Source organism: Osmerus eperlanus, chromosome 27 (genome assembly GCF_963692335.1).
Source record: "Osmerus eperlanus chromosome 27, fOsmEpe2.1, whole genome shotgun sequence".
NCBI lineage: Eukaryota > Metazoa > Chordata > Actinopteri > Osmeriformes > Osmeridae > Osmerus > Osmerus eperlanus.
In genome coordinates this window covers 3,663,213-3,798,514 of record NC_085044.1, presented here as the reverse complement: position 1 = coordinate 3,798,514, position 135,302 = coordinate 3,663,213, and the positions used below count along the sequence as shown (strand labels likewise).

At 44.3% G+C, this 135,302-nt stretch overlaps 21 protein-coding genes across 32 annotated transcripts in view; 7 read left to right on the top strand and 14 right to left on the bottom strand.

Moving 5' to 3' along the window:
• Positions 1–2,258, bottom strand: part of xndc1 (xrcc1 N-terminal domain containing 1) — a 3,293-nt gene extending 1,035 nt beyond the window's left edge. Inside the window, exons 1-6 of the mRNA XM_062453410.1 lie at positions 1,864–2,258; positions 1,558–1,699; positions 1,284–1,439; positions 877–1,025; positions 571–656; positions 34–242 (exon numbers count right to left, since the gene is read on the bottom strand). Of these exons, the coding sequence (XP_062309394.1) occupies positions 34–242; positions 571–656; positions 877–1,025; positions 1,284–1,439; positions 1,558–1,699; positions 1,864–1,908 (787 nt within the window). The 5' untranslated portion in view covers positions 1,909–2,258. The remainder of the gene's footprint in view (positions 1–33; positions 243–570; positions 657–876; positions 1,026–1,283; positions 1,440–1,557; positions 1,700–1,863) is intronic.
• Positions 2,259–2,280: 22 nt separating this feature from the next.
• Positions 2,281–6,886, top strand: rnf121 (ring finger protein 121). Its single transcript, XM_062453432.1, has 9 exons — positions 2,281–2,430; positions 3,179–3,216; positions 3,334–3,475; positions 3,639–3,793; positions 4,056–4,163; positions 4,255–4,375; positions 4,525–4,658; positions 4,999–5,100; positions 6,100–6,886. Exons 1-9 carry the CDS (start codon positions 2,353–2,355, stop codon positions 6,218–6,220), a joined length of 999 nt encoding a protein of 332 aa, XP_062309416.1. The 5' UTR covers positions 2,281–2,352; the 3' UTR covers positions 6,221–6,886.
• Positions 6,887–7,168: 282 nt separating this feature from the next.
• LOC134013785 (interleukin-18-binding protein-like) lies at positions 7,169–8,627 on the top strand. Of its 2 annotated transcripts, XM_062453501.1 has the most exons (6): positions 7,169–7,276; positions 7,362–7,403; positions 7,496–7,561; positions 7,717–7,843; positions 8,044–8,170; positions 8,386–8,627. In XM_062453501.1, the coding sequence occupies exons 1-6, from the start codon at positions 7,252–7,254 to the stop codon at positions 8,467–8,469; spliced, it is 471 nt and encodes a 156-aa protein (XP_062309485.1). In that variant the 5' UTR covers positions 7,169–7,251; the 3' UTR covers positions 8,470–8,627. The 2 variants fall into 2 exon arrangements, with proteins under 2 accessions (XP_062309485.1, XP_062309486.1); XM_062453502.1 differs by lacking the exon at positions 7,362–7,403 and having other exon boundaries at positions 7,180–7,276.
• nlrc3l1 (NLR family, CARD domain containing 3-like 1) lies at positions 7,849–13,788 on the bottom strand. 2 transcript variants are annotated; one of them, XM_062453352.1, is made up of 7 exons: positions 13,531–13,788; positions 12,975–13,191; positions 12,732–12,839; positions 12,516–12,593; positions 12,223–12,334; positions 11,176–11,416; positions 7,849–10,901 (listed from the first exon to the last, which is right to left on the bottom strand). In XM_062453352.1, the coding sequence occupies exons 2-7, from the start codon at positions 13,127–13,129 to the stop codon at positions 9,277–9,279; spliced, it is 2,319 nt and encodes a 772-aa protein (XP_062309336.1). In that variant the 5' UTR covers positions 13,130–13,191; positions 13,531–13,788; the 3' UTR covers positions 7,849–9,276. The 2 variants fall into 2 exon arrangements, with proteins under 2 accessions (XP_062309336.1, XP_062309337.1); XM_062453353.1 differs by having other exon boundaries at positions 13,584–13,788.
• A 1,072-nt stretch (positions 13,789–14,860) lies between these two features.
• On the top strand, positions 14,861–34,413 carry LOC134013679 (connector enhancer of kinase suppressor of ras 2-like). Of its 2 annotated transcripts, XM_062453307.1 has the most exons (22): positions 14,861–15,575; positions 20,462–20,625; positions 22,030–22,232; positions 22,880–22,985; positions 23,950–23,991; positions 24,101–24,220; positions 25,305–25,364; positions 25,642–25,710; positions 25,874–26,020; positions 26,733–26,866; positions 27,285–27,487; positions 27,742–27,831; positions 29,058–29,248; positions 29,346–29,394; positions 29,513–29,691; positions 29,803–29,876; positions 30,021–30,092; positions 30,263–30,330; positions 30,451–30,551; positions 30,691–31,213; positions 32,033–32,232; positions 32,369–34,413. In XM_062453307.1, the coding sequence occupies exons 1-22, from the start codon at positions 15,512–15,514 to the stop codon at positions 32,414–32,416; spliced, it is 2,907 nt and encodes a 968-aa protein (XP_062309291.1). In that variant the 5' UTR covers positions 14,861–15,511; the 3' UTR covers positions 32,417–34,413. The 2 variants fall into 2 exon arrangements, with proteins under 2 accessions (XP_062309291.1, XP_062309292.1); XM_062453308.1 differs by lacking the exon at positions 27,742–27,831.
• Positions 34,414–35,376: 963 nt separating this feature from the next.
• On the bottom strand, positions 35,377–36,364 carry or55c1 (odorant receptor family 55, subfamily C, member 1). Its single transcript, XM_062453047.1, has one exon. It carries the CDS (start codon positions 36,362–36,364, stop codon positions 35,417–35,419), a length of 948 nt encoding a protein of 315 aa, XP_062309031.1. The 3' UTR covers positions 35,377–35,416.
• Positions 36,365–38,736: 2,372 nt separating this feature from the next.
• Positions 38,737–40,803, bottom strand: LOC134013540 (olfactory receptor 4B13-like). Its single transcript, XM_062453046.1, has 2 exons — positions 39,891–40,803; positions 38,737–38,843 (listed from the first exon to the last, which is right to left on the bottom strand). Exons 1-2 carry the CDS (start codon positions 40,801–40,803, stop codon positions 38,737–38,739), a joined length of 1,020 nt encoding a protein of 339 aa, XP_062309030.1.
• Positions 40,804–42,573: 1,770 nt separating this feature from the next.
• Positions 42,574–43,922, bottom strand: LOC134013539 (olfactory receptor 4B13-like). The gene is made up of 2 exons (XM_062453045.1): positions 43,889–43,922; positions 42,574–43,538 (listed from the first exon to the last, which is right to left on the bottom strand). Exons 1-2 carry the CDS (start codon positions 43,920–43,922, stop codon positions 42,574–42,576), a joined length of 999 nt encoding a protein of 332 aa, XP_062309029.1.
• A 2,314-nt stretch (positions 43,923–46,236) lies between these two features.
• LOC134013538 (olfactory receptor 4B13-like) lies at positions 46,237–47,178 on the bottom strand. The gene has a single exon (XM_062453044.1). It carries the CDS (start codon positions 47,176–47,178, stop codon positions 46,237–46,239), a length of 942 nt encoding a protein of 313 aa, XP_062309028.1.
• A 1,770-nt stretch (positions 47,179–48,948) lies between these two features.
• On the bottom strand, positions 48,949–50,297 carry LOC134013537 (olfactory receptor 4B13-like). Its single transcript, XM_062453043.1, has 2 exons — positions 50,264–50,297; positions 48,949–49,913 (listed from the first exon to the last, which is right to left on the bottom strand). Exons 1-2 carry the CDS (start codon positions 50,295–50,297, stop codon positions 48,949–48,951), a joined length of 999 nt encoding a protein of 332 aa, XP_062309027.1.
• Positions 50,298–52,611: 2,314 nt separating this feature from the next.
• Positions 52,612–53,553, bottom strand: LOC134013536 (olfactory receptor 4B13-like). Its single transcript, XM_062453042.1, has one exon. The coding sequence runs from the start codon at positions 53,551–53,553 to the stop codon at positions 52,612–52,614; it is 942 nt and encodes a 313-aa protein (XP_062309026.1).
• Positions 53,554–55,323: 1,770 nt separating this feature from the next.
• Positions 55,324–56,265, bottom strand: LOC134013534 (olfactory receptor 6S1-like). The gene has a single exon (XM_062453041.1). The coding sequence runs from the start codon at positions 56,263–56,265 to the stop codon at positions 55,324–55,326; it is 942 nt and encodes a 313-aa protein (XP_062309025.1).
• Positions 56,266–58,035: 1,770 nt separating this feature from the next.
• On the bottom strand, positions 58,036–59,324 carry LOC134013533 (olfactory receptor 4B13-like). The gene is made up of 2 exons (XM_062453040.1): positions 59,313–59,324; positions 58,036–59,001 (listed from the first exon to the last, which is right to left on the bottom strand). Exons 1-2 carry the CDS (start codon positions 59,322–59,324, stop codon positions 58,036–58,038), a joined length of 978 nt encoding a protein of 325 aa, XP_062309024.1.
• Positions 59,325–60,808: 1,484 nt separating this feature from the next.
• Positions 60,809–61,729, bottom strand: LOC134013532 (olfactory receptor 10R2-like; the record flags this gene model as incomplete). The annotated part of the gene is made up of 1 exon (XM_062453039.1): positions 60,809–61,729. A coding segment is annotated over one exon (921 nt), but the record flags the coding sequence as incomplete, so codon positions are not given.
• Positions 61,730–65,004: 3,275 nt separating this feature from the next.
• On the bottom strand, positions 65,005–66,271 carry LOC134013758 (olfactory receptor 52D1-like). Its single transcript, XM_062453463.1, is given in 2 exon segments — positions 65,005–65,461; positions 65,464–66,271. Coding segments are annotated over 2 exon segments (918 nt in total). The 3' UTR covers positions 65,005–65,351.
• Positions 66,272–71,085: 4,814 nt separating this feature from the next.
• On the top strand, positions 71,086–77,480 carry rnf167 (ring finger protein 167). 2 transcript variants are annotated; one of them, XM_062453413.1, is made up of 10 exons: positions 71,086–71,294; positions 71,991–72,119; positions 72,234–72,314; positions 72,423–72,560; positions 72,667–72,754; positions 72,868–72,958; positions 73,626–73,731; positions 73,880–73,973; positions 74,737–74,817; positions 75,116–77,480. In XM_062453413.1, exons 2-10 carry the CDS (start codon positions 72,021–72,023, stop codon positions 75,544–75,546), a joined length of 1,209 nt encoding a protein of 402 aa, XP_062309397.1. In that variant the 5' UTR covers positions 71,086–71,294; positions 71,991–72,020; the 3' UTR covers positions 75,547–77,480. The 2 variants fall into 2 exon arrangements, with proteins under 2 accessions (XP_062309397.1, XP_062309398.1); XM_062453414.1 differs by having other exon boundaries at positions 71,286–71,423.
• A 2,315-nt stretch (positions 77,481–79,795) lies between these two features.
• On the top strand, positions 79,796–82,185 carry pafah1b2 (platelet-activating factor acetylhydrolase 1b, catalytic subunit 2). The gene is made up of 6 exons (XM_062453483.1): positions 79,796–80,160; positions 80,698–80,785; positions 80,899–80,988; positions 81,169–81,285; positions 81,653–81,775; positions 81,890–82,185. Exons 2-6 carry the CDS (start codon positions 80,705–80,707, stop codon positions 82,166–82,168), a joined length of 690 nt encoding a protein of 229 aa, XP_062309467.1. The 5' UTR covers positions 79,796–80,160; positions 80,698–80,704; the 3' UTR covers positions 82,169–82,185.
• A 4,252-nt stretch (positions 82,186–86,437) lies between these two features.
• apoa1a (apolipoprotein A-Ia) lies at positions 86,438–87,960 on the top strand. Its single transcript, XM_062453473.1, has 4 exons — positions 86,438–86,515; positions 86,643–86,693; positions 86,817–86,961; positions 87,148–87,960. Exons 2-4 carry the CDS (start codon positions 86,651–86,653, stop codon positions 87,746–87,748), a joined length of 789 nt encoding a protein of 262 aa, XP_062309457.1. The 5' UTR covers positions 86,438–86,515; positions 86,643–86,650; the 3' UTR covers positions 87,749–87,960.
• Positions 87,961–88,066: 106 nt separating this feature from the next.
• Positions 88,067–92,915, bottom strand: rnf214 (ring finger protein 214). Of its 2 annotated transcripts, none has more exons than XM_062453382.1 (16): positions 92,755–92,915; positions 92,617–92,665; positions 92,345–92,513; positions 92,197–92,256; positions 91,865–92,005; positions 91,602–91,735; positions 91,444–91,512; positions 91,179–91,275; positions 90,941–91,029; positions 90,750–90,831; positions 90,569–90,664; positions 90,183–90,487; positions 89,609–89,726; positions 89,374–89,523; positions 89,061–89,162; positions 88,067–88,900 (listed from the first exon to the last, which is right to left on the bottom strand). In XM_062453382.1, the coding sequence occupies exons 2-16, from the start codon at positions 92,661–92,663 to the stop codon at positions 88,838–88,840; spliced, it is 1,722 nt and encodes a 573-aa protein (XP_062309366.1). In that variant the 5' UTR covers positions 92,664–92,665; positions 92,755–92,915; the 3' UTR covers positions 88,067–88,837. The 2 variants fall into 2 exon arrangements, with proteins under 2 accessions (XP_062309366.1, XP_062309367.1); XM_062453383.1 differs by having other exon boundaries at positions 92,783–92,911.
• A 3,262-nt stretch (positions 92,916–96,177) lies between these two features.
• synj1 (synaptojanin 1) lies at positions 96,178–124,989 on the bottom strand. 6 transcript variants are annotated; one of them, XM_062453271.1, is made up of 31 exons: positions 124,369–124,749; positions 123,546–123,702; positions 123,280–123,366; positions 122,582–122,849; positions 122,064–122,289; positions 121,356–121,439; positions 118,517–118,578; positions 117,274–117,370; positions 116,682–116,857; positions 116,427–116,508; positions 116,002–116,154; positions 114,100–114,265; positions 113,408–113,431; positions 112,670–112,861; positions 112,424–112,508; positions 112,015–112,155; positions 111,644–111,836; positions 111,215–111,373; positions 110,940–111,096; positions 110,600–110,708; positions 110,292–110,504; positions 109,990–110,068; positions 105,898–106,063; positions 105,489–105,677; positions 104,541–104,669; positions 103,136–103,174; positions 102,661–102,698; positions 102,243–102,432; positions 101,594–102,084; positions 101,166–101,189; positions 100,246–100,375 (listed from the first exon to the last, which is right to left on the bottom strand). In XM_062453271.1, the coding sequence occupies exons 2-30, from the start codon at positions 123,667–123,669 to the stop codon at positions 101,169–101,171; spliced, it is 4,140 nt and encodes a 1,379-aa protein (XP_062309255.1). In that variant the 5' UTR covers positions 123,670–123,702; positions 124,369–124,749; the 3' UTR covers positions 100,246–100,375; positions 101,166–101,168. The 6 variants fall into 6 exon arrangements, with proteins under 6 accessions (XP_062309250.1, XP_062309249.1, XP_062309252.1 ...); XM_062453266.1 differs by lacking the exons at positions 101,166–101,189; positions 124,369–124,749 and adding an exon at positions 124,916–124,989 and having other exon boundaries at positions 96,178–100,375; XM_062453265.1 differs by lacking the exon at positions 101,166–101,189 and having other exon boundaries at positions 96,178–100,375; positions 124,369–124,756.
• A 343-nt stretch (positions 124,990–125,332) lies between these two features.
• si:dkey-5g14.1 (lysosomal proton-coupled steroid conjugate and bile acid symporter SLC46A3) lies at positions 125,333–132,196 on the top strand. 2 transcript variants are annotated; one of them, XR_009928974.1, is made up of 7 exons: positions 125,333–125,466; positions 125,890–126,103; positions 127,154–128,030; positions 128,610–128,693; positions 129,248–129,404; positions 130,542–131,878; positions 131,919–132,196. XR_009928974.1 is itself a non-coding variant. In XM_062453400.1 (6 exons), exons 2-6 carry the CDS (start codon positions 125,918–125,920, stop codon positions 130,657–130,659), a joined length of 1,422 nt encoding a protein of 473 aa, XP_062309384.1. In that variant the 5' UTR covers positions 125,333–125,466; positions 125,890–125,917; the 3' UTR covers positions 130,660–131,910. The 2 variants fall into 2 exon arrangements, 1 of the variants encoding a protein (XP_062309384.1); XM_062453400.1 differs by lacking the exon at positions 131,919–132,196 and having other exon boundaries at positions 130,542–131,910.
• The last annotated feature ends 3,106 nt before the right edge of the window (positions 132,197–135,302 follow it).

Genomic DNA, 135,302 nt, shown 5'->3' with positions numbered 1-135,302 from the left:
GAGAGTCAACGTGAAAAATAAATACATGTATACCTGTGTGCGGGTGTATATTACTGGTCAGTACATCTTCTTCTGCAGTGGAAGGTGTAGATGTGTCAGCCTTGGCCGAGGGGGAGGTACGTGTGTTTGGAGGACTAGAGGGTGCGTTGGATAGAGACTTCGGTGCAGGGTGGCGGGAGGCAGCTGAAAGTACCATGCGTGCCGTCCGACTCAAACCGACAGAAGCCATCGGAAAGTCCTTGCTGGAAACAAACCCCTCTAACGTCATACATTATATTTACATTTAGTCATTTAGCAGACGCTCTTATCCAGAGCGACTTACAGTAAGTACAGGGACATTCCCCCCGAGGCAAGTAGGGTGAAGTGCCTTGCCCAAGGACACAACGTCATTTGGCACAGCCGGGATTCGAACTGGCAACCTTCAGATTACTAGCCCGATTCCCTAACCGCTCAGCCACCTGACTCCGCTCCCCTTATATAGATACAATCGATCCAACATTGGGCCAAATCGGTGGTCTATTTAAGTTTAGATAGTCAAAAAAAACGGTAGTAGGACCTGTGATGTCTTACCGACTCTTTTCCCGAAAGAAGGTTTTCTGGACTGCCGGGCTGGAGAGCCACTGTCCCACACCTGGTGAGAGTCCTTCCAGTGCTTTCTGAATGACAAAGACACTGAGAAAATCAACCTATGATACAAAATTAGCACTCCGCTAATCCACCACTACAACACTCAAGTCTAACAACCAAATTCTAATATTTACCTTCCACCATATTCAACTGAAGCGCCGCAGCCAACTGCAACTACCAGGCAATTGGCCTCTATGCTAAACACACTTGACCCCCGACCCCCCCACCCCCTCGGTTCTCTTAGCTAACCTGCTGTGTGGGAACACAGTCGTTTTCCCCCTGGGCACTTCGGATACGGAGAAAGGACAGGCCGAACTGGGAACGTCGGTTGAAGGGCTGAGAACAGGTGACTCGCACTCGGTCCCAGCTGTCCTCGGCACCCTCTGACAAGAAGTCACCTGAGAGAGGACAGATATGTTTGTGTACACACACTGTGTATCTAAGTACAGTGCACTCTTGAGAGAGAATGCTAGCCAAGGCCTTAGCCATAGAGTCAACATTGGGGGGGACTAATACATTTTTTTAATTATAATTTCATATTGGGGGGGATGTGTCCCCCCCAATGTGTACCAATGCACCAATTGTATGTGACAATATCTCATGCATGAGGTATAGGCTAATAAAAGAGACATGTAGACTGAGTATCTAATTTGCACCTTTCTTGAACATTCGCACTCCCGTCCTGACGCTGCCCTGCCGTGATTCCGCAGGGCTCATTAAGGTTGTGGTTGGTAAAAGGGTGGTGTATGGGTGGTCCAGCGACCAAGACGAGCGCCCTACATCAATCTGGATGAACGCGGATCCACAGTTCCCTTGAGAGAGGCAAAGCAGTTGCAGTAGCGCAATAACGTTTTTTTATATTCAACATCATTGATGTTCATTCTAGATTTCGTAAAACTGCAAAAAGCACATTATTATCTAAAGACTCACCCACATCGATATATCTAATACAAGTGATATGCTCCAATTGCAACTCTGCTTTAAGGACCCCACTGTGGTCTTGCGGGTTACAAAGCCAAGATCGGGTGCCTGCATCCTCACCAAACAGGTTGCCAACTGTACTTTTGGGGTCCTGCAATGAAAGGAAAATAGCAATAGTCTGAAACTTCTAATCTAGACAGCTAGATTATACTAATAGACCCTTCAAAACTCCCAGGCATGTCATTTTACAGGCTGTGCAATGAGAACGGTTTAGATTAGATGCACCGTTATAATAACATGTTTACCTCAAATTACCTGTGAAGTGAAAGAAACGACGTGTTTTATTTTTACCGGAGCCATGTCTTGATAGTTATATAGATCAAACTACCCGTACCCCCTCAAACAACATGCCTACTTCCTAGTTGTGTTTGATTTTACCCGCCAAGGCCGACACAAATCGCATGTTAATCTGTAGGTACACTCGATATGTGTAGTGTGACTCTTCGCTCAGTTGCCGGCCACATTTAAATATGTATGTATTACGTATGCTAATAAATTAAGTGCAATGGTGCCGTACGTTCGAGGTTCGCTATTTGGTTTAAGACACGAGCATCATTCGGCCAATGCTGTGGTGGAGAAATAAACACTCATTTGTGTCCACTGGATAAACAAACGGCTATTGCCGGACACCAAAACGAGTGTACCATTTACTACATGTTGACATTAGGAACAAGAACTCTCTTGCAGCGTTTTGATTGGAACACACATCCTCAACCCGGAATAAGCACTCCCTACTCCCCGAAGATGGCCGGGGTGTTTGAGGTGGAGGTTGATGGTGTAGAACACGATCATGGACTGGGACATCACGATGAACCAAATCAGGTTAGGATGTCACAGTCCCAAATGTTGACGCCCTAAAAGGTGGTAGTTGTAAAATAGGGGATGCGTCCACGATGCTGCAAGCACGAATTAAATACCCCTTTCTTGCTGGCTAGCTAGCTAGCTAAGCTAGGCTATAGATAGCTAACTAGTACATGTCATCACCATCACAGGCGGAAGGGGGTAGCTTAGCTACTAAGCTTGCCACCATTGATTTGTTATTCGCATTTCTGGACTGGGAGTAGATTTTGGTTATGGAGTGCAGTTTGAATTGCACTATGCCTGAAAGAACTGTGGTGCCGTTGTTGTCGACAAACACTAAAATTCTGTCATGCAGCTTCTAGCTTGCCATCTAGCTATATTGCAATCAATCCGTTGTAGCCAGCATGCAAGCATAATATACTAAACAGGTGTATTTAGCTCATTAAACTGGTCACCTACTTAACGTTTTTCTTGTTTACGTCATTTCACGTCAGATAGGTAACTTTTAACATGGACTATTATGCGGAAATAGATTTAGGTACTATGCCATATCTGACGTGATTTGGCAGGAGAGTCAAAGGCCACATTACTATTTCCTAATTCTTCGTTATGATCCAAAGGGCAAATGTCTCCGGCAGTTTCCAATCACTAACACGCTAGAGTATTCCAGAAACAAAATTGCTTGCTTTTCATGGTTCCTTTTCTCATGAATACAAACTCGGATGTTGGCACCCTTAGTAATACTTATGGTTTATTTTCTCCATGACAGATTGACTTGTCCCAGCTTTCACCAGAGGAGAAGTGGAGGTTAGTTACACAGTTCATTCATTTGGAATGAAACAGTAACTCTATAATCGAGTGGCATAAGTATGAGCTTAAGTCGTTCTCCGAGACGTGCTAACCATCTCATGTTTGTGTCCTTAGGGTGGAGCATGCCAGGATGCATGCCAAACACAAGGGGCACGAGGCCATGCATGCAGAGATGGTGCTGATTCTGATTGTCACCCTGGTTGTCGCCCAGCTGGTCCTTGTCCAATGGAAACAGAGGCACCCCAAGTCCTACAACGTAAGATTGATAACCCCTCAGCACACTGCATGTTAAGCACCATGCCTTCACCTGTAACACACAGATACAAAATGATACCCAACCGACATAGTGCGGTCTTCCTTACTCGGATGTTGTCCCAAGTCACAACTTTAGACGCGTCTTCTCATGTTTGCTTTTGTAGCTGGTGACCCTGTTCCAGATGTGGGTGGTCCCTCTCTACTTCACCACCAAACTTCATTGGTGGAGGTTCCTGGTAACGTGGTTCGTCTTCTCCGTGGTCACAGCTTTCGTTTCCTTCCGGGCCACACGCAAGCCCCTGGACTGCACCACTCCAAGGTACAGTGGGAGACGGATCAGTTCCCCATTCTTGGGCATTCACGGGTCTTGCTCCTCCTGTTGTTAAACATGATTTATTTTAAACAAGAGTACTAATACTCGGCACAAAACCTTCTCCGTTGCTGCACAAACACACTTTTCAGCTCCCTGACCACAGTAGTTGCACACAAACGTCACTTGCCCATTCTGCATTGTGGAGGCTTGCACCCTGACAATACCTTTTGAAGCTGAAACGTCTATGCTCTTGTCGTCATGCTCACAGGCTTGTCTACAAGTGGTTCCTCCTCCTGTACAAGATCAGCTATGCCACTGGGATAGTTGGCTACACCGTCGTCATGTTTACACTTTTTGGTCTCAACTTGATATTTAGGTAAGTCCTAATACATTTTAGCTTGTTGAAGTTATTGTTTGAGAGCTTTTGACTGATTAATGCTGATATGTTTTTGTTCCCCCCCCCCCAGAATAAAGCCGGAAGATGCCATGGACTTCGGTGTTTCTTTACTGTTCTACGGTCTGTACTACGGGGTGCTGGGCAGGGACTTTGCAGAAATGTGTGCGGACTTCATGGCCTCCACAGTCGGAGTGAGTATAAGAACATGTTGTCACTTCAACATTTCCACTACTGCTTTCTCATGGCAAGAGTGCTGCCAAGTTTAACCATGTGGTTTGTTTTTGTCAGAATCAGAATTGTGTTTAATCGCCAAGTAAGTGGTCATTTTTGTCCCTTCCAGTACTACAGTGCGTCCGGCATGCCCACCAAACATCTCTCAGACAGCATCTGTGCTGTGTGTGGCCAGCCCATCCTTGTCGATGTTAGCGAAGAGGGAATTATCGAGAACACCTACAGACTATCTTGCAACCATGTGTATCCTTTTATGGAGAAAAAATGCACAGGATCTAAGCCCAAAAGAAGTTTTTGATTGTTACCATGGTGACTTGCGGTGCTATTCACATAACTTCCTGTTTCTATTTAAGAAAAAAACGACAACAAAAACGTCATGACTGATGTGTGACGCAGTGAATGTTTCATGGCGATGACCTTGTTGAACTCTGAATCATGGCTCATTTTTGTATGTGGTGACGACAGAATGGAATTGTGTTGTATATGTTGTCATTATAATGAGACATATTTTTTTGGGTCAGACAATGTAAGTTGTCCACCACTGGCTCCCTTTTAGTTTTGTGCCTTAATCCCCTGCCCTCAGATTTCATGAGTTCTGCATACGAGGATGGTGCATCGTCGGAAAGAAGCAGACCTGTCCGTACTGCAAGGAGAAGGTGGACCTCAAGAGGATGTTCAGCAACCCGTATCCTTTCCTTTGTTACATTTACATTTATTCATTTAGCAGACGCTTTTATCCAAAGCGACTTCTAAGAGAGAGCTTTACAAAAGAGCATAGGTCAACAATCATAAACAACGAGATAGCCCCGAACATTGCGGGTAGCCAAAACATGAAGCATACATTGTGAAAAGCAAATAAGTGCCAGTAGGAAGAGACATAAGAGTTAAACAAGTTACAAATTAAACAACATGAACCTCAAAAAGTGCAAGAGTGTACTTGTAGGAAAGCAAGCAACAAAAATATAATTTACAGCGAGTACAAGTAGTGCTGTTGGTCTCACACCCCCCTGAAACATGCATTTGTCACTTTCAGCCTAAATTATCAGAAATTGTCCCTCTAGTCTCGATGTTACATTGGTTTTTGAAATGCTGTTGGTATGCTTCCCAAAAACGTAGGTTTTCTGTCTCTTTCTATTTTAGTCAGTCTCTTATTGAATCCCTATGCCCTTTCTTTGTTAGTCATTATTGGAAAACACCTCACAGAGGCTAAGTGACGTTTGGACGTTCTGTCTAGAGTAGACTGGAACCTTCTACATTTCACATGTATGTCACGTGTAGGAAGTACCCTGACACACAATGCCTCTGACACACGTTAAACTTGAGGTTGAGCCTGTAAATATTGTAGACAGTTCATAATGTACTCATGTAGAATGATTATTGGTCAGCAAAGTTCCTGTTCCTTTTTGAGATTATAAATTACTTCCCGTCAGTTCCAACCACAATGACCAAACATTTTCCTAAGCATACCTCTTGGAATCCTACCTCGACACATGAACACGCAAATTATTTATTTATAGAATATCTCCCATGCTGATTTTAGTCAATAGGCCGTTGATTAGAATAGAAAAAAGTACAAATTAAAAAATTCATTCGCTCTGTAGTGTGAGTCCTTGTTCATAGCAAGTGAGTATAGAGGAGTTAGTTTTGATGACTAATGGTTATCGCCTCCTTAATCCGGTCATAGCTGGGAGAGGCCACATGTCATGTATGGTCAACTTCTGGACTGGCTACGCTACCTTGTCGCATGGCAACCGGTCATCATTGGACTTGTGCAAGGCATCAACTACATTTTGGGCTTGGAGTGACCTGGTGCTGTGAAGGTCAAGGACACACAAGCCCCCTGATGAAGAGACTGCACCAGCCTGGAAAACAGGGGGACCCCGCCCCCACAATGGACTAATTAACCTGTATAAACAGTGTCTAAACGTGTACTTTTTGTATATATTTATAGGCACATTGTATTGGTATTTAAGATTAATTTGAATTTTACTAGTGATATGGGTTTGTATGTCAAATTTAATGTTTTCTTTACTTTCCTCTGTTTTCTCATCACAAATCATAACTAAAGCATTTGCATTGTTAATGAAATGGCCTAGTAAAGCGGTTGATTGCGTTGCTTGTCTCAGACTCTTGTCTTAAAGTGTTATATTGGGTACGAGGGGTAAATGGCCCAGGTAAGGGCTTGGACCACTATCGAGGGCCAGTCAAACTAGTTTTTTTTTGTTGTGTTAAATCTTACAACCATGTGGTAGGGGTCTCCTGGTGTGCAGTGGCTGGTGGGTTGAGGGGTTGTGGTGCCTGTCTCCCCCCCCCCTCCCCAGGGGGTCCTCAGCCCCCCTGCTCTCCATGGGTGGTTCTCCAGGTGCTGTAGTAGGCTGAAAGGCAGATAACATTTCACCGTTGGTTTTGTCTGTTCATTGCTATGTTTTGTTTTCTTGACTGTTTATAATAAAAGCCACAGTCATGACCAAGTGAATATTTTTTTAAAATCATTTTAGACCTGCTGTGACACATGGGGAATATGTGTTTAGTTTACAGTATACGACACAATCCATTGTGATATGTGACGCCTTGTAGTTTAGCTTTTTTTTAATTGGTTCACTAATAGACGCATGCCCGGAACCAGGCAGATAGATCAGGAATGATCTAAAATGAGTGGGGTTTCCCTTAATGTGGGTGTGTTTATGGTCAAAAGTGTTTCTATGTACTTCTCACTGTTGTAATGAGGAAGTAGCATGTATCTGGACGCGTGTTGTGTGTGTATATATATCGAACATTTAGAGCTAGTGTCAGAAGCAGCAGGAACATCTAACAACTTGTTGGAAAAGGAATCAACATGCAGTTGACACAGACCATTACAGGTAATGGCTCTAATTTGCTCAAATTTCACTGACATCTACATAAGTAGAAATGGTGTGTTTAGAGTGTGTTCTGTGTTTATTGCAGTTTTTGGATCTCTCTGCTTCCAGCTGTGTAAAGCATCTACAGGTGTGTGTGTGTGCGTGTGTGTGTGTGCCTGTGGCTTTCTATTGACAAAATGGATTCATGACTATAAAAAAACAAAACCTTTTATATTACAGATTTGTCTCAGGATGGGCCTCCCAAAATCCTTGGACCAAAAAATAATTTAATCTATGCCCGAAAAGGTAATGTCTTTTTTTTATACTTAATTTTTGAACACTGAACTGTACATTTTGTTGAGCAGACTAAGTTGCCTGTTTGAACTTGTATCAGCTACAAAAAAAAGATCCCAGATATATACTGTGTAGTGGTGGTATTAAATGTGTACTCTAATTCTCAGGTATGCCGTTGCGTCTAAACTGTATGACAAATTCAAAGTTTAGTGACTTCAGCGTGATCTACTGGCTGGTCAATGGCACCTTCCTTAATCAAGATGTCGTCAATGGCAGAATTACTGAGACAGAGGAGTGAGTATGTTTTATATTTCATGACTTTATTTAATAATCAAATCAATGAGAAAATACAAAAGAAAATGACCAAATCATGATTATCTCTCACATTAAGTCAATAAAGATACATAAAAGACACAAGGTAGCCCTGATGATAGGACATTGTTGATGCATATCTACTCTGTGGGCAAGTATAAGTTTGAGTCTTCTGATTTCAGGTCAGGGGAATGTGAGGTTCTTCAGAGCAGTCTGAAGTTCACCACACTGCTCCCAGAGGATTTCAGGTCCACCATCACCTGCGTAGCAATTAGTCCAGCTGGGAGGGACCAGAAGAATTTCAAACTAGTAAGTGACCAACTACATGGTACTTTTAACTGAAAATACCCCCACACCGAACTCTTAATGAGGTGTGAGTACACCCCAGTCGTAGAGTATTTAACTGCAGATCAACAGGTTGGAGGTCTGAATCCCCGTATGACACTCTAGATACAAAGCCTCTGCTAAATGAACATACTGTGTTCACACGTGGTGATAACAAAGTTTCTTTCTGTCCTTCTCAGAGGCAAAGACCATCACAGAGGACAAGATCACCAAGGCAAAGAAATTATAGAAAACAGAAGAAAAATCCTGTCAAGTGTATCTGAAAAGTGAATTGTATCAAACAGAATTATTCTGATTAACACTTGGATGTACAGCATGGGTCATTTTGATTCAGTTGTTACTTCTGATACAGGGCATTAACTTTTTAGCTATTTATTATGACTTTACTGTAAAATGTGTGCCCTTTCATTCACCCCCCCCCCCCCCCCAAATATTACAAATGTGTGATTTAGTTAGAAAATTGTGAGTACCCTTGGTGAAGTTAAATCATAAAAAAGGTTATGGATTCAAAATAAATACTTGCAAAGATGGTTGAACCTGTTTTCAGTATATACAATGATCCCCATTTAACAACTGTATGTCTGATATTTGTATTGCTATTTTGATATTTGCAGTGGAATCAAATGTAGAAATTTATATTTTTAAACAATAAAATCTTTAATTTAACATCTAATTAAAACCCAGTCCGAACAAAAACTGTAATGTCAAAGAAACCCTGCTCTTTGGGTGAAACAGTTCCTCAATACATTTTTATTTTAGAGGGTTCCAGTAACGAACCAGAGGCACTGATTTTCATAACAATAACACAAACTCTTAAAAGTAAATCTCCTTATTAATACCAACATTCTGTGTCCCTTTCAATAAAGACATGTGAAGCAGTTATCCACATCCTAAAACCAGCGAATGGCTGAATAAGATCACTTTATATAGTTCAAAACTGCAATCCTGCTGCCACCTTGTGGCTAATGTGTGGAGTAACACCCACCTCTTGGTTGGACGTTTTCATCTTACCGATTTTGACCCAGAACGCGCACAGCTTTCGCTTCCAATATGCAGAAAGGTTGCGCAAGTCAGTGTTCTGTCGAACGACTCTGCTCACTCACAGAGTTCGACCGGCTAACCGCGTCCGTGCCCAACTCCTCCAGACAGAGTTGCAGGTTGGCATTCCTGTCAGGGTGGTGATTCTCTTTGATCTTCTTCCTGAGTAGGGCGCTGGTCTCCCTGACGACAGAGGAGCTCCTGTGTTTATTGGTCAGGAAGTGCTGCAGCAGCTCCTGATTGGACTCCAGGGCCATCCCCAGGAGGAAGCGCAGGAACACGTCCATGGTTCCGTCCTGGCACTGCAAAGTCCGCTCCACGGCACACCGGTACAGCTCGATCAGGTTGGGCTCCTTGAACATGCGCGTCAACTTGTTCCGCAGGGCCGGCTCGAGGACGTTCTTCCCCAGGTTCTTGAAGGAGACGAAGGCGTAGAGGGCAGCCATGTACTCCTGAAAAGTCGGGTGGATGAAGGTCTGGACCCTCTCCTGGTACATGATGAACTGCTCGATCATGAACTCCGTGCACAGGCCGCTGCTTGTGACCGTGTCGCTCTTCTTGAGCCCGCTCTCTTTCCACAGCTCCTTGGAGATGGTGGTCTTGCCCTTCTCCAGCATGGCCAAGGCCATCTTCCCCAGTCTCAGAAGGAAGTCGGTCGCGTTGAAAGCCTCTTCGCTTTTGGACGCCACCTTGGTGTCTCGGACGCGCAGGAGAACCAGCAGCAGCTGCGTGTACATCTGGGTGATGCCCTTGGGCAGCTCCGCCTGCGGCCCCTGTTCCCTGATGGTGCGCTGGAACTGGCTGCACACCACCCAGCAGAAGGTGGGGAGATGACACATGATGTAGATAGTCTTGCAGGAGGTCAGATGGGCCATCACCCTGTCCGCCAGCGCCGGATCGGGGAACCGGCTACGGAAGTAGTGTTCCTTCTGTTCGTCCGTGAAGCCGCGAATGTCCATCAGTTGGTGGACGCTCTCGGCGGGCAAGTAGGTGGAGCACCGGGGCCGAGAGGTGACCCAGAGGATGCTGTTGCTGACCATGTTGCCCTTGATGAGGTTGGCCACCACCACGTGGGAGTCCCTGCTGTCGCTGCTGTCGTGGAAGCTCCCGATGCGGTGGCAGTCTAGGTTCCTGTAGTACTCTTCCAGGCCGTCACAGATGAACATCACCTTGCCCTCGTCGCATTCGAGGCTCTTCAGCCTCACGGTCTCGGGGAAAATCGTGTGGACTATTTCGAGGAGTCCCAACTTGGCGCCTTTGAACTTGTTGAGCTCTCTGAAGGGCAGAGGGAACAGGAAGTACACGTGTTCGTGTGATCTCCCCTCGGCCCATTCCAGGATGAACTTCTGGACTGCCATCGACTTCCCGCTCCCGGCCACCCCGTTGCTGACCACGGACTTGATGTAGTCCTTTTCAATCACCTCCTGTGTCAAGATGTCCTTCCATGTGATCCGCTTTTCTGCCTTGCGTTTGGTGTCGAGCCTCTCAATGGTCCTCGCCTCGTGCTCAATATTTGGCCCATAGTTGCCACCATCTGTTATGTAGAGCTCTGTGAAAATGCTGTCGAAGACTTTCTGTTCTCCTTGGTTGGCCAGACCCTCATATGCACTGTTATACTTTGTCTTCAGAGCTTGTTTCAGTTCATAACGTACTTCATCTGCAACAAAAGTGGTGGAAATCATGGTGAGAAAGGCCAATAAAGGACCCGTTTTGAGTCATACTAATGAAAGTTATTTGGTATTACAGATGTATGGAAGAGTAATCTCTCATGTATATGAACCCTGTCTGCAGAGCAATACACAGTACATTCAAAAGAGAGAACATCCGTCCACCACCCATTTGAATCATGCATAGCGGTAGAACCAAACCAAATGGATCAAGATATGGTTTTAGCATACATACTTTTCAAGCTGAGGTTTTAGCATACATACTTTTCAAGATGAGGTCTTCGATGTACGTGACCAGCTTGGTGAGCCCCCTGTCCTTGAGCAGAGCCTTTGTGAGCTGCAGCGCCACCTCCAGGTCGTAACACTCCAGCAGTCTGTCCACCAGGTCCACCATGTCCATGGTCCGGGGAGGACTACTGAAGGACTCTGGGTAGCGCCTCCACAGAGTGTCCTTAAAGTGCCACAGCTGATGTTCGTCCATCTTCTCCAAAGTCTTTCTGATGGCCTGGGATCAAAAGGAGGATGCAGAATGGAATTATGGGGGGAGGGGGGGGTCAGAGGGCTGAGCGGTTAGGGAATCAGGCTATTAATCAGAAGGTTGTTGGTTCGATTCCCGGCCGCGTCAAATGACGTTGTGTCCTTGGGCAAGGCACTTCACCCTACTTGCCTCGTGGGGAATGTCCCTGTACTTACTGTAAGTCGCTCTGGATAAGAGCGTCTGCTGAATTACTAAATGTAAATTATGATGCCTCGTTGACACACAACAAATGTTCAAATTGACGTGTATTCATTTATTCGTTTAAGCAGCCTGGTGAAAGTAATCAGTAATATCTAACTGGTTCACAACAGGTGTATGATGATGATTGATTCACGACACTGTGTGTCTTTTTCAAAACAGGTAACGCAGGTATCAAGGAAGTAAAACAAGCGTGTGGGTGTTTTAAATAGTTTCACACAGAAAGTTCATTCAACTTACCCAGGGGTAAAATGATAACATACGCTATTCAGTATAAACTCTTTCTCCACAATGTATGCATGCAAACTGTTAATATTATAATCACCATAAAATAACTAAATAAGCTTATGGGTATATTCAATTATTTTACACTATTTTATTATTAGCCACCTCCACCTCAGCACTTTGGTCGGCGTTGGCTGTTTTTAATGTGCTTTACAAATAAACTGACTTGACATCCAGCAAGAAAATTGATGCCTGGATCTAATAGGGACCCGTAAATGCTGACAATTCCCCCTAAAGAAAAAGAATATGCCAGCCACTTCAGGGGAATAGTTTAATGATGTTATTTCTACCTTAAAGGTGAAGTCCACTGTGAGTGCAGGGTGTCTTTTCTCATCTGGGTCTTTGATCAGTTCTGGTCTTTCAGGAAGTTCAGACGCTGCTTTCGGTTGAGCCTTTTTATCCCTGCGGGAAACAATGGTGAGAGATCAAAACCACATGCTCATGCAATTGTAAACTAAATGACACACACACACACACACACACTAACATGCAAAGAGTGTGCGATCGTACAGGGAGAGTTAGATACATGACACATAATGATTATGGATTGCATTTTATTGGTCTGTGAGTGGTTTATTCTTACTTCTTAGTTCTCCTCTCACAGTCATCGCTGTCCAGAGAGTAGGAACTGGAGTAAGAGTCAGCTCTTTCCAGCTGAACCCTGTGAACAAACAACATTGACTATGAATCACCATGCTAAAAATGCCTCGCTAACAGTTTGCTTGGACAAAAGTTATTTACTCATTTAAGTATGTGTGATTTGCTGTGGTGATAAGCTACAAAAAGTGTTTTTCCACACTTTGTGGAGGATTCAGCTTCTTCATCTTCCTTGTCTGGTTTTTGGATGCCATCACTCTCCATTGAAGTGTAGCTAGGCACTGGAGAGTGGGCCCTTTCCACGTAATGCCTACAGGTGCACACACACACACACACACACACACACACACACACACACACACAGTGGGACGGTTATTCCTTCTCATTCTTTATTCCCAACACATTGTCTCTACCGCGGCTACCAGTACAGAAGGGGGGACATTACCAGTGACTAGTGTCCATAGGTGTCGGATTCCCTAGATCCAGGGATGGTCTTCTCTCTGGAATATAACATTCCAGCTCATCCTCACCATCCGGTGTACTTCTTCCACAGGCAGATGCACCCTCTCCCAATGAACTATCGGAATTCGACCTGTCCATCTCTTCCTGCTCCTCGATTCAGTCACCTCTTCGATCAGGCCTATGTCAATCTTTAAACACACCTGTTGATATCAAACAAATATTAACGCACACATATTTGTTTTTTTAATTTATTTTTTATATGACCATAGAAATACGCATGCAACGTGACAAATTAGCAATAGGCCTATAATAAGTAGCAATTATATCCTGTTTGTCTGTCCTCGCTACAATCCCGGAAGTGTAGGCTATGTTTCCTTGTCAAAGCGTAGCAACACGCAAAGAAACTAAAGTGATCGTCGACACCGTGTTACAATCCAAACAATACACGATTTAACCTGGTCAGTTTCTTTCCTACGCAACTTTACAATTCTTAGGCATGTTATGACATCGTAATCTGTATTAATAATATGCTTACTCACCTACGTAAAACGTGGTTGGCCTAACTTTCAAGAACTGTGCCTGGTTAACTTACCAGTGGAGTGCACTACCACCCGATCAAATCACCCGAACACTAAAACCCTTGGAGACAATGTGGACTCGATCACATATGAAGATCACACATTTACCAAATTAAAATTTTCTATGTTTCGCAAGCGTAGCTGGAATCTTCGTAGCTAGCCTACTGTACGGGTGCACCGCCTTCTTCTCCCTACTGATTTCCGCAATTCCAGCCTTATCACCAAACGTCTGAAACGTAACACCTTTTAACGTGCAATGGTGTGGTTTGCCATAGCCAGGCTTAATTCATCTGTGCAATTTACAGAAAAGGACAATTGAGAACGTGACATTCTAGTCAATGTAGCCTAGGTAAAATCCTGCATGGTTTGGTAATAATTGTGTAATTTGTTTGTTTATTATTACATTATTACAATTATTATTAAATATATAGCTAATAACAAATAATACCCTGCCTACAACATGGCTTTTACAATGTTATAATGTATCTGTTTTGTGCTAATTTGTAATAACAAGGGAAAGTGGTCCATTATCCTACCTAACAGTCATAGCCTACTGCAGGAGTTCAACACAAACCATATCGTCACAAGTGTATTATTACTCAGGATGTGCATGCGTGAACACATGAACGCACACACAATGGGACAAGTGGGGGGCAGAGTAGCCTACTGAAGTAGCCTATAGCTAGTTTACTAAGAAGGGCGTCTTCTAAAAATGTAGGAAAGATTATTCATAGACCATGGCTAAAATTATATAAAAGACTGCAGTCATAACTTTCAAGAAAACAGGAATCGTGTGCACAGTGCAAATGTGACTGTCGTTGTAGCTTTGGAACAACGTTCTTAATATCTTTCACAGTCCAATATTCTAATTGAATAGTTTGATATAAAAATAATAGAAACATGCAGCAAAAGGATAGTTTCATGGCTTTGCATACAATTTCAGGGCTTAACAAATCAGCCTCTTTACCAAGTTAATCGAGACCCATTTGTCAAAGGAGGAAATCCCTCATGTTGCTATAGAAACAAATAGAATAAGGTGGAGAGACACCAAGTTGATTATGGAGTTTACTTCAACATGCGTTGAAGTAAACTCTGAGGGGTTGTTATATTTGCAATAGCAAGAATAATTATGGTAATAAATGAAAACGCTACATTCAAAACCTCACACTCATTAAGATCGCAACTAAATTATGGTCAAGACTAAATGAAGTATGCGCAGGTGCAGCTAGCGTAGCCTATGTAATTTAATGGTTGAGTTCAACACGTATTTTATCTTTAAAATCCAATATTTCATTAGTAAAGGACATGATTCGACACACGTTGTACCACATATATGTTTCCCAGATTATCAAAATAAACACCCAAGCTACGACGAGCCTTCCACTCGACTGCGCTTGTATGATGGGGGCGTCAGCGGCGACAAAGAGAAAGGGGCGAGGGAGACGTTGGTGAGAGAGAGTGAAAGAGGAGGGAGATAGGCCTACTCAGAAATCTCGGCAAACGTGCATTGATGACAGAAGAAAAAAAAAGAGTGAGTATGAATCAGTCGAGATGAGTAGTGGTCTAGAGCAACGGGAATTATGGTACAGTGCGAAATAGAATACAGACAGGGCATGCGTTCTCCTCTGAATAACCTATTCAAGGATGAATTGGGAAAGGGTCTCTGCCACCAGAATAGTGAAGCAGCTTGACATGAATAACAAATAAAGGACCTATTCGAGCGCACAACAAGCAACAAGACGCGCGGAGGAATGTGCAAGAAATATTGACTCTATTCGAGCTACCCAAATCGACGTCTCGGATCCCGATGGACCTCCTCCGTCGTTGTTAGTAAACACGCGACGGATTATAGACCCGTAAACATTTAGAATTCAATTTGAACCATTCCGTTGCATGGTTTGGACTGTTTCTTTTGTCCGACGAGACCTGAGAAACTTCTACAATGGCACTGGTCATGGAACCTGTGAGCAAGTGGAGTTCAAGTCAAGTGGTGGACTGGATGAAAGGTATGGTATGCCATGCCAGGGCTACAGATATTTCAAGATGTTGCCAAAATGCTTCCAAGATGCTGTGAAACATGTTCTTTATGCCTACGCATAGTAAATATACAACATTATTCCTCAGCAACTCTGAGTCAGACCATCCACAGAAAAGCAGTCTTGCTACACCTGCTATAGCGATAGTCACCATAGGCTGTGCATTTTAAATGGTGCTTGTAACCAACGGAAGGTTAATGAGGGAATTTAACCCATATGTAATTTGAATATCGAGTCGCCATTGGTTATATGTAAAGTAGGCTGTTCCAAAATGACCGCGCAGCACTTGTTTTGGTTTGTCTCGAGGAGGTGAAAGTGTCTCGACCGCAAAAGCTGAAACTATACCCGCAACCTGAGGGAAAAAAGTGACCTATAGACTGCTGTACAGTAGTAGTAGTAGTAGTCATTGCATAATTGCAACCAACTTTATCCCAAACTATGATGTTGTTCAGATTATGGATTAAACTCATGTGTCAGTAATGTTATTTATGACCTAAGGCCTGTATAAGACATGGTATTGGAAGAAGTCTTACAGTTAAAACCATTGCTGCTCTGGATAGATGGTCAGCAAGCCTTAAGCTGAGCCTTGGTGGATTGACATACCAGTCCACACGCACACACGCACGCACACACGCACACGCACACACACACACATACAGTCCAACATGCCCTGCCAGATAGCTTACTTACAAACAGATTGTACAGATTTTTTTACAGCAGAAAATGTCCCCAACTTGTCCTGACTTCCTCGGCCTAAGTGAGCATGTGTATGTTCCGTGTGTGTTCATGTCATGTTACTGTGTCCTTTCTGCATGTTGGGCTTGTCTACACAGTCCAGAGAACTCATGTTGGCGGAGCGTAGCCTCACGGTGAAGTTCCAGTGTGTTCTTTTACTTACTTAAACCTCCTCCGCTCCAGCACATGCTAACTAATTCGGTCACGCTCCGCACAAAGGGCTGTGGGGTTGTGGGGTGAGACACATTATAGACTGGGAGTGGGAGGGTTGAACATCAACCAGTTTTAGTTCAGAACAACTTGTGTATCTGTATGTGTGTGTGTATGTGTGTGTGTGTTGAGAGTCAGGTTTAGAGTAGGACATTGGGGGGCAACGGGAGTGAAAAGATGCAATTTAGAGTCAACTGTGACTAGGATGCTTGATCCGATTTCAGGGACAGCCCTACGGTGATCCGCATGCGACGAGTGGAGCTCAGACAACTCTTTGACCCAGAGCTCGGTAATGATAATAGAAAGTGAAGGATGGAGAGATGTGGGGAGAAAGAGAAAGGAGATCTTGCCACGCGTCCCTCCGTAGACCCTAAGGGGCCAAGCAGAAATTCATCATTAGCATTCAAAACTCCCATTATTAGCATACGGCTCAGTGATGTCACTGGAGGCCAAATAGGAGCACCCCGTGACCTTCCCATAATGCCACTCTTCCTCCCCCATGGTGTTTTCAGTGACCAAGGCTCTTCACTACAGATCCTTCCAAAGAAAAAATGTCTCAGTCTTTGAAAATCAGCATGGGGTGTTTTTGATGAAAAGTACATTTAGCTTCTTTTTTTAAACTTTTTTTTTTTTACACCATATCATCACATCTTCATTCCCAACTTAAATGAAAACCCATATTTTTGATAGAACATATTTCTTTTTATGCAGACCTCCTGCTATGCTTTCCAACTGCTGTGGGGGGTTCTCAAATGTCTCTGTAGAAATATGTCCTTGAAAAACTCAACACGTTAGTTGAAAAAAGGACAAAACTCATGTCTTTGCTCTTGTTGTCGAGTCAGTTCTGTGAAATATGGTCAGTTCTTTCAAGGATGAACTCAAATTCACGTGACTTGTCATCTTTATTTGTGCTCTAAATGTTTGGGTGCAACCCATCAATGTTTTCCTCACTTATAATGGTTAAATGGTAGACACACCAAGTTGAAAAGAAAGCTACGTTTATACAAATGTTCCTCCTATCCTTCTTTTCCCTCTCGTTCTTTCACTCCCCAACATTAAAAGCCTTCATTACGGCAAACAAAACAGGTGCCGGCAATCACTTGATACTTGAAATGGCCTGCCCACCTGCATACACTTAGGTTAGTGCATGGATATGGATAAACATGGCTAATGTTTAATGTTTAGCCCCAGTGAAGATGGCCATCTTCACAGCATGACACAGAACTGTAATGCTGGCAGTTTGATATTGTCATCATGCTCTCTCTCCTCTCTCTCTCTCTCTCTCTCTCTCTCTCTCTCTCTCTCTCTCTCTCTCTCTCTCTCTCTCTCTCTCTCTCTCTCTCTCTCTCTCTCTTTCTCTCTCTCTCTCTCTCCTCTCTCTCTTGCTCTCTTATTTTAACGTCTGCTCTACCCAAGCCTCCTGACAATTTAAAATGATGCGAATTAACATACATGACCCCTCTCCAGAGAGCCAACACAATAATGTCCGCAGCACTAGACATAACTAAGTCTCATTACTTTCGCAATTAACAGTGGATTAACGCTGTGTTAATCAGGACGCCCGAGCCTCCTCTATGTGTGTTCTTCCCAGCAAGGATGTCTGTCTGTCCACATCTCTGTTTGTTTAGGGAGCAAAGACCATTTGATGAAGGGGTCCTCTGTGAAGGGTGTGTGTGTGTGTGTATGTGTGTGTGTTTGGAGGGTGGGAGGTGCGGGGGTGGCTGTTGTTAAGGAGAAAACTGTCTTTTAGTTAAGATGTTACTGAAATAGGAGTTCCTTTTTTTTGTGGATAAACAGGGGATTATATACAGGATGTGTCTTGAGCATCTAGAGGAAGGTTTTTTTTCAGGCTAAAATGTTGCCTCTACCTTCTTTACTTATTTGTTTATTTACTATTGTTATGCAGACAAGGAGACATTTAACCAAAACTCTGCTTCATGGTTTCTATAGCAACATGAGGGATTTCCTCCTTTGACAAATGGGTCTCGATTAACTTGGTAAAGAGGCTGATTTGTTAAGCCCTGAAATTGTATGCAAAGCCATGAAACTATCCTTTTGCTGCATCTCCAACATTTAGCTGCCAGCTGAACTTCAGCCGAATGCTTCATTAGGTTTAGGCCGGTCAACACACTGGGTTTGGATCAAATACTCAAGTTCTCCTACAGCACTGTTTGAGAGGGAGCCGAGAGTGGGGGTGGTGGAATGGATTAGGGGTAGGGGGGGGGGCGGGGGGGGGGCAGGGGGACCAACAGAGTGAGAGAGGGTAAAGGGGGGAATGAAACAGTTGAAATGTGGACCACAATAAACTTGCCCCAACTTTTCCTGTCTAAGGCCTCTCCTCTAGACTAGACTGTACAACGTGTGACTTTGTGTGTCGCGTGTTGTGTTGTGTGTTTATGAGAGGATAATAATCATACACCTTCCATAAGGAGCAGGGGAACAGGCAGGGAGCGAGGGGGGGGGGGTTAGCGTTTCCGTGACAACATCAGCCTCTGCCAACTAGGTCTGTCCCTATTTGAGGGGAACGGTGCTTGAGGATGTGTGAGTGTGTGAGAGAAGGAAAGAGCGGGTGGATACTGTTTGGTTTGCATAGCTGTGAACTGAGGCTCTGTAAGAGTACACAGAAGCAGCGGATGTTATTAAATGGCCAAGATGGCCGCCCTAGATGCAGTTTGTCCAACACCTTGGTGTTTGACCCAAAGTGAAAGTATGTGGAGGATTGTCAAGTGTGACTGTGTAACACAGCGAGCAAATGTTTGCTCGTCGTGACAGGCCTGTGTCAAGTCAACTATTGCTCGTGAGTGGGTTGTGTGTGCTTACGAACATGTTTGGCATTGCTGTGAAGAATGTAGTGCTGGTAGTTAGTGTATGGGTGGGCTCTAGTAGCTTGTATGGCTCACTGTGTGTGTGTGTGTGTTCAGCAGTACCACGTGTGTTCATCTCTGAGATCTCGGTTTGTCAGCTTGCATTAAACCAAGCACGGTCACACTTGCTGCGCACAGCTTCACACACACACACACACCCTTATGCGCACTCACACACACCACACACACACACACACACACACACACACACACACACACACACACACACACACACACACACACACACACACAGGCACACACACACACCCTTATGGGCACTCTGTCTCACACACACACTCACACAAACAAGAGATGAAGCGATAGTCCAAGATGGAGTGAGATAGTTCCACTGATAGACCCTCAGGACTGGGGAACTGAGCTGATATGAGGACGTTTTGCCACACAGCGCTGACCCGATAATAGAACATCTTCACGCATAACATTTAGGCCAACGTCTAAGAGGAAGTTGGGATGTGAAGGGGTTCGATCTAAAACTGTCGGTCTGCTTTAACTTCAAATGGTATTTTGCCTTGCATATTTAGAAATGTGCCATACAGCATATAGGTTATATGAAGATAATGTAATGTTTATGGCATTCGGATCATATAGCTTTAGGAGTGCAGTCTTAGGAAATGCTGTGTTTGAAAATGTGGGACTATTTTGAAAAATTTGAAATAGGCTAACTATAGTCATGGCAAATTTAAAGAAAAGAGCCCAGACATGTCACGTACAAGATCACAATCGACATGAAATTCTAGCTACCCAGCACTGTCATACATTTAGTCATTTAGTAGACGCTCTTATCCAGAGCGATTTACAGTAAGTACAGGGACATTCCCCCAAGGCAAGTAGGGTGAAGTGCCTTGCCCAAGGACACAACGTCAATTCGCATGGCCGGGAATCGAACTGGCAACCTTCAGATTACTAGCCCGATTCCCTAACCGCTCAGCCACCTGACTCCCTACATGTCCCTACATGTCATGTATACCAAGTACCCAATCAAGTATTGTAATATAAAAAATATATTTTTTTCTCCTGGCTCTGCAGGTCTGGATGACTGTCTGCAGCAGTACATCAAGACCTTCGAGCGAGAGAAGGTTGGAGGAGACCAGCTTCTCCGCATCACCCACCAGGAGCTGGAGGACCTGGGAGTCTCCAGGATCGGCCACCAGGAGCTCATACTGGAGGCCGTGGACCTGCTCTGTGCTCTGGTAGGGTCGACCCCCTCACTGGGCGTGCTGCCCGGAGGCCTCCCTCAGTCTGAGATGTAAAAGGGCAGTCAAGGAAGTTAGACGAGAGAGTGAATCGAATGTCAGGGGGGGCTACGCCGAGGTATCTCACACACAGCTGCAGTCGCAGGTTCAGATGTTTAATCCCCGAATGATTCATGACTTTTGGGGCTAATTTCAGTCATTTGAGTTATTTTTAGTAGTAGCTAAGAGCTCGGGATTCAGAGGTCAGGAAGGCAGTTGATGCATGGTGCTTAACTGGTAAGACTCTTTGAGGATTAGAAAGAAAGTGCTGCCTTCAAATGTTTCGACGCAGACCGGATTTGGATGACGTGGATGTTTTGTCAGAAATCTTTTATTTCCCCCCGTTATATTCCTATGACCTTTCTTCTTGCTTTGTTGATTTTGAATATTTTACCTTGTGTCGGCTCATCTTCCCTCTGCTTTTTTGTGACATCTGTTTTTGGACTGATAGCGTTGTCTTTGGTTTAGTTATTGGTCTTCTTATTCAGATCCTTTTTTTCTCTGACTGTGTGCTGGAGGGAAACTCACTTCCTGTAATTGATTATAGAGAAAGTAAACAATGGAAATCTCTGATAATCCCCCCCCCCCCAGATTCATTTATTTCCATGTGCCACCCCGGCATTTTGGGTGATTTGGGTGTGAATAGCACTCTTGATTACTGAGTGGGATGACCAATCGGATCGGGAGATGAATAGAGGGAGAGAAGAGAGAAAAAGAGAATGGCCAAGTGGGTGGGATGGATGGATGGATAGAAAGGGTCATAAATGACGAGTTGGAAGAGGTGGGAGGCACAATAGGAGGGAGCGATGGAGAGAAACGAGAGCACGGAGAATCAGGTTCCAGAGGTCACAGATGCTCGTCAAAGCCCACTCCACCCTCTGTAGTCGTGGGGGTAAGCCTCGGTCCCAAAGCCCCTTACGCAACGAGGATTTGGTGAAAATTCAGCTAGACGCGGCTGCGTTAAATATGATTACTCATAGCCCCGTTATCCTCCGTTTTTTTTTATTATTATTTGTGTTTCTGTTTACACTGCCAGTGCATGAGAACGCACTGTGTGTACGCTCCTGTCTGTGTGATGTTCGGCTTGCTTTCCCAAACGCTCTCACTGCAGAGAGATGAGAGAGATATCTGATGTAGGGATGAATCTGTGTAGACAGGAGGTAAACCCAGGGGGGGGAGTCTTTTTTTAGGGGATCGTGTATTGCGGGGGGTGGGGTGGGGGAATAATCAACAACCCAAACTGTAAAAACAAACAAACAAACAAACAAACAAACAAAGCGGATGACAGTGACGGCAGCCGAGGCCGCTGAAAACATAGTCGAAAGACTTTCGCCGTCTCCTCACGTTTTTTTTCTCCCTCAGAACTACGGCTTGGAGACGGAGAACCTGAAGACCCTGTCCCACAAGCTCAACGCGTCCGCCAAGAACCTGCAGAACTTCATCGCCGGGCGCCGCCGCAGCGGCCAGTACGACGGCCGCACCGCCCGCAAGCTCCCCAACGACTTCCTCACCTCCGTGGTGGACCTCATCGCCGCCGCCAAGAGCCTGCTGGCCTGGCTGGATAGGTGAGATTCGCCAAGAGCTCGACAGAGCGCGTCACACACACACACAACTGCGACCTGACTCTCGCAAGCCCGCAGTACACAGAGGTGTTAAGACACAGATATGGATCCCACGCGCCTCACACTGGGATTAAACACGTGTAATTATGTGAGGGTCCGTTCCCTGTGCTCTGAACGGAGCACTTTGCTGTGAAAACACAATGCGTGCCTGCTAGGGGCTTGTCTTTGTCCTCCTGAGGTCCCTCAGTGGAGTTGTTCCAGACAGTGTGTGGGTGTGTGTGTATTCATGTGTTTTTCTTATTTTGTGTTATTTGGTCTGTTTGTGGGTTTTTGGTTCGTCTTTGTGTCTATACAAGTGTATACGTTTGGGTGTTTGCACGTATTTTTCTGTCAAAGTCCCAGCTGCTACTAGCAAGCTTTTCTTGATGATAGTGCTACTATTAGATTGTTCTCTTGATTAGCAAATTATACTGTGCTATGATCACCAATTCTTTCTGCAGAAACAATTGAAATATAATAAATTGGACACAGTGAGATAGATTTCTACAGCACATTGGGCGATTTAGCATCTGCTAAACAAGCACGTTATTATTATTATATTGTCCAACTAGTCTGGTTGGAAATAAGGACGATCTAATGGTTCATTCCAGGTGCTATTTCTTTTTCAGGTCTCCTTTCGCCGCAGTGGCGGACTATTCCATGACGAGAAATAACGTCATTCAGCTGTGTCTGGAACTCACTACAATTGTGCAGCAGGTAAACATCCAACTACATCCCAAGTGTGGTGGGACAACAATAGCCCCTGCTTCCCCCCCGTAAACTAGGTTAGCCGAAAATGTCTGCGAGGCTAAAGTCAGTTAGTCCACACCGTGGCTGTGCTCTCGCTAGGGGAAACGAGTGCACGTGTCGCTATGAGCAGAGAGAGAAATAGTCCCGTGGCTACGCTAATCTAGCCTTGGCCTTTTATAAAGAGCACGGCTTGGGTGGCCTACCGGATGGGTCAAAGCTCGCCTCAGATGGCGATGTATATCTCTCTGCCACTCCAATCTCACTCAAGCACCCGAGACGAGAGGCTCAAAAAGATTCATATCGACGTCGTCGGAAACAGGCTGTGCTGAAGCCTTCTTCAGAAGGCTCCTTCACGACCACCCTTCAGCTAGTGAGGGAAGGGGAAAGGGAGGGACACGGCGTGCGTACGCCGAGTGTCTGGGTTCGGCTGTGTTCGGGCACAAGGAGGGGGACGCTCCGTGTTCTCACAGGCGGGTGTGCGAGTGTGACAGGGCCCGGGTCCAGGGGCCCAGGAGGGCTTCTACGTCAGCGGCAGCCGGCCGTGGAAGAAGGCTGCATCTGTGTGTGTGACAGACGAGACCGTCTTAACGAGGGCTCGGAGGTGTAGGATCCGCTGAGAGAGAGAGGAGGGCGAGAGAGACAGGCGGGGGAGAGAGGGGGGGTGGAAGAGAGAAAGAAAGTAGGAGGGAGGGAGAGAGAGAGACAGAAAGAAAGGAGGGAAGGAGAGAGGGAGGTGAGGGCTTTTTAGACTTCTTCTCGTGAAGCAGTGTGACTCACTGTGCTGTGTGTGTGTGTGTGGGTGGCAGGAGGGGGGGGGGGGTTGTTATCGGTGCGGAACCTCACCGTTCCAATCGCATGCCCACCTAGTTCCATCTCTAATAATACCGTCCTCCTGTGGTAACATGTGTCTATCTCTGCTTGTGCCTGTCAGGATTGTTCCGTGTACGAGACAGAGAACAAGATCCTGCATGTGGTGAGTCTCCCACTCGTTCCAGTCTTTCTGGAAAATTCTATAATTCACCTCAGAAGCGATCAGACCGGATTGGAAACGGCTTCTCGTGTTTCCCCCCCCCCCCCCCCAGTGTAAGACCCTGTCGGAGGTGTGCGACCACATCATCTCTCTGTCGTCCGACCCCATGGTCTCCCAGTCCGCCCACCTGGAGGTGGTCCAGCTGGCCAACGTCAAGTCCACGGAGGGCCTGGTAAGAGCAGCGAGACGTGCCCCGCCCGTGCTGAACGAACACGGAAAGCGCCGGATTTTCATGTTGTCCGTGCGGCGCCGGAGACGGCGCTCGCACCCCCTGCGACGTGAACGCGGAAACCCCCTCCGTCTTGTTCACGAGGCTGCACTCAGACATGAGTGTCCTCCTCAGGGGGGGGGGGGGGGGGGGCGAGAGTAAACCCCCCCCCCTCCCTCCATCCCCCCCACACCCCCCCTCCGTTACCCAGCATTCCACTGGGCCGAGATGAGTTTCTCTCGTCCGCTCAATAAAACCTGAACAGAGGAGTGGGCCGAGCGAGACAAAAATAAACCTCTTACTTCTATGTCGCCCTGACTGGGAAGCTGTTTGTTTGCGTGGGTTGGTGCGTGTGTGTGTGCGCGCGTGCGCGTGCAGCACTTTAAACCCATTTCAGGGAAGATATGAACATTTCAGTTTGTGTACGCTTCTCTTCACCCCATTCTGCATGGACAGGTTTGATTTGTACCTATGGATCCCAGTTAGTACTGTACTGTGCATACATAATTGGCATAGGAAGGGAATCAAAAATGGACCTGAAAGTCATCATAACACATGTTTGTGTTTGATATCATGCTGCAGAAGCATAGATTTAAGGGTACAGTAGAGACATGTCAAGATTGTGCCAATTGTCCTGACCAAGAATTAGCAGCAGAACATGGGTTGAGGTACCATTTAGGGTGATAAAACATTTTTGTCCCTAGCAATGTTCAAACCAAACCTCAGCCCTTGTCATTCTGCATGGCTAGATGTAATCTCTCTCTCTCTCTCTCTCTCTCTCTCTCTCTCTCTCTCTCTCTCTCTCTCTCTCTCTCTCTCTCTCTCTCTCTCTCTCTCTCTCTCTCTCTCTCTCTCTCTCTCACACACACACACGCTCTCTCTCTCACACACACTCTCTCTCACTCTCTCTCTCTCACACGCTCTCTCTCTCTCTCACACACACTCTCTCTCACTCTCTCTCTCTCTCACACGCTCTCTCTCTCTCTCTCTCTCTCTCTCTCTCTCTATCTCTCTCTCTCTCTCTCTCTCTCTCTCTCCCCCCTCCCAGGGCATGTACATCAAATCAACATACGACGGCCTACACGTCATCACCGGGACCACCGAAGGCGTGAGTACATCGTAACGTTTTTTTTCTGTGTCACTTTGGCCGTTTTTTTTTTTTTTGCACACACGCTGTAAGGAGGGTGACAAGTGTCACCCCAAAGCAGACTCAAGACTGACATCTGCGTCCCGGGAGGCCACGTGGCAGTATGTTCACATGTCTGTCTGTCTCTCTCTCTCTCTCTCTCTCTCTCTCTCTCTCTCTCTCTCTCTCTCTCCCTCTCCCTCCCTCCCTCTCTCTCTCTCTCTCTCTCTCTCTCTCTCTGTCTCTCTCTCTCCGTCAGTCCCTGGCCGACCGCTGTAAGAAAATCCACGCCGGGGATGAAGTCATTCAAGTCAACCATCAGACCGTGGTATGTGCTTCATCGTTTCACACCTCGAGTCTGTCTTTGTTTTGGGGACGGAGGATTTGTGTTTGAGCACTTTTAGCAACGCGGATGTGTCGATGTCTGGTATTTGTGTGTTCGTCCGTATCTGTGTTTGTGCTGATTGTGTTTTGTTTCCTGTCGTCATTAGGTGGGCTGGCAGTTGAAGAACCTTGTCAACTCCCTGCGTGGGGACCCGGGGGGAGTAACCCTGACCCTAAAGAAGCGCCCCCAGAGCACTCTCACCTCCACCCCGGCCCTGCTGAAGAATATGAGATGGAAGCCTTTAGCTCTGCAAGTGAGCGCTTTATTTCAACCTGTGTCATTTGGTTCGCCCAGTAGTGGGCTATTATCTGCGGTTCAGCAAAACCGGAGGCTACAGCTTTTAAAAAGGGTGTGCCTCTTTGTGGCAATGACTATTCAGGCATGAGAGAGTTAGCCTGTGCTCCCGTATTTTTGTAGGTGTGTGTGACCTACGTTTGTCTTGTGTCCGTGAGTGTGTGGAGAGGAGGTTTGGGGGTGGAAGAGGGGCCATGTGTAAGTCCTCCCCCACCCCCCTTCTCCCAGCACCACGCTGGGGTAAGTGCTGTGTCCCTCCCCCGAGGGGCCCCGACCAACTGGAGCGCATCACCACTCAGACTCCTGATCCCCTCCTCTCCTCCACTCCTCTCCTCCCTCCTCGCCCTCAGCCTCCCCTTCACCTCCTCCTCCCCTCCTCTCCTCCCTCCTCACCCTCCCCTTCACCTCCTCCTCTCCTCCCTCCCTCCCTCCTTCCTCCTCGCCCTCCCCTTCACCTCCTCCCTCCCTCCCCCATCCTTGTCCTCCCCCTCAAATCCTCTCTGCCTCCCACTGGATACCTCACGTATCAGTCCAGTGATCGATGCTCTGAAGTTCATCCACAAAACCCCGAGCCCACTTCTCACTCGCAGGTGCGTGTGTTCATTCGCTGAGCTCCGAAAAGCGTGTTTTTTTGGGGTGTGTCTGACCCCGCCCCTACTTTGTCTCCTCAGCCAATCATCCCTCAGAGCCCTGGCAGCAGCGTGGCCACGCCCACCAGCACGCTCAGCACTCCGTCCAGGAGGGACAGCTGCGCCCTGCAGGACCTCTACATCCCCCCCCCACCTGAGGAGCCCTACACACCTAGGTACACACACACACACACACACAAACACTCACACACACCCACCCACACACACCTACACACACACACACACACACACACACACACACACACATCTACACACACACCTACACACTCACACACGAACCTACACACACACATATACACCTACACACTCACACACCTACACACACAGACACACCTACACACACAGACATACGCACATTGACACACAAACATTTGAAATGCTGGATTTTTATCTATTATATATATATATATATAAAAAGTTGAAATGATACTACTTAAAAATACAAGTGAATATCAGTGAAAAATAAATAAATATGGTCACACATATAGTATGGCGTCCAGTAGAAACAGAATCCACCAGAGACACAGTCAGATACAATCAGTCTTCACTCCCCCACTGTCGCCTGTGCCTCAGAGACGACCAGGGGAACCTCCAAGGGGAGGACTCCCATCCGGACGTCCCCGTCACCACGGGCTCCGAGTCGCCCAACTCCTTCCTGGACCAGGAGTGTCGGAGGCGCTTCCCTCACGTGGAAGACGACACCGTCCTCTACTGCTACGAGTATGACCAGAGCCAGGGCCCGCCGCCGGCCCGCCGAGGCAGCACGCCCACGTATGGTACGTCACGCAACGGGGCCGGCGTGCGCGGGGGTTCGCCTCGCTCGCGTGTGCGGCGCGCTAGAGCGCTTCTGTGTTCGATGCCTGTCGCTCTCTTGAACGAAAACGGGGCGGGGGGCGTTGATGTTTGTTTCTCCCCGGGGGGGGTGTTGCACCACATCAGCGTGGTCGTGCCGTAGCTGTTCTAGCTCTCTGTGGATGTTCCTCTGGGGGTTTCCTCGACGTGTAAACCGCTGCTGTTCTCTGGGCTCCAGGCAGACTCAGACCCATCTCCATGCCAGTGGAATATAACTGGGTGGGAGACTATGAAGACCCGGGCAAGCTGAAGAGAGAAAGCAGGAGAGGTGAGTGGGAGTGGGGAGGGGAGGGGAGGAAGGGGGGGGGGGGGCGAGGGGCGGGCGGAGGGGGGGAGTGGTGAGTGAAATATAGAGAGGGGAGGAAAAGAGAGAAAGAGAGAGAGAGAGAGGAACGGCGGAGGAGGTGAGTGGGTGGATATCTCTCATAATTGGGCCGGGGGACTGTTGACTCAGATCTCGGATCCAAGGTATGGGAAGGATGAGCAGGACTGTCAGCAGTGATAAGATGCTGGATCTCCCACCTGCCCACCCTATCCGCTTGTCTGTCTCTCCTCTACTCTCTCTCTGTCTGTCTCTCCTCCTCTGTATGTTGGTTAGTGCCCAGTGCCCACTCCTATTCCCCCCCCCTCACCCCTCTCTCTCTCTCTCTCTCTCTCTCTCTCTCTCTCTCTCTCTCTCCCTCTCTCTCTCTCTCTCTCTCTCTCTCTCTCCCTCTCTCTCTCTCCCTTTCCCTCTCTCACTCTGTCCTTGACTCTCTCTGTCTCTCTCTCCCTCCTCTCTCTCTTTCTCGCTCTCTCTCTCTCTCTCTCTCTCGTTGCTTTCGGGTCTTAAAGGTATGCCGTTGCCTTGGCAACTGTAACAGGGGTCTGGAACTGCTTCGAGGCCTGGTGGCAAACGAGAGTGGGAAGAGAGCGAATGGCCTTGTTCCTGTCCCCGAGGCAGCGCTGTTCTGATGTCGTGTTTTTCATTTTGCAGGAGGGGGGGGGAGGCGGTTGCAGTCTATGTTTCCTGTGGGCTTTTCAGAATTAGCGAGGGTGCTAAATTTATCCATAGTACCTTTTTTTTGTTTTTTTTTATGGCCAAGAGGAAATATTTCCGACACGTTGAATTTCTGATCGAAGGCAGCACATCTTCATTATTGGGAGAGAAATGGCTTTGTAATATTGGGAAGAAAAAAAAAGAGATCACTTTGAAATCTGTATTCAGCACCCTGAAGAAGTTTCTGTCTGTAAAGCCTCAGCCAATGTTGAATGAGACAAGACAAGACTAGTTACACTGGCTCTAATTAGGCTCTCCAGTGACACGACGACTTATGAACAAGCCTGTCGTTAGAGGACAATGGAGGACATGGGAGAGTGTCCCTTGTTTGACCCTTGAATCAGCGGCGGAGACGAACAAGGACGTAACGGTGACTAAGTCCTTATGTTTACTACGCTGAACCCTGAGCCGTTCCATCCCTTACGTGTTGTTTTGATCTGCTCTGCCCCCCGTAGAGAACTCCCTCCTGCGGTTTGTGAGTGAGGACAAGGCCTCGGTCCCGGAGTACCTGACCGGACGCAGTCTTGGCCAGAGCAGGAAGAGGAGTGACAAGGCAGGAAGTCCCGCCCACTACGCCCTGGTTCCCGCCCTTCAGATGCAGGTGTCCATGTCCACCTCCAGCTCCGACTCCGCCTCCCTTTACCACGTGAGTCCTCTTAGCAACCCCTCAGAAACCCGTGGAAACAGTCTCAGTTTTGCTGAGAAACGCCTCATTTTCTCTTGTTTCCTATTATTTTTTTTAGATGTTTGAGAGGTCCTCGCTTCGCTCCATGTCTCGGAAAAAGAACAAAAGTGAGCAACAGCAGTCGTTAAACAAAACTCACTTATCCTGCACATGAAATATAAACACATTCACGCCTTTCCACATTCACGCATTTCCTCATCTCGGTGTGTTGCGCCCTCCATGCAGTAGGGGGCTCTCTCTCCTCCATCAGCAAGCGGCGCATCTCCTGTAAGGACCTGGGCAGAGGAGACTGTGAGGGCTGGCTGTGGAAGAAGAAGGATGCCAAAAGCTACTTTTCTCAGAAGTGGAAAAAGTACTGGTTCATTCTGAAAGATACCTGCTTGTACTGGTACATGAACGAAGAGGTGAGGGCAGAACGCGATTCGGACGCGCCAACGAGTCCTGATCTCACTGAAAAGAGGATCTCGTACACAGGGATCCGCTCAATTATCGGTGATCTATTTCTTTTCCTGCAGGATGAGAAGGCAGAGGGCTTTGTGAGTCTCCCAGAGTTCAAGATTGACAGGGCGTCCGAATGCCGAAGGAAATTGTGAGTTCATGGCTAGAGTTTGCATCTGCACACTGTAGAACCACTGAGCTCAACCGAGCTCTTTGTGTCTGTAGTGTAGAACATGCGACAGTTTAGAGTGGGGAAAAAATGATGTGCCTTTGACCATGTTCTTCTGTGCTCCAGTGCTTTCAAGGCCTGCCACCCGAAGATTAAAAGTTTCTACTTTGCTGCAGAAAATGTGGATGACATGAACAGGTGAGAACTAAGCTTGTGGGGAGATAGATGTTGACGTGCGAGAGTGAGACAGTCACAGAAGACAGAGACACAGCGAACAGCGAGCTGACCAGGCCAGGCGATGTTGACGGAATGTAAACAGCAGGAGTTTTTAAACGTGTTCTCTTAAATGCCCCTTGTTCCCTGTACAGGTGGTTGAGCCGTCTGACCATGGCTGTGGCCGGTTATTCGGAACAGGAGAGGCTACGACAAGGCCAAGGTATGAATGTTCATGAACAACACAGCTGCGTACAATGCCGGTATTGCTGATCGATGCGACCTTAGGTCCAGTCTATAATGTGGACTGGTGGTCAAGTCTTTCGGTTCTTCTCTTCTCCAGACTACTGGAGTGAGAGTGACCACGAGGACGTGGAGATGCCTTCCATGCCCAAACAGGACAGCCCTCCTCCCCCTTACGACACCTACCCCAGACCCCCCTCAGTGAGTCACCGTCTGTCTGTCCACCTGTCCGTCTGCCTGCCTGTCTGTCGGTTGCCTGTCTGTCTGGCATAGTTCCAGACCTTCTAGGACTTCAACGTCCTCATCCCCTCTCTGTTGACCTCTTTCCCCTTTGCCGCAGCAACTCTCCGGGTCCCTGCAGGCGTCCCAGATGAGCCCCTACCTGGAGCCCAAACACCGCCTGTCCTCCTCGGACACCTTCCAGTCCCGCTCCTCCCACGAGGACTTCCGCCCCGACTCGTCCCAGGAGGGCGGCGGGGGCGGCTCCTCCCCGGGGCAGAAGTCGGCCAGCCAGCGGCGCTCGTGGCAGGACCTGATCGAGACCCCCCTGGGCAGCTCGGGGCTGCACTACCTCCAGACCCTGCCCCTGGAGGAGGCCATGCTCCTGGAGTCCGGAGGGGGCTTCTCCTCGGCGGAGCACCGCAGGCAGTCCACCCTCCCCGCCCAGCGCAGCTTCCTGCGGGAGCACTACGGGCCCCTGCCGGTTCCCATCAGTCCCCTCGTCCCCGCGGAGGCGCTGGGGAAACCTCGCAGCTTTACCCTGCCCCGCGACAGCGGCCTCCACGCCATCCTGGCAGCCTCGGCTGGAGCCTCCGATCACAGGGAGGCACATCGCTACGGGGGCGGTCATCACATAGACTCAGGTAACAGTGAGACGTGACAGATACACTGAGCCATGTACGCCTCGGGTCACAATGTGAGAACGATCTGGATGGGCAAAGGCTCATGGTAGCACAGAAGGGGTCGTAACCCGGTGGGGTCGTAGCAAGTGAAGCTAATCTAGGCCTCGTCGAAGCTCATTACGTGTCAGCTGTGGAAGACTCGTTACTGGGATGGTTAATTGATTCGGATTCCAACCGAGCCCATCCCACGACCCCCTCTAGAACAGCACTCTAAAGTGAGGTGAAATCAAAGTGTCCTAATTGACGCTAATTCGGCCTGGCAGCCCACCCCTCCTTCTTGACTTCTATACATAGACACACACACACACACACACACAAGAGAAAGACGTCAGTGTGCCCCACGGCAGTGCTTGGGAAGGAGGGGCGGGGTTATGTGGGGAAGAATCCTTTCAGCCCATGTTAATGTCGAATTGTGAGCGAGACAAAGAAACGAGCCTAAAGGGCCCCTCTCTCTGTCCTCTTCCCTGTCTCGCTCTATCAGTCCATCTCCCCTACGCCGCGTCCTGCACGCAACATAAAGACCCGACACAGTGCGACTCCCTCCAGAGCTTATCCCCAGAGCTTCACCACACCACTGATCCCCCCCCCCCCCCCCCCTCATTACACATACACTCAATGAAAACGGCAGATTTGTCGTCGTCGTCCCCTCCACTTCTCATCAAGAACACGATATCTAACGGCCGCATCCATAGTTTTTTAAAAACATCCATCCCGCCCGCCATTTGAAAACGACCCCTCCTACTGCCCCCGGGGCTGATAATGTCGTTGGTTGTGACCCAGGATGTGAGAGGGAGGGCAGGCCCCAGGCCGATTCCCTGGGGGACCTGTATCGGGCCCTGGAGAGGGCCAACCTGGGCTCCGCGGCCGAGCACCGGCCGCCCGCCCGCCTGGAGTACAAGCGCTCCTTCGTCCGGCGCGTCAACGACCCGCTCCTCAGCGAGAAGCTGCACCGCCTCCGCATCCTACAGAGCGCGCTCAAGGTACAGTACGAGATCTCGTCCCCTTCCTGTTTTTTCGACCCTTGATCTACATTGTGGTCCCGTTACGCAGCTCTCTGAGGTGTTTTTTGTTGTTGTGTGTGTGACATTTGTCTCCCCCCCCCCCCCCCCCTCACAGAATGTGCCTCTGCAGGATTCCGACCCTTCAATGGGGTTTTTAGGGTAGTCTATGTGGAGTGCTTGGAGGCTACTCCTTCATAGACATCCCTTTTCTATGAGAGGAAAAAAAACGCCACCTCACTCCATCCTTCTCCCGGTCCACCCCTCTGTGATACCCCGCTCTCTTACCATACCTCTCCAACTGCACACATCTCTCACACCTGTGTCCCTCCGCCACATATTCTAGTTCCTTCAATGTCATTACCTCCATAGTCTGTATCTACAGTACAACGCCAAACTCGACACAACTTCGCTTTCACTCACTGTCAAACGTCAAAGGAGTGACATTGAAGAAGGACGTTTAAGAAAGGGGGGAGAAAAAAAAGAAGAAATGTAAGGCACACATCCACTGCCTTGGGTGTCCGGATGGCGTCGGATGAGCACTTTTTAGTCCCTTGAAAGACGTTATGTTTATCGAGGGCGCTCGTTTGAAGTCACTGCTCTCTCGCATGGCCATTTTATAACCTAGCTTCTGTACGATGTCGTCAGTTCTAAGAAATAATGCTGGAGTTGTATACTGTCCATCTGCAGTGATCTTAAATGAATTCTAAGCAATCTTATTTTTGATGTGCGTTCCGTATGTGCGTTCTGCATGTACGAACGGTCTCGTAAACACGAGGACGTCTGTGTTGTTCGATGAGTGTACATGTAGATATGTATTTATTTAACGGACTGGGTTTTACACTGCCGTAATGCCGGCACAAAATGTAAGACACGAATCAGAGTTCAGATAATTTTGTCGTGCCTCCTGAGTTTCTGTAAACCAGACGACTCCACGGACAGGGATGTCAACAAGATGTAGTCCTTCCCTTGTGGTACCTACACTCTGATTCACAGAGACAGATAAGGACTGGCAATAACTAACCAGTACTGTAATATGAAGGATCAGATACACTTGTCTATTTTTGTATGCATGCCATCTCTACAAAGGTTTGTAAATGGGTTTTGTATTCCAAGGTGTGTGTGTGTGTGTGTGTGTGTGTGAGAATCGGAGACTTCCAATGTGAACCCGTGTCCTCCACGTTGTGTTTCTATGAAATATTTTACATTTGAAGCCCAGAAAGTGTTTTTTGTAAAAGTGGTCTCTGGAAACGGTAAATAACTGTATTTATAAACTGTTCAGTGTTCGATGAGCATGCTCCTCATTACTCAAAACTGAATATCGCGCCATCTGAGATCAACGGACAGTCGCACATGTGTGCCGTATTGTGGGTACTTCTTTTTTTATCCAATAAAAGGTGACTTGACCATCACTTTATCATTCAGTTGCTCCCTTATCTCCTTTTCTTTTTTCTTTCCTCCATTTTCTTTCTTTCTCTTGGATTCTTTCTCTTTTTTTTTGCAGTGGCAACACATTATTTCTGTAATGACTCATCATTCATCTTAAAAAAGATTCACCCTATATAGGCATACAACACATCTCTATATATACCTGTTTGGAAAGCATTACAAATCACTGGCACGGTCTGTCTAGTTAATTGAGAGCTGAGTAGATGCAGAAGTCGATCTGCCTTCTTGTTTATATGGATAATTACTGTACGTGTATACACCGTTACAAGGCTTTTTCAAACATGATCTACCCGTTAAATTGCTTGAAAAGTCGTAAACAATTTATTTGTCTTTAATAAATTCAGTGACCAATTTATTTAAGTCACTAGCATTCTAATGAGCATTGAAAGGACCAAGATCTTTGTGTTCCCCATTAATCTCAATCTATGGGGACAGCAATTTATGATCATGGCTGACTTACAAACAGTTAATACAACACATCATCCCATTGGAGATGGCCAGTACTGTTTAATGAGCTTGTTAATTTCTGCTTTGTTATCAAACTAAACTAATGTGTTTATGTTCATTAGTGTGAGAAAAACATTGATTTTTCTTAAACGTCCCATGGGCAGAGATACAAGTACATTTTACAAATTAACCCAAATGTTTTCCTCTAACAGTTGGATGTTTTATAATCTAACTTTGTTTTGACAGACAACCCCTCTGGGAATAACGTTATGCATTCTTATTTACAGAATATAAAAAAGAAATAATATATCTTTATTTCTTCTCTGTGATTTTGGTACTGCAGCATAAGCATCTGACAGAAGAATTATGTTGAATTTTTGTGCTCTGTAATTATATAAAGTTCCAGCTATATGATCACCTGTCTGAGATTGACGGTCAGTATGTTATTGCTTACAGTATGGAAAAAAGATAATACCAACAGTCAACATTCATAAGCCCTAATGGTCCAAAGGCCATGTTTTAACTGGTAAAGGCCTAATACATTGTATTCATGTTTATGAGAAACTAAAGTAAAATAACATCTGCAGCTGATCATGCCTTTGTAACCATGAGAATATCTTCCATTTCTCTGTAGCACAGTGTTTCTAAAAGACTGAGAAAATGAATACCACATCCTTTCATAAAAAAATGTTTATTAGTGGCATCTCAAGAAAGACAGATAAAAGGTCTCAACAATGAGGAAAAGCAAAGAACAATTAGACATTTCAGAAGTCGCAGGATGCAAATAAATCACGTCACTGAGATTTAAATGAGATTGTATATTCTGTCCTGGGAATAAGATTCATTTGAATCAGTCCATACATAACTGATTTACATTAAAATACTTTTAGGATATCAATTTTAATGACTTTTTCACAAATCAATCAGACACAGTATTGAATGCCCCTGTTGACAGTTGGAATATCCAAGCTGCCAATTCGTAAAACCAATAAGAATAATCATTGCATAGGAGCTAGTGACTTTTTAATTTACTATAATATAAATAAACAGTTTATTCCAAGTAAAGCCAACATTTCAGAAAATCACAATTTATTCACCATTCTTGTATATATTATCAGTCACACATGAAAGTCTTTGAAATGCAAAAATGTGTATTTAATAGAGGCTAGAGAGTTAGAAACCTAATATGATCAACTGGAAAACAGGATGTTCATTTGTCATAATTTCACTAGAATTTGAAAGCCCATTACTTCCCAAACAAGCTTTACTGTCACTTAACCTTTCCACATTTCATTAGTTTTACAAGTTGCTCCCTTATTTCTTTGGTTCTAATGCCATAAATTAACGGATTACATATCCCAGGAACTAGAAGATACATCAGACTAATTAGAATACGCAAATCCTGCGTCATTTCATGTTGAATCCTGTACGACATAAATGCAATCATGGAAGTAAAGAAGGTGATACAGATGACCGAGAGATGGGTGGTACAAGTATGGATGGCTTTGGAACGAGACTCCCCACCAGCTGACCTGAATATGACCACAAAAATAGCCACGTACGAAATAGCGATGCCGAAACAGTCAGGTATTACTATCACACAGAAACTGAGCATACCTGCCAAGTAGTTCTTCCTTGTGTCACCACATGCTATGGTAACCACCAATTGGTGCTCACAGTGAATCCCATAAAATACATTGGATGAGCAGAATGCGAGGGTTCCAACGAGGGAGATCATGGCTGTTATTATCATGGTATTACGAATCACAACCACAGCTGAAGCTATCTGACAGTTATTGTAGCTCATGACATCATTGTAACGTAGAGGCAAACAGATGGCAAACAACCGATCGACGGCCATCCCAAACAGGATAGTGGACTGAAAGGCACACAGATAGTGGACCCACCACATCTGAATCAGGCACAATATTCGAGGGAAAACATTTATATCTGAAACAAAACTGAAGATCATTCTCGGGACCACTGCCAGCGGAACACCTACATCAACAAAAGCAATGCAACCTATGAGCACATACATGGGAGAGTGGAGACTTCTCTGCTTCACAATGACGAACATTAAGGCGATGTTGGACGTCACTGAGAAAAGGAGGAGGATGGAAAAGGGAATAAAGAGGAGACTTCGGCTCTCGTAAAGGTTTGTAAATCCGATCAAATAGAATTCTGTATGAGAGAAGTTTTTGGAGGGTCCAAATTCCATGGTTCCAGCTTCTGGAGACTTGGAAGTAATACCTGCAACCAAAATAAGACAACTTTTGTTTGGGTCAATATTTCAATATATTGGTCAATATATTCACACAAACACGCACAATATGAATTAAGATGAGGAGAACTTGAAGAAACAGATCTTTCCATTCCAACTCTTCTGCTCTCCTGCAGTGTTCCTTAGGAAACAATTGGTCTTATTTTCTTTCTCTGTATCTAGAGAAACGGCTGAAAATATGCAGGATATTATTTACCTTTTGTTGATCAATTGAAAGCGTGTCCTATTGTTGCTGCGCTGTTCAGCTCTCACCAAAGTTCATGAGCGGAGACTCAGAGACAATAAGTAGCATGTGACACGCTGTAGAATGAAAACACCGGGTTCTGTGACTGGTTCTGCCCCGCTCTTGGACAAATGAGTGTGCCCCTTCTTAAATCGTCCTCTCCAATCCCATGATCCATTTGAAACGAAGACGTCCTAGGTTTAACCAATCAGAGGGAGCATGTGTTCTGATAGGGGCATTGCTAGTCATAGTCAATGTCATCATCCTAGGATCCCGTGACTTTGCCAATGTGTGTTTGCATTACATTTTATTAACGTAAAAAATACTTCTTTATAAAGTACAGCAGAAGATCAAGGATCAGAAGTTTACAGTTTAATATAACAGTGTGTATATATTTAACAGACCCCACAAACCCATGAATGTAATCATGTGTTGTGGTTGCTTGCTATTTGAGAAGTGCAAACCATACAAAATGCTAATCTTAAAGTTGAAGGAATATGGGGTAGATGTTAACTTTATGTCGAATGACTGGATAGGTTACATACAGTATGTAGGTATGACTTGGTATGGTTTTAACACTTCCTCTTCTTGTCAGTTTCATAAATATTCTCTGTCCTATTGTATATTTTATTTTATACAAACAACCTGAATCGGTCCATTTCTAATTGGTGTGGCTGTTTATGTAAATCAAACTTTAAATACATGGTGTTGTCCTAAATCTTATGCATCTCAATTCTGTGACTCTCAGAGGTTGCCACAACACTATTACCTAGATTTGATTAGGTCTGAGTGACTTTCAAGCAATCATAAACAATCAGCAGGTTATGTGGGTTGACTTGTGGTGAAAACAATTTAATTGGATATTTTATGTTTTCCATTCATTATCTTCAGTGGCCAATTTAATTTGGCCACTCTTGTTTTGGGTTCATAATTCTAATCACCTTTGTACAGAACAAGATTCTTTTTTTTAACCATTTATCTCAATCTGTGGGGACAGCAATTTTTGATCGAGGCTAATTTGCTAATTTATAAATCTGTTGGATATAATTGGAGATGGCCAGCATTGTTTAATGAGCTTGTTAATTTGTTTTGTCACCAAACTAAAATATGTTGTGTTCATTAAGGCGTGAAAGACATATACTTGACCTGAATGTGCAACAGACAGGTAATTTGCAGTCCAAACCTATAATGTTCCCTGCCTATGCTAATGTTTATCTTGGTGTGGTGGTTATTTTTACATTTTGCTACTATTTTGTGGCAGCATAAACATCTAACTTAAGAAGTTACATACAACCCCAGCCAATCTCTCACCCTGCCATGGTCAATCTGAAAGTTGATACAAAACTACAGGTTGATTTTGGCCTTAGACTATGATTAGAATGTCCTGCAAACAACCATGTTTATTCTATCGATCTAGCATATCCTCTTTTCCAAACATTATTATTAACTACTCATTACTACTAACAAACAGGTGTTGGCAATTACTTAACCTGTAAACACTTAACAATTAGACAATTAAAACAATGAACTGTAGGTTATGCAGCTGGCAGTATGGGTTCTGTTGCATAAATAACATTTATGTAGGGAATACAGTATAAGGCCCATGGAGTTACCCAGGACTGTTAAGACAAACATTCCCTTCAAATGGCCCTCCTCAGTTTTCTATTGCCTGAGCTTTGTTGCCAGGGCAACAAATGTAGAGTTGATTTGTCAAACCAATCAGTGTAGATGTTGATAGTGATGGGAAAATGTTTCTTCATAGAAAGCCATGAACTTAGTCACTGTGGTCGTTTTTTTGCCATTTCTATAAGGGAAAAATGACAAAAGGATGTAGTCGGCTAAAGACTAAGGTAAGCCGACAACCTAATAGCTTATTTCTGTAGACCAGGAACCAAAGATAAATGACATAGCACATGGTCAGATGCAGTGACATGGAGCTAAGGAAACCAAATCCATCAATACACCTGTTAAATCTGTGAAATTCTTCCATTCTTCTCACACTTGATCATGAACTTTCTAATTTGGTTGTTCAATAGGTGACCGAGAAGCCATCTTTGTTCTCCATTTTGTTCGTCATTTCATTTGGTCATGAATGACTTTGTTTACTACCACCCATGGGCTTGTTTACATCGTGCTCCCTCATCCTGTACTGAGGCTGGATGAGGTGCTTGTTGGGAACAAGGGCTCCATCTGCTGGTGCAGAATTGGAGAGGCGCTTCACAAGAGAAGTCTGTGCCCAAATTCATGTTGTGAGTTTCATTAAAGGTTTTTCTTTTTTATGACAAGCTCTATAATTTCCAACTGAGGCCTCTATCTGGGTTCCCCTTAGTGGTTGAGGCCCTCAGGATATCCTCTTTACAAGCACCTCTAATATGACTGAGAAAACAAGCCTTGACATGCATATTAAGAGGATGGACTTCGAACAGGAAAGCTGTATATTTTGATCCAGTCTTCTGCTTGTATCAATATGATTGTGTTAAATCACATTTTAAGTATGATTTGATCTGAACAAATATTTTTTTCGTAAAAGCATACATGAATTATCAATGAGCAGTGAGAATAATCGTCTATCCACAAGATGGCACTATTAGTTCAAGTAAGATTAAGTCAAGAGCAACACACACAGACATACACACACACACACACACACGCACTAAAGCACAGGAGAAGGGTACTTGTGAACAAGCATTGGACCTTTGATGCATGTTTCTATAACGATTGTCTCATTTGTGTCCTTATTTTAGGTGCTCTTTTGTAATATTGAGAAAAGAATAACAATAAAAACAAACATTTTCTATATCAGTTGATTTACTGTAAGGAAGTGCATATGTAAAAAGGTACACACACAAACATAACATAAACATAGGTATACACATTGTTATGAACCTTCAAACCTTTCATGAATAATGTGAATGTAAAAGCATTGAAAACACGAAATTTACATTGAGACCTTTATTTAGCACATACCGTAAATAGCGAATACTTATGCAAAATAATAACAGGTGAATCACAGGTGATGCAGAAATGAATGGAAAACAATCCACATTATAAGACAAAGCAATTAAATGTTCGTGCAAAATAATTAAATGCTGTATGGAGAAGCAAAAAATAAAAATAAAATACAAAGCCTGGGCTGAAGTAATAGACTCTTCAGTAAATCTATTGAATATGGTAAACCATGCATTAACATGATCAATGCACAAGAAAATAATTACTGTGTTGGCAGAGTTTTTCTCTGACCTTTAATACATTTGAACATTGACAGGCGTATGGATCGAATACTCAAACCATAAATGAGTGGATTGAGAAAAGGGGGAAATATCAGAAAGAAAATGGACATGAACACATGAGTTTCGTAAGGCAGATGGCGTAGGTCAAATCTGCTTTGCAGTATTTCAAAAAAGCATCCTATAGAGTACATCAAGACAGCAAACAGGTGTGGGGTGCAAGTTGTGATGGCTTTGTTCTTCATCTTCCTGGAAGACAAACATATTCTGAAAATCTTTGCATATGAGAAAAGGACCATGACTAACTGTGGAAAAGAATATAGAACTACAGATGCTAAACCCACAATGTTAATAACAGCTGTATTTGAGCAGGATAGCTTCACTAGTGAGAAATTGGTGCAGTACAACTTGTCAATGACCTGTTGACAAAATCGTAGTTGAAGATTTATGATAAAAAAAAACAGAAATGCAATCAAGGGATAAACCCAAGTGAACACAATAAGCTTATACACCTTGCTCAGTGACATCATTGTGTGGTAGTGCAATGGGTGACAGATGGCAGCATACCTGTCATAGCTCATCACAGCAAGAATTGTAAATTCAATAGTAGCATACGTGTGTAAACCATATGTCTGGGTTTGACAACAGGCTAGTGATACTTCATATTTGGTTGATAACAAATTACTCAAAAGGGCTGGTAAAAGAATAGTACTTCCATAGACACCATTTGCTGCTAAGTTACCGATAAAAAAATACATTGGCTCGTGTAACGTTTTCTCAACACCGATCACAGAAATTAGAATTATGTTTTCCGTAATGATGATGATGTAGATAATAAGAAAAATGCTAAAGTATTCATGCTTCAACTTTTCCATTCCATAGTAGGCAGTCAACACGATGGATGTAACATCAGAGGAATTTTCCATAATTGAGACAGATTTTTTAAAACACTGTGGGAAAGAAATACAAATGTTATTTATTTATTGCTTTTCTTTTCAAATAAAAGTTTACTATCTAAAATATTTTCAATTTCCTTAATACGAGAATAATAATCATAGTCATCCTAGTAGTAGTAGCAGCAATGTTATTGTTAATACTAATAATAATAACAACAATAATGGCAATAAATCAGAACACTTTAATAGGAACTGACTAATATTCTATACTCACATTTCTAATGTACTGATGTCAGTCATTTACCTGTGTGCAATCTCCACACATATGAAATGAATTTAACAGAAGCTCTTATGAACTTATTTCTAACCTCTTCAGTCATGTGGTCTTTGATACGCTCAAACTGTCACACAGGATCAGAATCCCTGGACAGTATTCTTTCATCATGAAAAGTGAGTAAATATTCATTCCTCCACCACTGGGTGTGCTCTACTATAATAATGTATGTTGATCTTATCTAATATTCTTTCAGATTAAGAAAATAATATTTTATATTTGTAATTAGCATTTATAATTTTTAATGTTGGCACAATGTATGTTTCTGTTTGGTCTAGAAGCACCAGATCATTCAGCAGGCACCTTTTGAATGAGAATGCATTCTGAAAGATGCAGCAGACCTTAGGTAACCTTTTATAATAACTGGCCTTTATAGACCAGTAAATATAATTTATGAGTAACTGTACAATTCACAATGTGTTCAAATGCAATTATTTAATATTACTGTCATAGTCAAATACATACTGAATATATCATATAGTTCATCATGTTTTTCAATGGCTCTATTGAAATATTGTTTTATTGCAGAAGCTAACAGCGTTCTTTCACCTCCATAATCTAACTAATATCTCCAGAACTATAACATTTATTAAAAACAGGTTGAGTTGTAACAGCTTATGCCAGTCTATGTTGTTAGAACAAGCTCAATATTGACAAGGCTGAACCTTAACATCAACTTTACTTTTTGACATTGTCTAGTCAACGGATCACAGGATATTTCTTGTAGAATATTTGTATATATTGTAATATATCATGTACATACATCAACATGTATTTCTTTGAGCTTCCAGGTGATGCACATGTAATATACTTATAATGCCCCTGATATATACTTACAATATATCACAGAAACATTCAGAGATGTTTGCAAGTGTAATGCAGTTGGTCTGAAATGACTGAGAACATCTAATAGTCAACAAGATGTGCTTTGAATTGAATTTAAATTCAAACAATTGAATTAGTCTATAACGATTGTCTCATTTGTATACTTATTTTAGGTGACATTTTGTAATATTGAGAAAAGAACAACAATAAAACCAAACATATTGTAAATCAGTTGATTTACTCTAAGGAAGTGCACACACCCAACACATAACACACATAACATAAACATAGGTATACACATTGTTATGACCCTTCAAACCTTTCATGAATAATGGGAATGTAAAAGCATTAAAAACACCAAATTTACATTTAGACCTTTATTTAGCACATACCGTAAATAGTGAATACTTTTGCTAAATAATGACAGGTGAATCACAGGTAATGCAGAAATGAATGAAAAACAATCAATGTTATAAGACAAAGCAATTCAATTTTAGTGCAACAGAATTATATGCTGTACGGAGAACCAAACAAATAAAATAATAATAATAAAATGTCTGGGCTGAAGTAATAGACTCTTGAGTAAATCTATTGAATATGGTAAACCATGTATTAACATGATCAATGCATAAGAAAATCATCTACTGTGTTGGCACAGTTTTTCTATGACCTTTAATACATTTGAACACTGACAGGCGTATGGATCGAATACTCAAACCATAAATGAGTGGATTGAGAATAGGGGGAAATATCAGAAAGAAAAGGGACATGAACACATGAGTTTCGTAAGGCAGATGACGTAGGTCAAATCTGCTTTGCAGTATTTCAAAAAAGCATCCTATAGAGTACATAGAGACAGCAAACAGGTGTGGGGTGCAAGTTGTGATGGCTTTGATCTTCATCTTCCTGGAAGACAAACATATTCTGAAAATCTGTGCATACGAGAAAAGAACCATGACTAACTGTGGAAAAGTATATAAAACTACAGATGCTAAACCCACAATGTTAATAACAGCTGTATTTGAGCAGGATAGCTTCACTAGTGAGTAATTGATGCAGTACAACTTGTCAATGTCCTGTTGACAAAATCGTAGTTGAAGAGTTATGATAAAAAAAATCTGAAATGCAATCAAGGGATAAACCCAAGTGAACACAATAAGCTTATACACTTTGCTCAGTGACATGATCGTGTGGTAGTGCAATGGGTGACAGATGGCAGCATATCTATCATAGCTCATCACAGCAAGAATTGTAAATTCAATAATAGCATAAGTATGTATACCATATATCTGGATTCGACAACAGGCTAGTGACACTTCATATTTTGTTGATAATAAATTACTCAAAAGGGCTGGCAAAAGAATAGTACTTCCATAGACAGCATTTGCTGCTAAGTTACCGATAAAAAAATACATTGGCTCGTGCAACGTTTTCTCAACACCGATCACAGAAATTAAAATTAAATTTTCCGCAATGATGATGATGTAGATAATAAGAAAAATGCTAAAGTATTCATGCTTCAATTTTTCCATTCCATAGTAGGCAGTCAACACGATGGATGTAACATCAGAGGAATTTTCCATAATCAAGACAGATTTTGAAAACACTGTGGGAAAGAGATACAAATGTTATTTATTTATTGCTCTTCTTTTCAAATAAAAGTTTACTATCTACAATATTTTTAATTTCCTTAATACGATAATAATACTCCTAGTAATTCTAGTAGTAGTAGCAATATTATTGTTACTACTAATAATAATAACAATAATAGCAATAAATCAGAACACTTGAATAGGAACTGACTAATATTTTATATTAACATTTCTAATGTGCTGATGTCAGTTATTTACCTGTGTGCTGTCTCCACACATATGAAACTAATTTAATCGAAGCTCTTATGAACTTATTTCTAACCTCTTCAGTCATGTGATCTTTGATACGCTCAAACTTTGTCACACAGGATCAGAATCCCTGGACAGTATTCTTTCATCATGATAAGTGAGTAAATATTCATTCCTCCACCACTGGGTGTGCTTTACTATAATAATGTATGTTGATCTTATCTAATATTCTTTCAGATTAAGAAAATAATATTTTAGATTTGTATTTGACAGTTATAATTTTTAATATTGGCACATCTTCCTCCACTGGCTTCCCATCACAGCCCGTATCAGATTCAAGACTCTGGTACTGACCTTCCGAGCGGTGAACGGGACTGCACCCGACTACATCAAGTCTCTCCTCCAGCCTTACACCCCCCCCCGCCACCAACGGTCTTCTTCTGACAACCGTCTGGTGGTCCCACCGCTCAAGAGTGCCCGGTCCCAACACAAGCTCTTCTCCTGTCTAGCCCCCCAATGGTGGAATCAACTCCCCACCTCCATCAGGGACACTGACTGTCTCCCCACCTTCAAGAAAAGGCTCAAGATGCACTTGTTCCGGGAGTACAACGGCGCTTAGGCAATGCTTGGCTGGACCTGATGTTAGTTTCCTCCAGGATCACAATGACTCGTATTGAGAGACTTGTTGCTCTTGTTGGTTAGTTGTAACGGTTTCAAATTCTTGTACTCGCTGTGAAATATTTTTACTGTTGATTGTTTTTTCTACAGGTACACTCTTGCACTCTTGTGGGGAGTTTCATGTTGTTCAATTGTAACTTGTTTAACTGCATGCTCTTATGGTTCTTCCCTTTGGTACTTATTTGGTTTTCCACAATGTATGCTTCATGTTTTGGCTGCTCGCAATGTTTCGGGCTATCTCGTTGTTATGATCAGTGACATATGCTTTTTTGTAAAGCTCTCTCTTGGAAGTCGCTTTGGATAAAAGCGTCTGCTAAATGCATAAATGTAAATGTAATTTATGTTTCTGTTTGGCCTAGAAGCACAAGATCATTCAGCAGGCGCCTTTTGAATGAGAATGCATTCTGAAAGATGCAGCAGACCTTAGGTAACCTTTTATAATAACTGGCCTTTATAGACCAGTAAATACAATTTATGAGTAACTGTACAATTCACAATGTGTTCAAATGCAATTATTTAATATTACTGTCATAGTCAAATACATACTGAATATATCATATAGTTCATCATGTTTTTCAATGGCTCTATTGAAATATTGTTTTATTGTAGAAGGGAGTCAGGTGGCTGAGCGGTTAGGGAAGCAGGCTAGTAATCTGAAAGTTGCCAGTTCGATTCCTGGCCGTGCCAAATGACGTTGTGTCCTTGGGCAAGGCCCTTCACCCTGCTTGCCTCGGGGGAATGTCCCTGTACTTACTGTAAGTCGCTCTGGATAAGAGCGTCTGCTAAATGACTAAATGTAAATGTAGAAGCTAACAGCGTACTTTCACCTCCATAATCTAACTAATATCTCCAGAACTATAATATGGATTAAAAACAGGTTGAGTTGTAACAGTTTATGCCAGTCTATGTTGTTAGAACAAGCTCAATATTGACAAGGCTGAACCTTAACATCAACTTTCTTTTTGACATTGTCTAGTCAACGGATCACAGGATAATTCTTGTAGAATATTTTTATATATTGTAATGTACCATACATGTACATCAACATGTATTTCTATGAGCTTCCAGGTGATGCACATACGCTGTTACTGCAATGAAGTGAACATTAAAATAAATAATTGTCATACAATATACTCATAATGTCCCTGATATATACTTACAATATATCACAGAAACATTCAGACATGTTTGCAAGTGTAATGCAGTTGGTCTGAAAGGACTGAGAACATCTAATAGTCAACAAGATGTGCTTTGAATTTCGTTTAAATTCAAACAATTGAATTTGTCTATAACGATTGTCTCATTTGTTTCCTTATTTTAGGTGACATTTTTTAATATTGAGAAAAGAACAACAATAAAACCAAACATATTGTAAATCAGTTGATTTACTGTATGGAAAGTGCACACACCCAACACATAACACACATAACATAAAAATATGTATACACATTGTTATGAACCTTCAAACCTTTCATGAATAATGTGAATGTAAAAGCATTGAAAACACGAAATTTACATTGAGACCTTTATTTATCACATACCGTAAATAGCAAATATTTTTGCTAAATAATAACAGGTGAATCACAGGTGATGCGGAAATGAATGAAAAGTAATCCACATCATAAGACAAAGCAATTCAATGTTAGTACAACAGAATTAAATGCTGTATGGAGAAGCAAAAAATAAAAATAAAATACAAAGCCTGGGCTGAAGTAATAGACTCTTCAGTAAATCTATTGAATATGGTAAACCATGCATTAACATGATCAATGCACAAGAAAATAATTACTGTGTTGGCAGAGTTTTTCTCTGACCTTTAATACATTTGAACATTGACAGGCGTATGGATCGAATACTCAAACCATAAATGAGTGGATTGAGAAAAGGGGGAAATATCAGAAAGAAAATGGACATGAACACATGAGTTTCGTAAGGCAGATGGCGTAGGTCAAATCTGCTTTGCAGTATTTCAAAAAAGCATCCTATAGAGTACATCAAGACAGCAAACAGGTGTGGGGTGCAAGTTGTGATGGCTTTGTTCTTCATCTTCCTGGAAGACAAACATATTCTGAAAATCTTTGCATATGAGAAAAGGACCATGACTAACTGTGGAAAAGAATATAGAACTACAGATGCTAAACCCACAATGTTAATAACAGCTGTATTTGAGCAGGATAGCTTCACTAGTGAGAAATTGGTGCAGTACAACTTGTCAATGACCTGTTGACAAAATCGTAGTTGAAGATTTATGATAAAAAAAAACAGAAATGCAATCAAGGGATAAACCCAAGTGAACACAATAAGCTTATACACCTTGCTCAGTGACATCATTGTGTGGTAGTGCAATGGGTGACAGATGGCAGCATACCTGTCATAGCTCATCACAGCAAGAATTGTAAATTCAATAGTAGCATACGTGTGTAAACCATATGTCTGGGTTTGACAACAGGCTAGTGATACTTCATATTTGGTTGATAACAAATTACTCAAAAGGGCTGGTAAAAGAATAGTACTTCCATAGACACCATTTGCTGCTAAGTTACCGATAAAAAAATACATTGGCTCGTGTAACGTTTTCTCAACACCGATCACAGAAATTAGAATTATGTTTTCCGTAATGATGATGATGTAGATAATAAGAAAAATGCTAAAGTATTCATGCTTCAACTTTTCCATTCCATAGTAGGCAGTCAACACGATGGATGTAACATCAGAGGAATTTTCCATAATTGAGACAGATTTTTTAAAACACTGTGGGAAAGAAATACAAATGTTATTTATTTATTGCTTTTCTTTTCAAATAAAAGTTTACTATCTAAAATATTTTCAATTTCCTTAATACGAGAATAATAATCATAGTCATCCTAGTAGTAGTAGCAGCAATGTTATTGTTAATACTAATAATAATAACAACAATAATGGCAATAAATCAGAACACTTTAATAGGAACTGACTAATATTCTATACTCACATTTCTAATGTACTGATGTCAGTCATTTACCTGTGTGCAATCTCCACACATATGAAATGAATTTAACAGAAGCTCTTATGAACTTATTTCTAACCTCTTCAGTCATGTGGTCTTTGATACGCTCAAACTGTCACACAGGATCAGAATCCCTGGACAGTATTCTTTCATCATGAAAAGTGAGTAAATATTCATTCCTCCACCACTGGGTGTGCTCTACTATAATAATGTATGTTGATCTTATCTAATATTCTTTCAGATTAAGAAAATAATATTTTATATTTGTAATTAGCATTTATAATTTTTAATGTTGGCACAATGTATGTTTCTGTTTGGTCTAGAAGCACCAGATCATTCAGCAGGCACCTTTTGAATGAGAATGCATTCTGAAAGATGCAGCAGACCTTAGGTAACCTTTTATAATAACTGGCCTTTATAGACCAGTAAATATAATTTATGAGTAACTGTACAATTCACAATGTGTTCAAATGCAATTATTTAATATTACTGTCATAGTCAAATACATACTGAATATATCATATAGTTCATCATGTTTTTCAATGGCTCTATTGAAATATTGTTTTATTGCAGAAGCTAACAGCGTTCTTTCACCTCCATAATCTAACTAATATCTCCAGAACTATAACATTTATTAAAAACAGGTTGAGTTGTAACAGCTTATGCCAGTCTATGTTGTTAGAACAAGCTCAATATTGACAAGGCTGAACCTTAACATCAACTTTACTTTTTGACATTGTCTAGTCAACGGATCACAGGATATTTCTTGTAGAATATTTGTATATATTGTAATATATCATGTACATACATCAACATGTATTTCTTTGAGCTTCCAGGTGATGCACATGTAATATACTTATAATGCCCCTGATATATACTTACAATATATCACAGAAACATTCAGAGATGTTTGCAAGTGTAATGCAGTTGGTCTGAAATGACTGAGAACATCTAATAGTCAACAAGATGTGCTTTGAATTGAATTTAAATTCAAACAATTGAATTAGTCTATAACGATTGTCTCATTTGTATACTTATTTTAGGTGACATTTTGTAATATTGAGAAAAGAACAACAATAAAACCAAACATATTGTAAATCAGTTGATTTACTCTAAGGAAGTGCACACACCCAACACATAACACACATAACATAAACATAGGTATACACATTGTTATGACCCTTCAAACCTTTCATGAATAATGGGAATGTAAAAGCATTAAAAACACCAAATTTACATTTAGACCTTTATTTAGCACATACCGTAAATAGTGAATACTTTTGCTAAATAATGACAGGTGAATCACAGGTAATGCAGAAATGAATGAAAAACAATCAATGTTATAAGACAAAGCAATTCAATTTTAGTGCAACAGAATTATATGCTGTACGGAGAACCAAACAAATAAAATAATAATAATAAAATGTCTGGGCTGAAGTAATAGACTCTTGAGTAAATCTATTGAATATGGTAAACCATGTATTAACATGATCAATGCATAAGAAAATCATCTACTGTGTTGGCACAGTTTTTCTATGACCTTTAATACATTTGAACACTGACAGGCGTATGGATCGAATACTCAAACCATAAATGAGTGGATTGAGAATAGGGGGAAATATCAGAAAGAAAAGGGACATGAACACATGAGTTTCGTAAGGCAGATGACGTAGGTCAAATCTGCTTTGCAGTATTTCAAAAAAGCATCCTATAGAGTACATAGAGACAGCAAACAGGTGTGGGGTGCAAGTTGTGATGGCTTTGATCTTCATCTTCCTGGAAGACAAACATATTCTGAAAATCTGTGCATACGAGAAAAGAACCATGACTAACTGTGGAAAAGTATATAAAACTACAGATGCTAAACCCACAATGTTAATAACAGCTGTATTTGAGCAGGATAGCTTCACTAGTGAGTAATTGATGCAGTACAACTTGTCAATGTCCTGTTGACAAAATCGTAGTTGAAGAGTTATGATAAAAAAAATCTGAAATGCAATCAAGGGATAAACCCAAGTGAACACAATAAGCTTATACACTTTGCTCAGTGACATGATCGTGTGGTAGTGCAATGGGTGACAGATGGCAGCATATCTATCATAGCTCATCACAGCAAGAATTGTAAATTCAATAATAGCATAAGTATGTATACCATATATCTGGATTCGACAACAGGCTAGTGACACTTCATATTTTGTTGATAATAAATTACTCAAAAGGGCTGGCAAAAGAATAGTACTTCCATAGACAGCATTTGCTGCTAAGTTACCGATAAAAAAATACATTGGCTCGTGCAACGTTTTCTCAACACCGATCACAGAAATTAAAATTAAATTTTCCGCAATGATGATGATGTAGATAATAAGAAAAATGCTAAAGTATTCATGCTTCAATTTTTCCATTCCATAGTAGGCAGTCAACACGATGGATGTAACATCAGAGGAATTTTCCATAATCAAGACAGATTTTGAAAACACTGTGGGAAAGAGATACAAATGTTATTTATTTATTGCTCTTCTTTTCAAATAAAAGTTTACTATCTACAATATTTTTAATTTCCTTAATACGATAATAATACTCCTAGTAATTCTAGTAGTAGTAGCAATATTATTGTTACTACTAATAATAATAACAATAATAGCAATAAATCAGAACACTTGAATAGGAACTGACTAATATTTTATATTAACATTTCTAATGTGCTGATGTCAGTTATTTACCTGTGTGCTGTCTCCACACATATGAAACTAATTTAATCGAAGCTCTTATGAACTTATTTCTAACCTCTTCAGTCATGTGATCTTTGATACGCTCAAACTTTGTCACACAGGATCAGAATCCCTGGACAGTATTCTTTCATCATGATAAGTGAGTAAATATTCATTCCTCCACCACTGGGTGTGCTTTACTATAATAATGTATGTTGATCTTATCTAATATTCTTTCAGATTAAGAAAATAATATTTTAGATTTGTATTTGACAGTTATAATTTTTAATATTGGCACATCTTCCTCCACTGGCTTCCCATCACAGCCCGTATCAGATTCAAGACTCTGGTACTGACCTTCCGAGCGGTGAACGGGACTGCACCCGACTACATCAAGTCTCTCCTCCAGCCTTACACCCCCCCCCGCCACCAACGGTCTTCTTCTGACAACCGTCTGGTGGTCCCACCGCTCAAGAGTGCCCGGTCCCAACACAAGCTCTTCTCCTGTCTAGCCCCCCAATGGTGGAATCAACTCCCCACCTCCATCAGGGACACTGACTGTCTCCCCACCTTCAAGAAAAGGCTCAAGATGCACTTGTTCCGGGAGTACAACGGCGCTTAGGCAATGCTTGGCTGGACCTGATGTTAGTTTCCTCCAGGATCACAATGACTCGTATTGAGAGACTTGTTGCTCTTGTTGGTTAGTTGTAACGGTTTCAAATTCTTGTACTCGCTGTGAAATATTTTTACTGTTGATTGTTTTTTCTACAGGTACACTCTTGCACTCTTGTGGGGAGTTTCATGTTGTTCAATTGTAACTTGTTTAACTGCATGCTCTTATGGTTCTTCCCTTTGGTACTTATTTGGTTTTCCACAATGTATGCTTCATGTTTTGGCTGCTCGCAATGTTTCGGGCTATCTCGTTGTTATGATCAGTGACATATGCTTTTTTGTAAAGCTCTCTCTTGGAAGTCGCTTTGGATAAAAGCGTCTGCTAAATGCATAAATGTAAATGTAATTTATGTTTCTGTTTGGCCTAGAAGCACAAGATCATTCAGCAGGCGCCTTTTGAATGAGAATGCATTCTGAAAGATGCAGCAGACCTTAGGTAACCTTTTATAATAACTGGCCTTTATAGACCAGTAAATACAATTTATGAGTAACTGTACAATTCACAATGTGTTCAAATGCAATTATTTAATATTACTGTCATAGTCAAATACATACTGAATATATCATATAGTTCATCATGTTTTTCAATGGCTCTATTGAAATATTGTTTTATTGTAGAAGGGAGTCAGGTGGCTGAGCGGTTAGGGAAGCAGGCTAGTAATCTGAAAGTTGCCAGTTCGATTCCTGGCCGTGCCAAATGACGTTGTGTCCTTGGGCAAGGCCCTTCACCCTGCTTGCCTCGGGGGAATGTCCCTGTACTTACTGTAAGTCGCTCTGGATAAGAGCGTCTGCTAAATGACTAAATGTAAATGTAGAAGCTAACAGCGTACTTTCACCTCCATAATCTAACTAATATCTCCAGAACTATAATATGGATTAAAAACAGGTTGAGTTGTAACAGTTTATGCCAGTCTATGTTGTTAGAACAAGCTCAATATTGACAAGGCTGAACCTTAACATCAACTTTCTTTTTGACATTGTCTAGTCAACGGATCACAGGATAATTCTTGTAGAATATTTTTATATATTGTAATGTACCATACATGTACATCAACATGTATTTCTATGAGCTTCCAGGTGATGCACATACGCTGTTACTGCAATGAAGTGAACATTAAAATAAATAATTGTCATACAATATACTCATAATGTCCCTGATATATACTTACAATATATCACAGAAACATTCAGACATGTTTGCAAGTGTAATGCAGTTGGTCTGAAAGGACTGAGAACATCTAATAGTCAACAAGATGTGCTTTGAATTTCGTTTAAATTCAAACAATTGAATTTGTCTATAACGATTGTCTCATTTGTTTCCTTATTTTAGGTGACATTTTTTAATATTGAGAAAAGAACAACAATAAAACCAAACATATTGTAAATCAGTTGATTTACTGTATGGAAAGTGCACACACCCAACACATAACACACATAACATAAAAATATGTATACACATTGTTATGAACCTTCAAACCTTTCATGAATAATGTGAATGTAAAAGCATTGAAAACACGAAATTTACATTGAGACCTTTATTTATCACATACCGTAAATAGCAAATATTTTTGCTAAATAATAACAGGTGAATCACAGGTGATGCGGAAATGAATGAAAAGTAATCCACATCATAAGACAAAGCAATTCAATGTTAGTACAACAGAATTAAATGCTGTATGGAGAAGCAAAAAATAAAAATAAAATACAAAGCCTGGGCTGAAGTAATAGACTCTTCAGTAAATCTATTGAATATGGTAAACCATGCATTAACATGATCAATGCACAAGAAAATAATTACTGTGTTGGCAGAGTTTTTCTCTGACCTTTAATACATTTGAACATTGACAGGCGTATGGATCGAATACTCAAACCATAAATGAGTGGATTGAGAAAAGGGGGAAATATCAGAAAGAAAATGGACATGAACACATGAGTTTCGTAAGGCAGATGGCGTAGGTCAAATCTGCTTTGCAGTATTTCAAAAAAGCATCCTATAGAGTACATCAAGACAGCAAACAGGTGTGGGGTGCAAGTTGTGATGGCTTTGTTCTTCATCTTCCTGGAAGACAAACATATTCTGAAAATCTTTGCATATGAGAAAAGGACCATGACTAACTGTGGAAAAGAATATAGAACTACAGATGCTAAACCCACAATGTTAATAACAGCTGTATTTGAGCAGGATAGCTTCACTAGTGAGAAATTGGTGCAGTACAACTTGTCAATGACCTGTTGACAAAATCGTAGTTGAAGATTTATGATAAAAAAAAACAGAAATGCAATCAAGGGATAAACCCAAGTGAACACAATAAGCTTATACACCTTGCTCAGTGACATCATTGTGTGGTAGTGCAATGGGTGACAGATGGCAGCATACCTGTCATAGCTCATCACAGCAAGAATTGTAAATTCAATAGTAGCATACGTGTGTAAACCATATGTCTGGGTTTGACAACAGGCTAGTGATACTTCATATTTGGTTGATAACAAATTACTCAAAAGGGCTGGTAAAAGAATAGTACTTCCATAGACACCATTTGCTGCTAAGTTACCGATAAAAAAATACATTGGCTCGTGTAACGTTTTCTCAACACCGATCACAGAAATTAGAATTATGTTTTCCGTAATGATGATGATGTAGATAATAAGAAAAATGCTAAAGTATTCATGCTTCAACTTTTCCATTCCATAGTAGGCAGTCAACACGATGGATGTAACATCAGAGGAATTTTCCATAATTGAGACAGATTTTTTAAAACACTGTGGGAAAGAAATACAAATGTTATTTATTTATTGCTTTTCTTTTCAAATAAAAGTTTACTATCTAAAATATTTTCAATTTCCTTAATACGAGAATAATAATCATAGTCATCCTAGTAGTAGTAGCAGCAATGTTATTGTTAATACTAATAATAATAACAACAATAATGGCAATAAATCAGAACACTTTAATAGGAACTGACTAATATTCTATACTCACATTTCTAATGTACTGATGTCAGTCATTTACCTGTGTGCAATCTCCACACATATGAAATGAATTTAACAGAAGCTCTTATGAACTTATTTCTAACCTCTTCAGTCATGTGGTCTTTGATACGCTCAAACTGTCACACAGGATCAGAATCCCTGGACAGTATTCTTTCATCATGAAAAGTGAGTAAATATTCATTCCTCCACCACTGGGTGTGCTCTACTATAATAATGTATGTTGATCTTATCTAATATTCTTTCAGATTAAGAAAATAATATTTTATATTTGTAATTAGCATTTATAATTTTTAATGTTGGCACAATGTATGTTTCTGTTTGGTCTAGAAGCACCAGATCATTCAGCAGGCACCTTTTGAATGAGAATGCATTCTGAAAGATGCAGCAGACCTTAGGTAACCTTTTATAATAACTGGCCTTTATAGACCAGTAAATATAATTTATGAGTAACTGTACAATTCACAATGTGTTCAAATGCAATTATTTAATATTACTGTCATAGTCAAATACATACTGAATATATCATATAGTTCATCATGTTTTTCAATGGCTCTATTGAAATATTGTTTTATTGCAGAAGCTAACAGCGTTCTTTCACCTCCATAATCTAACTAATATCTCCAGAACTATAACATTTATTAAAAACAGGTTGAGTTGTAACAGCTTATGCCAGTCTATGTTGTTAGAACAAGCTCAATATTGACAAGGCTGAACCTTAACATCAACTTTACTTTTTGACATTGTCTAGTCAACGGATCACAGGATATTTCTTGTAGAATATTTGTATATATTGTAATATATCATGTACATACATCAACATGTATTTCTTTGAGCTTCCAGGTGATGCACATGTAATATACTTATAATGCCCCTGATATATACTTACAATATATCACAGAAACATTCAGAGATGTTTGCAAGTGTAATGCAGTTGGTCTGAAATGACTGAGAACATCTAATAGTCAACAAGATGTGCTTTGAATTGAATTTAAATTCAAACAATTGAATTAGTCTATAACGATTGTCTCATTTGTATACTTATTTTAGGTGACATTTTGTAATATTGAGAAAAGAACAACAATAAAACCAAACATATTGTAAATCAGTTGATTTACTCTAAGGAAGTGCACACACCCAACACATAACACACATAACATAAACATAGGTATACACATTGTTATGACCCTTCAAACCTTTCATGAATAATGGGAATGTAAAAGCATTAAAAACACCAAATTTACATTTAGACCTTTATTTAGCACATACCGTAAACAGTGAATACTTTTGCTAAATAATGACAGGTGAATCACAGGTAATGCAGAAATGAATGAAAAACAATCAATGTTATAAGACAAAGCAATTCAATTTTAGTGCAACAGAATTATATGCTGTACGGAGAACCAAACAAATAAAATAATAATAATAAAATGTCTGGGCTGAAGTAATAGACTCTTGAGTAAATCTATTGAATATGGTAAACCATGTATTAACATGATCAATGCATAAGAAAATCATCTACTGTGTTGGCACAGTTTTTCTATGACCTTTAATACATTTGAACACTGACAGGCGTATGGATCGAATACTCAAACCATAAATGAGTGGATTGAGAATAGGGGGAAATATCAGAAAGAAAAGGGACATGAACACATGAGTTTCGTAAGGCAGATGACGTAGGTCAAATCTGCTTTGCAGTATTTCAAAAAAACACCCTATAGAGTACATCGAGACAGCAAACAGGTGTGGGGTGCAAGTTGTGATGGCTTTGTTCTTCATCTCCCTGGAAGACAAACATATTCTGAAAATCTTTGCATATGAGAAAAGGACCATGACTAACTGTGGAAAAGTAAATGGAACAACAAATACTAAACCCACAATGTTAATAACAGCTGTATTTGAGCAGGATAGCTTCACTAGTGAGAAATTGGTGCAGTACAACTTGTCAATGACCTGTTGACAAAATCGTAGTTGAAGATTTATGATAAAAAAAAACAGAAATGCAATCAAGGGATAAACCCAAGTGAACACAATAAGCTTATACACCTTGCTCAGTGACATCATTGTGTGGTAGTGCAATGGGTGACAGATGGCAGCATACCTGTCATAGCTCATCACAGCAAGAATTGTAAATTCAATAGTAGCATACGTGTGTAAACCATATGTCTGGGTTTGACAACAGGCTAGTGATACTTCATATTTGGTTGATAACAAATTACTCAAAAGGGCTGGTAAAAGAATAGTACTTCCATAGACACCATTTGCTGCTAAGTTACCGATAAAAAAATACATTGGCTCGTGTAACGTTTTCTCAACACCGATCACAGAAATTAGAATTATGTTTTCCGTAATGATGATGATGTAGATAATAAGAAAAATGCTAAAGTATTCATGCTTCAACTTTTCCATTCCATAGTAGGCAGTCAACACGATGGATGTAACATCAGAGGAATTTTCCATAATTGAGACAGATTTTTTAAAACACTGTGGGAAAGAAATACAAATGTTATTTATTTATTGCTTTTCTTTTCAAATAAAAGTTTACTATCTAAAATATTTTCAATTTCCTTAATACGAGAATAATAATCATAGTCATCCTAGTAGTAGTAGCAGCAATGTTATTGTTAATACTAATAATAATAACAACAATAATGGCAATAAATCAGAACACTTTAATAGGAACTGACTAATATTCTATACTCACATTTCTAATGTACTGATGTCAGTCATTTACCTGTGTGCAATCTCCACACATATGAAATGAATTTAACAGAAGCTCTTATGAACTTATTTCTAACCTCTTCAGTCATGTGGTCTTTGATACGCTCAAACTGTCACACAGGATCAGAATCCCTGGACAGTATTCTTTCATCATGAAAAGTGAGTAAATATTCATTCCTCCACCACTGGGTGTGCTCTACTATAATAATGTATGTTGATCTTATCTAATATTCTTTCAGATTAAGAAAATAATATTTTATATTTGTAATTAGCATTTATAATTTTTAATGTTGGCACAATGTATGTTTCTGTTTGGTCTAGAAGCACCAGATCATTCAGCAGGCACCTTTTGAATGAGAATGCATTCTGAAAGATGCAGCAGACCTTAGGTAACCTTTTATAATAACTGGCCTTTATAGACCAGTAAATATAATTTATGAGTAACTGTACAATTCACAATGTGTTCAAATGCAATTATTTAATATTACTGTCATAGTCAAATACATACTGAATATATCATATAGTTCATCATGTTTTTCAATGGCTCTATTGAAATATTGTTTTATTGCAGAAGCTAACAGCGTTCTTTCACCTCCATAATCTAACTAATATCTCCAGAACTATAACATTTATTAAAAACAGGTTGAGTTGTAACAGCTTATGCCAGTCTATGTTGTTAGAACAAGCTCAATATTGACAAGGCTGAACCTTAACATCAACTTTACTTTTTGACATTGTCTAGTCAACGGATCACAGGATATTTCTTGTAGAATATTTGTATATATTGTAATATATCATGTACATACATCAACATGTATTTCTTTGAGCTTCCAGGTGATGCACATGTAATATACTTATAATGCCCCTGATATATACTTACAATATATCACAGAAACATTCAGAGATGTTTGCAAGTGTAATGCAGTTGGTCTGAAATGACTGAGAACATCTAATAGTCAACAAGATGTGCTTTGAATTGAATTTAAATTCAAACAATTGAATTAGTCTATAACGATTGTCTCATTTGTATACTTATTTTAGGTGACATTTTGTAATATTGAGAAAAGAACAACAATAAAACCAAACATATTGTAAATCAGTTGATTTACTCTAAGGAAGTGCACACACCCAACACATAACACACATAACATAAACATAGGTATACACATTGTTATGACCCTTCAAACCTTTCATGAATAATGGGAATGTAAAAGCATTAAAAACACCAAATTTACATTTAGACCTTTATTTAGCACATACCGTAAACAGTGAATACTTTTGCTAAATAATGACAGGTGAATCACAGGTAATGCAGAAATGAATGAAAAACAATCAATGTTATAAGACAAAGCAATTCAATTTTAGTGCAACAGAATTATATGCTGTACGGAGAACCAAACAAATAAAATAATAATAATAAAATGTCTGGGCTGAAGTAATAGACTCTTGAGTAAATCTATTGAATATGGTAAACCATGTATTAACATGATCAATGCATAAGAAAATCATCTACTGTGTTGGCACAGTTTTTCTATGACCTTTAATACATTTGAACACTGACAGGCGTATGGATCGAATACTCAAACCATAAATGAGTGGATTGAGAATAGGGGGAAATATCAGAAAGAAAAGGGACATGAACACATGAGTTTCGTAAGGCAGATGACGTAGGTCAAATCTGCTTTGCAGTATTTCAAAAAAACACCCTATAGAGTACATCGAGACAGCAAACAGGTGTGGGGTGCAAGTTGTGATGGCTTTGTTCTTCATCTCCCTGGAAGACAAACATATTCTGAAAATCTTTGCATATGAGAAAAGGACCATGACTAACTGTGGAAAAGTAAATGGAACAACAAATACTAAACCCACAATGTTAATAACAGCTGTATTTGAGCAGGATAGCTTCACTAGTGAGAAATTGGTGCAGTACAACTTGTCAATGACCTGTTGACAAAATCGTAGTTGAAGATTTATGATAAAAAAAAACAGAAATGCAATCAAGGGATAAACCCAAGTGAACACAATAAGCTTATACACCTTGCTCAGTGACATCATTGTGTGGTAGTGCAATGGGTGACAGATGGCAGCATACCTGTCATAGCTCATCACAGCAAGAATTGTAAATTCAATAATAGCATACGTGTGTAAACCATATATCTGGGTTTGACAACAGGCTAGTGATACTTCATATTTGGTTGATAACAAATTACTCAAAAGGGCTGGTAAAAGAATAGTACTTCCATAGACACCATTTGCTGCTAAGTTACCGATAAAAAAATACATTGGCTCGTGTAACGTTTTCCCAACACCGATCACAGAAATTAGAAGAAAGTTTTCCGTAATGATGATGATGTAGATAATAAGAAAAATGCAAAAGTATGTATGCTTCAATTTTTCCATTCCATAGTAGGCAGTCAACACGATAGATGTAACATCAGAGGAATTTTCCATAATCAAGACAGATTTTTTTAAACACTGTGGGAAAGATATACAAGTGTTATTTATTTATTACTCTTCTTTTCAAATAAAAGTTTATTATCTACAATATTTTCAATTTCCTTAATACGAGAATAATACTCATAGTCATCCTAGTAGTAGTAGCAGCAATATTATTGTTAATACTACTAATAATAACAATAATAGCAATAAATCAGAACACTTGAATAGGAAGTGACTAATATTTTATAGTAACATTTCTAATGTACTCATGTCAGTCATTTACCTGTGTGCTATTTCCACACATATGAAATGAATTTAATAGAAGCTCTTATGAACTTATTTCTAACCTCTTCAGTCATGTGGTCTTTGAAACGCTCAAACTATGTCACAGGATCAGAATCCCTTGACAGTATTCTTTCATCATGAGAAGTGAGTAAATATTCATTCATCCACCACTGGGTGTGCTCTACTATAATAATGTATGTTGATTTTATCTAATATTCTTTCAGATTAAGAAAATAACATTTTATATTTGTAATTGTCATTTATATTTTTTAATGTTGGCACAATGTATGTTTCTGTTTGGCCAAGAAGCACAACATCATTCAGTGGGCACCTTTTGAATGAGAATGCATTCTGAAAGATGCAGCAGACCTTAGGTAACCTTTTATAATAACTGGCCTTTATAGACCAGTAAATATAATTTATGAGTAACTGTACAATTCACAATGTGTTCAAATGCAATTATGTAATATTACTGTCATAGTCAAATACATACTGAATATATCATTTAGTTCATCATGTTTTTCAATGGCTCTATTGAAATATAGTTTTATTGCAGAAGCTAACAGCATTCTTTCACCTCCATAATCTAACTAATATGTCAAGAACTATAATATGGATTAAAAACAGGTTGAGTTGTAACAGTTTATGCCAGTCTATGTTGTTAGAACAAGCTCAATATTGACAAGGCTGAACCTTAACATCAACTATCTTTTTGACATTGTCTAGTCAACGGATCACAGGATAATTCTTGTAGAATATTTTTATATATTGTAATGTACCATACATGTACATCAACATGTATTTCTATGAGCTTCCAGGTGATGCACATACGCTGTTACTGCAATGTAGTGAACATTAAAATAAATAATTGTCATACAATATACTCATAATGTCCCTGATATATACTTACAATATATCACAGAAACATTCAGACATGTTTGCAAGTGTAATGCAGTTGGTCTGAAAGGACTAAGAAAATCTAATAGTCAACAAGATGTGCTTTGAATTTCATTTAAATTCAAACAATTGAATTAGTCTATTACGTTTGTCTCATTTGTTTCCTTATTTTAGGTGACATTTTGTAATATTGAGAAAAGAACAACAATAAAACCAAAGATATTGTAAATCCGTTGATTTACTGTAAGGAAAGTGCACACACCCAACACATAACACACATAACATAAAGATAGGTATACACATTGTTATGACCCTTCAAACCTTTCATGAATAATGTGCATGTAAAAGCATTGAAAACACAACATTTACATTGAGACCTTTATTTAGCACATGCCGTAAATAGTGAATACTTTTGCTAAATAATGACAGGTGAATCACAGGTGTTGCAGAAATGAATGAAAAACAATACACATTATAAGAAAGAAATTCAATGTTCGTGCAACAGAATTATATGCTGTATGGAGAAGCAAAAATAAAAAATAAAATACAAAGTCTGGGCTGAAGTAATAGACTCTTGAGTAAATCTATTGAATATGGTAAACCATGCATTGACATGATCAATACACAAGAAAATAATCTACTGTGTTGGCAGAGTTTTTCTCTAACCTTTAATACATTTGAACACTGACAGCCGTATGGATCTAATACTCAAACCATAAATGAGTGGATTGAGAATAGGGGGAAATATCAGAAAGAAAAGGGACATGAACACTTGAGTTTCGTAAGGCAGATGACGTAGGTCAAATCTGCTTTGCAGTATTTCAAAAAAGCATCCAACTGAATACATTGAGACAGCAAACAGGTGTGGGGTGCAAGTTGTGATGGCTTTGATCTTCATCTCCCTGGAAGACAAACATATTCTGAAAATCTGTGCATATGATAAAATGACCATGACTAACTGTGGAAAAGTATATACAACAATAGATACTAAACCCACAATGTTAATAACAGCTGTATTTGAGCAGGATAGCTTCACTAGTGAGTAATTGGTGCAGTACAACTTGTCAATGGCCTGTTGACAAAATCGTAGTTGAAGAGTTAAGAAAAAGAAAAACAGAAATGCAATCAAGGGATAAACCCAAGTGAACACAATAAGCTTATACACTTTGCTCAGTGACATGATTGTGTGGTAGTGCAATGGGTGACAGATGGCAGCATATCTATCATAGCTCATCACAGCAAGAATTGTAAATTCAATAATAGCATAAGTGAATAAACCATATATCTGGGTTTGACAACAGGCTAGTGATACTTCATATTTGGTTGATAATAAATTACTCAAAAGGGCTGGCAGAAGAACAGTACTTCCATAAAGACCATTTGCTGCTAAGTTACCAATAAAAAAATACATTGGCTCGTGCAACGTTTTCTCAACACTGATCACAGAAATTAGAAGAATGTTTTCCGTAATGATGATGATGTAGATAATAAGAAAAATGCAAAAGTATGTATGCTTCAATTTTTCCATTCCATAGTAGGCAGTCAAAACAATGGACGTAACATCAGAGAAATTTTCCATATTTAAGACAGATTTGTTTTAAACACTGTGGGAAAGAAATACAAATGTTATTTATTTATTGCTCTTCTTTTCAAATAAAATTTTACCATCTACAGTATTTTCAATTTCCTTAATACGAGAATAATACTCATAGTAATTCTAGTTATAGTAGCAATATTATTGTTACTACTAATAATAATAACAACAACAATAATAGCAATAAATCAGAACACTTGAATAGGAACTGACTAATATTCTATACTCACATTTCTAATGTACTGATGTCGGTCATTTACCTGTGTGCTATCTCCACACTAATGAAATGATTTAAACAGAAGCTGTTATGAACTTATTTCTAACCTCTTCAGTCATGTGGTCTTTGAAACGCTCAAACTATGTCACAGGATCATTATCCCTGGACAGTATTCTTGCATCATGAGAAGTGAGTAAATATTCATTCATCCACCACTGGGTGTGCTGTACTATAATAATGTATGTTGATCTTATCTAATATTCTTTCAGATTAAGAAAATTCTATTTTAGATCTGTGATTGGCGTTTATAATTATTAATGTTGTTGGCACACTTTATGTTTCTGTTTGGCCTAGAAGCACAAGGTCATTCAGTAGGCACCTTTTGAATGAGAATGCATTCTGAAAGATGCAGCAGACCTTAGGTAACCTTTTATAATAACTGGCATTGATAGACCAGTACATATAATTTATGAGTAACTGTACAATTCACAATGTTTAAATGCAATTATGTAATATTACTGTCATAGTCAAATACAAAATGCAATATATCATATAGTTCATCATGTTTTTCAATGGCTCTATTGAAATATTGTTTTATTTCAGATGCTAACAGCGTTCTTTCACCTCCATAATCTAACTAATATCTCCAGAACTATAATATGGATTAAAAACAGGTTGAGTTGTAACAGTTTATGCCAGTCTATGTTGTTAGAACAAGCTCAATATTGACAAGGCTGAACCTTAACATCAACTTTACTTTTTGACATTGTCTAGTCCACAGATCACAGGATAATTCTTGTAGAATATTTGTATATATTGTAATATACCATACACATACATCAACGTATATTCCTGTGTGCTTCAAGGTGATGCACATATGCTATTACTGCAATGTAGTAAACATTAAAATAAATAACTGTCATACAATATACTTATAATGTCCGTTTTTTTATGATATTTTTACAACTGATATTTCTGTATTTTATATAAAAATGCATACTTATTATTTATAAAGATTACATAGATTTAAAGGCATTTTTTTTGCTGCTCATTTACAACTGAAAATACGAGTGAAGTGTAGAATGAAATGTCTTCTCATTTCAAGATGAGCATTGCAAGAGGCAGCCTCATCGTTGAATCAAAACGAATAAATTTGGCAGACCGGTGTAAAAATTGACCTAATCTCTATGACTTAAACGTCCTTTTAAGTTTTTTCCTTCTCGTGATATTTTCATGCATTTAGCCTACTCATTGCATTCATTCATAAATAAAGAACCCCCTTTGAAGATTATTCTACGACGTTACCGGCAGTAGAAGATGGAATCGCGATTCAAACAGTACCATCTGCTAACTGAAAATATGCCCCCCAAAACGTAAATAAGCTTGACATTTATTTTGTGGAAAATCGCTCATTCATAAAAAGCTCGCTGGTAGCGATCATTGTCAGTAACAACGCAAAATGCGATATAGCCCTGTGTGGAGAAGCTGCCCCGGTAAATTGTACTACTACGGTACAGTACTAGTAGACTACTGCTGTGTTCGTCTCGGTAGCGATTGCGTTGGTTGAATTGGATTCAACGTTCCGTTGTACGGTTTAGGCTGAAATTAATTATTTTCATGAACAGATTGACAAAGTTTAGGCTGTGGCAATGAAGTTCAGGTTAGTAGTTAGATAGACTTTTGAGTAGTAGACTACTATTTCCGAAAGTAGATGTACTTCCTTAATAATATCAGCTTATATTGTACATTACACATCACAATTGTGTGTCATATCACAAAGTAAAATGAGTAAATAGTTATCACCCTGGCCTCTTTGCTTGTGGCGTTTCTGCAGCTGCCTTGCAGTAAAGCTATAGTTAGCCTAGCTATCCCCCAAGTTAACAGATGCGAAACGAATGTTCTGCCAAAGGTAGTCACGCGTGTTTTCGTGACGTTAGTGACGTAGTGACGTTAGTAACGTCAGTGACTGGCTAGCAAATTAGCCACCGTTAGCTTCACTTTTCGCCACAAAAACTTAACTTGAGCCTAAACCATGCAACGGAACGTAAATCCCAATAGAAGCAACTCAATCGCTACCAAGACGAAACTTTTGACACCTAGGTTGTCTATGTAGGCCAAATATTGACTGAGTTTTAGGGGGGCAAAAAGAAATAAAAATAATAATAATAAAAATATATATGTGAGAGAACAAAGGTTGTGCCCTTGCCGAAGGCAAAGCACACCCAAATATGCAGCAGACAATAGGTAACCTTTTATAATAGCTGGCCTTGATAGACCAGAAAATACAATTTATGAGTAACTGTAAAATTCACAATGTGTTCAAATGCAAACATGTAATATTATTGTCTTAGTCAAATACATACTGAATATGTCATATAGTTCATCATGTTTTTCAATAGCTCTATTGAAATATTTTTTTTTATTCAGAAGCTAACAGCACTTTTTTGCCTCCATAATCTAACTAATATCTCCAGAACTATAATATGGATTAAACACAGGTTGAGTTGTAACATCTTATGCCAGTCTATATTGTTAGATCAAGGTCAATATTGACAAGGCCGAACCTTAACATCAACTTTACTTGTTGACATTGTTCAGTCAAGGGATCACAGGATAATTCTTGATGAATATTTGTATATATTGTAATATACCATACACATACAGTACCAGTCAAAAGTTTGGACACATTTTCCCATTCATGTATTTCTTTGAGCATCCAGGTAATGCACATGTGCTGTTACTGCAATGTAGTAAACATTAAAATAAATAACTGTCATACAATATACTTATAATGCCCCTGATATTTACTTACAATATATCACAGGAACATTTAGAGATGTTTGCAAGTGTAATGCAGTTGGTCTGAAATGACTGAGAACATCTAATAGTCAACATAATGTGCTTTGAATTTAATTTAAATTCAAACAATTGAATTAGTCCATAATGATTGTCTCATTTGTGTCCTTATTTTAGGTGCCCTTTTGTAAAATTGAGAAAAGAACAACAATAAAACCAAACATTTTGTAAATCAGTTGATTTACTGGACTGAGAACATCTAATAGTCAACATAATATGCTTTGAAAATGCATGACACAAAAACAATTTACAGTTGCGGTTTCAATTAAAAACTCACTTTTAGCCCTATTGATTCAATTTTTATGTTCAAACAATTGCAGTATCTGCATACATGGCATATAGCATAGCAGTTGCCTTGCAAGCCTATTCTGGATAAAACAGCAAATTGTCAAATAACCACTTCCCTATGTAGATTCTATGCTTCACTATAAGATATTTATTAAACAAAAAAAAAATCTTCATAAGTAGTATATTATTGAGCTGCTTTTGTGAAAATCTTCTATTAAACTGCTTTTAAAACGTGCCATTTTCACATTGTTATTTTGTTATTTTTCCTAAACATTTCCAAACATACACCCTAATAACCTGAGTTCCCATTCCATACATTGCAGGATTTAAAATGGGTGGGATCACTACAAAGTATAGGAAACACAGATTTGTGTGCTGATTGGCATGAACGTCATGTCAAATCTACTTTGAGCAATCTCAAAAAGACATCCAACAGCGTAGTTCAAAACGGACAAGATATGAGGACCGCATGTTTTCAAAGCTTTCTTCTGGGTGTCTCTTGATAATTCCCAACAAACTCTGAGGATTTTGATATATGAGAACACAATCATAATCAACTGTGGCATGACTAATATTGTTACAATGCCCAAAACACTGATATGAGCTGTACTTGAGCAGGAATTTCTAGCCACTTCCATATTGACACAATACAGTTTTTGAATTTTTGGTTCACAAAAATTCAACGGCACAGTAAAAGATAAGTAACCCAATAAACAAACCAGAGGAAATAGCCACACCAGTGCAAGGAGTTTCCATGTTCTTGAAAAAGTCATGATGTTGTGGTACAGCAGTGGATAACAGATAGCAACATACCTATCATAAGCCATGACTGACAAAATTGAAAATTCTATAGCTGCATAATAATGTATGAAAAATATCTGTGTCATACACCAGGGTATTGCTATTTCATGTGTCTTCGACGCAAGCAAAGTTAAAGTGGCAGGCATCAAGCTTGTGCTGCCATATATTCCATTAAAAGCTAAATTACATACAAAAATATACATAGGTTGATGCAGGTCTTTGTATTTGTAAATCACGGCAATTAACAGTAAACTGCAAGACATAGTGACAATATACAAAAAACTAAATACTATGAATAGCATGTATTTGGTTGGGCCCAATTCATCATAGGCTTTCATTATGAAATATTTGACTGTTGTGTTGTCCATGTAAAGGCTGAATTCTGAAAGCAAAGAACACGCATCAGTGAATTGATCAAATTTAGACAATAAACACTTTTAGCATCAATGATGTAGATACTGCCTAATGTGAACCTGAAGAAAATATTGAGACATTGTAATACGCTTGAACCTATTCTTATGTTTATGTTAGTTATCATAATGAAAAAGAGTCAATGGATATTTGTTAATAACTAACTTCATATTTAAAATTTCTACTGTGCAGTAAAATAAAGTGGAAAATATTCTTACGTTAGTGCGAGGTCTCCACATCTACACAAACAGTAAACTGAAGTACTCATGAACTCCTCATTTATGATGTCTTGCAGTCATGTGGTATTTGAAACACACATGGCAATTGCAATCTGTAGAGAGTACTTCAGATTTCACACAATATTTTACTGCCAATCAGGAACCCAGAAACAAATGAAATCATTTTCAATATTTCTGTTTGCAGTTTACAAACAGGAATCTCATACTTCAGGGTGTCAGATGAGGGCAAATGGGTTAGATCGAGTAGCTTTTTGTCTGTATTGGTGAAATAGGAAAGATAGTATCATGCTAAAAGATACAAACTGTTATTCCAGTACAAAGCCACAACACCTGCACAACAGCACTGTTGCCATTTTGGTCAAACTGTACTTCATGGACTTCACGAACCATAAATCATTGAACTAGGACTGTGGTGGTCATTTGAATTTCTTTTCTTTTGAGACTTTACACAAACCATAACTCACCACATAAAACATCAAAAAGACTTCTTATCATGTACACAGTGGTCGACAACACAAGGCCATTCTGGACAGTGAAATTATTGTGACATCATCAGTCAACAGCTATGTAGTGGTATAAAAAGGGGGGGGGGGGGGAGTCATTTCATAGTCCTTAACAAATATATGAATTTATATAAATAAGAACAAACAAACAAACAAACACGTTTATACAAAACATAAGCCTATCAATACCTGTGATACACCCAATTCCAAGAGTATTGGATGTGGACTATATATAGGCTGTCTTCACACTACGAGCACAAGCAACACCTGACACATCTGATGTGAGTCAGAACCATTCACCCTAGCCCTACAACTCAGGTTTGGCACGCAAACTCTATTCAAGCCAAATAACTTTTTAGCACTCAAGTTAAGGACTGAAGAATTTTCATGTCCCTTAAAAGGATGAATAGATTAGCTCCAGAAAAGCCATAAGCCTATTATTCTGATAAAACAATAATAAAAAGGTTGGTTCACCTGAGCTGGCCACTATACAGCCCACACAAGCAAAAGGGGAGTTTAAATCAAGATACCAAAAAACTAAAAGCAATGATGTGCAAAGCTAACAGCCTGAGTCTGAGGCCAAGAACTGGGAAGCACAAAGGTTCTAAGGCTCCATGGTAGCGGCTAACACATATGATGTATAGTAGTAGTGATTCTATTGTTGAATGCTTGGAAATGGGAGAAGAAAAAAAAAGTGTAGTTTGCTCACACATTTAATCCATAAGTCGGTGAAACCGGCTCCACCATGTGGGGTGGAACAATTGCATAATTGAGTCATTTGGCTGGTCCCTATAACCAACCAGAGGACTAAGGTTGGTTATAGGCTCGTCTCCCTGAGGAGGCTTCGGACGTTCGATGTGTGCAGCTCTCTACTGCACATTCTACCAGTCTGTGGTCACTAGTGCCATCTCCTACGCTGTGGTGCGTTGGTGTGCTAGAATGAAGGCGGGGCATGTCAACGGCATGAACCAACGGATGAGGAGAGAAGGCTCTGTTCCGGAGACTAACCATGGCACCATGGGGGGAAGTGGAAGAAGCACTACTTAGTTCAAAGTGCATTCTTTTCAGATGCATGGGTTGAACACAGACTACTTTGAAACCCTTGGCAGAGTCAAAGAGGCCATGAGCCTGTTTTTTTACATCAGAGTTCCGTACCTGTTGTTTAACGAAAGGTCATTAAGACTCTGTCCCCACCTGCACGCTCTCGTCTCCAGGTACTGTCCACAGAGGGTCAAAGAGGTCATGAGCCTGTTTTGTTACATCAGAGTTCCGTCCCTGTTGTTTAACGAGAGGTCATTAAGACTCTGTCCCCACCTGCACGCTCTCGTCTCCAGGTACTGTCCACAGAGGGCTGGTTTTGGTTCTTAATTGCTGTCAAGGGATGGAGAAACTAACTGGAATAATGACCTCTAATAAACATGTTTACCCAAGCAGTGGTTACATCAGCCAGGTCCCAAAAGGGACAGAGAGAGAAGACTGTGGCACAAGATGAAGTTTAAGCATTCCCTGTTCTTGTAAACAACTAATAGTGTATTATTAACTGTCACAGACATTAAATCCACTATGCAAGCACTGTATCAAAATACGACCTTCACAAACATCAGATAGAGTTCCGGGCATAGAAACGCATGGGTAGATTTTAGACCCAAGGTATCGTATCTTGAAGTAAATGTCGACAGTCACACATGGCTGATCGAAACTGGTGAAGAGTTAAACCAGTTTTGAGGGAACCTGTAATCTAAATGACTAGCATGAGTTTGGGTCATGTGAAATCTGTTTTCGCTGTGTTTATTTGCAGCGGCTCATGTCCCATGGTGTTCATCATGAGAACCCTATGCAGTGAGGCTGTTTTACTCAATTTGATTAGGAACAGTGTTTCTATTCAAGCACCCACATAGTTGCTTATTAAACATCGCTGTGACCATGTGCTTTCTTTTTAGACACTCCTCCAATGAGACTAACATAAGAAAACGATTTTCAGTGAAGTACAGTTTTGGTCAATACCCTTGTTGTAGAAACGTAGAGGAGATGTCTTGCCAACAAATGGTAGTTTTGGTGCTCCTGGTTTGTTTGTCACTTCATGGTGAGTTTCCATTCAATTTGTTATTCTTAGTCTTAAATACATGTACTTGCATCTGTGTTGCATGTAATACATCTAAATGCTAATTTTGTTGTCCTTCTGGTTGTAGTTGTGCAGAATGAGGCTGTTGCATTTCCCTGGTCCTGTCCTAGCCTAAGTGGTTTTTGTCGAAAGGTTTGCCTCCCAACAGAGTTGTTCTTCGGACCTCTGGGCTGTGGAAAAGGATTCTTGTAAGTGCTATATATAAATATTTGTAAACTCTTAACAAGTACAGTATATTATTATTCAAATACACACACAGATGTTTTCCAGGAAACTAATGCAAGCATTTTTTTTCCCTCTAGGTGCTGTGTATCCCATTTCCTATAAAACCAGAATAATTCCAGAAAATAATATTTTGTGATCACTGTGGAGCAGATCATGTGATCATTATAACTGTTGTTTTCTTTAGATATTACTTCACCATGAAGTGTATGGGGCCTAATTTGGATTTCCTAACTGTCAATCTAATCTAACTATCTGCATATGTATTTTTATGCTTGCTAATTATTACATAATGAACTAAGTCTTTAATAAGTACATTTGAAATAAAATCACTTTGTAGTGGCTGCTTTTATTTTTAAATGTTAGTGAATATCCTAATTAATATAGCAAAAGCATACTATTGCATTGGATTTGTATTTTCATGACAAAAATGTACTGTGTGCATACCTTCTCTCAAGGAGCGACCAAGTTTTTGGTCCTGATTGTCATTCTTTATGGTTTACTTGTATGAACTGATGTGTCATTGGTTGGTTCAGTATTATCTTTACCTCTAAATGCAGTATGTTTATTCAAACCAACAAGGGGACATTGGTAACAATATATAAGAATGCATGTGCACTTGAAATACAGTGCAGATCAGTACTTTTTGACTAAGTAACAACATAAACCTCATCAAACCAAACCACCATGACTTCTTGATTGTGTTTGCGTCTTGATTTCTGTGTGATTGTCCATGCACATCTTTCCCATGGTTCCTTAGGGATTCAAAAGTGATGTCACTTGGCGGTACAGCTGCTTTAGAGACCACTAAAGCAGATTGCAAATGTTCAGCATGCTTGAAGGTCTCTCACACCGAGAACATTCCCCTTACATTGTCTGAGGCATATGATGTAAAAAAAATAAACTGTCAAACAGAAGCAGTGTGAGCATGTGTAGAAGAGATGCAGTGTAGAGACAAGAAAAAAGAAAATAAAGAGATATAATATATAAATAAAACATAAACAACATAAAGTTTGCCACATTAATTCAGACTGGTTGGTATATTGTCAACTTTTTTTTACTACAGCTGGTTAGTGCTATCGAGAAAATGTGCAGCATAGATTACTGTATGATGAACAATTGACCAACAAATGTGGGCCTGGTGGTTGACACATAACTGTCACAACAATATCAAATCATACCTGTCATTTCAAGGGAGTCAGAAATGATTTGATTCTAATATGTACTGGCTACTGGCACCTGATGCTAATATGACATCACTACAACATGGGCCAGTCGAGAGTTTATTGTAGAGATGCAACCAATGTGCTACCTTATGAAATAATGTCTATCAGCTTTCAAACCATTGAATAACTTGATTGTAGTAGTTGGCTGATCATCAACAAATAAACCAGTAACATCAGTAAAATGATTATATCTTACAATGAATGGATCAAGCATCTTTCTGAAAGTATAGATAGCTTTTACGGTTTCTGTCACGTAATTTCTACTAGTACTGCTCTTCTCGTGAGCCATTTTTATGTCAAATAAATATGAACAATAGTGTAATTCCAGCTGTTTTTTGGGGTCTAAACCATACCCTTGGTCAAATGTTCAGTTCTTCAATGCATACTTAAACCTGGTGGAAGACATGCAATTTCTCGCCGTTCCACAAGAGGGAAGTGTCGACCCTGCCTGGTTTGTTGTTTAACAGCAAAACAGGAAATGCTGCTTCACTGCTGTCTCCGTAATGATTGTTTTACAATACTCTGAACGAAGATACACTACCATAAACACTAGTATTTTACGACTGTATATTTAGGTACACACAATATCTCCAGTTGTATAATTAGGTACATTTTAAACGTCCCGTCCTAGCGAGATACAGATTGGTCTCCACGAAACTATTTACTGGGTAAGTAACTAGCTAGCAAGCTAATACTAGCAAGTTGGAAGAAAAGCCTAGGCTAGGTGGGTCGCTAGTGCTCACATCAAAACAACAATCGTAACCAGCTGGGTCCAATGGTTCAGTTTGCGTGGAAAGGTAGACTATCAACCCTGTAATCGATAACACTAACGCTAGCTATTGGAATGTGATGTCTGTAGTGCTAGCGAGTATAATGTCACAGCGTACTGTAATCCATAAGAACATCAACAAATATTTTAGTGGTAAGTCGCTTAGCTCAAGACTAACGTTACTACTACCAGCTCAGTATGTTCTAGCTAGCGATTTAGATAACTAAACCTATATCGATACTATACGTACGTCTAGCCTAATTACACTTCCGCCGAATGTATTATTTCCATGACAATACATTTTCTCCCTGATTAGCTAATAATACATTAGAAACAAGACTAACCTATAGTGGTAGCTAATAGTTCGCATCTACCCACGTTGCATAACGTATCTAGCTAGCTTACTGCTTAGTGAGTTTAGCACCATAACAAGACAGGCCTTTGAAGGTGTGGTTATGAAGTCCCACAGCCTACTGCACACTATAAGAAACGTTTTAGGATTACATTTTCAGGTGCCTGTTTTAAATGGTGTTGACTAACCTAACTGACCAGTCAGCTGTTCTTTAATCATCTGAAGTTTTACTCGACCTTTCAGGTAAACCAGTTCATCTGCCTCGTAGCTAAGATGATGAGTGTATGGTGCATGGGTGCCCGCCTGGGGGTCTTGGCTATAGCACTCTGCTGCACACTGGCACCAATACCTACACATGCCTACATTTATGCTGTGAGTCATCCGCAAACTCGTTTTTGTTTCATTCTATATTTCATTATATCAGTCCTGTTTCCATATTTGTTTAAAATATTGCCGTTTTTTTTTGTGGGGTTGTCTCACCATTAGCATTATAGCAATATGACCACCATGTTGTTTGAGGACCTGCCCGCCTTGTTTGGATCGGAGCTGCCCAACGAGGGACTAATGGTGAGAAAGGATAAAGAGCACATTGTTGACAGGAGCGACGTGGTTTTGATTCGGATGACCTCTTTTTTTTTATTGAACAACTTTCCTTTCTTTGCCCTTGGCGTGTAGGGTTTGCTGGTGGAATCACGCCCACTCAATGGGTGCACACCCATACAGCCCCCACCACCTCTGCCTTCACCCAGCGATGCTAATGCCACTAAATTTATTGTGCTCATCCGACGCTATGACTGCAATTTTGACATCAAGGTCAGTGCATTGGAAATCAAAGTCAAAATGTTTTTTTTCCTTTTTTTTTTCTTTTCTGCAAGTTATTCAACTCACTCTTTTGCTTTCACTTGATCGCAAACTCCAGGTCCTGCATGCTCAGCAAGCTGGATTTAGTGCAGCGATCGTTCACAACATGTACGCTGACACTTTGCTGAACATGGGCTACAGCAATGGTGAGTGTCGTTTCGAGGCCCTTTGAAACACGACCAGTTAGGGCTGGAAATGTGCCAATGTCACAATTCAGCAACCTCAGACAGTGTGAGAAATGGATTGTCTTTGTTTACAGACACAATAGCGGAGGAGATCGAGATACCTTCAGTGTTCACCAGCTACTATGCCTCCCAAATTCTGAGGAATTTTATTATTCCTGAGCGAGGGTAAGTAGCACGTGACACCCATGGGTTTTATAAAATTGACGACTGAACCCTTCATCCTTATACCATATACAGTAAACCTATGAAAGTGTCACATTGGGGCAGATAGAATAATTGTGTGGTTCTGTAGCTGGGCAGGCATTTTTTTCTGTTGCCAGGTAAGGTTTAGGGGGTGGGGGGTAGATGGCATCTTGGTTCTAAGAGGGCATTCATGACTCTGTGGACCACTTGTGAATGTGACAGACTTGGCATTAACATTCTGAATTTTAGGACTGATTTGTTTTACATTATCATGCTGCATGATTACTTTATTATTCCTATGACACAACATGTGAACTTGTGACATCACAGAGACTTCACAACTTTTGCTAACAATGAGAATGGCTCGGGAGAAATGGAGATAGATTGAAGGCCCAATGGAAGCCTGACCATTTCATATGGATTTGTAGTGTTTCCATCGAGTTGATCACGTTTGTGAAAACATGATGCAAAACACCATGGCAGAACTGCAGAGTGTTTGGCTGATTGCGAACCCCATCATACTCATAGAAACTGTACTGAGTCTCTCAATCATGTGGCTTTTAGTCCTGGGGCTTGACCATCCTGAGGTGAGGCACTCTTTAAATAGTGTCTACATGCAGAAGCTGATCGTTCTGTATTTGATGTGCAGGGCATATGTGATCCTCAAGCCTGAGTTCGCCTTTCCCCTCTCCTACTACCTCATCCCCTTCACTGGAGTGGTGGGCATGATCATCCTTGTGATGGTTGTAATCATGGTAAGTCCTTCGATGGAATGTGTTCTATATTTGTCCTCCTGGATTTCTGTAACGGGAAGACCGCAAAGCTCGACTCACATTCTAGTTTGTTGTGTTAATTGTCTAGTGAGGTGAACACCCTTCCTTCCATCCCCTTCCCTTGGTTTAGATCGTCCGTTGCGTGCAGTACAGAAAGCGGATGAGGAAGAATAGACTGACCAAGGAGCAGCTGAAGAAGATTCCCATTCACAAGTTCAGTAAAGGTAAAGAACGTTCTGGACCTCGGTTTAATCACTTTAATAATCCCAAAGGAAATTCAGGTGTTCAGGGAACTCTTTATGCAGTTACAGAATAAGTTTTAAAACAATTGAACAAAAATGAATGCAACACATAATAGAATATACACTGTGTAGCACTTTGGACTTCAAACTTACATTTGGCAGCCATTTTGTTTTTAATCTATCTTTATCTGTGAGTGTAAGCAGGTGACCTATTACGTTGGTATAACGGATTGAACAACAGTCTTCTTGCATAGGAATGTTGATAAGCCGGAAAACAAATGTGCAATCAGATTTCCGAATCCTGCTCTGCCTGTTTAATACGTGTTTGTGTACTGGCATACTTCTGTTGCTTAGGCCTTGAGTCAATTCTTGTAGATATTTTATTGCATGTCAATGTTTTTTTTATTTTATTCACCTTTTATCAACCTTTGAGTCTTGTTTTTTTTTTTATTTGTACAGTGTTTTATTTTATTTTATGAAATTGCAAGAAGATTCTATGTTTTCTCTCCACATTTACATTTACATTTAGTCATTTAGCAGACGCTCTTATCCAGAGCGACTTACAGTAAGTACAGGGACATTCCCCCGAGGCAAGTAGGGTGAAGTGCCTTGCCCAAGGACACAACATCAGTTGGCATGACCGGGAATCGAACTGGCAACCTTTGGATTACTAGCCCGATTCCCTCACCGCTCAGCCACCTGACTTCCCTCTCCAGCATTATATCTGTCCCGTTTCCTTTTGCAGGGGATGAATATGATGTATGTGCAATTTGTCTGGACGAGTATGAAGAGGGCGACAAACTCCGAGTGTTACCTTGTTCACACGGTAATCTGTCATGAAGAAACATACATACATGCATACAATGCTTATACACACACTTTATTCCATCCTCTGGATAAATTGCATCGTTACATCAGTGTACCAAAACCAGTTAAAGCAGTTGGTGATCTGTATTTATTGTATTTATTTAGGATGAGTAGTTTAGTTATTTATTTGTGAGTGGTTTTAACCGTACCTCAGTACTTAATTTCGTTCCAGCTCATGTACCATGTTTTTGGAATGACAACAAAATGATCCTTATCCTTAAAGACGAATTGTAACATACAATGTTTGGTCTCCTCAGCATATCACTGCAAGTGTGTGGACCCCTGGCTCACACTGACTAAGAAGACTTGCCCGGTGTGCAAACAGCGTGTCACCCGACCCAACCCAGAGTACTCCGAGTCTGAATCCGAGGAAGAGGGGGTCAGAGGGGGAGGAGGGGAGGAGGGAGCCGAGGGGGAGGCCGACACCGAACGCACCCCCCTGCTCCGCTCCGCTAACCCGGGGTCTCCCACCGGCAGCCCGGGGGCCTACTCGGCCACTGTGGTCACGGTAACCACCGCCCAGTGCCTCGGCACCCCTCCCCTCTGTGACTCCCCAGTCCTGGGCTATGAGGGCTACTACTCCCCTGAGGAAGACTCTGACTCTGATGCCGGTGAAGGGGGAGAGGACCCTCCCCCTTCCGATGATGACACTGCTCAGCTCATTGGGAGCGGGCCTGTGGGCGTGTGATCTCGTGTTGACGATTGATTAAATCTGTATGAGCTGGAAAAGGTCAGTCTGTCGCCAAGGTGTGTGGTTTTTATTTTTATTTTTTAACCACACTAAAGATTTTAAATGGTTTATGAAGTCTGGACTGTAACATTGTCTGTCATAGACTGTAGACTTTAAAACACTCGTCACTTTGGTTATTATTGAAGATTTTTTTTAATTTGGTGTGTGTGTTCTACCACACCAAGTTAGAAATTACACTTTGCTTATTCATAGTTTAATATAGAACTATGTTCTGTTACTTCTTTTAAAAGTTTTTACTTGTTTTAATGTTCTGTTGAATTAACAAAGTTAATTCAAATGGGTTATCAGTTCAGCCAATGTACTGTAAACCCAGCTTGGACAGGCCCAACCTTTAAACTACAGGGCCCAGATTTGCACAAAATCATTGGACTGCCAACTTGAGTTTAAAAGTTCATTGTAATATACTAAATACTGTTAATGATTTATTAATCTTCCTCTAATTTATTGATATTCAAGTCAATTTCAGGGGTCGCAGTTTAACTGAATGTTATGGTTACATTCATGGAATAGGTGTTGAATTCAAATGTCCTTGATGATACAGAATTGTAGGGTCTACAGTTTAATTCATTGTAATTCAAAGAAATGCAACTCCAGTCATAATGCAAATTATTGGATGAATCCAAACATAATACAACGTTTTTGATAAATCATGCATCCTATGCTTACAAAAAGACAGTCCTGATACCCATACCTGATACAAAATCCACTTGGATGTTTGTGTTTCCTTAGATTGCCCAGAACTGCATTTTAGGGACATTGATGATATCAAACAACATGCAGATAAGTTAATTGCACTGAATTTGAAGTTAAATACAATTTAATAATAAAATATTCAAAACGAATATTTGTCCCTTCAAATTAAGAATAGACCCCAACCCTGATATGAGTGTTGCATTACTCGGTGATGGCCTTTATGGAAGTCAAGATTGTAAAGGGGCCATAAACAGTTTTAAGGGAAATTACAGAACTGTCATACTGTCTGTTGGTCCCTTTATACTATAGGGGTTCTGGAACACATGTTCTTAGTTACATGTTTTTCTCTTTGGGTTTTGTTCTTTAGTGTTGTCGGTAACTAGAGGGATATTAAGTTTAACGTGATGTTTTAATGTATCTGATTTATAGGCTACTCTTAATGATTAATCAGTGAGATAAGAAACATTGTCTCTAATAAAATGTTTGCTTTTTATCTTTATAATAATTATATTTACAACCCTTGGTATGGTAGTTTCATTACCATGCAGAAATACCAATAACATGGTATTTGGCAAACGTTTTGCACCAATCTCTATAGGTTGGTCACATTTGTGCTCAAACTTGCCTTTATTTGACTGTTCAACCAAGGTCTGCTATTGGGAAGTTCTGTTGTGTATCTGTGTATGTTAAGGGACCCTCATTCATTTAACACACCATTTTCTATTGCTGGTTTAGACATGAAGACATTAAGACCTCTGTAGAGATTATAAATGTGCAATGTGTGTCCTGTGTATTTTCTTGTACCCATACTTCAAAATACACTCCATATAGCTTTTTCGATTTCAGTGAATAGAGAGATTAGAGGAAGGCAACTAATATCCTTATATCTCTATCTGTTATATGAATTGTTGTATACATTTTTTATAACTTTCGGTTTACATCTTAAGAAAACAATGTATCTATTTGTCAACCCATAATATGTAGGAATCAATGTGTATGCTTTTTGATTAGAGTGTGCCTAATTTCAGTCATAATTAATTTTGAACTAAATTACTTCAATGTGCATATACCAAACTTGAGGTGTAAGTGATTCCAATTTAATGGGGCTTGAAGTCAATCATGTATGTATTGAAGAACTTTTGTATGTCTAGATGTTTATTAAAACACAAAGACTAGTATTATGTGTCTGGGATCTTGAGGGCAACTCCTGTGTGATATAGCCACGAAGTGCTTCTTATCTGGTGCACATTCTTCGGACATTTTTAATTAGGACATCATCAAGCAGTACTACTTCATTAACAGGTGATTACCTGAAAATGCGTTGGTCATTACTGGCCTCCCCTCTAGTAGCTCCATTTATTACCATGAAGGATTATCGTCACAGAGAAGGCCGGTTACAATAGGGCCTACCATTGAATCTCGGTGACTCTGTCTGAGGCCCATGTTGGACCTTTCGTATTAGTTGATAGAGAGGCAGCCTTTCAGCTAATGAAGAATTAAACAAGCTTGAGTACGTCAGATTATATCCCTCTCTTTCAGTAAAGCTTCTTGGCTTCAATGCTGTTTTTAATCCTTCCCTTGCGTCCTGACATTTCCTCTTTGTTCTATACACCCAGCAGTGAATAGCGTCTACAGTAATGTCTGTTAGCTTATAGATCTCAGGAGGTTGGGTGCTTCGCTGGCCCACAGTAAACACATTCCCTTTATCAATTCATTTTAGCATGTGCTGGATTAAAATCTTTAATGACTACTCTGAAAATGTGACATCACACATTAAAAGATATATAACCGCCAAAGTGCCAAAACCTTCACATTTCCAAATGACAAAATTGCATCTTTGTCAAATGTGTTTCTTATGCCGAGGGTGATACCTTTTTGTACATATTTGAAACTGTAGCTAAGACTTCTGCCTTTGCTGATAAATTGCAATACCATATTTACAAGAGATGACACCTCGCTTGACCCCCTCTCCCTATTCCTTTGCATCACCCTCATCATTCTTGCTTCTTTTACTCGTCTCAACCACTGTTTTGCTGGATTCCAAAGAGTACCCACAAGAACTGGATTATGAGGTATGTGATGGCGTATATTTAACCTTACAGATATTTATTTGGATTTATGTACAGTTGTAGATATTTTACTTCAGTGTGTTAATAGTTTTATTTTGTATGTAAACATTTTCTTCGTATTCCCTTGAGTGTCATTGGGTAGAACAGTGACTTTGACCAAGATCATGATAGATGATTTACAGTTGATCCAGGATATGAATTTATATTATAATATTAATATATTGTGTAAACCAAGAGATATGTTGGTATTCTGAATACATTTTTGCATTATTCTTAAAGATTTGCAACTGACCTTGGTTTTTGTGACCTCCATTATGATTTTAATAGAAATGAATTGGACAAGTTTGCCATTGCTCGGAAGAATTTTCAAATCCATTATCCATCATTATTATCCATAACATCATTTAAAACATCTTACTCTTTATATTTCAGATGTTGTCAGATAACACTTTTGACGTACAGAAAGACTCCATACCACTGTATCAGCCTGTAGATGTTGAAGGATTAGGAGAGAATTTCCTATTTGGATCTAGAGATATCCGAAGTTTAGCAGAACCGGATCCAGAACTTATCATGGAAAACGATGCAGAGCATATTCGTGTCTGGCCACGTGTCCTCCTAGACTACATGGGTCAAAAGTACAGAGGCAGGACTAAGAAAGACCCAAAACAAGAATGTGCCAAGTTAACGGATGGCAAAGGTAGAGGATGTTAAATGACAGACAATCCGGCCAAACACACTGAGGTACATTCGTCACACTTTCCTTGAAGAAGTTTTGATCAGCTCTCAACTCTTTTTATGAATATCCTCATGTATACAGACTTTATATTGAATGTGTAGTGCATCTCCATTGTTATTTCTGTCCACAGTTATGTTGCCTATGTTGCATCAATAAGTCGTATGAATTATGTTTATATGACTGAACATGCCTTCTAAATTCTTAATAAAAATACTATTATTGTGCAGAGCATCTATTCAGCTGTAGTATGACTCCTTATTCGTAATTAGTCGTTTACCAATGTGCCAGAATGTGAGAATGTCAGTTAGATTTAAATTTCAGTTAGATGTAATTGGTTGTGTTCAAAATGTACGAGATGTGCAAAATCTAATCATATTCCATGAATGGGCTTATTAATAGGCTCATTTTTCATTCTATTATTGTCATGAGACGTTTAAAGATCCATTGATATTGATTGGGCTTGGTGGTTCTGGACCTTTAAGTGTCGAGGATAAAGGAAAAACGTACTAATATTATTAGTTACAGTAGGCTACATATTTCGATTAGTCTCAACTTCTGAAATCCACTTTACCCTTATGTAAAGGGGCAGTTAATGTAGTTACCTTTACTTTGAAATTCTTGAGAAAAAACAACAATTACGATATGTGTTCCGTTTTTGATGTCAATTTCACACTGGCCGGACGGACGAAAGCGCAAGCGAACTGAGAAGGGGGGACTGAAGAAAGGGAAAGCGAAGAGGAACGAAAAGAGAGACTGGATAAGAACCCTTTTTGTGCACCAAGTACTTGAAGAATAGATAGGACCTTGTGATATTATTGCCTAAAGCAAGGCGAGGAGTTTATTTACGTCTGGGTTTTATCACTGGCTAGTTTATATGGGAAGCTAGCTCGCTCGCTAGTAGGATCCTACAGCAGTAGCGCGGGAGCAGGCATCCTTGGACGCACGGCCACATCGGAGGCTTGCACTTGCAGGCAGTTTCTGTGCCTCCGGGAGGCTCCTAGCTAACTGGGCAAATTACTAGACACGCATTGGATCATCAGAAGTTATCAGGTATGGGTAAAACGTTGTCGGAATTCTCAAATACTATCTAGTTCAGCTAGCTAATAAACTACTGTACTACTAGCTAGCACTAGCTAGCAAGCTCACGGGCGTACCCTGGTTGTGTTTGTGTTGGTACTGACTGACTGACTGCAGCACTGCGATGGTCTGTGCACTAATTTGGGTGCTTGGAGAAGGCCTTGAAACTAAGCGCAATTTGTCGGCAATCAACTAACAAGGCCTATTAGGACTCTCCAGTTTACATTTGACATTTGAATTAACTAACTACGTACATTGCATACGTTGGCTGCCAAAAAAGCCGCCCAGCCATTTCCTACAATGTCATTGTTTGATGTGTAAATCAATGGGTCGGTCTTTGTGGTGGTTAGAAAACACCCACCCTTCTCCTGTTCCCTCTTGCCCCCAGGAGGCCTGTATCAAGCTAGCTAGCAGTAGCCTATACTGTACCCTTTACCTGCAACACCACGACTGTTGGCACACTGGAAATATGAAACAGCGTTTGTGTGACCCGTGACTGTTGTCTGTCAGGGACGAGATGAGTGGCGACGAGATGAACCCCGCAGCGGTGGCCGAGCCGGTGGAGGATGTGCAAGGCGACGGGCGCTGGATATCCCAGGTTAGCAGTCATTTATCAGACAGACATTCTCTCTACATCGATTTAGTACAGTAGGGCATCGTCCAACATGGGCTGCTGTTGTTGAGTGTGTCCATGCTGTGTTCCATCTGCAGCACATGCGGTTTGTTCAAGAGTGCAAGGATGCTGAGCCTGAGGTGCTGTTTGTGGGAGACTCCATGGTGCAGCTTATGCAACAGTACGAGGTGAGAGCTGTTGACAGGGTGTCTGTTTGAATATTTAAATTGACTAGTATGGCCAATGTTCATTTGAGGCCTGTTAGCAACTTAGCCCTTAGCCCTGTATGTCGCACGAATAACCCCCCCTTATTACAATCGTGGCGCTTGTGTTCCGTTGCTCTTGACGATACACGGCTGTGTCCGCAGATCTGGCGAGAGATCTTTTCTCCTTTGCACGCGCTCAACTTCGGCATTGGGGGGGACACCACCTGTAATGTGCTGTGGAGGCTGCAGAACGGAGAACTGGATAACATCAGACCCAAGGTGGGACCCCACCGAGACACAACACCATGTCAGACTTGGTTAGGAGATCTGTTGGAACAAAGTTGCCTTCATTCCTTTAGCAGACTATTTTATCCTAAGGGATGTCCACATGGTAAATACTGAGGATAATCAAGGTCCACAAGTGCACGGTTTTAACGCTATATCGGTGGTTAGTGCCAAGCAATGGTCTTTATTAGTTAGTGCTGTGATTATGCAAAAATGCACTGTGTGCCAAGGCCCAGGGTTGTTTTCTTGGCGTGCTGAGTAGATCGGGAAAGCATGGTGATGTGAAGGTATGGGGGGTGTGGAGGTTGGCCCTGATTGGATGTAACCCAAAACCGCTTCTCTCGAAACCGCTCCCCCATAGGTTGCGGTGGTGTGGGTAGGAACCAACAATCACGAGCACACAGCGGAGCAAGTTGCAGGGGGGATCCTCGCCATCGCACAGCTGCTCACCTCCCGCCTTTCCAAGGCCAAGGTCGTCGTGCTGGTGAGTTCGGGGGGAAACGGCGTTGGATAACGGCGGGCGTTTGGAGAAATACATTCGTCGTTGTTGTTTTTTCACCCCACCTCACACCGTGTTTCGTGTCCGAACCCCCTCCAGGGCCTGCTGCCTCGCGGCGAGAGGCCCAACCCCCTGAGGGAGAAGAACGCGGCGGTCAACGGCTTCCTGCGCTCCTGGCTCCCGCGGCTGGGCCAGGCGCAGTTCCTGGACGTGGGCGCGGGCCTCGTGCACACCGACGGCTCCATCACCCCCCAGGACATGTTTGACTTCCTGCACCTGACGGCGGCGGGGTACCGCGCCGTGGCCAAGCCCCTGAGCGAGCTGCTGCTCCAGATCCTGGAGGAGAAGCCCGAGGAGAGGAAGGCCTCGCTGGTCTGAGGGGATGGGGATGGGGAAGGGGGGAGGGCGGGCGGGCACTTCAGCCAGAGGCAGGCTTCACGCATCCTTCTGGTAGAGGTGATGTTTGGGGGGGTATTATCAGGTGGGACGTGTGAGGCATGTCTCTGGCTGTTGGATATGTCCCTCACTTAAAAAAGGTTGTGCACAGGAGAGAGAGAGAGGGTGGGGAGGGTCCCTGGAGTGCGAGGGCCTGCAGGAGGAGTATGTGGGACCACCTCCATGTGTGCTGGAGGCGTGGAGAGGTGACGGGGGGAGAGAGGGAGGGGAGACGGCGCTTGACACGCTCACAGTACTCGCCAGCCTCGGTGAGTTTGTGGAGAAGAGGTGAAGCTGGAGGGAGGGTTCCAAAGCACCCTCATGAGCCTTGTCTGTAGAGATATACGCAGACCACAATTGAATAAAAACATGGGAGTTCGAGGCTGGACAGAGACTCTTAAATATGCTTTGTCATGAGTGAACTCGCTTCACTGCACTTGTGCAGTGTATATCAACAGCGAGGTGTATATCAACAGAGACAGCTTAGGAGCACATGAAAAACAAAAGTTTGTCTTAAGGCCCTAATGAAAGTCCATACATACTTCTAACTCTCTGTGCCTTGCCGACTACACAAAAAAAAAACGACATTGATCAGACCAATCATCCTCCAGCACACTTTTTGTCAGCCAAAATTTCAACCACTGGCTCTCTCTTCCCTCCTTAAACGGTAAATAGCAACTCAAATACCATCTCTCTCTCTCCCTCTCCTCCCCCCCCCCCCACATACAATCCACCTGGGCTCGTCTCCAGCACGTAGATTCATCGATGTTTCTTGTTTTCAGTGTTTTGTGTCATGTACTCCCCCCCCCCTTCTCTAATTCACTAGCACCTGCCTTCTAACACATGACATTGTCGCTGGACTCTGAAACGGAAGCCCTACGCTAAAAGCTACTGATGCAGGTCGACGTGAGATCAACTGCATGCTAAAAAGCCAATCGCAGCTCACCTAGAGAATGTCATGTGTTTGTGGCCTTCAGCCTGTTCTCGTTATGTATTTTCCCGGTGCAGTTCTTTTTGAAAGTGGTTACCGAGGTCCTCCCTGGAGCATCAAATGTTCTCATGTTACTATCGTCTTACGCTGTACATGTATGCTACCTTGCTCTATATCGATGTACAACTCTGTTACAGTGTGTTCGTGCGAGTGAGAGAGCTAGCCTTTATACAGGTAAGAAGTGTGCTTGCGTGTGTGTTAGTGTCACTTGCGGAGTATGTGAATCGTTTCGTGCGAGTGGCTCAAAGTGACTCATTTGTATATAATACATATATGTGAAGCATGGGCAGGTGACGTTGTGTTGCGAATGGCGTTTGTAAGTAAGCATCTGTACCCTGTGCAAAATGCACCATCACTGGCTTATTGTCACATGCTAAACAAGATAAAGCATTCCAATAAAGGACCGTGGATGTAAATATGTTGTGGGAGGGACTTCCTAATGTGAATGTGAAGTTTGGGTTGTGAGTTGTGTGTTATAGATGTATGTGCGATGCCTTTGCCTCTAGAGGGAGCCACAGCAAGCAAGTTGCACCTTAATTGGAGTATCGATCACTTAATAGATATCATATATATTTGAACATTGATACAATTACAAAATGAACTCGGTAAACTACACCAATTTAATTGAAGCTGCATTCTAGTGTTATTGTAGTGTATGACAAGTTAATCTGTTTATAAACTTTATAAACATTGTGAGTGATATGTGATTTAATTAGACTTGGTTTTTAATACCTGAATTTTCTGTCCTGGACATGGGTTCCACAGTGCAACAGTAGGTGTTTGCAAATTGAAGGAAACCTTTGTAGACACACTGAAACCTTGTGTGACTAATGCTGACGTCAATCTTGTTCCCCCGGTTTTGCTGAGTCGGCTTCAGAATACTGCCAAGTAACACAAGTGAGCAATAGTACTGAGACTCGGGTTTACAGTTTAAAACAGGCTTGAGCAAGGACTGACACATTGTGAATACAGAGAGGGTCGCAGCCCACTGAGACACACCCTACTGGCTTACGTCATGACCAGGGTCAGACTGGCCGTCGGGAGATTTCCCAAACGGCCGGTCAAATGGCCGTGGCATAATGCAAAAAAAAAAAAAAAAAAAAAAATATATATATATATATATAATAATAATACAGGATCATAGGCTGGTCTGTGTTTCAAAGTCCCGGGCTGTTTTCCGTCCCAGTCCAGACCTGGTCATGTTACTTTGTTTCATATGGAAACTTGTGTCCTGATTGTAATGCAAAGGTCAAGTGACAAGCAGTTCACTTCCTTACAAACCAAGGTTATAAGTAGCGGATCCTGTTTGAAAGTCAATCAAGTCTAGTTCAACTATATAACCACAGCTCAAGGTTTCGACTCCGAATGTTAGTTCCTATAACGTTTTTTCAAACTGAAGCATCTCTGAAAGGTTTTTCAAATCATCAAATACGCCCTTCCATCTGGTCATTCTTCAACGCTCATTCATTTTGGGTTTTATTGTACACTTGGACCTGACGAGGGTCTCGTGTCGAATGAAAAAGGTCAATTAATAGACAAAGATCATAACGTACATGCTCGACAACAGGCTCCACACTGATGGTGAAAGTAAGGCTGTACAGCCCAGAGTTTACTGACCATGGAGATAAGAGGTGAACAGAGACTGTTGTCTTAGAACCACTGCACCAACTGACACCGGTGATACAGAGATAAGGTATCATTCTGCTGTAGAGAGAGATTCATAGATTCAACGTACATCTCTCAAAGTCTCCCTCTGGCTGATAGCCCATGTACAGTCCAATGTTCTACGGACGTGGAATTGTTTCTTCAGTGTGCTGGACATGCTGGTGCTTATTCAATCAACATGAAAACACTGCACGTGGCTGAGTACATTAGTTCCAACGCAGCTGATTGGAATCCATCTCACAATCCAGGTGATTACTGTATGTCCCAACAAAGACATGGACAATGTACCCATCACACTGTAGAAGAATTGTGGATTCGGTAAGAAACTAATTTGGAGTTTGAAATTCTTGGACTGTTCTGTCTGAAGCCCAATCCTATTTCTATTTTCACACATTGGATGGATGTCCCTTCTCTCAAATGTCTTTCCACTCCGGAAGTTTAGTTTAGTTTTTAGGATAAAAAAGGAAATAATTAAATAAATACTTAAAAACAAAAAAAAACAACAACAAAAAAACACTAAAAACAGGTATTGACATGATCAAGTGACTTGAATCAATCTCAGTCCAGAAAACAAACCAAACTCATTGACAGACTCAGAGATGCAGAAAAGACTAGCATTCATGTGCCTGGATTGTGACACCATTCTGATCAAGCAGCATACCTAGTAGGACGTTTACCCACTGAATGAGAATGTACAGTATAAATGGCACAGAAAGGGGCAAGGTTTGGAACACGTTGCCAACCCGGATACAACACCCTGCTGGTTTACTGCTGTGGCTTATGGATTCCCTGTGACAGATCAGCATATCTTATCTGTTGCACTAGCAGTATTTACTGGAAGTGTTTGAATGGACAAGAAACTGTTGCCTGGACTAAAATGGGAAGGTCTCGACCCGTAACACAGGGTGTAACTTTGCTGAGATAGCCCATAGGCCATCAAGTTTGATAGGTCATATTCCGATCACCTATTGGGTTAGTGGCAGTAGGAAAATATCAGTAAAGTGAGGAAGCAAAACAGAGGAACATTATGATGAAATACTAAGCAAAAAAATCGTAAAAATAACCCCTCAGAGAATGAAAAATCACAACAGGTAGAACCTTGTAAACATTAGGTTGGTGCCATCTGTTCTTTCATATAAAGTATGTATCTAATCATCCATCATTTGTGTGTAGAAGGCCTCCACGTAGTGGAGATGCATTGATGTGTACAGTTCTGCCTGTGCATACCTGGGCAAATGTTTATCTCTTACAATCACACATGCCTACTTGGTTACTGGTTACTCAAGCATATCTGCTCACTCCTGTCCATCAAGCAGCAGAAATCTCAGTTATAAGGAAAAGAGAGAGGACTTTGGAAGAGGGTAACGAGTGCACGACGGGGACATCTGATAAACCCATGTCTAAGGTATGTTAGCTGTTGGCTGACGACGTTGTACCTGGTGGAAGTCTGCCCCTCCTCTTCCTTTTTTACCTCTCTGACCCTTGAACTTGAACCTCCAGGTGGGCTGTGAGGGTCTGAGGTCCAACCTTTGAGCAACGCACACACGCGCAAATACCACACCTGCGCTCGTTCCTATAAAAGCTGTCCAGCCCCGTTCATCGGTCTCAATCTCACAGAGCAGCACCTCCCCAAGGTAAGAGACATTGTCAGCAGAGGACATGGGTTGAGCGCTAAGAGCCCATGGAAAACCATCGGAATCGAGAACACCAGCTGAAACCTACAGCGTGTTAACGTCTTTCTTTTTTCTCTCTCTCTTCAAGGATTCACCATGAAATTTGTGGCTCTTGCACTGACCCTCTTGTTGGCCGTCGGTTAGTATTTGCTCGTACTCTGATTCAAGTGTCGCTGGCTGTGTTTGACCGATTGGGTGAGGCCTAAACGTACTAAAACACCGGTCTTTCCTGTGTGTGTGTCCCCCCCCTCTCACCATGCAGGCTCCCATGCCATGGCTCTGCAGAACGATGCTCCTTCCCAGCTGGAACATGTCAGGGCTGCCGCTATGGTGTATCTGACCCAGGTTAAGGAGACCGCCATGAAGACCCTCGACCACCTGGACGGAACCGAGTACGCCGAGTACAAGTAAGGCAAACTATGTGTGGCTTCATGTTATTGTGCTTGGCGTGTTCAGATGCTTTGCGGTGTAGATCATAGGGTTACACGGTGTAGGATGGAGTTTCCGATTTTGCGACGTTTCTGCTGCTCGTCACGGCAACCCTCCTCTTGTTCCTCCTCGATAACCTTTCCTTCCCCCCCCCCCCGTCTCAGGGTCAAGCTCTCCGAGAGCCTGGACCAGCTGCACGCGTACGCCCGGACCGCCTCCGAGACCATCACCCCCTACGGCGACGCCTACTCCGCCCAGTTCCTGGACGCCACCAAGGACGTGCGCGAGCGCGTCATGGCCGACGTGGAGGACCTGCGCGTCCAGCTGGAGCCCAAGCGCGAGGAGCTGAGGCAGGTCCTGCAGAAGCACATGGACGACTACCGCGCCAAGCTCGAGCCCGTCTTCGAAGAGTACTTGACCAAGAACAAGGAGGACGTCGAGGCCCTCAGGGCCAAGCTGCAGCCCCTGCTCGAGGAGATGCGCTCCAAGGTGGAGGCCAACGTGGAGGAGACCAAGTCCAAGCTCCTGCCCATGGTGGAGGTCGTCCGCAACAAGATGACCGCCCGCCTGGAGGAGCTGAGGACCATGGCCGCCCCCTACGCTGACGAGTACAAAGAGCAGCTCACCAAGGCCGTGAGCGAGGTGAGGGAGAAGGTGGCACCCCATGCCCAGGACCTCCAGGGCAAGCTGGAGCCCTACATGGAAGACCTGAAGACCAGGGTCATGGCTCTCTACGAGACCCTGTCCCAGGCCCTCAAGGCATAAACGTCTTCTAGCCCCCTCCCCCGTACCAAGCACCAGCACGGTTCCAACTGCTGTTCGGGACACTCCGGACTCGTGTAACAGCGAGCAGAAAGTCACATCTACACCTGTGTTATAACATCCATGTCTGTGTGATTCCTGTTGTTTATTGGTGGTTGACATTTGGTGCAACTTCATCGATGACATATTGTCAATAAAAACGCAAAGTCACCAAAGGTTCTGTGGTAATGTTGTTCTTTTTTCTCAAACGATGGTACATTGATCTCAAACACACACGTTTATCGATGAGTAATTAGTGTGCTTGTGACCAAATCATAGCCAGATGTGGTTTCACAAATAAGTGGGTGATTATGAGGAAGTGTGACTGTCCAGATCTGGGATTCAGGAAGGCACAGGACAGCTCAGTGGTTAGAGTGTTTGGCTGCAGATCATGAGGTTTGGGGTTCACATCCTCCAAGTTGCTTTTGGATGAAAGCTTTCGTCTCGTCACACTGAATATGTTGAAAACATCTTTAAAGTGTTCTGAGCATTCTTTTGCTACATCTTTAAAGTGCAGTGTAAAGTAAAGTTTTTAAAGTTACATTTTAATGTAGCATATCATTTCTGCCTTATGGGACTGATCAATTAAGATAGAAGATAAGATTTCAATATAGATATGAAACAGATTTGCACATTATGGACATTTGACATTAACTGAATAGGTTTGGAGGTAATATAGTGAAACAAACTTCCTCAGTTGTTGCAGTGGCCGCAAGCACACTTCACAATTTCACCAGACATTGCACCCTGTCTAGTTATCAGTACAATTCCTCCATCTGGAAGGAAAATGAAATGATAAAAAAAAATCAATTTGTATGCAACTCAAATGAACACACCACATTGTGTAGATTTTAATATAAACATGTAAAGCTCACAATGTAAAGGATGTCACAAAAAAAAAGACGCAAAAACAAGCTTATCTCAAGTAAGTAAAATCCCTTTGAACCAGTGTATAGACCTTCGGGATCAAACGTCAAACTTAAATCAAAGTTGTCTTTATTCAACAGTCAATAAAGGGAATGTTTCATTTCTCTCTTTCTTTCAAGGGCCGTTTCATTTAGCTGGGCAGAAGGGGCAGGAGTTGTTTTTGCTGGACTGCAGCCACACACTGATGCACTAAAAACCAGAGAAGAAGAAAACAATCAACACATATCTTTCCCCCCCCCCCCCATTTAAAACGATGGAATTTTCCTCCGGGCTCGCCTGTCTTTTAGCAACAGGTATCCACGGTGATGGTGACATCAGCACACACAGGGTACAGAGTACAGAGTCTCACCTCCTTGTGTACGGTGTGATTGCAGCTCATGATGTGCTGATTGACCGCCTCCACTTGGTTTTGGCACATGAGACACAGTTTACGACTGCTGTGAGACGCAGGCTGGACGCGTGGGGAGAACAAGAGCAGAACATCAGGTTGGACATACTGGAGATACATTAGTAGAGATAACATGCCTAATGCATTAACAAGTGTGTGCGATGCTACCTTTGGATGCCAGTTACCAAACTGAGGGTATTGCCATATAATACTGTCAGTTATGCATTTCTCTGATCTAACTCTTAATAGTCTACAGGCTGTGAGGAGTGTGTACCTGAGGCGGCCTGGTGTTGAAGACTTGCGCTACCGCGGGTCTTTGCTGAGGGGCCATGGGTCTCTGGATGGGGCCTGGGGGGCGTTGGATTGGGGTTGGCGGGCCAGGAAAGCCCCTGGCTGCGAAAGGAGGCCCGGTGGGTCCCTGGAGCTGCGAATATTCAGGTTCAAAGTCAGAGTCGGGGCCAGACCGGCGTACGCGTGCCTACGTGCGCTTCCACGCGAGACCGCCTCACCGCTCGCTCGTTCTGTTCCAGCCTCAGCGCCACCTGCTGGGTGACCTCCTCCATGGACATGCCGGCCATGGTGCCTCGGGACACCTTGATGTGCTGCAACACAGACATGAGCTGGGCCCTGATGGACGAGAGGAGAGGGAGGGAGGGACGTAGAGAGGGAAGGAGTGAGAGGTACAAAGGGAGGGAGAGAGAGAGAGAGGAGGAGATAGGTGAAAAGGGAGACAGAGAGGGAGTGAGAGGTAGAGACAGAGGGAGGGAGGGAGAGATAGAATGGGAGGGACAGAGAGGAGAGGGAAGGAGAGGGGGAGAGAAGTAGAGAGGGAAGAAGTGAGAGGTAGAAAGGGAGGGAGAGAGAGGGAGGAGAGGGGGAGACAGGTGAAAAGGGATGGAGTGAGAGAGGAAGGGAGGGACAGAGAGAGGAGGGGGAAGGAGGGAGAGAGACGTAAAAAGGAGGGGAGAGAGGTAGAGAGGCAAAAGAGAGAGAGGAAAGGTGAAGTTGCTCGACATCAGACGCCATCCCCTATAGCACGAGTACAGATGGTGTTTTAGCATCCCAGCGTACCCACAAGCTCACCTGGTGCAGAGTGGAAACCTGGCCCCCAGTTTCTCCAGCAGCTTGTCCAGTTTGCCGGCGGGTGGGGGGTTACTGGGCGGGGGGGGCTGGGCAGAGGGCTGGGAGGGAGGGGGCACCGCTGGGAGGCTGGCGCCAGGGGAATGAGAGGGGGATGGGGACGGGGCGAGTGGAGGGGTCACCCTGGCAGGGGCTGGGAAGGATGGAAGGTGCTGGGGGGCGAAGGGCATCGTCATGGGGGGTCCCATCTGGAAATGCTGCACAGGGAGTCTGGGTGACAAGACCATCTGACTGATTACCAGTTCCACCTGGGAGAGGAGAGGGATGGAGCCATCAGAAACACGCACACACCCCCCGACCCCCCCCCACACACACACACACCCACCCACCGTAGGGATGTGGGGAAGGTCCGGCAGGTTGACCGTGAGAAGGCTCTCTAACTTGTGGCCACTTTGCAGCAGCTGAAGATGATCCTTGAACTGGTTCTGAGAGGAGACAGATGCGATGGGGAGGGTTAGGGGGAGCACTGACAGACTGACAGACCTCACACGGGTTCCTCGGGATCCTCACCTGGAGGCCCACGAGACTGCCGTGCACCTCCGCTTGGATCTGCTCCCACCTCAGCCTCTCGTGCTGCTTGGACGGATCCATCCTGAAGGCACGAAGCGGTCGGTAAAAACACGGGGAGGTTTTGGACAGCCGGGTCCGAATCGGACGGCGACATGGTTCGAACAGGCGCAAGGTCGGCGCGGGTACGTTACCGGATGGTGTCAGTGTATTGCCTGGCTTCCTTCAACCAGTCGTTCACTTGTGACAGGGACATGTCCCTATACACCTCCAAGGCAGCCATCTGTTGAGCATACAGCGAACGTCAATAGGAAGTCCACATCTCACAGTTACAAGTACATGTCTCACTGTGTATCAGTAGACATGGATTGTGTGTGTGTGTGTGTGTGGAGCAGGTGGGGATTCAGACTGGCACCGTCCAGCCCGACTGACCTCGTCCCTCAGGGCAGCGAGGCCGGCCTCCTCGGCCTCTCTGTGGAGGCGCCCCATCTCCGTGTTGAGCTCGGACAGCTCCCGCGCCCAGGTCTGCCTGCAGGGGGCAGCAGAGTGTCAGGGCCAGGATTGACCACATGACCTGGTTTGGGTGGCAGGTTCGATTGCTGACTGACTGCACCGTGAAAGAGTAAACCACGCACCGGGACTGTTTGGGATTATGTTAAGGTGTGTTTTCAGTGCATGCATGTTTAAATATTCTTACTTCTCCTCGCCTTGTTCTTCTGTAAGGAGGCTCAGTTTCTTGTTGGTCTCCTCCAACTCCTGGGTCAGTCTGATAACACACACACACGGTTATGCATTAAAATCCACCTTATTCTGATTGGACTGCTGATCAGAGGACCCCTCCCTCTCCTCCCTCACCTGCTCTTCTCCTCCTCCATTCTGCTTCTCTCCGCATTAAGCTCCTGCTTCTTGACGGCAAAGTTCTTGCGGGTCGTCTTGCTGCAGTTCAGCTGCAGCTTCACGTGCACCGATTCGATCTTGTCCAAAACGGCCTGACCCCCCCCCCCCAAAAAAAACCCAACAAATGTCAAACACGGTTCAAAAGCTCTTAGGAACACCCAATACAACGGACTAGTGTGGGCGGCTCGCAGCCCGTGATGACGCAGACGGGACCGTCAGACCTGCTGCTGCCGTTTGCTCTCTTCGTTCTTCTGCTTCAAGCCGTCTACTTGGCTGCTGTGCTCGGCCTCCGCCTCTTTATACTGCTTCTGGAGCTCCTCGTAGTGTCTGGCCAGGACAGAGCTGCAGTCCTTCACAGCTTGCTGGAGGGGGAAGCACAAAGTGGGAGAAAAAAAACTAGGAAAAGGACGGAGAAATGTGTAAAGGAAAGTGACATTGTACACGTGGCTGTCTTTGCTTTTGGACACGTTATGCTACGACCCATCAGGATATAGTACAGAAGGTCAATTTAGAGGATTTTAAGTAGTGTGCTTTCATGTGGCTGTCGACATACCATCAACGACTCCCAGTTTGGCTCTGTGTTCACCTCTCTGTCTGTGGTCCAGTCTTCAGTCTATAAGGGACGCGATCACACAGGGTGACTTGTTGACATGTTTCAGTTCATACAGATACTTTAACAGTCTAGTCAGTCCAGCTGTTACCTGAATGCCTTGTTCCTCGTGTATCCGACCCTTCCAGGTTGTGTGAGGAACGTTGAGTCCATCTCCGCCGGCAAATGTGTCGATCTCGTCAACCGCAGTCGAGCTAAAGCCATTAGACCACTTAGTAGTGGTGGGGTCTGACCACGTTTGCTCGTGGAATCCTGCAGCACTGCGGACCAAAACAGTGAAAGTTAGCTACTTGACAGGCGACTTCCTGCTTTCAAATCACTAGCAACCTGTACATCTAGCTGTACGCGTTTTATATGTCTTACTTTGTCAACTCATCATCTACAGCCGACCCCCAGTCGATATTGTCCATTTCTAGAGAAAGTGAAAGCACGAATTTAGCAAAAGTGTAAACGAGAAAGATACCAACCCGAAATAAACTGGTGCATGAAGGAATACATTACGTTTGTATTGTTTTAATCCTGATTATACCAAAATGTGTTTCCTTTTCCGACAACACTTGTAGGTATTAGCTCCAACAGCATAAAGATGAACAAAGTCACAGCCAAAATATCTGTGCGAGTGTCTAACCTTGGGTCTAGTAAGAAACTAAAGCAGTACTTCCGGGTAATGATTTTGGTTGTACAATTTCAAAATAAAAGCGCCAGATTGGTTGTGCCTGTTTGGGAAAGAAAGATGGGTGGAAAACACTCGAGTGATATGTAAAAAACTCAACATTCAGGTATACATATTGCATACATACAACACAAATTGCTTAATACAGAATTGTGCAATACGATGTGCACTGAAATTACAGAACCTTTTCATACTAATACATGAATTGCAATGTTCTTGTTTTCTTTAATACACACAGAATATGGTCAACACACACTTTTCTTTACTATGAATTACTATTGGATTGCAGTGATGACACAGCTGGTACATGGTTTGGACAAAGCACAATATGTAGGAGAAGCATTAGTTAGCTGGCATTTTAAGACTGATCTCTGACCCTCCCTGCACGACCCAGCTCCGTTTGAAAAAACAGAACCCCTCAAGCTGGTACAGAACGCGTGTGTTTCAAGTCTAAGGGGGCATGGGAAGGGGTTGAGTTTTTTCATACTGCTCGTTACACAAAACCACCACGGTAGACCTACCCAACATGCCAATGCCACCCCCCTGTCACTCACTGAGAAACTCGCAGGAGAAAATACTAATCACATTCCACCACACAATTAGATACTCCATGTTTTCGTGACAATTGCATTCGTGTTTTTTAAATTTGTATATGTGTGTCAATGAATTGACGAGAACACCTTTCAACACACAACAGACAGTGCAAACACTAAGTGCCCACATCCACCATCAAGTGGATTTGCTTGTACAAATGTGTCTGATCTGGTAATTTTATGTCTAGGGCTGTTACGAACCCTGTGGTTCCCACTATCTAGGGTAGATGGTACAGAAACCCGTAACACTAAACTCATGCAAATCAGTGTAGTGTAAGGCACAGTGAGAACGATCGACACAGACAACCAAAGCAACCGTCAAACATCAACGTTTAATATAAACACACGGTAAAGGGGTTAGGGAAAAGGGACTGAGCTGGACCCAAGAAATGGAAGAATATATACAAAACACCCCTAATCTGAATTTGCCTGCCTCAAGTTCCACTAGACTAGACCATACAAAAATCCACTAGACTAGACTAACCCATACAAAAATACCTATCAACGTTTAATATAAAACACACGGTAAAGGGGTTAGGGAAAAGGGACTGAGCTGGACCCAAGAAATGGAAGAAAATATACAAAACACCCCTAATCTGAATTTGCCTGCCTCAAGTTCCACTAGACTAGACCATACAAAAATACAGTGGGTGGTACACTCAGTTCTAACTAGTGTTTTTAGACAAAGTTGTATCTCAAGTTGTGCATGCCCAAGGGCGACTTGCTAAGAACCCCCTTTCCCCAGGGACAAACAATACACACAGGTTCTAACAGGGACTAACCAACAACACCAACAACATTCACTCGCTCTGGATAAGAGCGTCTGGTAAATGACTAAATGTAACACAGAAAACAACCGACTAGACAACACCAAACAATACCCCACAGCAATACATACTCACATGAAACAAGTATGACAAAGTGAGAAGTACGCTGAACTAAGTGTGGAATGCGTGCATGAAGTGTATGTATGTCAAGTGTGACAATGTGGTGGAGAACCAAAGTCTTCTCTTGGAGATCCAACCGACTGGGTTCTTATACTATGTAGGTGTGAGGCAATTAGGACGGGTGTCCGCTGATTGGTCCCTCCTCAGTCAGGCAAGGCGGGAAACACCAAGGAGCACAATCAGGAACATAGGGAGCACCTGGGGAGACTACAGGAGGGAGAAACCCCAAACGCATATAGGGGAGACCTGCATGCGTAACAAGGGCTACGTTAAACTCTCCAATCTGCATCTAACATCTTACATGTTGTTTGTCAGGTGTTCAGAACAACACTTTGTGTTGCTCGGCACGGTCGGAGCGACTCAGCTGGAAATACTGGTGTTGGCAAATGTTCCTCAGGAAACACCATCCTGGACAGGAAAGCTTTCAGAGACGCCAAGTCAAGCTGCTCTGTGACTAAGGAGTGTTGTAAAGAGACTGAGGTGTTGGCTGGTAGACAGTCTGACCCTGTGTTAGTCTGTGCATCTGACAATAAAAGACTTGAACTTGAACTAATATAGACTATAGACTGTTCATTTTAAATTACTTTTCATAAACATTCCATGTCCTGCATATACGGCTGCAGTTGAGTAGGTTCTCTGTGTTAGATGCTTTGCCTCTTCTCTCCAGTCCATTTGACCCTTTCTTCATGTACTTTCTCTGCAGCCCCGACAACGGCCTTCTCGCTCTCTCTTTCTCCACGTGCTCTCTCCTCAGCCTCTCTCCTCATTTCGTTATTTCCTTTTTTGTCTTTCTCTGAACCACAGACCAGCCACAGCCACAGCCACTACCACAGCACCAGCCACAGCACCAGCCACAGCACCAGCCGCAGGACCAGACACAGCACCAGCCGCAGGACCAGACACAGCACCAGCCACAGGACCAGACACAACCGCAGCACGAGAACGAGCACCAGAACCAGAACCAACACCAGTCGCAGCCACAATCACAGCCACAGCCACAGCCACAGCCACCAAGATCCAGGTTGTGGTGGACACTGTAAGAGTACAGAAAAACAAACTGGAGATGTAAAATGTTACAGTATACAGAAGTTAAAACACAATTTAAGAACGTGGTCCATTTGATAGTATATCATGCCCCAAACTTACTGGGATTCATATGACTTGAAGAAGGCATTCTATTCTCAACTCATTTCTCCGTACATACAGATCATAGACTATGATACAAATCAGTGTTGCAGAACAATACCAGAGAATGTTTAATATGGGGAGAACTGCGACTCTCGGGAAACTTCCGGGTTCTGAACTGGTTGCAGTTCCACATGAGGGCACTAATGAGCGAGTGCAGAATGAATGGAGGTCTATGGAGTAATACCCCTCAAAATCGATTTCTTGTCTAGTAATTTGAATTCTGAATTCGAAAGGGGAGGCAAAAAAAATAGACACTGCTCGCGAAATCACGCACCAATGAAAACTCGCTTGGATCATGACTAAATTAGAATGTTGAGGCTTCGGTCCAAATTGTATTGCGTCTGGGTCCGGATCCGGACCGGAGTCCGCCTATTGAGTACCCCCGCACTAGAGTGATGGACTTGGATCTGACGTTTTGCATTAGCCCAAAATGTAATGTAATGCGTTTGAGGTACGATTTGACCAGTACTTCAATACATTATTTAAGTTCAACATGCTGCAGAAAACACAAAACACAGCAACATTCAGGTCAATTTACATTTATTATTGCATACATACAACACAAATTGCTTAATACAGAATTGTGCAATACGATGTGCACTGAAATTACAGAACCTTTTCATACTAATACATGAATTGCAATGTTCTTGTTTTCTTTAATACACACAGAATATGGTCAACAACACACACAATTTTCTTTACTATGAGTTATAAAGGGACACCCACCTCACAAAGAAGTACATTTGTTTCCTATAAAATCTCTTGTTCAACATGACATGAAGCGCTGGCTAAATTTCTACAGATAACGCTTCAGCTACTTACTGCACATGTCTCAATAGCATAATAATTGTGTTTAAGTGGTTACATAATCTCCAATTACCAATACAAGTTTGTACGCAGGCAGACATCATCCACTTGCTTACAGTGTACTGCCTTAAGAGTGTCAACAATCTCAACCCAGAGCCTTGGATTGCAGTGATGACACAGCTGGTACATGGTTTGGACAAAGCACAATATGTAGGAGAAGCATTAGTTAGCTGGCATTTTAAGACTCTGATCTCTGACCCTCCCTGCACTACCCAGCTCCGTTTGAAAAAACAGAACCCCTCAAGCTGGTACAGAACGCGTGTGTTTCAAGTCTAAGGGGGCATGGGAAGGGGTTGAGTTTCTTCATACTGCTCTTTACACAAAACAACCACGGTAGACCTACCCAACATGCCAATGCCACCCCCCTGTCACTCACTGAGAAACTCGCAGGAGAAAATACTAATGACATTCCGCCACACGGTTAGATACTCCATATGGTGTCGTGACAATTGCATTCGTGTTTTTTATTTTTTATTATTTGTATATGTGTCAATGGATTTTGACAAGAACACCTTTCAACACACACTCACAACAGACAGGGCGAACACTAAGTGCCCACATCCACCATCAAGTGTCTCTGAATGTGGAGGTGACCAATCACAGGTCAGGGAATGTGGAGGGGACCAATCACAGGTCAGGGAATGTGGAGGGGGACCAACCACAGGTCAGGGAAGACGGCACGCAGGAGAGGCCTAGATATCACCGTTCACCTCCGATACATGATGAGAGATGCACCTGAAAGCAGTATGGCTGTGCTGTGGAGATCAGCCCCACCTCACATTTAAACAGTATTTTAGGGGGGGGGGGGGTTGTGGTTGGATACGCTGGAACCGCAACAGGGCAGTCCCCCCGTTACTGAGTGTCATTACTAATGAGAAGTTTGTCTTCCAGTGTGAAACCATACAAAGATACATGTTTGTTTCCCCCTGCATAAGGAGAAGACAAAGAAGCTCAAATATTAGTTCATTTTAGTGACTGTGACAGATCTGGGTCGATTACCATTTTCCAACACTGTGAACTCGTTGGTTGCACCCGATTTGGCTTACTGCTTTTGAGACCGGTGGATCACTTTCATCAGTGCAGAGCCCAAGGCGAATCAAATGCACATGAATTCGTTCCAATACTTTTTCCTCACCGCATCTCTGTAAATGACCCTGGTCGGTTGGAGCACAGACTTTAGAGAAGTCATTGAGGAACGTTTAGGTGGAAAACTGTGATAGATAACACGCTCCCCACCAACACTGTACACGCTCACGCACAGAACACACACACCACACACACTACGACAGACAACACAACTCAAATACAACACAGGTACGTCTTCACCACGGTACCGATAATAAATATTCATCATGAGTTACATCTGTTTGAAAAAGAAGAAGAAAATAGTTAATCTTTGCGAGAAATTAAAATGCGGAAAAATACACGTTTTGTAACACGCCACAGAAGCCGCCCGCGATTGTTTCCTGTCAGATATGTCTGGGGTCCGATTCAGCCTTGTGGGCCTGTGAAGACGTATTAGATAATACCACCTCTTCGCCTGTCCAAACAGAAGCAACACACAACATTCTCAGAATTTACAGCACTGGAAGGTTCCAAGCTCTGGATAAAAATGGACCAAACCAAACCACTGGTTTACCATGTCCTAAACACACGGAGGAGAAGGGAGGTGGAGGAGGATGAGGGCCGGAGCCGTCGTCATCTTCCATGAGTTCCCTGTCGTGAGATGGCGGGGCCCTCAAGCGTACACACTGGAGGACCGTCACGCGGTACACATACACGCTCACGTCCTCGCGAGACACGCTCGACGCGAACGCGGCGTTTCGAATCCCTCTGCGCCGAAGACGCGCAGGTAACGACGGCCGCTATGTACTGGAAGAACAGGACCACACGGCGAATTCACCCAGCTAAACACATCGTTTCTACGGACGAACGGAGATCAGGGAGAGGACGTGGGGACTGGTACGGGGTCAGATCCTGACCACGGGTCGTGCGGAGGTTCGCGGCGCGATTGGTTGTAACAACGTCTCGTCTTCCTCATTGCGTTCCCCCCCCCCCTCCCCGACACGGGAGCAACGACGATCACTTTACATTCTTGAGGAACCACCCTAGCCCCCTAGTGGCTGGGGGTGAGACACGCAGACACACTGCAACAGACTGGGAACGCACGCCTGGGCAGGCCAGTGGTCTGTGAGTGGCTGAGTGGAAGGGGAGGAGTCTCTTAGCAGGAAATAGCGTTTCGTGGCCCATACTATTCCCATGCAAAGCGAGCATCCTGCCGCAGAATAAGCAGTGGGGAGGGGGGGGGAAACAGGAAGTGAAACTTTCTCACAGGAAGGACGGGGCTAGGGCCAGCTGACTTGACAGCGGTGTCCCGAGGGGTGAGTGTGGTCGTCATGGCGATTACGCGGGAGCGCCTCCGAGCGGCGCGGAGTGCGATACGACACGGCTGCGGACGATATTGCACAGGAGGTTTCAGCCACATTTGTGCGCATAGATAGAGACTTGACACAACGATATAGACACAGGCACATGTTTCCGGGTCACGACGATAAGAACAAAAATAAAATCCGAACCATTTATATTCACAATTGTTCATATCCGAGTTGGGAGCTGGGGGATGTTGGGGGGGGGGGGGGGGGTCGCCTTTAACAGGACCCAACACACATTTGGTGCCCACTTAACTGCTCTAAAGGTGAGAAATATATCCTTTTGTTGGATTTGGAAGCAAAACACTCTTGACTTTGTAAATACATTAGCCTTTGTACAAACCACACACACACATCATAGTTCTATTATACATCTAGATATGCTCTGTACATGACACGGTGGGGGTCCTATCTCTCGGTGAGCTCCTTGGGGAAGAGGAGGCCGTCGCTGGGCCGGGCCGGGACTTGGGGGTGGCCGGGGGCAGTCCTGGCTGGGACGGGGGGAGGGAGGGAGGGGACGGCGGAGGAGCCGCCCCAGCCGGGGTCGGAGTCGAAGCCCGAGCAGGGGAACAGAGTCTGGGTCTGGGGGAGCGAGGAGCCGGAGGGGAAGATGGGGGCCGCGGCCGGCGGAGCTTTGGTCTGGGAGGGGAAGTGGGATTCCTCGTCGAAGGTGACCCACTGGTGGCGTTTCCCGGGCGGGGGAGGCTGGGGGTGGGCGGCGGGGATGGTGGAAGGGGCCACGGCTGGCAGGGCGGGGGCCGGGATGAAGAGAAGAGGCGCCGAGGCAGGGGGAAGGAGGGTGGACGACTGCACGAAGAGGGACATGGTTCTGCTGAGAGGGCGAGGAGGAACCGGGGCCGGGGTGGGGGTCAGGGTAGGGAGCAAGGCCGGGGCAGGGCTGGGGATGAGGGGCTGGGTGAAGGCAGACATGGTCCTCTGGAGGCCCGGCCCGGAGGCCCGCGCCTGGAAGTCGGGGGTGAGGGAGCGCCGCTGGCTCTGCTGGGCCTGAGGGCCCGTGAAGGGGTTGGTGCTGTTGGGCCGGGCCGGGACGGGCTCCGTCAGGAAGGGGTTGGGGGAGACGCGCAGCAGGGCCTCCTGCGACCGGCTCCGGGACGGGACCGGGGGAGGGGGGAGGAGGGACGGCGCCAGGGGGGAGGGGGCGGAGAGGGAGGAGGCGGAGGAGGACGAGGAGGAGTGGGAGGCGGGCCCGAGCAGGGCGGAGAGAGGGGCCGAGTCCAGGGAGAAGGAGGAGGGGAGGGTCCCGGAGGAGGAGGAGGGGCCAGGCACGGAGGGAGGCGCCCGCAGGGAGGTGCCTCGGGTGAGGGACTGGGTGTTGAGCCAGGAGGAGGCGGAGAGCAGGTCAGGCGTGTCGAAAGGGGCGGGCTTCCATTGTGCTTCTCTTTGGATTCCGTTCATCCCATTGGTCTGCAGGGGAGGAAGTGGCATGAGAGGGACCAATCAGAGGCAAGGCTGAAACACACTGAACTAACTTGAGTTCTCTCTTGATTGACAAGTTAATATAATTGGTAGTTAGTGTTGGTAGTCACATAAACATGTTATAGGTTTATCTATGACGAACGTAGCTAGTTTCTACGGCTGAACCCAAAATACATACAGACAGAAGTCTATCTATTTCTGCTTTAGTATTTACACAAATAACAGTAACACAGACTATAGGTGAACAAATGATAGCCAGTGAAAGCCAGCCATACTTCCAGAACATCTTTGATAAAGACATAAAATAATGATAAAAAATAACGACATGGCCATTAAACATGTGTTCTACTTTGGAATGTGGATCAAAGCGGCGCACATATGAGGGGACCATTGATGAAAGAAATAATAACAGAACGCCAACATCAAAGCTGAGGATTGTCCAAGAGGACATTTGAATGTTGGGCAAAAAAACCCCCAAAAAAACGACAGAAGATCCACAACTGGAAAAAAAAAGAGTTATGAAATAAAATCGTGAATTCAATCGATCCACGAGCCGTCCACAGAGAGATGCACTATGACCAGGCTGAACCGAATGAGGTGACACATCGAGGCGGAGAAGAACTCAAGAGAAAAACGGAGGAAAGACACGTGGAGGGGGGGGGGGGGGGGAACGGAGGGGGGGAAATCAACTAGAACATGTGTGTTACAGTCATGTATGAGCGGGCGTCATACGAGGGGGGGCGGGGCTATGGAGGGATCGGGTGGATAGATCAAATACCTGTCACCCTGAGGGCTGCTCCGGCTTGAGAGAGAGAGAGAGACACATGCATCAGACTCAGAGTGGGAGGGAGGGAGAGAGGGTGACAGAGAGAGAGAGAGAGACTAAGAGGGGGACAGAGGCAGAGGGGGACAGGCATAGCAGATAGACCAAGAACATTATCTATTACAAGCTATGAGAGAAGAACTGACTGGAAAGAGGTGGGGGCAGAGAGAGGGAGAGGGGGAGAGAGAGAGAGGGAGGATGGAGAGAAAGAGGGAGGGAGGAGGAAAGAGGGAGGCAGAGAGCGACAGAGGGGCGAGAAAAACACGTTTGCGCTTAACACGGTCTACCGGCGGAAAACATTGCTTCCATATTTGTCCATTTAACGGAACGCATGTTCCCTGAGGAGAGAATCGAGGAGAAGAGGGGGTGGTGTAGGTACTGACCTGGGCTGGGGGGGCCGCTGTGGGGGCCGCGCCCTCTGGTGGCAGGCCGTGGGAAGAACGGGAGCGCGGCGGGGGCTTGGGGGAGGCCAGGCCCTGGGGGAGGGGCACGGCAGTGGCTGACCCCGCCTGGGGGGGGCCCGGGGCCATCTGGGGCAGCATAGGGGCTTGCATGCTGGGCTGCATGCGCGGGGGGAGCTGGTGCTGGAGGCTGGGGGCAGCCTGGGGCACCATGGGTGTCTGCATGGGAGAGGCAATGGCCTGGGGCACCATGGGGTTCTGCATGGGAGAGGCAGTGGCCTGGGGCACCATGGGGTTCTGCATGGGAGAGGCAGTGGCCTGGGGCACCATGGGGTTCTGCATGGGAGAGGCAGTGGCCTGGGGCACCATGGGGTTCTGCATGGGAGAGGCAGTGGCCTGGGGCACCATGGGGTTCTGCATGGGAGAGGCAGTGGCCTGGGGCCTCACTGGAGGGGCCGCGGTGGGCGGGGGGCCTGGAGGGGGTGAAGACATGATTATACAGCAGTCTTTATTTAGCTGGCTTGGCAACAAAGCTGTTATTGCAATGCTGTCAAAACAGAACACAGAGAGACTTGGAGGGCTGGTGTTTGAGAGTGTGTGTGTGTGAGTGTGTATGTATGTGTGTTCTCACCCAGAGGCAGGTCGACAGGTTTGGCGGGGGCGTCGGGGCCGGGTCTTGGGGCCCCAGGGTGGGTGTCCGGGATGGTCCGGGGGGCCCCGGGGTGCACCTCTGGGGTGGGCCTGGGAGCTCCAGGGTGGGAGGGGGGCAGGGCACGGCCCTGGGGGGGCACGCTGATCACGCCGGCCCGCGGTGGAATGTTCTGGGAGGGACGAGGGAGAGGGTTTAGGACGCTCTGTCAGAACGGAGGCTGGAGGATTTAGCTTGGTTTGACGTTGCAGCTTTGAGTTTTTACTGCAACTGCTACATCAACTGTAACTCATCTCAACAGATCAATTACTTAAGGAAATTAATGAAGTCATATTTTTTTTCATGGTTGCCTGATTCATAGGGTTCATTGTTTGAGGGAGAGCTGTTAATGGTTACTCACTGGTCTGGGAACGCCCCCGACTCCTGGTGGGCCTCGACCTTGTACACAAAACATGATTGACAGTAGTCAACAAAGGGTTGGAGCCCTTAACACAGACACACCGTCGCCCAGACACAGAGAGATACTAGAGCTATGACTAGAATACTAATCACCTTTTTTCCTGCCTCCATACACCCACACACACACCTCTCTCTCACACACACACACACACTTCTCTCTCACACACACACACACCTCCCACACCCACTTCTCTCTCTCTCTCTCTCTCTCTCACACACACACACACCTCCCACACCCACTTCTCTCTCTCTCTCTCTCTCTCTCACACACACACACCCCACACCCACTTCTCTCTCTCTCTCTCTCACACACACACACACACACACACACACACACACACACACACACACACACCTCTCTCTCTCACACACACACACACCTCCCACACACACACCTCTCCGCCCTCATTACTCACCGGCAGCGTCTGGCCTAGCCATCGCAGGGCTTTTTGATCCTTGGCAGCACAAAGGAAATGAGATGGAATATTAGGAGCTGAGGAAGTATTCTACCACTAGAGGGAGCAGCTGGGCCAGTTTAACGCCACCGAGCAGCGGGTTTGATGTGGTGTACACTATCCTACACACACACACACCTTCTCCAACCACTTTCACCACCTCTTAGACTACCGGGAGTGCTATCAGCAACACACATCACACTCTCACAACCTGCTGACAAGGTTGTGAAGCTGCCAAGGTTCAGAACACACCGCAACCCTGGACTACGGTAACGTTCCCGGGGCTGCCTTCTAAATCACCACGACATCGTCACATTTATGTTCCTCTACAGCGCCAAAACACAAACTATGGCTCTATTAGAAACCACAGAGGACTTCCTGGTTTGTTCTATGGGGGGGGGGGGGGGGGGCGGTTTCCTGCTCGCTCACAGAGCCACGACATCGACACACACAAACGTTCTGTTACCTTCGCTAGCCCTCCTCCTGCCAAGGTAGGGGCCGTGGAGATCTTCGAAGTCTTGGAGAAAAGGACAGTCAATGGCGTCTTTACCCGTCTCTCCCCCCCCCCCAATATTGACAATATTTACATCACCACGGCGTTCTGTCCTTTTTTTTTTTTTTTCGTGACTGGAAAAGGGGAAAGGGGGAGACACGGACACGCAGACACGCTCGATTCACCACATTCCACAACAAGCTACCACCTGGGACGAAACACCAAGACGAGTGCGGGACCCCCAAACCTCCAGTTACCTAGGCGACGGAAAAGCCCAGACCCGGGCGCGTTCTCATGCGGACGCCGCTCTGGGTCAGGAGGAGGGGGGGCCGCTAAGGAACTACCTACGACACCTAGAGACTGGACTACGATATCCCGAAAACACACACACACACGGGAGGGTCAGCTCTGCGCTTGGGGACGGGCACGTCAAGTGGCCACCACACGAACATTTACCTCCCAGCTCTCTCCTGTACGGCAGGGGGCTTTTCTCTCCTTCAGGAGCAAGGCGAGGGAGGATGAGGGCACAGAACAGCCAACAGAACAGTCGTTACAGCACCCCGTTTGCTTCGCACGCAAAAACAAGCAATGACCCCCCCCCCCCCACTGGATGGCATGCCGGGCCTCTCCCAACCCAGATTCAGAAGAGCCGCCCTTCGCTGTGCTCTCCCTCTAATCTAGCACGCCCGATTCTCGCAAAGAGCCGGTTGACGAGCTGAACCAGGTGTACGTGGGGTCGGAAGGGACGCTGGGGTTAGGGTTCGCCGTTTGAAAGGCTAGCTCTCCAGGGACGTGGCGTCCGGAGGACGTCAGCACAGCAGAGGAGAGCTTGGGGTGTGTGTGTGGGGGGGGGGGGGTCGCGGGGTTTTGTACCTGAGGGGGGCGGGGGGCGCTGCGGGGGGGCCGGTCTGGCCGGGGGGGCGTTGGGCCGGGGGGGAGGGGGGCGCCTGGGCTCCGTTCCCTGGGATGGGGGACCGCCCGGCTGGTACTCGGCTGGACACCCTGTGGAGAGAGAGAGAGAGAGACAGAGAGGGAGAGAGAGACAGAGGGAGAGAGAGACAGAGAGAGACAGAGGGAGAGAGAGAGAGAGAGAGAGAGAGAGAGACAGAGAGGGAGAGAGAGACAGAGGGAGAGAGAGAGAGAGACAGAGAGAGAGACAGAGGGAGAGAGAGACAGAGGGAGAGAGAGAGAGAGAGAGACAGAGAGAGAGACAGAGGGAGAGAAAGAGAGAGACAGAGAGAGAGACAGAGGACAGTTATGACAGTCCATTCTTCAGCCCAGGATGAGACTCTCCTGTCAGATGTGAGGTCATTTCTGATTTGGTGACAGAAAAACACGAATAGACGGCAACAAAGCCTTTGGCTGCACTCCCAACCGCTGATAGATTTTTGTGTGTCTTTGAGATGCTCCATTTAAAGGACGTAACATCTGAATGTGACACTGGAAAATGTATTTCAGCTTCAGCTCCTTCTGTTTATTTTTTGGAAGAGGAGCCAGCGATATTGAGGTCCACACAGCACACGGCTATTTTCAAACCCACACGCTAGGTTCTGTCACAACAAAGCACCTCTAGTCTAAACACCGCAACTTCACCTTCCGAGCTCCTTCTGCAAACGGCCGGGCTTAGAGCTCCTTCCACACATTCAACACAGGGCAAAAACAAGCTTTCAATGTCACGCAATGTTACCTAAATGCATCATGCTAACCATAACAACTAGTGTGTGTGTGTGTGTACGATTCCCATGAGTAGAAGCTCAGTACGTGTGTGGGCATTTGACTTTGTTGAGGCTCAGTGTGTGTATGTGTGTGTGTGTGTGTTACCCTGTGGGGGCCCGGCAGTGCGTGGGGGGGCCCTGCTGGGCCGGCTGGGGGCTGAGGGTTCCCCGTGGGTGGGGGAGTGGCAGGGGCTGCCCCGGGGGGAAGGGACGGGGGAGGAGCCCGCCCCGGAGGAGCCCGCCCCAGGCTGCAGGTGCTGGGGAAGGATCTCCTCCACTTCCTCGTCCACGTCACCTGACAAAAGGGGAGGAGTCAGAGACCATTAGGAGAATAATATAATAATAATAATAATAAGATCAACGAAAGCCAGTGCCGTTTGTTAACCTTTTCCGTCCCAGACATTTTCAGAAGCTGAATCGTCAAATCAGACAAATTGCTGACTCATCCTAGAGAGCGCATCCTTCCTCCTCCTCCCCCCCCCTCCCCCCCCCCCACTCCTCCTCCTCCTCCTCACCCTCCATGTCGTAGTCGTCGTCCGCCATGTCCGCGTCCTCGGCCAGCAGGGAGGAGCTGGCCGAGGTGGGGATGGTGCCGCAGATCCGCTCCACGCTCATCTCGTCCTCCAGGCTCTTGATCCAGCCGGGGCTCTTCAGACGCACGTCGATCATGTGGCCCAGGACCTACACACACACACACACACGCAGTAAGACTACAGGCCTGTCTAGCCCAGGACAGGGGGGTTCCACGGGGGTGTAGTGAGGTCCACAAGACCACACGGAGCCAACATCTTGCCACACCTGAAGAGTGATTCAATCACATCAGAATCAGCCCTTGTGACACCCTCAGTATGCTGATTACCCACCAAACGCCGATGCAAAGGAACCATAGAATGGGGGGGGGGGCCTCCCCAATCTACCTAATCAGCCCTCCTGCTAGCTTGCAAGCTTCAAAGGGCCTGATTTAGACAACACGTCTCCAGCGACCATTTGCTATCCGTTTCGGCGGCGATTTGAACAAAGAACATACCTTGATCAGAACTTTTGAGGAAAGTGCTTGAGACTTCACCTTTACCACAAGAGTACAAGGTGGAGAATTATGAGAGGGATATTTGTGTTATGTTTGTTACTTTGTTTTAATGTTGTGTTCACTGAAATCTTGATTCTAGTAACAACTCCTTCTTCCTGAAAGATAACCACGTCATTCTTGGTATCTACACGAAGCTATCATAATAAAACAATCATTCAACTATATTTTGTAACTGTACCAAGATGTCCAGAACAATATTTGAACCATCGAATGAACCAGCCAAAGATCAGATCACACCTTTGGTAGGTGTGAAGGAAGGAGGGGGGAGTTGAGAACCCAGCTTCCCCCAATCCACATCTGACCCCAGACGGGTCCTCCCTCGAACTGTATAAAGCCCTAAGATGACCATCAATCTCAGACTCCAGCGAAACCGACCATGGCATGAACGCCATCAGGATTGGCGTTCCAAAGGACGTCGCCAAGCTTCTCCTGAGATTCAACTTCATAGTGAACGCGTCACTATCGGGACGTTTCAACAGAAGGACCAAAAACGCAATTCCAAATGCGACTTCACTGAGATCCCGCAGACTCAGTCACATGACCCAGCGCAGCCGCGCTGTGACTTCAGATTCTTCAAATGGACCTTTGGCGCAAACCGCCCTCAACATCATTGATCAACCCCTGATCAAACGTAACTATGGCTAACGCTCTTTCCTCCTCGACATGGCATTGGCGTGAGCTCTGTTTATGATTTGTAAGGATGTAATCACTGACTGTACAATTTCTGCCTTTCTTTAAGTTAGACCATTTCATTCTGTTCATTGAAACCAATCTCTCATATCAAACCCATAATCCAACTTTTCATAAGATCTGTTTACCTTACTTGAATAAATTCATTGTAAAGATATTTTGACGTGCGTGTTCACTGATGTTACGATTGGCTCTACTCTTAGAACGAATTCATTCCTTAAGATTAGACTGATTATTACGAAGGCTATTATTTAAATATTATTCAATAAGGTTTCCTCTATCCCTTTAACAATAAGAGGTGGTGCCCCAAGAACTACATACTTTATTATAAATTAAGTATTTCTATCTTTAAACGAGCAAACCCTTTACATAATGGCGCCCCGTGTGAGGCTAAGATAGATTGAAATGAGCAATCGTAACTTTTGTGAAACGAACTGTTAAAATAGAGCGAGCTCTAACTGTGTGTAGCACCATGTATTTAATACTACTGTGCCTGGGCTACAGTGGCTGTGTGCGTATTCAATTGTTTTTCGTGAAATAGCTGCTAGTGTGTGTGTGGGACCAGCTAGCTCAAAGGAAGCGGCTAGGTTTGACCGGAGGTACGCGCGTGCTCAGAAACACCGCTGCCCCGACATTTACGTTGTAATCTGCCTCGGCCAGCTCTTCACGGAAAGTAGCATAAGAGCCTTTATTATAGCCTCTATTTTTAATAGTGTAGCTATTTGGTTAAGTGAATTAACCAACCAACTAATACGTTGGTGCACATGTCTAGTTCAGGGAAACAGACAGTAGTGCTTAGTCCTGAAGGACTTTTGTTTAGAAGCAACTAAACAATGCAGTTTCTACACGTAACCTATTATGCCGCCACGATAGCTTGTCGAAAAAAGCATTGACTATTCCCACAGCTAACTGTGTTTTAAAATAACAGTGGTTGCCAAACTAAAGTTACATTATTAGATGCAGTTCATCAATGTGGTTTAGTTACGTTGACTTCAAGAAGCTACTTAGTAACTATAATTGTGTAAAGTATGTACTATAATTACCTTGTACCTTTATTTGTTATTTGTATACGTCTTTGGCAGTCAATTGTAACCATAACCTAAATGAGTTTATTGAAACTAGTTTGATTTAAAAAGATTGGAAAGCCGACAACTTTTCCCTCATCTAGACCCCTAGTCACAAAGCTTCAATTGCTACGGCCATTGTAAGCCACTTCAAGTGCCTCTTTTTGTTTCAATAATTTCCTCTCAACCTTTTTCCTATGTCATGTCATAGCTTAATCACTCATAGCCATGCCAATGTCTGGGGAGGGGGGGTGACATGCTGTTACGCTGCTGTGGTCTTTCTTCTCTTGTCTTCATGTCAACAGTTTCATCGACGACTGTCTATGAAAGTTGACATCCGGGGGGATGTAGTGAGGTCCACAAGACCACACGGAGCCAACATCTTGCCACACCTGAAGAGTGATTCAATCACATCAGAATCAGCCCTTGTGACACCCTCAGTATGCTGATTACCCACCAAACGCCGATGCAAAGGAACCATAGAATGGGGGGGGGGGCCTCCCCAATCTACCTAATCAGCCCTCCTGCTAGCTTGCAAGCTTCAAAGGGCCTGATTTAGACAACACGTCTCCAGCGACCATTTGCTATCCGTTTCGGCGGCGATTTGAACAAAGAACATACCTTGATCAGAACTTTTGAGGAAAGTGCTTGAGACTTCACCTTTACCACAAGAGTACAAGGTGGAGAATTATGAGAGGGATATTTGTGTTATGTTTGTTACTTTGTTTTAATGTTGTGTTCACTGAAATCTTGATTCTAGTAACAACTCCTTCTTCCTGAAAGATAACCACGTCATTCTTGGTATCTACACGAAGCTATCATAATAAAACAATCATTCAACTATATTTTGTAACTGTACCAAGATGTCCAGAACAATATTTGAACCATCGAATGAACCAGCCAAAGATCAGATCACACCTTTGGTAGGTGTGAAGGAAGGAGGGGGGAGTTGAGAACCCAGCTTCCCCCAATCCACATCTGACCCCAGACGGGTCCTCCCTCGAACTGTATAAAGCCCTAAGATGACCATCAATCTCAGACTCCAGCGAAACCGACCATGGCATGAACGCCATCAGGATTGGCGTTCCAAAGGACGTCGCCAAGCTTCTCCTGAGATTCAACTTCATAGTGAACGCGTCACTATCGGGACGTTTCAACAGAAGGACCAAAAACGCAATTCCAAATGCGACTTCACTGAGATCCCGCAGACTCAGTCACATGACCCAGCGCAGCCGCGCTGTGACTTCAGATTCTTCAAATGGACCTTTGGCGCAAACCGCCCTCAACATCATTGATCAACCCCTGATCAAACGTAACTATGGCTAACGCTCTTTCCTCCTCGACATGGCATTGGCGTGAGCTCTGTTTATGATTTGTAAGGATGTAATCACTGACTGTACAATTTCTGCCTTTCTTTAAGTTAGACCATTTCATTCTGTTCATTGAAACCAATCTCTCATATCAAACCCATAATCCAACTTTTCATAAGATCTGTTTACCTTACTTGAATAAATTCATTGTAAAGATATTTTGACGTGCGTGTTCACTGATGTTACGATTGGCTCTACTCTTAGAACGAATTCATTCCTTAAGATTAGACTGATTATTACGAAGGCTATTATTTAAATATTATTCAATAAGGTTTCCTCTATCCCTTTAACAATAAGAGGTGGTGCCCCAAGAACTACATACTTTATTATAAATTAAGTATTTCTATCTTTAAACGAGCAAACCCTTTACAGGGGAGACGGTGGAGGTGGACTTACCGTGGAGGCGCTGAGAGACAGAGCGGCCAGGGCGGAGTAGCCCTCCAGGAACGTCACCCACATCTTCTCCTCCACGAACCTGCCCACCCGGACCCCCCCCCCCAGGGGAGAGAGACACGCGTTAGCCCCAGACTCACACCCCCCCCCGGTGCCCTCGTGGAACACACCTGACAACAAACCTGATGGATTCACTGAAAGCGAGTACGTTTGCGGAAGGAGGTTTCGACCGGTGAGTAAACGGGGGCGAGTTTCTGACACTACCTCCCTCCCTCCCTCCCACACACACACACACACACACACACCTGATGAGGATGACCTCCCCGAAGACGGTGAACTTGTCCAGCAGCTCGTCGATGAGGGCGTCGTCGAAGTAGTCGTCGGGGCCGGAGCTGCACAGGGCCACCAGGACGGTGCCGTCCGGGGGCCCCTGCTGGGCGATCACCTCCCTGTACACCTGGTGACGCTCCTCCGGGTCCACCTCCAGCACGTCCACGTCGATGATCGCCATCACCGGCCTGCGCCACACACACACACACAAAGATTGAGATCCCACAAACTCAAAGCTTTGAGGCTGTGGTCCAGGGAGGTGATATGTATGTGTGTGTGTTACCTGTGGTCGGAGGTCTTCAGCTCCGCCCTGCCATAGTATTTGAGGCTCCCCGGGGTCCAGGGGACCTGAGGGTCCCCTTCGCTCTCGGAGGCGCCGTCCATCTCCTCGGCTGGAGGGGGAAACGCGTGCATCCCTGAGTGAGTCTCCTCCTCCTCATCTCTGACATACTTCTGCTGTTCCTCCCCCCGCGCCCGTCCATCTCTCCCTCCTCCTTCCCCCCCCCCCCCCCTCACCTCTCTATCCACCCCCCTCTCTCTCCACACCCCAACCCCTGTTCTCCCTCTCTCCTTCCTTTCTCCTCCCCCTCCCCTACACACCCGGGCCCCCCCGCCCGACTCACCGGTTTTGTCAAAGTTCCACTTCCTCCTCTTCCAGAGGACGCGGTCGGTCCAGGCCGGCGTGCGGCACTTCTCGCTGGTGTCGTAGTCCTCCGAGAACAGGTCGTACTTGTAGGTGGGGGCGAAGTCCAGCTTCCCCTCGATGAAGCCTTTAAACACCTTGGGGGGGAGGGAGGGGCGGAGGGTTAGCAGGGAGTGGTAGTGGCGCGTGTGTGTAGTGTGTACGTGGAGCATGTGTGTGTAGCATGTATGTGTGTGTGTGTGTGCAGCCCCTCACCAGGCCAGCGTTCTTCTGGTCCACCAGCTGGTCCCCCGTGGTCAGGGACTCCCAGTTCTGCTGCCTGATCAGCTCCTTGACCTCCTCGTTGGGCAGGCTGATGCGGTAGTTGAAGTCGCCGCACCAGAACACGTAGTCGTGGGAGTACAGCAGGCGGCCCTGGGACGAGAGGGGGGGGGGGGGGGGGTTACGAACGTAACCTAGCAACGCGTGTTCTTTTCCCCGGCAACAGAAACCCAAACACACACAAAACAAATATGCCCTTCTTTACATACACTAAAATGTAGTCAAATTACCTGATTTGGTTAGATGAACTTGATGTAAAAGGTTATATCCAGGAATCAACATGATTTTATTGGCTCAAAAGGCCTGTTTTCAATGGTACATTGACACAAAGCAAAACCACGAAAGGGGTTGGACGACGGTTACCATGGGGAACGCGAGTCGGCGCGTGATCTCGTTGTAGTCGTCGTTCCTCTCCTTGACCTGTGATTGGCCGGCGGCGAAGTGGGAGCAGATGACGCAGATGCTGGTCGTGTGGAACAGCATGCGGATGGCCACGCCCCCTTTGTTCCCAGTGGCCCCGCCCATGCCCGTCTTCACGGTGTCCACGGCGACGTCCCTGTCGAAGGAGGAAGTGAGAGAGCGGCAGGAAAAGGGCCGATGAAGGGGATGTGTCTCGTCTTCCCTGCATCCACTTTCCATTGGTGGTGTCAAGGGGGCGTGGCCTAACATATGAAGGGGCGTGGCCTGCCGGAGGAAGGTGGCGTGGCCTAACTGATGAAGGGGGCGTGTCTTACCTGATAAAGGGGGCGTGTTGGGGGCGGATGAAGATGAACAGGCACACGCCCACCAGCTGCTCAGAGGCCAGCAGGACGTATTTGTGGTCCCGCGAGATGCTCTTCTGCAGCTCTGCTGCCCACAGCTTCTGATTGGTGGTGCTGAGGGGGGAGGGCAAGAAGGGGGCGGGAGGAGGGGAGCAAACAAGTCTAGGTGTTAAAATCCCTAAAGGACTAAAGAATCACCCTGCAAATGATCTCCTCCTCTCCTACTGAGGACAAAGAATGAGGAAAAGAACGCCATGACTTGTCTAATAGCAGAAAAAAACAAGTTTCTACAAGGCCAAGGGATCAAATTCTTGTCGATGTTTCACAAGAAGCTGCTGCGTGTCAACTGCGTGCCCCCTCCCCCCCCCCTCCCCCCACGTACCTGGCACTGACGATGTTGCCAGCGTTGAGCTCCACCATCTCCTCGAAGCCGATGGCAAAGATGTCGATGGGGTTCGCCTTGCTGTCTGCACGGAGAAAACACGTACAACTGAACAACTGAAACCTTATATGATCAACAGGCCAGGCCGTATTTATCCCGGAAATGCACCTTCAAAATGCACTTGTAACCCCCCCCCCCCCCCCCAGTCGGATTTGGACTTTTATTTTGACATCGACTCCAGCTCACCCTGGAAGTCTGGGTAGCCCGCCTTCAGCGGGGCGTCCAGCAGCCAGTCGTTGAGGGTCTGGTTGCGGAAGGCGATGCTGCGGAACTGCTTGCCCCCGTTGACGTTCCACGTGCCCACGCCCACCCTGACCCGGCGGGGGCGCGTGTACTTGTGGTGGTTCTGACACATGCCCAGTAAGACCCGGGGAGAGGCTGGGGGGCGGAGAGGAAGAACAGGGGATGAGGTGGTGTGAAGACGAGGGAGGGGGGGAGGGAGGGGGGGAGGGGGGTAGGAGATGAAGGATACTACAGGAAGAGGTTTGAAATCCACTCAGGATAACAGACATCCAAATGACACAGCAAGTCGATGGGTGGACGCCGGTGGAGTTACGAAGGCACAGAAATGGATTCTGGGTATCGGAGTTACAAAAAAAGCAGCGCCAGTTTGTAGACTGCAACTTTATTTGTAAATAAATCTATGTGACACACATCTGAGTGACAAATAAATAAATAAAAAATAATGATAAAATAAAATAAAAAAGAAAAGAAATGAACAGGGGCACTTCAAATAATGAACTGAATAAAAAGGTCAAATAAAAATGAATGTAAAAAAAAAAAAAAAAAAAGATAAAATAAAATACAGAAAAACATCCACATGGATCCTCAATCAGCTAAAGACAGAACAGGGGGGATGTCTAGCACACAGGATGGGGGATGGAGGGCCGGCCCTGTCGGACTGGGGGCGTTCAGATACTGTACCTGATTGTAAGATGGGCTCAGTGACTACCCGGAGCGAGCGTGCGCCGGGGAGAGAGGGAGAGAGGGCGTGGTTACAAAAACGGTTAAACTGATAACAGCATTAGTCCAGTCGTGTCAGTGCTAATCTCGTACTGGGAGTGAGAGATAGGGCTGTGAACCGCAGATTATGCGCTGAGCTGAAGGCGGAAAAAGAGAAGCCCTTGATCTTGCCCTCTCTGCACGCGCACCGCAAGGTGAACTGCAGAGTCACTGGCAGCATGGACTCAATGTCCCATAATCCTCTCCTCGTGGCACAGGAAGTCAACGCGAGCGTCGTGTATTTTGAGCCAGACATTTGCAAGTGAAACCACTAAATATTAGAAATGGAGTGTTTACCATTTGTTTGGTTGCTCGGGTGATGAATACCAACTACAAGTTCATAAAAGGATTTAATTGACAACACACCCATGTTAATACTCATTTATAACTAAACATATGGATGAAAGTGAGTGTGCTCCCAAGCGAATCGTTTGTGAACCATCCATCAAAGAATGAGTTCACGTACAACATTCAAAAGTCAAAGACTCATTAACAGTCCGTCAGGCTAGCATTACGTACTTGGCGGCATTCCCGGTGGGGTAAGTGTGTCTGCATGTGTACGTGTGTGTGTGTATACGTGCCAGTGTGCGAGAGTGTGTGTGTGTGTGTACTACCGTAGAGGCTGGATGTGGTGAGCAGGGCGCGGGCCTTGTCGGCCAGGTCAGAGTTCAGCGTGGAGCCCAGCCTGAGGATGTCGATGGCCTCCTGCTTGGAGCTGTCGAAGAAGTTGTTCTGGATGGTTCTGGTCACCGAGCGAGCGCCGTCTTTCAGCTTCCCCCCCTGAGAGGGAAACACACACACACACCCAGAGATGAGGACCCCATCTTGTAACCACCCCCCACCCAACCTCACGTTTTGACAACACACCCTCACCAAGACGCACCCCACATACACCCACCCACACACCTATTCCAGAACAATTCGGGAGAAAACAGGACAGGTCCTTCCCATATCCGTTTTATCCGTATTAAATAAAGAGAGGTGTTCCGGGGTTGATTGGAGAGGCCTTGCGGTGGAACTGAAGAACCAGTGACGTCACGTGGTCACAAACAAAGATTCAGGGTGTTGCATTTCATCCAGACTTCCTAACAGAGCGGGACCCTTGTCCAAGTCTCAAGCAAAATAATCGGAACCATTTACTCAATGAATGTGATCTATTTGTCTTGGCAGGGCGACTTAACTCCTCGGGGAAGAATAACTTCCTACAAAAACAAGGGCAAGGAGCATTCAAGGTAACAATATCCCCCTGAGGTTAGCCAAAACTAATTTATCTGGCATTTTGTAATATCTATGACGAAAAAAAAAGTTTAATTTCCTGTGATTTTAATAAGACCTATGCGATCAGTATCGGTTCACATGACGTATGCCCCGGTAGTAGGATTGCAGAGTAAATCGAAAGTTTGTTTTAGGTTTAGCTCTGAACTGGAGGCCAGAGCTGCAGTGTGTGTGTCAGTGGTCAGTAGAGCACAGAACCTGCGTCAACTGCAATTAGTCCAGAAACACACACACACACACACACACGACAGACACAAAGAAACGATGCACACCCACCCAAACAAACACACACACATCCACAAACAAACACACACACATCCACAAACAAACACACACACACACACATCCACAAACAAACACACACACATCCACAAACAAACACACACACATCCACAAACAAACACACACACATCCACAAACAAACACACACACATCCACAAACAAACACACACACATCCACAAACAAACACACACACATCCACAAACAAACGGGCCCAGAGACAACATCATCACCGGGAGGGGGGGAGGGCGGGGGGGGGGGGGGGGGGGGGAGAGGCGCTTAGCACAGACACGACAGCGACCGACTCGTCAACTTACCGAACGGGAAGAGAGAGATCCAGAGGACAGCGGAGAAAAATAGCAAACACACACACACATACAAGCACACACAGGGGTTAAGAGACAGGAGGCACTCGTGTCTACACTCTGACAGGATCACAATGTCTTGTGGGCCTTCCTTCATTCCCCTCAGATCAGAGCTTTCTTCTAGAAGCACGTTGGTCACTGTGTTCCGCTAACATGCAGGGTGACTGCAGGCAGGTCACTTTCCACTGGCTGCTTGTGACTGTAACAGTGACTACATCAATGTAACATACCCGGATGGACTGAACCGGATTGACTGTGTTAACATGTTTCTGCGTGTCTAGTATGACACGGTGTGTGTGCGTAGTATGACACGGCGTGCACTTGCGTCTGTGCGCGTGTCGTATGACAGAATGGATGTGTGTGTCTCATATGATACAGTGTGTATATCATGAAACGGTGTGTATCGTATGACCCAGTGTATCTATGTGTATCGTATGACCCAGTGTATCTATGTGTATCGTATGACCCGGTGTATCTATGTGTATCGTATGACCCAGTGTATCTATGTGTATCGTATGACCCAGTGTGTATTTGTGTGGAGGCACAATACAAGTGTGTTGTTTAGTACATGCGTGTGTGTGTGTGTGTGTGCGCACCTTGGCTTTGCCGTCCAGGGCTCCCGTGCCGGCGTAGATCTTGCTGACATAGTCGCCGTTCTGGGACCACATGACCCGGAACACCTCCTGGAACCTGGCCACCAGCTGGGGCTTCTCCGTGAGACCCATCTCCTCCAGCTGCTTAGGCAGCATCTGTCACACACGCACACACAGGCCGGCACACACGCGCACGGCAGAAGAGAATGCTTTCGGGTAAACAACCAAGATTCATTACACGCCTATTCATCGATGCTAGCAGTCTGCAGATTCCAAATCGGATACAGTGTCCAGTATACATTTGATAAGCTATGAAACGGAGGGATAGCGCGCCCTCCAAAATGGTGTGCCACTCCCTCGTCCGTTAGACTGTTCAGCGGTGTTCAATACTGTTCACATTCAAACAGCGACGTTGTCTGGCCTCTCACCTCCAGGGCAAAGAAGGCCTGGACGCTGTTGGTTCTGTCGAGACAGTCCAGACAATTGGTTCTGATGGTCCCGCTCTGAGACCTGAGACGGAAAGGGGGAGGAGTCAGTCGACAGAGAGTACCCCTGGGAAAGTGAGTCTAGTGTGGTAAAAGACATGCCTACAAACGACTGCATGTCTGTGACGATGCGTGCGTGTGCTAGCGACGGTATCCGCGTGCTAGCGACGGTACCCGCGCGTTAGCGAGCGTGCTGACCTGGTGACGCCGGTCTCCGCAGAGTAGTAGAAGAAGCCGCAGTCCTCCAGGAAGCGGCTGAGCTGGGGCTTGAGGACGCTGTGCAGCTTGTCGGCCTTGCCCCCCTTCACCATCTGGTGGTAGTCGAAGTTCACCATCCTCACGGCGCCCGCGTGCTCCGACGCCTTCAGGTGACTCTGCGGACGCAAGGACAACAGGCGGCGTGACCTTGGGCTGAAGGGTGGGAAAGGGGTCGCGGGGGGGTTTGGAGCGAGCGACGGTTTGAGTGGATGAGTGACCCCGGCTCGGTGAGCAGGTGAACAGAGAGGGCTTAAGCTGGGTTTGGTTCCTGCTGGGCGGTTGGCTCGGGGAGGCGAGGGTTGAAAATAGTCCGTCTGGCGGCTTTCTCGACGCTGGCAAGTATACAGTAGTGTGTAGTGTGGAATGTTACTAGTGCAGATGGCTAGTATACAGTAGTGTGTAGTGTGGAAGGTTACTAGTGCAGATGGATAGTATACAGTAGTGTGGAAGGTTACTAGTGCAGATGGATAGTATACAGTAGTGTGGAAGGTTACTAGTGCAGATGGCTAGCATAGTGTGGAAGGCTCCTTACCTGGAATGCCTTGCTGAGCATGTGTTCTCCCTCCTTCGACCCCAGCAGATTGATGTTCACCTGTTTACCATACAGCCTCCGCAGAGCACTGAAGTGCCTGGAACACACACACGATAGGGTAAACACACACACAATGTGACGGGCTGGTCATGTTCTTGTGTCACTGCAGGGAGAGGGGACGGAGACAGCTAGGAGGACAGGAGGGAGAGAGGAGGTGGGGGTGAGCCAGAAAGGGGAGAGAGGAGGAGGGGGAGGAAGGAGGAGGGGGAGGCAGGAGGAGGGGGAGGCAGGAGGAGAGAGAGAGCAGCAGATGGCGTCAATACAAAGAAGAGACAGACAGTGTGATAGATATCAGAGACAAGCTGAAGGCCTCCAGTCGTGACTGAGACAAGACCAGACCAGTACCAATAAATAAATAAATAATGAAACAATTATGTTGGAATTCTGGGGAACTTTAGGGTTGCTTGTGAAACATGTTGCAGATTGCCTGTCCTGTAAATTTACACACTAAAAGGGGGCTGGCTGAAACATGGTGCCCTGCAAAACAGCCAGCCAGCCACTCACTGGACACTGGTCCTCACACTAGTATAGGAAACACCTCAAGACCCCACACATATCACCTGGCTAGCCACCCAGATAGCTAGCTAGCCAGCTAGCCAACCAACTGCCCCGACAGTCAGCCAGCCAGCTAGTCACTCTCCTTAGGCACGGAACAGTGAGTTCATACAGGAAGGGAGTGGTTCCTCCTTCATTATAACTCCAGATAATGCGAGGCTCCTCTAGCCTGTGTGTGTGTGAGCTGTGCCGACCCGGTGAAAACATTTCTGTGCGACTCCCAATACTCCCCCTCATGGGCTAAATCATTGTCCCAACAGCATTCCTATAGCACTACAGGCTCACTAACCCAACTCTCCTCACCTCCAGTGTGTCATGAACATGGTTACAGGTACAGTGCTGTACAGGACAGCAGAGGAACACAGACTCGGGGGTGGGGGGGGGGGTCAGTCAGCCCTGCAGCAGAGGAACACAGACTTCCCCAGTCTCTCCTCTGGGCTCTCTAGACTGGGGGCTTACTGCTAGACGCCAGCCAATGCAGCTGGAGACAAACACACACACACACACACACACAAACGGTGCATGCTAGCAATCATCCCCACACCCACAGGCATCCACACGTACGCGGGGCAGACAGACAAACACACACACACACAAGTACGTGCGTTTTTAAATCTTTTTTGATTACCTCTCGAAAGCTGGTGCGTTGGCCTCAAACCCACGGGAGAGCTTGACACGGTGGGAGCCAACCTGCAGAGAGAGAGAGAGAGAGAGAGAGAGAGAGAGAGACACATAGAAAGAGAGAGAGACAGAGAGAGAGACACAGAGAAAGAGAGACAGAGAGAGAGAGAGGGGGGGGGGAGAGACAGGTTAGGACATAGAAAACGGGAGTCATGCACACTCACACACATTCTCCCAGACACAGATTTAAAAAGAGGGTGTCAATCTTGCGTATCAAAGCTATTTGGGTTTATTTTGAACAGCTTAGATAAACATTTGCACAGAGTAAACATGAACCTGAACACCAGCCTGCCAACAACTGATATGATAGAGGAGGAAGAGAAAGACAGAGAGACAGAGCGCAAGAAAGAGAGTTTTCAGTCCAAGAATATCTGGTTGTCATGGCGTTAGTCAGCCCTCGCTCTGTTTGTCTCTCTACCCATCTCCACTCATCTTGTATTCCGTTCCCTCTTTCTGCACCAAATTCTCCTCTTGTCTCTCCCTCTCTCTCCCTCTCTCTCCCTCTCTCTCCCCCTCCCTCCCTCCCTCTTCCTCCCTCCCTCTCCCTCCATGAACAGACTGCTGAGTGAGTCACTGTCCCAAGTCGAGGCAGCGCGGTGAGCTGCGAGCCCAAAACAGGGTGCGCTCCCTCCCGCACGCACACCGCCACGCCCTGCTGTCGTGGGGGTGGGACACACACACACACACAGATCGATGGTTATCTGACTGGGGCTCGGTCTTCCGACCCCCCGACCCCCTCTGCTTCAGGACTGGGGGTGGCACCTGTCCTCTCCTTCCGACCAGACTTCTGTCTCCACCCCGCCGCACCCCCCTCCCGCCAACCCCCGCCATTAAAAAGAGCGGGCCTCGTGCCAACGCCCCCCCACCCCTCTCTCATGCTCCATCCCTCCATCTATCTTCCAGCAATGCAGGTCTGATGAGAATGCCAACATGCCCGCACCCCCCCCTCTCTTTCTCTCTCTTTTCAGGGCTCACGCTGAAGCCATTAGCGGCGCCACTTCCTGTCCCCCTCCCGGTACCCCCCCCCCCCACCCCCACCTAGCTGGGGCTCTGCATATTTTATACACCATCCCTGCGCCCCAGTGTCAGAGACGACTCAGGTTACCACAAGAGCCTTCGAAGGGGCCTTCCCTTGCTGCTGTGTGCGAGCGGGACTACGTGCGAGTGTGTGTGTGTGCGCGCGCGCGCGCGCGAGAGACCGCATACGCGAGTTTGAAAGAGTGTGTGTCCAGTGTGCCTGTCAGGGAGACGGGTTAGCGTGACACCACGGTGTTCAAAGAGGAAACAATAGAGGACACACACGTCCCTCTTGGAGAGCGGGACAAACGTGTTTACGTTTCCTCAAACCCCTTAACACCCCCGTCAGAGAACCGAGGCTATATTCAAGACAAATCACCCTCTTTAATACCAACGGAGATTCAAAATACACCTCCACATGCGTCCGGCTTTTACGGCCGTGTTTTACAGGGTCAGGACTCACCGAATTAGATAAACACTCGTAAAAGCCTGGTGGTGGACACACTGAGTCAACAACATTACAAGTTGAAACGACACCATAAAACTACAGTCAGTAAATGAGCGGATCTGGGTTCTTTATGGGCATACACTAAACTAGCCATGCAAGGGGCCCATAAAAGCTCTTCTACCAACGCCGATGAAATAGGAGCGGAAGAGGGTAAAGTACGAGGCGAAAGAATAACAGGTGGGGGGGCGGGGGGGTAAAGTGTTGAGCTACGTCAAAGATCCCACCCAAGTCGCATCCTCCAAACCCTCTGTTTGAATGACAGGAGAGGGGGGGGAGGGTGGAGAGCGGGGAACCTTTCAGACGGAGATGTCAGCCGACCTGAGACGTCGGTTCGGTGGAGACGATAAAGCTTGAGGTGAGCGAGGAAACGGAAGCCCTTCCACCAAATGCGCCCCTTCCCCCCCCCCCCCCCCCGCCCCTCCCGGTGCTGAAGGCGCTCCCATGGCGATGTCTGTGCTGTGTCAGGACTCAGGAGGTGGGGGAAGGTCCGGGTCAGCGCTGGGTGGGCGGAAGGTTCTGGATGACGAGGATCACCTTTGGAGAGTCCTGTCCCCTCAGTGCAAAAAAAACGATGCTTCGAAGTCTTCCGATTTGGTCGACATCGGAGGAAAACGGCCTCCCTGTTCCTCTTTCTCGGGGGGGGGGGGGGGGGGAATCAAGCGTTATGTGACGCGGCCTCAATGCGGGACCCATGGCCTCTGACCCCTGACACAGCACAGAGCGCCCCCCCTCTTGCAGATTCAGAAGGCCATCACCAGCCAAGAGGCACAGGAACAAGCAAGCAAACAAACGTGGTTATACCAGGTGTGGATTCTCATCTGATCCATTATGGCGACGGTTGTCATTCAGGTGCAACAACATACCCTGAATAGACTTTTTCTGAACACACAGCATGGACAGATGGGGTTAACCTGGGCCACAGCATAGGCACCGAGAAGGGCTTAAAACTCCTCCAACACAAACCGAACAAGCAATACATTGCTAATAAAATATAAGAGCTCTTCAGCGTCCTCAAAATGCATCTCTGGTTCTGCATTAGTTTGTCATACTTTACAATAAATGATGCTTGAGGTGTCGTTACTGAGAGCTGTAATTACTGCATATGACATGGAAAGGGTACTTTGTCGACAATTATTTCAGTGCTAGCTTCAGGGTTGAGTAACGTTACATTTGGTTAGTTTAGCGGATGAAGGAGCAGCCGAAGGCGCCGTGTTCACCAGTGCTGTACTGAGCAGGGAACAGAAGGGTTTAGCCGACTCACCTGGATTCCCGGTTGTTCCCAAAACAGAGGAATGGACCCGCGGATTTGGATGAAAGATGACACTTTGTCGTCGAGGAAAATGACCTGTGGAGAGACGAAAAGGACCGTGTTAAGGGGATACCTCACGAACGAATGTATTGTCGTCAAAGCCTGTTCCGCTCGTGTCAGGGCTGCGAGCACAATCGCAGCCGGTGCCCTGAGGAGTCAGACTTGATGTCATCCTTGAAGCTGAGGATGTGTGCGTGTGTGTGCATGCGTGGTTGTGTGTGTGTGTCTGGTAGAACCTAACCATCTCTTCCTACAGCACGGGGTGAAGGCGAATGAAGAAAAATCGTAGCGACAGCAAGTGAGTCATAACATGGTTGAGATGCCATCTCGCCACAACAAGAGCCAAGTCTAAGGAGTTACTATCGACCCCGCTCTCCCATCGAGGCCTGCTTGTACAGGATTTACACGAGGGAGTTTTTCACGATCTTGTCTGAAGATTGTGTTTGTTTCTTGTGTGGATGTTAGTGGGCATCCGTGAAGAGATAGAAGAGATAAACAACAGCAGAGACACCGCTTTGTTTTTGCTCGACAAAAAAACATCTAAAAATCCCTAAACATCGTCTCCAGCACTTTTTCATTCACCTTGGAACGCTCGCGAGGCCGAATACCCATAAGCCCCGGGAGCCCAGACGCTCTCGAGCCCGCAAAGCCTCCACCCACCTGCTCCGTCTCCACGAAGTTGGCCACCTGCCCGTCGTCGTTGGCTCCCCGGACGTTGAAGCGCGTCCCCGCCCTCTCGGAGCTGAGGCGGGAGATGACGCAGGCCTTGGCCTGCTTGTGGCCCGCGTAGATGGTGCGGATCTCCACGCCGCCGCACATCAGGCGCAGGAGCCAGTCGTCGCAGTTCACCCCGTAGTGTTTCAGGTGCAGGTGCAGCGACTGGTTCCTGCGCGACCCAATCAGAGAGGACGGTTCGTGAAAACAGTTTAGGAGACACGACGATTACTTCCTCAAGAGCCGCATGGGGGGGGGGGGGGGGGGGGGGGGAGTCCAGACAGGAAGTCATTGTGAGGGACTTCCTGCTGGGCTGTTTACAAGCGAGACTGTGACAATGTGGCCACGCTGGGGAGAGAATTCTAAACAACAATAGAATACGTTAGCTTCAAAACACCGGTCACACTGCAGACCAGCGACGCTGTGACCCACCAACAGAGCCACAAACCGACCGTGTCACCCACCAGAAGAAGCGGTTGTCTGTGGTGTCCTCTTTGATCCGGCGGTGGGCGTTCAGGCTCAGGTCCATGCTGAGTCCAGTGTGCGACCAGGCAAAGTAGAAGTTGCCCGAGTTCAAGATCTTCCTCACGTCCGCGATCCTGTCCTCGTCCCCCGGGTCGTTCTTCAGGGAGATGAAGTCCGTGGAGGTGACCCGGAACACCTCGGACTCCTGGACCTTCCCCACCGAGCTACAGCCTGTGGCCACCACCAGACTGTGGAGCATGGAGTCACCTGACCAGGAAGAGAGCGACAGATGGTAAGAACGGATGGAGGGAAGGGAAAAAAAGGGAGGTGGATTGAGTAGAAAGGGAGAACGTATAAGAGATGAGAGATAGAGAGCAAGGACAGATATGGGAACAAAGAATATCAGTATACATCCTATGAATGGAATTCTTGGACAGGAAAGGGTTAATTCAACACAGACACGGTTTTTCCTTCCTTACAGAATGCAGTGTCATATCCGTGATCTCGAAGACTCTAAGCTCTAATCTGTTTGGAGGGCTTTGACTGTGTTGTGATAACAGACTCGTCAAGGTCATTTAATGGGCCAGGCCGGACCAGACCTCCTCCACTCAGCAGCCAAAAGGACTGGATCCAGCCTGGACCCGACCTGTGAGCCAACAGCCATGGTTCTCTGCTGTACCTCCCGTCCATAACTCACCGAGATTCAGCCGGAGGACTCCCAGGATCCCGTAGGCGTCCACCATCTTGGTGTATGTGCTTTTGATGGCCTCCTTCTCGGCAGCCGCTGTGGGTTCACAGAAGCAGTGGCATTGAATGACGAGCACAGCCCTCCATCAGCATGTAGATGCAGACACACACTGTCGGGGTCAGTGCATTTGGGGATGGGAGTTGGGGGGGGCGCCTGTGAAACAAGTACACCTCTGAATACAGCATACTGGAAGAGGAATACCAAGTGTGTCTTACACAGAACGGCCACGGCGCCAGACTCGAACATGAGGCATTCCTCCTTGTTTCTGCTCTCCACTATCACGCTGTAGGGAGGGGGGTCCAGCTTGTGGTAAATGCGATATCCTTTGCTGAAGGCCATTGTCGATCCGAGAAGAGATAACCTATGTTACACCTGCGTGAGACATGGGGAACAGGACAAGAGTGCAATGCTGAGATGTGTGACATTTCGGTGAATGCGTTGTGACAATATTGATTTCGATCAATCTGTTGCATATATTGTTCGCTGGCAGCTACAGTACTTGTTCTATTCAACTGCATACGGTGTAGAACACAATGATGCTTATATGTTCAGCGGCTCAAAAAGACCGAACCCACAAGGTGGATGTACATAGGAAGAGGCTCAAAGATGGGGCTAGTTACACACACAGCAACAGAAAAATCCACTGGCAGTTCAATTGGAAGATGACAAACGATAATGCGAACAGCGCTGACACGTTTGATTTAGTGTCACATAACAGTGAGAGCCAGCTGAGATCTCGATCGGGTTATTTCCGCACACCAATTCTAGCTTGGTTAGGGGCTGCATTTAGCTAGGCCAAAACCCCCCATCCCGATAGTCACGATTTATGCCGAGTCTGTCCCCAACCCTGCTCATAATCGCTGTACTAACCAATGAAAACTGTATATCAATAACGTTGTAAATATTCGCATCACATTTAATTCAGGAACGACACAAACGTCACTGACAGCAAAAACAGAGCTGTCAGAACTAAGTCCAATACAGACAACTGCTGACAGACAACATTAACGCAGGGATCTTATTAGCTAGCTAACTAACCGTAACCCAGCTATGGTCCAAGCACCGTATGAATGTTGTATCAGGTGTATCTTTATATGCTTCGGTCTTGTGAGCCTTGCCAACGTTAGATTGCTAGCTAACATAACATAACACGTTAGCTAGCTAACGTGACACATACTAGTCACACAGTAATCATCTAGCAGATTTCAATAATAAAGGTTGTTTGAAATAGCTAGCTAGTCTTGCTAGTTTGCTGACAAGTTATGGAGCATTCCTAAATACTATGATAGATGGCTGACGTAGCAGATAACAAATATGTTAGCAAGCTATCTAGCTCTTTAGACTAATAGCTCTAGCTGTCGAGCTACTGTACTCAATCCTTCAAGCAAATTACTAGCTGGATGGCTTAGCTGGCCATTTCCTCGTCTCCATCACTCTACGTTAGTGCGAGCTTTTACAGTTGGAGTCGTCGATGAACACTTGCCTTAAAACGGCCAAACTGAAACGAGAACTGGTTATCATAGAAATATTCAAACCAATGTTTGTTATTTCGTAAATCCTTGAGAAAGGACATTGGACGTCTTACCGTATCTACCCCGCCGGGTTTTTCAGTTTGACCCAAGTGATAATAATAATCCCCTCCCACCTGCAGTGGTACATTCCGACGCAAAGTCGGTGGCAGGAACGCACCCTCTTTGCGCTACCGTAAGTATCGTAATATCAGTGAACACTAGCCTAACTAAAGCGCCATGACGCAATTATTTGGTAAAATATGTCAAATTCCCGTTAAATTTTGATTGCTTATAATAACTAAACATGATAACCAGTTCAGTATTAGGTTATGGACAGTAGAAAATAATAAAAGACAAAACGAACAAAATGTTCCAACCAATTCATGTGATTGACGTTGACTCCAACTTATGGGAGGGGCTTGACCACATCGGGGTACGCCCAATTTGCAGTTTATCCTATCACGTACATTTTGGGGCGGGACTCAGGAAATAAACGTTTCATAAGTGGAGGATTGGACCTCTACACAGTTTTATGAAAACAGGTATCCATGGCATACAATTGAATAATAAAAAAGACGTTTCGTGTGAACGGATCACCACAATCTGAGATATGTCGATCTAAAAGGTGAGATGATTCATATCTTCACCTTTGTCTCTATTTTGCAAGAAAAATACAAAAAGGGGCCAGCGATATCAAAGAGGGTTACTGTTTTGTTACCCAATATAAACATAGTAAAGACTAACTAGCTGTCATGTCAACTGTTGACGTCGGAGTTTGATGCACGTTTAGGATAATAAGTCCATACTTTTCGTTCTCTAATGTTCTCTTAAGAATTCGCATAGTCTTACTCGGGTTATACAAGACAACGTTTTCTTTGTTTTAAAATATATATATTTTAACAAGAAAAGCTTTAGTATTGTCGAAGTGTCGTGACGTGTGACTGAGAATGCACACATGATTATCTACAACCAGAAATCTTTAAACCTTTAAAGTTAAAATGGTATTAAATACTTGACCCCCTTTCTTCAACCGGTAATTCTTTTTCAGAACTGTATTATTTGACACCCCCGAAAAGATGGGACTATTTTTGGTGGAGCCTCTTGTTGCCTTCTACGCCTTTGCAAGTTTTTTGGTCTATCCACTGGTGCAACAGTACGTGTATAGGCGACTCTGGCAAGAGTTAACTAACACCACCTACCCCGTCTCGGACGACACCTCCAGATGTTCTGCAAACGCCAGCAACCACTCAAGCCACAATGAGGTTTGCCATAAACCGTGGATCGTGTATCTCTCTGTAGATCAGTTATTAAGGGGGCAAATTCACGTAAATAAGTAAAAGTACATGTTATTGTCAGATGTTTTGTGCGTGAATTGGAAAATGAGTCAATTCAGCAGTTCCTGAACACATTAACGTGTGCTTGTCAGCATGATCTCTGCTCACCTATACGGTCAGCCATAAAGGACACAAATATGGATGAACATACTTATTCATTGGTCTGCTAAATCAGCACTGAGGACATCCCACATCCAGCTCTTATCCAGCACAACACCATAAACTATAAAAATAAGTTATAAAGGGTTTTATGCCTCGTTCAGTCTGCCTTATTAGATCCTACTGAGGACAAACAGGCATTGATAAGATGCCACAGCAGTACTATAACTAAACATTTCTATTAGCAGTAAATGGAAAGCATATGATGTCCAATGTGCAGGTCTGACACGCATGAAGCTATGAGTTGATACTGTAAGCTAATATTTATTCTGGTTTAGCTCTGACCACATGGATGAAGTCACATTTGTAGAGAGAGATACACAGAAACCAGTATGATCCTACATCACATGTTCCAACATATATGAAACCATGTATAAATAGATTTATATATTAAACCATGTGTACTTTGTTGTCTAATGTGGCTTAGACTTGAAAACGGACCTCAAGCATCTGTTGTGGTGTAGATGAGGGCTAGTTTCCCTTTTCTGTAGAACTATTATTTTCTTCCATTTGCTGTTAAACATAAATCAACGTTTCACAACCCTTCCATTTTTCTTCCGTTATACTTCTTCTTTTTGTGTAACTAAACCAGATTCTGTTTAAGTAAATACAGTGTGTGTTTTTGTGTTGAGGGATGTGTTACACAGGCCATTGCTTGGGCTTTCACTTTGGGTCAAACTGGTTTCGTTAACCGTGAGCCAGACCAACAACTAGTTAGGGTAAGAGTGAATAGATAATGAACTAGAAGTTCAGATCCCCTAGATACAGACTCTATCTACAGAAGTGTCACTGCTTGTTGTGGTTGTTGCTCGTCCCTAGGAAGTGCAGAAGGCCGCCTCTCTCTTCTCCCTGTACACCGAGCTCTTCTCCATGATCCCCTCCCTCGCCGTCACGCTCATCCTGGTGACCTACAGCGACCGTCGGGGACGCAAGGTCGCCATCGTCATGCCCCTGATCGGCTCGCTGATCTACACGCTGTCCTTCCTGGCCGTGTCGTTCTTCGAGCTCAACCTCTACCTCCTCATCGCCTCCTCGCTGGTCAGCGCCCTGTTCGGGGGTTCTGGAACCTTCCTGGGCGGCTGCTTCTCCTACATCGCCGACCTGTGCGAGGACGGTCAGCAGAAGACCCTGCGCATGGCGGGCATCGACATGGTGATCGGCCTGCTGTCGGGCGTGGCGTCCCTGTCGACCGGCTACTTCCTGCGAGCGGCGGGCTTCAACTGGCCCTTCTTCGTGTCCGCCGTCTTCCTGTGCTTCAACCTGCTGTACGGCATCTTCGTCCTGGAGGAGACGGTGAAGGTCCCCCCCGACGACGCCGAGGACGGGTCCCCTCGCTGCGCGGCGTTCCGCAGGCTCGCTTCCGGCATCTTCCATATGTTTGTGGCGGGGAGCGCGAGGCGGAACACCCTCCTGGTCCTCCTCCTCCTCGTCTTCACCACCTTCTCCTTCGCCAACGGGGGCGGGCTCTCCAGCATCACGCTGTACGAGCTGAACGAGCCGCTCTGCTGGAACGAGATCCTGATTGGCTACGGCTCGGCGCTGTCCACCACGGTGTTCCTGACCAGCTACGTGGGCTTGGCCGTGTTCTCACGCTGCGGCATGCCCAGCCTGGTCATCATCCTGATAGGGATACTGTCAGTGATGACCGGCCTGGCGCTGGTCGCCTTCGCCAAAACCACCCTCATGATGTTCCTGGGTAAGGAACAGAAGCTGCATGAACGATATGCGAAATTGTTGCTATACGATTACATTCAATGGCTATTATTTTTGTATTCAACCTTTATTCAACTAGATAGGTAAATGAATGATGTTGATAGTGTCACATGATGTGCTGAATTATGTAAACATATGATGTAATATGATAATAACTATCAATTGTTGATAAAAAATATAATCTAATATTGCGAGTGTTTATAATAAATGAACACTATTTTACTTCATAGCAGACTAATGCGTCTCACTGGCCAGCCACCATGTTTACACACTGGTGAAGTTTATGAGCTTTTGTTGTTATTGCATTATGTGATTACTTGACTGTGTAACGTGATAAGATAAGAACAGATTAAATTGAGGCTCGTATCAGAACCCTGTTATTGTTAGCTTTAACAAATTGGAGACAACGACCATCATTTGTTTAATAACTTTTTGGCCAGTTCTTCACTGTGTACATTTTAAGATATCGATTGAACGTCAATCGGTTGATTGACGTTCTCTCCAGGCGAAATGGTCGATAGAGGGGTTTAACCGGGTGAGTATTTTGTTTTCTTTTCCACAGTGAGGATTCCCATGCTCCTGGCCATCATGCCTTTCCCCGTCCTGCGATCCATGATGTCCAAGATAGTGTCAAAGTCCGAGCAAGGTGAGCGGGTCTGTTTGTCTCCAACTCGCTCATCCACAGCCAGTGCAGTACATCCCAAGAGCTCCACTTCCAAACCTCTCCACTCGAAAAGAGCCACTTCAGGACATGTTGAAAGGACAAGCGTTAGTGGATATCAAATGACAGTTGAGAGAACAGGTTTTCCTGTTGTTCAGTTCAGCACACATTCTCCTCCCACCTCCCTAAACTTGAAGTGGTGCTTTGTTCAAAATCTACACATTGCACAACATGTTTGTCTGTTCACCATGAATATCAAGTGAACATGGTTTCTTTGTTGGGTAAGAGCTCAATAGATGTGTAATTCTTTATCCGACACTAAAAAGTTCATATTTTTTTGCTGAGTCAACGGCCCTCCCGTGATATGTAAACAGCATTTACATAACGCCTACCACAATTATAGACCTTTGACTCACAGTAACCTCTCTTCCTCTATCCTGTGTATATGTTCTGTCTCCGTCTGTGTCTGTGTGTGTTCTGTGTGTGTTTACATGTTGTGTGTGTGTGTGTGTGTGTGTCATCCTGCCCTCCCTGTGCAGGGGCCCTCTTTGCATGCGTGGCCTTTGTGGAGAGCCTGAGTGGGAACGTGGCCTCCGCCGTGTTCAGCAGCCTCTACGCCGCCACCGTGGCCTGGTACCCCGGTTTCAGCTTCCTGCTGGCGTCTGGCCTGTGCTTCATCCCCATGGCGCTGCTGGGGTGAGTCTAACCCTGGCCCTCGCCATTCCTCTTGCTCGTGGTCCGTTTTACCTAGTCGCCGGCCAGAGGATATTTATTTTGGACTCCAAAACAACTCTGTAGTCCTGATAACCCCCATCCCATACTACACATGTTTAGTCATTTAGCAGACACTCTTATCCAGAGCGACTTACAGTAAGTACAGGGACATTCCCCTCGAGGCAAGTAGGGTGAAGTGCCTTGTCCAAGGACACAACGTCATTTGGCAAGGCCGGGAATCGAACTGGCAACCTTCAGATTACTAGCCTGACTCCCTCACCGCTCAACCACCTGACTCCCACGTTATCAGTAATACTTTATGCTGCTGCATTCGCACTAGTTTCGTCTTCTTTGGTGTGTGTGTGTTCCTTAGGGTCAAATCAATGCACCCTGACTGTCTTGTTTAGCAGTGTCTTACTAGCCCGCTTCCCTCACCGCTCAGCCACCTGACTCCCAGACATCTCAATAGTCTAATCTCCTTCTTCCCTTCTCTCGTTTTCTCAATCTACATTGAAACCAGTAATGATGGCGACAACCTTTTAAAGGTTTAGCTATACAGCTCTTTTTTTCTCTCTCTCTCATCTTAACTTTTACAGACATACAGGATACAATCTAAAAACCCCTGAAAATATTTGTCAGAAGCTGTCTATTAACTATCGGTAAAGCTCAAGCAAAGCTAACAAAGGAAGGCTACTTGGAGGAAACTTGTAGAATAGGAGAAACTTGTTGATTTAGGACTAGCCTTATTCTGAGACACAGAATAAGCATATATTGATGTTGAGTGAGAGTGCCCAGAATATGCTGAGTCACTAGGGAAGTGAAGGAGCCGATAGCACATGACGGCTCCTGAGAGAGGCAGCAGTCACACGGAGGCGTAACGGCGTTGGCCATCTGCCTTGTTCACATCCCATACCTTATTTACGGAACTGTATGTTCCAGTAACAGGTGTGAACCTAACACCCATCTGCACACTTCTGTATGTTCAAACAGGTGTGAACCCAACACCCATCTGCACACTTCTGCAGACATGCTATGGCTTGTACAGGTGGTCGTTTTCTTTTTCATTTCTTTTTCTTGCTTTCTCATCGACCGGGTGCTCTTGTCTGTCCTCGCCCACAGGGCAGTGGCTCTGCTGGGGCCGGAGGAGGAGGCCGGGGAGGCCAAGGAAACGGAGGCCCTCATCCCAGGGGAAGAGGGCCTGGCTGGGGATGAGAGCCACAACCCTGCCCTGGCCTGAGCTGAGCTGGACTGGACTCTCCACGGAAAGACGGGAACGTCGGCAGTTGTTCTTCCTGTTCAGGGATTCATAAACCTCTGAGCAGCCTGACAATCAATTGCAGGGAGTGTTATTGCTGGAACAGTCATGTACACACAGTACTTATCTTGTGGCAAACAGTCATAATCTGACTGTTTGTGTGTGTGTGTGTGTGTGTGTGTGTGTCTTATCATTGACTGTTGCAATTCAGTCGAAGCACTTTGTTAATTTTATCTGGAAATGTAGGCTGCAGTAGTTATATAGACAAGGAAGGAAAAAAAGCTATGTGGATTCAAAGGAAAGTAATCTGGAATGCACCAGCAATACTTGAACAGATTCAGGGTTTATGTGAAGGTGAAGTCTCCAAATGAAATGAAGTCCTTCGATGCAATACACATACTTTGCATTATAACATGAGAATTCAAGCTATTTACAAAATGGTACCTATTTTCTTTCAAACATAATACCTCTGCAAATTACATCCGTGAGCATACTTTTTCAAAGGGTTTCTTGATATAATTTCTTCCAATAAGTAATAATGTATAGTATTAATAATAATAGTTTCCCAAAGAAAGGAAATTACAAAACTGACATTAGGAACATGCATTTTTGGATTGCTTAGAAGTTAATTGTATACAGTGATTTCTTTTTTTAACATGTGCAAATAGAGTTTTTTTGTGAAGTGTATATTTTATTATTTTTAAGAATGTTACTTTCAGCTTTCTTGCAAGCTGGTTGTTAACTGATTTATCCATTTTTCAATTTCTCGGGACTTGGGTCTATACTGTTATGTGAAGGAACCAAAGAATATATATATACCTACATTGGAACTGAAATTAAAAATTTCTGTTTCGAAAAATGTAGTATGGTTGATTCTAGCCCACATAACAAGGGCTCTAATTTTGTGATCATCTTTTTATGGGAGTATATACAATAACCCACGTGACATGCTTTATATAGCATAATACACAACTGCACAGTTCAACTAGCAACAACCAGGCAATTTACAGAATGTTTAAGTGTGTGTAGATTAAAGGGTAGTAACCACAAAACAAAAATTTATATAATCTCAAACTTTATGCTGTGACAGCGGTCTTGTGATGTTGTGGGTTATCTTGGGCAAGCCAGGTGGGTGTCATAGCAACCAGTTTTGGGCTTGGTTCTATATCTGTTCAGTCAATTAAGGAAGTGAGATATGGTAGTGTAAACTGTAGTGTGATTCTAACGAAGTATTTTCAAAGTAAAAACATTATTTTCATTTACCTCATGCAGCAATGTCACAAATACATTCTCTGACTCCAGAATTTACATTTGGTGATTTGTTGATGATGCGGGTGAAACAATGAAATTGAAAGTCCCATTCATAAAATGAATACTCAACATTTTTCTACAGTTTTTTTTGTTGTGACTTTCAGGTCAACATTCCCCCACCTAAATTGCTTGGTGCATTGTCAATCTAGTTAAGATATGTTTATGTTGATTTATTAAAATAAAGTTTTTGTTCTTAAAGAACATTATTGGACAATGCTGCTACATTTGACCATTTAAATGTGAGCCATTTGTGTTGAAGTGTTAAATACAGCATTTCAGCAGAGCTTGTTTAAGGATATATTAGACATTCTGAGATTTCAGCTTGTTAATGAACCGGAATGTTATTCCTATAGCGGCCACCAGGGATCACTGTTGGCAAAGGATTGACATGCTAATTCTTCACATGAATGAACATGAAAACGCCACCACAGACCTTAACGCTACTAACACTCCCAAGTTAACATTCTGGACACACTGCCGACAGGTTTGCGTTCTCCTCTTAGCGCCTTTGGGTAACCATTTATCTGCTGTGACAGAGGCCTGCTGTACATGAAAAGGTCATTTAGGGAAAGCGTGAAGATCGCTCTCTAAAAACACAATTTCATGCTTGGTTATGTCGTTAGCAACAGCCATGCCAGGCCTTTTACGGCCTGTCAGTGGCCAATAAGGCAACTACAAATAATCACAGCTTCACTATTGGGGAAAGTGGAGTCTGCCAGAAAACATGCAATTACTGCACCACATGAGTTGATTTGCTTCTGTTGACCATCTATAGAGCACAGACCGTCTACACGGAGAGAACCCCAAGTCAAATGTCACCGCTGTACCTAATCCTGCGTGCCTCATCCACTGTTCCTCATCGGGAGTCACACCCACGGCCGCATTTGACCTCCTGTCCTGGGCCCCGCTTTCCACAGCTCCCCCCTCTGCCCCCTCCGACTCTGGTCCCCCAGCCTTTGGTGGGTGTCACCTTAGCTTCTGATCCCAGCAGGTATCCTGGCGGTGGGCCCCCTCAGGCTGCACTGCTCCTGGGCTGGAGGACCATGAGATCTCTGCAGGCGTGGAGGAGGATGTTAAGAGGCTGGGAGAACACTGGGAGCAGTCCCAGAGCTTGGAATAGACAAGGGGGGGGGGGGGAGAGAGAGAGAGAGAGAGAGAGAGAGAGAGAGAGAGAGAGAGAGAGGGAGAGAGAGAGAGGGAGAGAGATAGAGAGAGAGAGCGCGAGAGAGAGAGACAGAGAGAGAGGGAGCACACAGTATGTGGAGTTATAATCGCTCTAGTCTCACACGTTGGCCGGCGTCTTCACAGCTGGCGGACTGTGAAAAGAGGCCGCGAGATTCGGCGGTGCCTGTCGGAATCAGTGTTTTATAGTGCCGTTACATAGCGCAGTGCAGCAAAAAACACTGTTGTGTCACGAGTTCATACTGTTTGGTGGGTGCCGCCACAGTCTCTCTGGACCCTGGCTGATTCACTCACACTGGATTCTAGGGTGGTCCTTCATTCGCAGGCTTCTCGGGATACATGAAGGCAATAACTCACAGAATGGTAGGGAGGATTTTGTACTGTTGTCCAAGGCCTCGGTTCCAGCCCCTCCACCACCCCCTCCACCACCCCCTCCACCACCCACACCCATACGCATGAGCCCCTCCTCCTCTTATGACTATATCCCCCGATATCTCACAACCTCTCTGGCCTTCCCCTGTAAAAATAGACCTGTGAAAGGGCTTTATCCGAGGTATGCTATAAATAACCCAGGGAGCAGAATGCAACGGGGACGGGATAGTTGCTGATATATCATGCAGAAGAGGGGACGGAGAAAGGATGGGGTTTTAGCAATCGGAGATAGGAAGGAACTTCATAGAGAAGGGTTATCGTTTTAGAGCTAGGAGGCAGGAGAGGAGGTTATTGAGAAGGGAGGGGGTTCCGGCGACAGGAGAGGGGAGGGTCAAGTTTCCAAATAGCCTAGTCAGCATGATCACCACAACACAACAAACCGCACACTGACACCAATCTCTTCGCTGTCACACCCACCCTCTGACTCACAGGCCTCCATTCATCCCCCTCTCTCTCTCTCTCTCTCTCTCTCTCTCTCTCTCTCTCTCTCTCTCTCTCTCTCTCTCTCTCTCTCTCTCTCTCTCTCTCTCTCTCTCTCTCTCTCCCTCTCTCTCTCATCGCCCCCTCCCTCTCTTTTTCACATCAAACAGGGAGGCTCGTTTGATGGGACACGGCTGGATGAAGGCCTTTTTATAGAGCTGACATGCCAACCTTGGTTCTGTGTGTTGATAAACAGCTCTAATGAGACTGAGATTGACCCGTACAACCAGCGGACCAAACAGGTGCACGCACTGGTCTTAAAATTCAACGCGGTTTGGTCAGCGGAGGGAGTGGGTAAACCTTGGCCTTTCAGGCCCCGCCCCGGCCCGTTATTGGTTACTCAGAGACCGCCATTAAACAAACCCTCGCGGGCAAACATGGATGTTTTCAACGACTAGTTTTCCCCGCTTCGCCGTTCCGACCACCGCGGTCGTGCGGCCGGCGAATGTTTCCCTCGCCATCGAAGGACGCGCTCGGTCGGACGCCAGCGTCTCTCCCACCGTGTCGGGTTGCATCCAAAAGACACAAACGGCGTCGGTTTCCCCGGTTTCCATCTATGGCATCAGCTGGAAGCCATTCATCCTCACTCTCTCTCTCTCTCTCTCTCTCTCTCTCTCTCTCTCTCTCTCTCTCTCTCTCTCTCTCTCTCTCTCTCTCTGGCTCTCTCTCTCTGTCTCTCTGGCTCTCTCTCCGTTTCTCTTCCACCCTTTTTTCCTCTTCCAAAGGTCATCCCGCTGTGTGTGTTGTTTTTCCCTCTCTCCGGCAGCTCTGCCATGTGCTGTGGTTGGTGTGTGTGTGTGGCAGGCGCGTATCCGCAACGTGCGTTTAGCTGATGCTGTGACAGAGAGCCAGCGCCCTCTCTGTGTGTTTCACGGGCGGGGTACACACAGGCATGTAGGCCTAGCTGTATGTGTTTTGTATTTGAATGTATGTGTGAGCATGTATGTGCGTGTACGAGTATTTGTAGATGTGTGTGTTTGGTTGACAGTTTGACAGAGGGCCAGTGATCTCTCCCTGACCCGTAATTAGTGCCGTTCTCCAGAGTGCTTCCCTTATGAAGACTCATAATCATCCCATGGAGCTGCTACTGAACACGACCACATCTCCTTCCTCCTCGGCTGCCCTGCGGGAGCGCTCAACTTTCCCCTCCTTCCTTCCTTCCTCTCTCTCTCTCTCTCTCTCTCTCTCTCTCTCTCTCTCTCTCTCTCTCTCTCTCTCTC

What these genes read in the sequence shown, in the direction of transcription:
- LOC134013785 (XM_062453501.1), top strand. Translation starts at nt 7,252, where the DNA reads ATGCAGTTGACACAGACCATTACAG. An exon ending in GTTGACACAGACCATTACAG is followed by an intron (nt 7,277 to 7,361) that starts GTAATGGCTCTA and finishes TGTTTATTGCAG; the next exon opens with TTTTTGGATCTCTCTGCTTC. An exon ending in TTTAATCTATGCCCGAAAAG is followed by an intron (nt 7,562 to 7,716) that starts GTAATGTCTTTT and finishes TCTAATTCTCAG; the next exon opens with GTATGCCGTTGCGTCTAAAC.
- synj1 (XM_062453266.1), bottom strand. Translation starts at nt 123,669, where the DNA reads ATGGCCTTCAGCAAAGGATATCGCATTTACCACAAGCTGGACCCCCCT. An exon ending in CCCTGGACGGCAAAGCCAAG is followed by an intron (nt 114,266 to 116,001) that starts GTGCGCACACAC and finishes TTTCCCTCTCAG; the next exon opens with GGGGGGAAGCTGAAAGACGG. An exon ending in TCGGGGGCGTTCCCAGACCA is followed by an intron (nt 102,433 to 102,660) that starts GTGAGTAACCAT and finishes CGTCCCTCCCAG; the next exon opens with AACATTCCACCGCGGGCCGG.
- LOC134013540 (XM_062453046.1), bottom strand. Translation starts at nt 40,803, where the DNA reads ATGGAAAATTCCTCTGATGTTACATCCATCGTGTTGACTGCCTACTAT. An exon ending in AATGTTCAAATGTATTAAAG is followed by an intron (nt 38,844 to 39,890) that starts GTCAGAGAAAAA and finishes ATTCTGCACCAG; the next exon opens with CAGATGGAGCCCTTGTTCCC.
- or55c1 (XM_062453047.1), bottom strand. Translation starts at nt 36,364, where the DNA reads ATGGAATTTGGACCCTCCAAAAACTTCTCTCATACAGAATTCTATTTG.
- LOC134013534 (XM_062453041.1), bottom strand. Translation starts at nt 56,265, where the DNA reads ATGGAAAATTCCTCTGATGTTACATCCATCGTGTTGACTGCCTACTAT.
- LOC134013538 (XM_062453044.1), bottom strand. Translation starts at nt 47,178, where the DNA reads ATGGAAAATTCCTCTGATGTTACATCCATCGTGTTGACTGCCTACTAT.
- LOC134013537 (XM_062453043.1), bottom strand. Translation starts at nt 50,297, where the DNA reads ATGAAAGAATACTGTCCAGGGATTCTGATCCTGT. An exon ending in TCCAGGGATTCTGATCCTGT is followed by an intron (nt 49,914 to 50,263) that starts GTGACAAAGTTT and finishes TCTTTCCCACAG; the next exon opens with TGTTTTCAAAATCTGTCTTG.
- LOC134013679 (XM_062453307.1), top strand. Translation starts at nt 15,512, where the DNA reads ATGGCACTGGTCATGGAACCTGTGAGCAAGTGGAGTTCAAGTCAAGTG. An exon ending in AGAACAAGATCCTGCATGTG is followed by an intron (nt 23,992 to 24,100) that starts GTGAGTCTCCCA and finishes CCCCCCCCCCAG; the next exon opens with TGTAAGACCCTGTCGGAGGT. An exon ending in CCTACCCCAGACCCCCCTCA is followed by an intron (nt 30,552 to 30,690) that starts GTGAGTCACCGT and finishes CCTTTGCCGCAG; the next exon opens with CAACTCTCCGGGTCCCTGCA.
- si:dkey-5g14.1 (XM_062453400.1), top strand. Translation starts at nt 125,918, where the DNA reads ATGGGACTATTTTTGGTGGAGCCTCTTGTTGCCTTCTACGCCTTTGCA. An exon ending in CACCCTCATGATGTTCCTGG is followed by an intron (nt 128,031 to 128,609) that starts GTAAGGAACAGA and finishes TCTTTTCCACAG; the next exon opens with TGAGGATTCCCATGCTCCTG. An exon ending in AGTGTCAAAGTCCGAGCAAG is followed by an intron (nt 128,694 to 129,247) that starts GTGAGCGGGTCT and finishes CTCCCTGTGCAG; the next exon opens with GGGCCCTCTTTGCATGCGTG.
- nlrc3l1 (XM_062453352.1), bottom strand. Translation starts at nt 13,129, where the DNA reads ATGGACAGGTCGAATTCCGATAGTTCATTGGGAGAGGGTGCATCTGCC. An exon ending in GAAGCTGAATCCTCCACAAA is followed by an intron (nt 12,594 to 12,731) that starts GTGTGGAAAAAC and finishes GTTTGTTCACAG; the next exon opens with GGTTCAGCTGGAAAGAGCTG. An exon ending in TGTGAGAGGAGAACTAAGAA is followed by an intron (nt 12,335 to 12,515) that starts GTAAGAATAAAC and finishes TGTTTCCCGCAG; the next exon opens with GGATAAAAAGGCTCAACCGA.
- rnf214 (XM_062453382.1), bottom strand. Translation starts at nt 92,663, where the DNA reads ATGGACAATATCGACTGGGGGTCGGCTGTAGATGATGAGTTGACAAA. An exon ending in GAAGAACAAGGCGAGGAGAA is followed by an intron (nt 91,276 to 91,443) that starts GTAAGAATATTT and finishes TGCCCCCTGCAG; the next exon opens with GCAGACCTGGGCGCGGGAGC. An exon ending in GCAGTCTCGTGGGCCTCCAG is followed by an intron (nt 90,665 to 90,749) that starts GTGAGGATCCCG and finishes GTCTCCTCTCAG; the next exon opens with AACCAGTTCAAGGATCATCT.
- LOC134013539 (XM_062453045.1), bottom strand. Translation starts at nt 43,922, where the DNA reads ATGAAAGAATACTGTCCAGGGATTCTGATCCTGT. An exon ending in TCCAGGGATTCTGATCCTGT is followed by an intron (nt 43,539 to 43,888) that starts GTGACAAAGTTT and finishes TCTTTCCCACAG; the next exon opens with TGTTTTCAAAATCTGTCTTG.
- LOC134013536 (XM_062453042.1), bottom strand. Translation starts at nt 53,553, where the DNA reads ATGGAAAATTCCTCTGATGTTACATCCATCGTGTTGACTGCCTACTAT.
- apoa1a (XM_062453473.1), top strand. Translation starts at nt 86,651, where the DNA reads ATGAAATTTGTGGCTCTTGCACTGACCCTCTTGTTGGCCGTCG. An exon ending in GACCCTCTTGTTGGCCGTCG is followed by an intron (nt 86,694 to 86,816) that starts GTTAGTATTTGC and finishes CTCACCATGCAG; the next exon opens with GCTCCCATGCCATGGCTCTG. An exon ending in ACCGAGTACGCCGAGTACAA is followed by an intron (nt 86,962 to 87,147) that starts GTAAGGCAAACT and finishes CCCCCGTCTCAG; the next exon opens with GGTCAAGCTCTCCGAGAGCC.
- rnf121 (XM_062453432.1), top strand. Translation starts at nt 2,353, where the DNA reads ATGGCCGGGGTGTTTGAGGTGGAGGTTGATGGTGTAGAACACGATCAT. An exon ending in CTGGACTGCACCACTCCAAG is followed by an intron (nt 3,794 to 4,055) that starts GTACAGTGGGAG and finishes TCATGCTCACAG; the next exon opens with GCTTGTCTACAAGTGGTTCC. An exon ending in GGTCTCAACTTGATATTTAG is followed by an intron (nt 4,164 to 4,254) that starts GTAAGTCCTAAT and finishes CCCCCCCCCCAG; the next exon opens with AATAAAGCCGGAAGATGCCA.
- pafah1b2 (XM_062453483.1), top strand. Translation starts at nt 80,705, where the DNA reads ATGAGTGGCGACGAGATGAACCCCGCAGCGGTGGCCGAGCCGGTGGAG. An exon ending in ACGGGCGCTGGATATCCCAG is followed by an intron (nt 80,786 to 80,898) that starts GTTAGCAGTCAT and finishes TTCCATCTGCAG; the next exon opens with CACATGCGGTTTGTTCAAGA. An exon ending in TGGATAACATCAGACCCAAG is followed by an intron (nt 81,286 to 81,652) that starts GTGGGACCCCAC and finishes GCTCCCCCATAG; the next exon opens with GTTGCGGTGGTGTGGGTAGG.
- rnf167 (XM_062453413.1), top strand. Translation starts at nt 72,021, where the DNA reads ATGATGAGTGTATGGTGCATGGGTGCCCGCCTGGGGGTCTTGGCTATA. An exon ending in TTTATTATTCCTGAGCGAGG is followed by an intron (nt 72,959 to 73,625) that starts GTAAGTAGCACG and finishes TTTGATGTGCAG; the next exon opens with GGCATATGTGATCCTCAAGC. An exon ending in CATTCACAAGTTCAGTAAAG is followed by an intron (nt 73,974 to 74,736) that starts GTAAAGAACGTT and finishes TTCCTTTTGCAG; the next exon opens with GGGATGAATATGATGTATGT.